At 43.8% G+C, this 144,179-nt stretch overlaps 1 protein-coding gene and 1 non-coding gene across 2 annotated transcripts; both read left to right on the plus strand.

Annotated features, from left to right (window-relative positions):
- Window positions 1-2,143: 2,143 nt before the first annotated feature.
- Window positions 2,144-106,544, plus strand: PPP1R14C (protein phosphatase 1 regulatory inhibitor subunit 14C). Its single transcript, XM_002747136.6, has 4 exons — window positions 2,144-2,545; window positions 70,758-70,841; window positions 72,848-72,880; window positions 104,951-106,544. Exons 1-4 carry the CDS (start codon window positions 2,237-2,239, stop codon window positions 105,023-105,025), a joined length of 501 nt encoding a protein of 166 aa, XP_002747182.4. The 5' UTR covers window positions 2,144-2,236; the 3' UTR covers window positions 105,026-106,544.
- Window positions 22,918-23,021, plus strand: LOC118153383 (small nucleolar RNA U13). Its single transcript, XR_004742621.1, has one exon. It is a non-coding gene; the product is annotated as a small nucleolar RNA U13 (small nucleolar RNA).
- Window positions 106,545-144,179: the final 37,635 nt, after the last annotated feature.

Consider the following 144,179-nt stretch of genomic DNA (forward strand, 5'->3'; position numbering starts at 1 on the left):
ACTTAGTGAATTTTTGTAAATTCTTTGATGTTATCCTTGAATGACTGATTGATTTCATGCTCCAAAGATTCAAAGGAAGAAGTTGGAATTCCCCAGTCTTTGCCAAACTGTAGGATCGCAGGCACGATTTTCAAAACGATAGGATTGTCGGGTCCCAGGGCCAGAATGAGGTAGAGATTTTATGCAGTTTCTCCTTTGTTAATGACATTTAAGCTGTTTTCGTTTTGATTTGCATTCTCCTGGTTAGTGCAGTTGGTCAAAGCTGGTGCTAGCGGACTTGGCCAGATATCTGGAGCCACACCCAAGCTGATTCTGTGTAGGAGACGCTGGGGCTTGATGTCATGCTCTCTTCCCTTCCTCCTTGCAGACAGAGTCCCATTTCATTGAGGCATTCACCCGCTTGACTGTGTGTTCAGGGTTTACAATGACCCATCCTAAGGGCAGAGGTGGTGCACAGACTGGTCATCGATCTTTAGGGTCAATGAAGGTAATTCTGTCTCCCTTGTCCCTGATAGGCTTGGTGCAAAACCTACCTTCTGAAGGACAGCTGGCCTCCTCTAGCAGGCAGAGATAGTCCAGCCTTGACCTCTTTGCAATTATGGCAGGAGTCCAGTGCCCACACCAGTCACCCTATTTCAACAACACAGATCCTTCCCTTTCACTTTGTGAGGCTTGACATGTCCCTATGAAGAGCCGCAGGCATGGAACACTTTGGGAAAATCCCTATCGAGGCTCTCACGGGAAAACCCCAGCCTGAGGGAACAAAGGCGTTCCTAAGCCTGGGTAGAGCAGAGCTGGGCACTGGTGGATGGCAGAACCTGAAGCCTCAGGAGAAACTGGCTGGTTACTTCTTTTATTTTCTGTCTTTATATGTGTCAGTCTAGAACCCCACACAGGATCTTCATCATAGGAAAGCGTTCCAAGGAAATTGACTTTATATCTATTTTGTCTCTGAGAAACTTCTTTGAGTAGCTGCCGTTAACCTTTACGGCTCTTTTATCAAAAACCGTTCATAAGAGCTGCTTCCTTGTATTTGGACGTCTCTGTGGTTTCTCAGTTGCTGAACAGGAATGTGTTGTTATGTACAACAAGACTATGCTACTGTCTCCCTAATGTCATACAGGCAGCTTTCTGTTTACAACTTCCCTCCTCACCTTATTGCCCTAACCCTTCTGATCAGCTCCTTGGTGTGTAACCAACTACTCGGCTGTGATGTTTCATAGCAGAGTCAGGCAGTGCTGTTGCCCTCCTGGGCGGAAGGGGTTGTTTGGAATGGCACTGAGAGAGAGCTGGCAGTGCAGGGAACGCAGCACCAGATATGTGAAACCAGGACCCTGTCGCCGACCCTCTTAGAGAAATAAATATTTTCTGTCTGGTTGCCCCAGCCGCCTTGCTGGAGCGGGCTTTCTGCCCTCTGGATATGAAGATATCCGAGTGCGCTGCCTATGATTAAGCAGATGCTTAGTAAGGAAAGAAACACTGGTCTGGAAGTAATTTCTCAAGCGCCGTGACTCGCTTATTGCACAAACATCGCCTCGTCGATGTTTCTCACAATCCAGGGAGGAAGTGGCATCCATCGTGGCATGAATAGGAATGTGTGTTTGGAGCCGCGGGGCGGGGCTGGGAGGGGAGGGGACACTACCCAGCCACCCGAGGAGACGGTGGGGCGAGGAAAACCGCGGCGGGGAGCCTGCTGCGCGGTCCTTTCCCGCGTCCCCTTCGCGGCGGGTCCTGCCTGGGGCTGCGCCAGGTGGAGGCCCCGAGAGGCTGCGCGTTTCCTGCGCTAGGGGGCTGTGGGAGACGCGTGAGTAGGTCTCCGAGACTAGAGGCCACGGACACCCGCGCAGAGGAGCATCTCCCTGGCACCCCGCCCCACGCCGGTCCCTCCGGAGTCTGCACACCGGCGACCGCCAGTGTCTAGGCGCACACATTCCCCGCCCCGCCGCGACTCCCACGCCCCGAGCCCTCCGCCACCGGCGCCAGATCCCGCCTCCGGGGGCTGGACCGAGAGGGTCCTCCGCGGCGTCTTTAAGGCTGCGGTGCCCGCCCCGTCCTCCTCCCCGCCCTCCTCCCTCCCGCCGCGGCTCCTCCCGCCCTCCCAGAACAGCCTGGGAGGCGCGGAGCAGGTGCTGGGGAGCTCTTCGCATGCGGCTGCCGGGCGGGAGGTGGTAGCGGCGCCGGGCGCGCTCCGCCCGCCCCTCCTCCGGGCCGCACTCGGGCTCCGGCGCGCGGGGACATGTCGGTGGCGACGGGCAGCAGCGAGGCGGCCGGCGGGGCCGGCGGAGGCGGCGCGCGGGTTTTCTTCCAGAGCCCCCGGGGCGGCGCGGGTGGCAGCCCCGGCTCCAGCAGCGGCTCGGGATCCTCCCGGGAGGACTCGGCGCCCGTGGCGACGACAGCCGCTACCGGGCAGGTTCAGCAGCAGCAGCAGCAGCGGCGCCACCAGCAGGGAAAAGTGACAGTGAAATATGACCGTAAAGAGCTTCGGAAGAGGCTGGTGCTGGAGGAGTGGATCGTGGAGCAGCTGGGTCAGCTCTACGGCTGCGAGGTACCTGGGCGCGGGGCGGGGAGGGCCGGGGATCTCTCTTGCCTTTCTGTGCCAGCTCAGGAATTCTCCCGGGCTCCAGCTCCGGGGCGCCTGTGGCCCTGACTCCAGGGAAGAACCAAGTGCCAGGAGCGAGGCGCGGCGCCTTCTCTCCCCTCCCCTCCCCCGGTGCCCTCTGGCGTCGGGCTCTGCTGTTGGGACGCTCCTACCTGGGTTCAGCTGCCGGTGCCCGAGGAGCTGCGGGCCCTCTTGGTGGCCATGGGGAGGGTTGGGTCCTGTGGAGCGCGTTGCTTTTCTCCGAGCTCCGGGCTCCTCTGGGCTCCAGCTGCAGCTGCGCGAAGCGGGGCTCAGAGGGGCTCACTCCAGCTGCGCCTCAGCAGCGGTTGGGGAAACAGCAGCCTAAGAGAACAGCGCTCACTGCTGGGATCCGGGAAGCCCCGATTTTTGTGGAGAGCGAGCAGGGAAGGGATCTCCCTGAAGCTGCCTCGTGGAGAGGAGAGGTTCTGGTGGATATCTCAGAGCCCCCTTGGTTCCTGAAATTTACCGTGAAAATCCTGAGATGGAACGCTTTCCCCTTTCCAGCCAGCCCCGACGGTGTCTCCATAATTCATCCTTGCACTATCAGAGCTGAACACGTTGTGCTTTGTTGAGGCCGTTGTTTTTCCTCTCTAAGCTCAGTTACTCCCATTGATGGGCGCAGAATGAGCATCTGGGCAACCTCGATGGGTGCCTCTGTGGAAGGGCGGGAGCCCTGCAGGGAGCCTGCAGGATCCCGGGATCTGCCAGCTTCAGGCTCCCAGCTCTCTCCTCCACGACATCATGACTTCCCACAGTCCAGGGACTAGGACAAGTCCCTGGACATACACAAGTCTCAGGGATGTGTATACACTTGATGTAGGGATAAATCTGTAGAATAAACTGTGGCAAATATATACTAGAAAAACGACTGAAGTCAAAATGATCTCTCATGAGCATCTTGAATAACAGTAATTAATTCTAAATGAATGTCCTCCTCTTAAGGGAGCCGAGTTTGGAAAGAGTGGAAGCATGAAAGGGTTAATAATTAAGGATGTGGCTTCTAAGCTAAGGCTAGGTTTGTGTCCATTCAACTGTTGTGCTCTTCAGCAATGATGGTAACCAGATGAACTCACGGCCTTTACCATTAATGTTGGGTATTCTGTATTTGACACATTTCATGGCCGGTTGTGAAGACACATTTTCTTTAACATCCTCATTGCACAAGGAAATGGCATGCCCATTACTGACTACTGATGAATGATTATGATATAATGAAGCTTGACTGTATGACTAATAGGCTTGTAAAAATGTGTTGTTTCTCCAGCCCAGCTCTTACAAAAAGCCAATTTAATTGCATAAATAAAAATTGGCAAACATAAGAAGTGCTCATGGGATTTGTATAGGAAGTTGGCAAAACTCTGTAAAGAAACAACATATTTGATGTAGATGGGATTACTGTTGGATGAATGGATGTGCTTAATCTTGCCTCTATAGAATCCAGTGAATTCTCATTTATTTTATACTGTTTTCCCCCCCATTTGGTGTTTGGAAAAGATGTGAGTTAATAGAAAAAGTATTGTTGAAATTAACAGCACTCCAGCATGGTTCTTTTTGTGGGAGACTAATAAGACGTAGCTTGGGAAACTGGAAAGAGCTCTATGCACTGAGTAGGCTGATAAATAATATATATTAAAAATTCTTAAGAATAATTAGAAAATATGGAGGTTTGGTTGTTCCCTATGTTGAACACGTAGGTTAGGTAGATATTTTAAAGGGTAAGCATGACCTTGAATCTTCTCCTTGTATTGTACTTTCCTTCTTGGCTTTTAAATCTTCAACCCACAGCAAACAGCTAGACATTGGAAAGAGAGGTTTTTATGGTGAAATAATACAAGATGCTCTATGCTGCCTGCATGCCATTACATGTGGCAAACATTTCTCTTCAAGTTGTTTGTTCAGTCATATAGGCTGAAGGAATATAAATCATGAGAAGGTTGTTGGCAAATTATAATCACTATGCTGGTGGTGTACCTCCATTTAATAATAAAGAAATGTGGGCAAATAAGTAGCCAAATAAAGGCTTGTCTCTTTGCATCTATTTCTCTGCTGATAGGGCTCTATTTTTAGCATTGAGTTCTCTTGTTGAGTAACCTTTCTTTGTTGATAGCTTCAAGTATTTCAGCCTCTGGTTTATGAATCAAGAAGGACCTACTCTGGCTTACAGCTCTGAGCCTCATGCATATGAAGATTAGGAAATGTCCTTTTTTACACTTAAAAGTGGTAATTCTTTCAAATGTTTAGCACATGGAACCGACAGGTCCAATTTCCCAGCCTTCAAACTTCAAACCTGCCAAAGGCTTGAGTTATCTGCTGAGTTGGTATAGAATATGAACACATCTTTAATTTCAGAAGAACTTGACCCAGGCAGGTCAGCAGTCAGATGACTTGACCTTTTCAGAATAGAAAATCTTTTGGAGTGGCATACAGCAATATATTTAAAAGGAAATAGGAAGAGGAAAGAAGAAATACACAGAACCACTTTCTGTTTGTGGTTTTATCAGGAAGTGTGCAGTGACTAATCAGTTTTGTATGAGAATAATGTCACAGGGGAATTTATTACCCACCTGTTAGGTGACTAGGTGCTGTTCTAGGTACTCTGGGCTCATTCATTTAGTCTTCACAACCCGGTAAAGAAGATGTTCTCTTTATCCTTGTTTAAATGTAAATGAAGAAATGAAGACTCAGAGAGGATTAAGAGGCTTCTTTAAGCTCATGTAGCTGGTGGGTGGGTTGGGGTTGGGGATGAACCCAGCCTGAAATCTGAGTCCCCTGTGTAACCACCAGGCCTGCTTGTACCGTGCAAGAGAACAAATGAAGGTCTACAGGGCTTCTGTCTAAATGTTTAAAACTTATGAATTTATAACATTTATATAAAGTTTCTTCTACCCCCTGACCTTGACAGCTACAGCTTCATACTGACTTGGAAGGCTAGGTTTGAATTTTGAATTAAAAATGTAGCTTCCCAGAGTTGTGAGCTGAAATGCATTTGGGAGAATCTGCCCTGGTCCAGGTTTCTTCCCTTTTGCTTCCTACCCTTGGTACAGTCCCACCTGGTGAAGGACACTGTGTCCGCCTGCACTCCCAGTCTTGGTATGCACCTGCCACTCCTTGACCAAGATGCCTCTGGCACACACCAGTGGTGATGTCCCCTTTGGGTAGAACAGATCTGGGAGGAGCTTGTTCATGTCTTAGAAGCTACTTGGGATTTGGGGAGGGAATTCCAGGGACCTGGATTACAGACTAAAACCAGGTGGAGGGACACTAGTTCTGGATAGGTATTTCCACTTGGTGCCAGGAGGCCTTCAGGAAGAGAGGTGATGGCAGGAGTAGGGCCTAGGGATGTGATCCCCTCTTACCCAGTCTAAAGGCATTGTAAAATACCATGTCAAACAGCCTTTCAAATACATAGATAAGTGCTTTTACTGGATTCTGAAATGATTAGTTATGAGCTTATAGTTCTTTTCCATTTCGTCTTCTCATGGGAAGGCTTATACAGGTAAATTTTCAGCTAGGAATTTTGTTATAATGTAACTGTTAGACTAAATGTACATCCACATTTAAGTATCTCTGTTTAAAGACATTTTCATATCTCTTCCCAGCCCTGGCGGTTTTTAAGAGCATTTGAAATCTGGCATAGTATCTACTTTAACAAGTACTACAAGATGACTTACTGGATAAGTCATATGAATATTTCCAAGTTTGCCCAGCATCAAGATAACATCTGTACTTCCAGTTTTGCAATTCGATTTGCTTTGGAAATAAAAACATGTTGCTAAGCTCAGATGATTGCAATGCCAGTAGCACCCTAGCCATAAACAGACTTGTGTACCTTGGGTACTTGCTGTGTTGTCCTGTCAACTTAGGAGGTCTTTCTCTTTGCTTCCAGTGTCTGCTTTTTATAAAATGGTTCCTGATTTATTACACCTTTTAGTCTTCCCTCATTCCCTACCACCCTCATTTTATAAAACTGTCTTTTGAGAGATGTTGGTAGTGACACAGACAGAAATACCCTGTTGATTGCTGCCTGATACATATGGATATATAGATTGCTGTCTGACATATGGATACATGGAAACAGAGAATCATAGGGCATCACTTAATCTTACTATGTCTGCTAAGGAAAATATTATAAAAGTAATCTGAAATGTAACGTCATTAATGTTTAAATACAATGTTTTATTCTTCACTTTCTGAAAAATGATAATTTTATTTTTTTAAATTTGTCTTATAATGCATTTATGGATTGTGACCTGCAATTTAAAAAATACTGCTTCTGAAAGGGAGAAGCCTAAACATACGTAATAGAGTTAGCAGACACTGGCTGAGTACTTAGCATGCACTAGGCAAGGTTCTTGTAATCCTGGCAACAACCTCTGAGAACCCCATGTTGTGAAGGTGGAATCTAAGGCACAGAGAAGTTAAGAAGTTGCCCTGGGACTCTCAGCTGGGATGTGACAGAGCAAGGCTGTGGCCAGGGAGTCAGGCACACCTTAACCAATGCCCTGTCCTGCCCCCTGAGGCAGGACAAAGCCTGGCGCCTATGTGAACCTCATGGTTCGCCTGTTCCCAGATGCTGCTGTTGTACCTTGTAAGTGGACTGTTAGTGCATGTGGGGGACACCACTGTCAGCAGGTTAGTTCTTGTACCTGAATGAGGCCCCTCCTTTTACGCGCAGGTCCTTCTTTTCCATGTGATGTCCAGGTGCAGCATCACATCAGCCGGCTTTGCTGCTTTGTTAGTGCCAGAGCTGGAAGGTAGAAACTGCTGCTTAGAATTTGTCTTGTGGATTATTTGGTAAATCACCATTTGTTCAAGTATTTGAGGACGGGCTTTTAAACAACAATACAAACCAAAAATCTCTATAAACTCAACCTGTAAACTACTAAGGGATAAATGACATAGGCAAAACGTCAGTAGATAAGGCCAGGCAAGGTGGCTCACGCCTGTAATCTCAGCACTGGCCGATGGCTTGAGGCCAGGAGTTGGAGACCAGCCTGAGGAACATGATGAAACTCTGTCTCTACAAAAAACGCAAAAATTAGCCAGAGATGGTGGCATGTGCCGGTGGTCCCAGCTACTCAGGAGGCTGAGGTGGGAGGATCACTGAAGCCCAGGTAGGTGGAGGCTGCAGTGAGCTAAGATCACTCCACTGTACTCCAGCCTGGGCACCAGCCTGCCTAAAAAAAAAAAAGAAAAGAAAAGAAAAAGTAAGTAGATAAAAGAATTCTAAATTGTCAAAGGAAGAAAAACTAACACATTCTCTTTGGAACAGTGGTTAGGGAAATGTGACATGGAAGCAGTGGTCACAATGTATACTTTGAAGGAGATGAATCTGAATTCACATGTGGCCCTGTCATTCAGTGGGTGTATGTGATTAGGCAATTTCCTTCACTCCTCTGAGCCTCACTTTCTCCATATATACCTGGAGAAATATACAAATGTATATATAAATATAAATATATATATTTCAAATATATAAAGATATATTTCAAATATATAAATATATATATATTTCAAATATATAAAGATATATTTCAAATATATAAATATATATATATTTCAAATATATATAAATAAATAAATATATATTTCAAATATATATAAATATATATATTTCAAATATATATAAATATATATATTTCAATATATAACTCTCAATATTTGTGTATATATTTGAAATATATGTATATATATTTGAGACAGTCTCAATATTTCAAATATATATATATATTTTGTCTCACTCCTGTTGCCCAGGCTAGAGTGCAGTGGGGCAATCACAGCTCATTGCATCCTCAAACTCCCAGGCTCAAGCGATCTTCCCACCTCATTTTTTTTTTGGTAGAGACAAGGTCTCACTCAGTTGCCCAGGTTGGTCTCGAACTCCTGGGCTTAAGTAATCCGCCAGCCTCGGCCTTCCAGAGTGCTGGGATTATAGGAGTGAGCTACCATGCCTGTCTGCTTTCTCTATATGTTTCAGTAAATCATCCTGATGCCTTTGTGAGGCTGTCGGGAGGACTGACTGGTGAGACACCAAACATAGTACTAATAGCACGTCAATGTTGTGATTGGAGCCATAAGCTGCCACTAACTGTTGGTTATTCTCTATGATGTGGAGAGGGAGGAAAAGGGGAAAGAAAACAAGGTATTCACATTGGTGCGAGAATTTGGGGAAGAGTTATATGGTTACTTTAGGGTTGGGGTGTTGGTGTGTGTTTGAACTTGAACATGGACAAATAGTCTCTGGACTGTCTCCTGTTTCTGGAGCCTTCCTCATTCTGACTGTTTCAGTGGATTTTCACAGATGTGTAGAGAAGTTACACTGTAACAACATGAAGGCAACAAACTGTGTTATAATTTTTATCATTTAAAAATTCCTAGCAGGACATAATTCTTCAACCTTCAAGCATTTGCTTGAATGAATGAAAAAGGATTAATGTTCAGCAAGTGTTTAAAAGTCATTGATGTTTTCGTATCTGAATTAGTTGGTGGTGTTCCTTTACCATAGACATGGCTAAGGAAAAAGTCAGTCTGTGTTTTGTTACTATAATCACATCACATTCCTGCATCCTTAGTTTTATGTCAGTGCTGTTGGAAGACACACCTTTCCTCACTGACTTACTTGCTGCACACAGGAACTGAAAGGTGGTAGTGGTAGCCAGTTGACTTTGAAGTTTAGGTTGAGAGAATTCTCTTGCAAATGTGATCTTCCCTGAGCCTGTCCACTGTCTTTCCCTTTACTCGTAACATGCCCCTGCCGCACTGGTTCTGCCTGCCAATCTCCTCTCTGTGAGTTGCTGTGTGCTTTTGCTGTCTTTTTCCTTTTCCTCCCAGCCTAAAACAACCTGGCAGCCCCTGGCCTCCCTTGTTTAGCCCACAGCTCTGCAGCAAGAAGTCTATTTCTAGAAGGAAGAAAGAATAAAATCTGAATTTTGTTTTCCATGTGGCACCTGCCTTGGCTGCCTGGTTTGATTTGCAGTGCACACTCTTGCTCTTGTTTCCTAGTTCAAGCCTTCCCCGGTCTATCCAAGGCAACTCTTCTGTTCTCTGCCCACGATGGTGCCCTCAGACCAAGCTAGACCAGCCACTCTCCAGGCACTTCATTCATGACACTCCTCTCTTGGTGGAGTTTTCAACCTCTCTGTTCCATTCATTTCAGCATATACACAAGTCGAAGCCTTTCTCTTCTGTTTAAACCACCACCTTCCTCCACTACTACACAAATAGCTTCCCCTCCTCCGCCCTGTATTCCCCCACCCCACGTGGCACCCTGTCTTTCTCTTTTCCTTACTGGCTGTTTTCCCAGAAGATCTTTCTCCCCGAAGGACATACTCCTCCTTTATCCACCACAAGCTGTGTCTGCTCCCACCAGCTTCCCTGAGGACCTTCCTGTTTCTCAATTCCGTGGTCGTGTTTGCATCTTTGTTTGACCCAACCTCGGCAGCCTTAAGCACGCCTCACCCTCTCCTTTTAAATTCCTGTTCCCTGGCCTTGGGGGCCATCCAGTCTCCTGATCTCCTCCTGGGCTCTCTCTGCCCTTCCCATCCTCAACTCCTTTCTGGGTTTTCTTTCTTGCCTGCTTGTCAATGATGAAATTTCTTTGTCTTCCGGTCCTAGCTCTCTTTTCTGTTTTTTTATTTCTTTTCTTTTCACTCCTGCATGCTCTTTCTGGATAGCAGGACTCTTCCTGCTGTCCATATGCTGACAACGTGTAACTGCATATTTTTAGTGCTGATCTGTTTTCTGAGTGCCAGATGTATTCAGACAGCTTTGAAATGGACAATGCCACTTAGTACCTCAGGGAAACCTCATATTCAACTGGTCTGAAAATGAGTTTCTCATCTTCCTCAGCAAACCTGCTCCTCTTCCTCACTTCCCTCAGTGGGCGACAGGCGCTGCTGTCCACAGTTGTCCCAGCCCAAGATTACGTGGCATGCTTATCTCTCACCTCCTCCTTGCTGTCACACCCAGGAGTCACGAAGTCGTGCTGCTGCTCCTGCAGCTCTGGAATCTGAGTCCCCACTGCTCCCACTGCCTTAAGCCAGTTACTTGTAACTTCCCACCTATATTATAGCAATGGTCACTGCAGTCCAGTTTCTTTCAAATTACAGTGGCTACTCCTTCTGCCACTGCATCCCCCACCACTGCTGCTATTGTTTCTGCTACTTCTGGAACTAACATAGCTCTCAGGTGACAGCTGGGAGATTTATGCATCTTACCTCATACCATCAATCCTCCCAACAACTTTATGAATGAAGGAGATGGTATTATTTTTATTTCTTCATTTTTTTGGAGCAAGCAGCTGAGATCCAAGAAGTTGTCACTTGTCCTTGTCCAAGGTCACACTGATTCCAAAGTCACTTAGCCATGATGCTCCCATTGCTCCCAGTAGCTCCATTTATGAAGTGCTGATTGCTAACCCCATTTTTCATGGGTGCTAATTTAATCCTCGCAGTGCCTCTGCAAGGTAGGTGAAGAAACTGAAGTACAGAGACCTTGAGCTGCAGGCCCCCATCAGAGGCCATGTGGCTGGCAGGTGGCAGGGTCTCCCGTTCCTGGGCTGGGCCTCCTCCTCTGTCCCTGCTCCAGCTCCCCACAGTGCTTCAGAGCCACCTCCATGTGCTGCAGCTGGTTCCCCACAGCCTTCAGGATAAAGCAGGAACCCCTTAGCACACATCCAGGGTTCAGGGGTTTCCTTGCCCCCATCTCTGGACTTGTCTCTGGCCACCCTGGCCCTGCTGCTTCAGCTGTCAGCTGAGTCCCTAAGGCAGCTCAGCAGGAACCCCTCTGCCAGAATCACCTCCACCCACTGCCCCGCCCCCACTCCCTACCTGTCTAGTTCGTACTTGTTCTTCAAACTGGCACTTGGCATTGCCTCCCCGGAAGCTTCTCTGATCCATCTCCTGCTGTCAGGCTGGCTCTGAGGCCTTTCCAAGGCCCCTCTTTCTGTAATCATGTCTCCCACCCTCACTGCAGCCTCCTGAAGGCAGAATCTTGTACCTTTGCAGCCCTGGTGACTCTCACACGTTTGGCTGCACTTGGGTGTTCCTGCTGTGGACTGAATGTTTGTGTCCCCCCAGTTCATAGGTTGAAACCCTAGTCCCCAAAGTGATGATATTTGGAGGGAGGACTTTGGGGAGGTCATTGGTGTTAGATGTGGTCATGAGGGTGGAGGGCTGTGATGGGACTAGTGCCCTTATAAGGGGAAGAAGGGACCAGAGCTCTCTCTCACTGCCATGCAGTGAAGAAGATGAAAGATACCAGGAGGAGGATGGCTGGCACCCTGATCTCAGACATCCAGCCTTTAGAACTGAGACAGAAATGCTCGTTGTTTGAGCTGCTCGGTCTGTGGTATTCATTTGACTGTCAGTGAGGGACAGCGGCTGCATCTTCTGGTTTTGTGATGTGCACTTCAGAAATATGTTCCCAAAATTAAACACATGAATATAATTTGGCTCTGCTTGTATTGAAAACCTGCTCTTTCACTGTCAACTTGAAGTTATGGTTCTTTTTCCTGGCTATAAATTATAACTATGGAGTCCTTTGAACCTCTGAACTAAAAGGAAGTTGTCGCGGCATCAGGCACAGATGTATGGGGTAATGAAAGTCTTCGAAGAAAAGGATCACAAGTCACTGCCATCCTCTGTAATTTTAAGTCTTCAGCATGTTTTGTTTGCACAGGAATTGCTTATTTCTATGGGAGTAGAAAGGTTTGTGGAAGGAAGTAGTGAGTGCTTTTCCATCTGTGGAGAAGACTCGGAGCAACAGGCTCACACAAGTCTTCATAGAACAAGAATGAAAGCCTGGATTCCTGCCTCTACTTAAAAGTTGGGGCCAACACATTCTCACCAAGTTTTTCTTAGTCAGCACTGGCATTTTGGAAATCTGTTCCACTGAGTAAAAGCTTAGAAAAAAGAGAAGACCAGAGTGTGGGTGGGTCTCTAAATCATCACTTTATGGTTGAGGAATAAAATGATTAAGAAACAGCTTCTTCATTTTGAAAGAACCCACGGGGAAAACTGTGGAAGGAGCTGCAGAGGGCTGGAATATTCATTCATTCATTCATTCATTCATTCATTCATTCATTCATCCATTTGTTTGTTCAACAGATATTTACGTAGGGAAGAAAAGGGGTTATAAGAAGCTTCACCCTTTTAAATTGTGAAAGGGAAAAAGTAGAAAAAGTAAAGGAAACCTTCCCATTATGGCAGAAGAATGGAGGAGTCCATATGATTGAAAGCTCTTTGGGGCAGGGACTCTGTCCCGTTCGCAGTTGTATTAGTACATTCAACACAGTTATTTAGTACATGGTGGCCACACATTTCTTTACTTAAAGCCTGTGTTGAGGAAAGGATATGGTAACTTCACTGACATTATAATGCAAATGACTAAAAACAATTTAGTTACCTTTCATTTTAATAGGAAGTCAGATCTTAAGTAAGAGAAAGTAATCTCTTAAGAGCTGGGCTTCAGGAATGAATAAGCCAGGGCAGGATGTATGCTTTGTGGCTGTGGGAACCTTGCTGGCATCTGTGAGATTAATTCCTGTTGGCCGTTCCCAGTGTGAGGTAGTGGGCATGGCCCTTGCCTGTGAGCTCCGTCCTAGCCGGGCTAGATGAGCTTGGCAAGTCATTTTCACCATCGGAGTTTGTTTTCAGGTTTTCTTTCTTCATCTGAAAAAAATGGAGGTCTGGGGCTTTCCAGCTCTCACCTTTAGCAATTCTATGCTAAAGCCAGGGCCACACTGGTGAAAGTGAGATGTATCAAAGACAGAATGATATTGAAAGCGAGAGAAATAGAAGTGTCTTCCCCTTTGAAGCAAACCTGAGACAAGGATTAGACCAGTTCACCAAATGGCCAGCGAATTTGCGAAGCTAATTTCCTGTAGCTGAAGTGGGAGTGTATCCATCCTTCCCTGGGCATAATGTCTTGTGTGAATGGCTTGGGTAGGGACTAGAATGAAAGGATTAGACTAAGAACCCTTTCAAAAAATCATCTTTTCCTCCTTGGAAACCTCTTCTTAACTGTTGGCTTTCAAGTTAAGTTTGAAATCTGACAGCACAGATACAGCCACCATAGCTGCTTTTTCTTTGCATTTAATGGGGTTAACCTTTAAGAACTAGCAATGTTTGACTTAAGATTTTTAGGCATATAACCTATAATATTGGCTTTGGGGGGTGCTTTTCTGTTCTTACTATTTGTCCTTTACGTTGGCACCTCATAATTAACTAACGGTGGTATTCATTTTAACTTGAGGGGGGTTCGTGGTGAGATGAGAAATGAGCATCTAGGAGGGAAAATCACAGCAGCTTTAAGGAGCAAAATTTAACAAGGTGAAATGTACAAATTAGCCTGAATAAGAGCATAACTAAATCTATACTAAGCAAATTACTTTCCACTGGGAAGTTTATTCCTGGAATGTTACTTTATAGTTAGTTTTAGGACTAATAAGATGGGATAACAAGAAAAATGTAAGATTTTTTTTTTATGGGCAGTTCTGGCAGGAAGTGAAAAGCAGAATTTATTCTTTATAATATTTGTTTATTTTGTGTAGTGACAGAATCATAAAGCACTGTCAGATAATCCCATTTGACCCACATGAATACTCTGTGATATAAGTAGTTACTCCATTTTAAAATGAGAAAAGGGGGAGGCTCCAAGAGGTTTAGTAACATGCCCAAGTTTAACCTGCCAGGAGGAAGAGGAAGACTTGCTTCCTGGAAACTGTGAACATCAGTTGCACCATTCCCCAGATACCTTCCATGTATTCTAGCATGTTTGGTCAATAGACCGAGCAAATCATTTTTGTTTGATTTACTTGATACATTTTCAAATATGCCTCATCTTAGTTCAACAATTTACAGGATTCAGCCATTTCTTAAGAAAAATGCAAATCCTGGCTGGGCATGGTGGCACTTTGGGAGGCTGAGGTGGGTGGGTCACCTGAGATCAGGAGTTTGAGACCAGCCTGACCAACATGGTAAAACCCTGTCTCTACCAAAAATAAAAAATTAGCTAGGCATGGTGGCAGGCGCCTGTAATCCCAGCTACTTGGGAGGCCGAGGTACGAGAATTGCTTGAATCTGGGAGGTGGAGGTTGCAGTGAGCTGAGTGCACTCCCAGGCTAGAGTGCAGTGCACGCCATTGCACTCTAGCCTGGGAGACAGAGAGAGACTCTGTCTCAAAAAAAAAAAAAAGAAAAAGAAAAATTCAAATCCATTAGCTCTGACGGAGACACCCCAGTGAGTGTGCTGCTTCTTTCTTTCTTGGCCGGCTTTGCATGAGCAGTTGGTCATGGAGTGTTTGAGCTCTTGGTCTGTCCATTTAGATGGAACTGGCTCCATGTTCAATCTCTTTTAAAAGTTAAAAACTCACTTTAAATAAGCCAAAGGACACAGAGTATATATTTTATCTTACATATTTGAAGGCAGCAGATATTACCATTGACATGGTGGAAGTAACATAATGCTTTTTCTAAATACAGTGTAAAAAACTCTGAATAATTTGGTTTGCTTATGCTAAATGATGTTTTCGCTCAAGTCCTTAGCTTCTGCAGCCAATCTTTCTCTTATATTTGTGTGTCAATAGAACAACTGGCATAGGCATTTCATTCATTTCTGCTAATATTAATGGAATCAAATCTGTTTCAATCCAGGTAGGTAAGGTGTTGAGTTTTCAGATTGGCAGCGATGGCTTTTCTGTTTGGTTCTTATGAGCTAGTACTGTATATAACAATTCAATTAGGCAACTGTTTTTTCTCATGTTTGTGTTGGGGTGTGGCAGCTCTCTCACAAGTCAAAAGAAAGTGAGTCATTGATTTGGTGCTAAAATATGATTATGCTTGCTTTAATGAAAACACCCTAGAAATATTACAACTAAAAAAAAACAACATGTACTATCTCTGCTTAAACAAGTGCCTTTTGTTATGGTAAGATATTCCGTGTCTTCATCACCCCAGATGGTTCAGCATTTACTAATCTTATACCAGAGGCAGTTTACATGGGGAGATGTTTAGACGATGAAAACTCGTCTGTATTTAGGTAAATAGAAAGGCTGTCACTTAAACTAGCCCGCGATGCCAGAGCATTTAGCTGCCAGTCATGCCTTAGATCTTGGGAGCATCCCATGTTAGACTTAGATTAAGAACTCTTTTGGGGGTTCACAGGTGATGGGCTGTATTCAGTGGTGAATGATAGCAAGGTTAACTCATCACTCTGAAGAAGAACAAAATGAGGAATTAGCTTACTTAGTTTACTGTTGACACCTTACTATAAAGTCTGAAGGGGGGCAAAGAATGAGACACAGATAATGTATAAAATATTTAGTAAAATGAAGTTCTCATGACAGCCGTTACAACCACAACTCCAAGGATGTGAGAGGGTGTGTTCTACACAGGAGGGGTGGAGTGGGTGTGGACCTCAGCCTTCTGCTGCAGGAACCCATGCTTGTAAATGTCTTCCTACCTCTAGCCCCACTTTACAAAATCAATACAAACAGAAAAGCTCCTTAGTGTGGCTTCTTACTGGGTGGTAGGAAATAGTTTGCCTCATTGTCTCATTTCAGAGATACCTACTGGTTACACTCACAGGTCCTTTTCACATCCTTTGTGCCCTGATTGAGAGGATATCTTAGTCCATTTTGTGTTACTGTAACAGAATACCTGAGACTGGGTAATTTATCAAGAAGAAGCTTATTTGGCACTTGATTCTGGAGGCTGGGGAGTCCCAGAAGCATGGCACTGCATCTGTTTGGCTTTGGGCTTCTAGGGAGAGTCTCAAGCCATGTCATAACATGAAGAAAGGTCAAAGGGGAAGTGGATACATGCGAAGGGGAAAACAGAACCTGCCCTGGTGAGAACTAATCTGTTGCCTCCAGAACTAATTTAGTCTCACAAGAGCAAGAACTCACTCACTGCAGTGAGAACTGCACCAAGACACTGAGGCCCAGAGGGTGGAGTCTCTGTGACGCAAACTCTTCTCATTAAGTCCGGCCTCTAAAGTTTGTTTCCACCTCCCGACATTGCTGCACTGGGAATTAAGGTTCCACAGTGAGTTTTGATGGGGACACTCAAACCACAGCAGAGACATTGCCTTCTAAGATAGACCCTCCCATCTTCCTGGGGTCGGGGAGCTGGCTTGGTCTGCCTAGAAGAATGAGCAGGCTGCCCACTACCTGCCTTTATTAAGAGTAATTGTCGGGGTCCAAAGTGGCTCCTGCCGGAGGTCATGGCACTCGCGAAGGCGAGGTCATCAGTTCAAGGCTAACCTGAGCAACCTCATAAGCTCAAACTGATTGGCAAAAAAAAAAAAAAAGAGTAATTGTCAGTCATCATCCTTGGCTAACCTTAATTTCCACTTTTAAATGATCTAATCCTTTCAGAGAAATTTTGAGGATTAGTAATATGAAAAACCAACCCCCCAAGCCCAGAATATTTATGAAAGTATTATTAGCAACATCTACTATGCTTTTGCTATAACTAACTCTGCCTCATTAATCTATGTATTCAAATTAAAGGTGTGTTCTCTGACCAATGGGGAACAGAGGCTTATGAGATTTTTTTTTATTATGGAATAATTTTGGTGGAGTTTCTACCTTGATTGCAAATTTGACCACACATCAGGTTTTATGAATATAGAATAATCTAACCAACACACCAGAATGAAAAATCTTGTTGGATTGCTTCAGGAGAATTACCTTTTTGTGACATAAGCTCTATCACATTTGATTTAAGTAATAATAGATAACATGTATTCTAGGTAAAACTTCTTTTTTCATAGGATATCTTTTATATGTACCTAGAAAAGAGATTTGAATGATACATGATGACTATTAGCAGTGCTTTTTAGTATCATTATGGGTAATTTATTTTATTTATCAGTTTTGTGCAATGCACATGTATTTCTCCTATAAGAAAAGAACTTCAGAGTTGTTTTTTAGAAGGGGTGGCTTGGGTATCCCACCATTTTATTGTCATGGGTAAGAAAGGGACACAAGCCCTCTCCTGCCACTGGGCTTTACAATGTTTGGAATAGCTTGACTGGTGTTTCTTCCATCTTCTCTTTTTGAGGAAGATAGGCTTAAAAATTTTTTTAAAATTATAAATAAGGGGAAAAAACCGGTAAATTTTTTCATATTAGATTCTTTCTATTTTCCATTTCAGAAAAATCTGAAATTTTCTATTTTCAGAAGAAGCAGCCATAACACTTTGGGTATGACACATAACACTTTGGAAGATTCCTTTGATGTCTTCATTTCTGGGGGGCAGGAATGACAGTCTCTGAAGGGGAGGATGGTGCTACCACCCACAGGACAGAAGGAAAGTAAAAAGGAAGACTGGATCACCCTTCAACTCCCTTCTGGAGCGCAGCTCCTTCCACCTGCTCAGGGGCTGACGTCTCCTGTATCATCAACCATTCCTTTGTTTTAAGAGTCATAAACTGGATACTGAAGATCTGTGCAGTTTATGATATGTAAATTACACCTCAGTAAAGTATTAGAACACAAATACACACAAAAATCTTTCTCTCTTTCTCTTCCTGTCTTCAAACAGATTTGACAGAGAGATTGTCTATGTTCTTTGTTCCCATTTGTCAACTTCTGTGCCCGTCTTAGCCACTGCTGCGAGACTTGTCCTTTTCCATCCAGAAGGCTCATGACCTCCATGTTACGAAATTCCAGTTTTTTGTCTTGTGTGCTCTCAGCTTTCTAAGCCACTCTATCAATTATCCTTCCATCAGGCAATGTGCTGTCCTTCTGTCCCTCCTTCCAGTATCCACCTACTAGTCCCTTTGTCTACCTCTGCCAAGCATTCTTTGTTTTTTTTTTTAACAAATAAGTTTTATGTTTTAGGTAGTTTTAGATTTACAGAAAAATTGTGAAGACAGCACAGAGTTCCCATATACTCTGCAACAGGTTTTACCTGTTAGCAACATATGTGAGACTTAGTTTGTCACAGTGAATGAACCAATATTGATATATTATTATTCTCTAAAGTCCATACTTTAATCAGATTCCTTAGTTTTTGCTTAGAGTCTGTTTTCTGTTCCAGGGTCCCACCTGGGATACCACATTGCATTTACCTGGCACGTCTCCTTAGATTCTCTTGGCTGTGCCAGTTTCTCAGACCACCTTTGTTTCTGATGACCTTTACAGTTTTGTGGAGTAATTTTTAGATATCTTGCAGAATGTCCCTCAAATGGCATTTGTCTGATGCTTTTCTCAGGATTAGACTGGGTTTATGGGTTTGAAGGAGGAAGACCCAAAAGGTAAAGAAACACTTTTATCATATTCTGTCGAGGTGCATCCCGTCAACATGGCTTATTACCGTTGATACTCACCTTGACCACCTGGCTGAGATAGTGTCTGTCAGGTTTCTCCACTGCATAGCTATGCCCTCCCTTTCCACACTGCATTCTTTGGAAGAAAATCACTATGTGTAGCTCATTCTTAAGGAATGGGAAGTTATATTCCACCTCTTCATGTAGCTACATAATTTACATGGAATTATTTTGCATGGGAGATTTGTCTCTTCTTCCTCGTTTGTTTATTTAGTCAATGCTTTATGTCAGTAGGGATCATGGATATTTATTGTGTGCTTTGTGTTATAATTCAACATTACTTTATTTTACGGCCCATATTATTGCAGCTTTGGCTACTGGGAGCTGTTTCGATGGTTCCTGTGTTCCACATACTTCTATGATTGTGTGTGTGTGTGTGTGTGTGTGTGTGTGTATTTAAATACTGCTTTACTTTCTAGCACTGCAAAATACTCTAGACTCATCTTGTATGTTTCCTGCCCCAGGTTCAGAGCCTGCCATTATTTCTCCAAGGATCCCTGGCACCTTTTATTAGAAAATGGTATTAGAAACCAAGGTATCATCAGGCATGGTGGCTCATGCCTGTGATCCCAGCACTTTAGGAGGCCAAGGCAGGTGGATCATCTGAGGTCAGGAGTTTGAGACCAACCTGGCGAACATGGCAAAACCTTGTCTCTACTAAAAATATAAAAATTAGCCAGGCATGGTGGCGTGTGTCTGCAATCCCAGCTACTCAGGAGGCTGAGACAGGAGAATCACTTGAACCCGTGAGGTGGAGGTTGCAGTGAGCCAAGATCATGCCATTCCTTTCCAGTCTAGGTGACAGAGCAAAACTCCACTTCAAAAAAATAATTAAAAAAAAGAAACCAAGATAAGGGAAGCCAGGTGTATTTGTTGCTACTGAAATGTCATTGTTTCTAAGATCTCTCATGTGACAGCAAGAAAATATAGGTGTGAATTCTAATTTGTGTATATATACATATCTACAAATATATTCATATGTAACCATCAGAATCTATATCAAGCTAAACATCAGCTCGTTTGATGTCTTCGATTCTCGTCCATTACCACGTGGGTCGTGCTCACCTCCCTTCTTTGCCTGTCTTTAAACTCCTACTCCAACAGAGACAAACCCGTGGTTCCCACCATCCGTTCCCTTAATTGTTCAGTTGTAGTATACATGTACAACAATATCAGAATTGTTAACTCAAACCCTGTAGGAAACAACTTTATCAGCTAGAATACGGCACTTACATGCACTCCTTTTGCATTTGGTTTTAACAGACTCTACTTTTCTGGTTACTTAGGTCAGCAGCCTTTTCTCTTATCCCCTTCATTGAGATTGTTGCATATATTTATAATATAGATAGATTGTTCTGTCACATTCTGCATTCCGCCCTGGGATCCCCCAATCTCCTAAGTGATTTTTAAAATTTGCATACATTGGGATTTGTTCTTTGTGCAGTCAGTCCTATGGATTTTGACAAATGCGTAGTGTCATGTATCCACCCTTACAGTATCATCCAGAACAGTTGTACCCCCTAAAATATCTCCTGTACTTTACCCATGTAACCTCCTCAATTTCTTTTTTCTTTTTTTTTTTTTTTGAGATGGATTTCACTCTGTCTTCCATGCTGGAGTGCAGTGGTGCGATATTGGGACTATGGGCATGCACCACGATGCCCTGCTGATTTTTGTATTTTTAGTAGAAATGGGTTTTCACCATGTTGACCAGGTTGGTCTCGAACTCCTGACTTCAGGTGATCCACCTACCTTGGCCTCCCAAAGTGTTGGGATTACAGGCATGAGCCACCAGGCCACACCAACCCCCTCCATTTCTTCCTGAACCACTGATCTCTTTCCCAGTGCTATAGCTTCGCCTTTTCCAGTATGTCATATAATTGGAACCATACAGTATACAGCATTTTCAGACTAACTTCTTTCACTACACGATGTACATTTGAGATTCTTCTGTGGTTTTTCGTGACTTGATAGCTCAATTCTTTTGATGGTGGAGTAAGATAGCATTGTATAAATGTGCCACAGTTCATCCATTTGGCTCTTGAAGGACAACTTGGTTGCTTCGGTTTTTGATGATTATGAGAAAGCCTGGTGTAAACACTTGTAGGCGGACTTTTCTTTGGATATAACTTTGAAATTAATGAGGTCAAAATGCCGGATACATTTTTAGGTGCTAGGGACACAGGTGCTTGGGATACAACTGCAAAAGAGTCCCTGTGCTCCTAAAAACAAATGCAAATGAATAAATCAGAATGGCTTCAGCTCACAAGAAGTGCTAGGAAAAACATAAAACTAACAGGGTAATGAGCGAGAGACTGTGGCCAGGTTGGTGGGGCCAGGAAGGGCTTCTCTGAGGAAGTTCATTGCATGTGAATCTGGGCCTGTGTGATGAGAGATGGCACCAGCTGTGCAGAGCCCTGGGGGACTATACTGGGCTCCGTTAATTCAAACCCCCTCAGGAAGGATGAATCTTGGCATGGCCAAGGGACCAGGAACAGAAATAACTGTGAGGTAAAGACATGAATGAGAGAATTTTCTTAAAAACTTGGTATTGTAGGCTGGGTGTGGTGGCCCACGCCTGTAATGCCAGTACTTTAGGAGGCCGAGGCGGGTGGATCACAAGGTCAGGAGATTGAGACCAGGCTGGTCTACATGGTGAAACCCCATCTCTACTAAAAATAAAAAATTTGCTGGGCATGATGGTGTGTGCCTGAATCCCAGCTACTCAGGAGGCTAAGGCAGGAGAATCACTCGAACCCTGGGAGGTAGAGGTTGCAATGAGCCACTGCACTCCAGTCTGGGTGACAGAACCATCTCAAAACAACAACAACAAAACCCAAAAACTTTTTATTATAGTATATCATGCAGCATCTATAAACCCAAGGGCAAGTGCACAGTAGATGGATTTTGTCAAATTGAAGCTACCCACCTTCCAGATCAGGAAACGGATTGCAGAGGTCCCTCATGTGTGCTTGTCCCATTATTAGCCCCCTGCTCTCCCTCCAAGGTCATAGGATTAATTTTGTCTTCTTAAAAGCTTTTATGTCTGTTCTGTTTGTTTGTTGTTGTTCAACGTTAGATGTGTGAGATACACCCACATTGTTACATGTCATTTAAGGTCTGATCATTTCAGTTGCCACACAGTACTCCATGTATGCTATACCACAGTTGTTTTTCATTGATTCCACTTTTGATTTCAGTTTTGAACTATTCTGAATTGAGCTTCTGTGAATATTATTGTATATGTCTTTTGGTGAACCTGTGTCTGGATTTCTGTTGTTTACATACGGAGTGGCAAAATTGCTGGCTTGTAGAGTATGTATATATTCAACATTGCTAAGTTCTCTCAGATGATTTCTTAGCACCAATCTGAATGCCCGCCATGCTATATTCTGATTGTTTCACATCCTGACCTATACTTGCTATTTTCTGACTTTTTCATTTAACCGTCTGTTATGTAGATAGTGCTGTTGCATTATGGTTCAAATTTACATTTACCCAGTGACTTCAAGTCCAGCCCCTTTTCATGTGTTTATTGGCCTCTGGGTATCCTCTTTGTGAAGTGCTTGTTCAATTCTTTTGTTCATTTCAAAGAGAAAAACAACAACTTTGGGTTTGGGTTGTCTTTTGTATATCCCGGACATTGATCTCTGTAGAGGCTAGATCTGAGTCCTTTGTCAGAAATATGTGTCCCACTTTGTAAATTGCCTTTTTCACTCTGTGAATGGTTGCTCTTGATGCACAGAAGTTTTTAATCTTAATATTTTCCAATTTGTCAGCTTTTTCCTTTATGGTTTATACATTTTCAACCTGTTTAAGAAATCCTTGTCTGCTCCAAGGTCATGAAAATGTTTTTCTATTTTATCTTTTTGATGCCTCATTATTTTACCTGTTATTTATAGATCTGTAATCCATCTGAAATTCATTTTTATGAGTGGTATAATGTAGAGATTAGGATTCATGAACCTTTTGTAGTTCATGGGCATGATGATTGGGTGCTCACGCACATGTGTGAGATGTGTCACCCTTGAACCTTGTTCCTACATTGGCACATTACCCGTCTGACCTGAATTTGGAAAAAAAAATTCATTTTTTTCTACTTGAACATCCAGTTGACCCAGCCATTCATGTAAAGATCATCCTTTCTCACTGCACTGTAGTTACAAATCAGGGGATACCATAGACTGAATGTTTATATCCCCCTAAAATTTCTATGTTGGAATTCTAAGCCCCAATATAAGAGTATATTGGGAGAGGGGACTTTCCGAGGTGATTACGTCCTGAGGGTGGAGCACTCATGAATGGGATTAGTCCCCTTGTAAAAGTCAGAAGAGAGCTCTCTTTCTCTGCTCTCCATCATGAGAGAACACATTGTCAAGTTAGCCATCTGCAAACCAGGAAGCCAGCTCTCACCAGACATGGGATATGTGGCACCTTGATCTTGAACTTCCCAGCTTCCAGAACTGTGAGAAATATATTCCTGCTGTTTAAACCACCAGTCTGTGGTATTCCGTGAAAGCAGCCCAAACTGACTAAAACAGGAGACCTTGTATGTGTGGCTCCACATAGATTCTAGTGAGTATGTTCTAGTATTAGGTGGAGCCTTTCTGTTGTGCTCACTATACTCCATCTGCATTTCCTGGCAGTGGCCCCTGTGCTGTAAATATTCAATAAATATCAGCTGGTTGTGGACAGGTCTAAACTTGCCTTTAGGCAAGAGTTTTAAAATCCCTGGGCTCCCACTCCAAGAAAAGATACTCAGATTTCATGTTAGAGAAGACTTGACTTGCCTAGTTAATTATATTTCTTCTCTAGGCCCAAATATGTTTCTGGACCAGTTCTGCAGGCTTAAGTCCTTGGGGAAGGCTGGTTGACTTCAGATTGTCCAGTTGGCAGTACTGTATCTATTTAACCATCCAGCCAGTGACGCAATAAATATTTTTTATGAGCCTACTATGTGGCAGGCACAAAGTAGAACTAAAATAATAGGATTAGTTCCAGAGTTTCTATTTTTAGATTTAGAACATTGGTTGTTTCTTTCTGTACAAGTTAAACACTCAGTGTAAGGAGAGTAATGTTGAGAATTTTCCTCTGTTTCTGGGGTAGCTTTATTGTTCTATACAGTTATTTAAAATTTTTGTGACAGCCTGGGTAAATAGGCAACAGGCCTGAGCATTAGAGCTTTTATGTTGCTATCAGACTATCTTAAAACAAACAAAACCCTACGAAGAAAAAGAGATGTAAATACATTTAAAGTGCAGTATTTCACACAGTGATTTCAGTGAGCAGTTAAGTTCTTTTCTCATTTTCAAAATTTAGTGCCCGACCAAAGACCAAGTTTAGAAAAATAGAAGAATGAATTTTTAGGAGGTTGGTGTGGACTCTGGATGTGCCAGTCAGAGCCAGCACACCAGATGGCATAGTGAGGGGGCCACATGCCACATACCATGTGTCACTCACATGCCACGAACCAAGTGCTGTTCTTCTTGGAAACTGCCTACTAGGGGACAAAAGAGCCCTAGAGGCTTCTCCCATGGTGCCATCTTGCTTGGTGACACCAGGGCCTGGGGTCATGTCCCAGGGCCTCTTTGTTCCTTCTTCCCTCTCAGGTTGTAAACAAAGAGGGACACAGGATGAGCAGATCGCCAAAGTGGGGCCAGCTCTGGGCAGCAGGGCTGCCTCTGCCAGCACTTCCTGTCCACCACTGCCCATGCCTGGTGGTTGCAGTTTGAGCTGCTCCGAAGCCTTCTGAGGCCACTGGGAGAGGCAACCTCACAGCTGGCCCGCTTCAGGAGGAGGAAGCAGATTGCTAAGGGAACAGTGTGGCTGGTGCTTGTGAATGTTACTTCTGTGATGGGACTGTGATTCTCTTTCTTATTCAGTTAATGTCATCTCCATTTTCCTTACTTTTCAGCTTGTTTCAGTTGGATATTTTATATATTTAGTGAAACCTCACCAATCTTGAAGTCATGAATTTTGTAACTCCAGTCATTTGGAACCAAGCGAAGGAGCCTAAAGGAAAGCAGAAAGAGGCTGGGCACAGTGGCTCATACCTGCAATCCCAGCACTTTGGGAGGCTGAGGCAGGTGGATCACTTGAGATCAGGAGTTTGAGACCAGCCGGGCCAACATGGCAAAACCCCATCTCTGCTAAAAATACAAAAAAATTAGTTGGGCCTGTTGGTGGGCACCTGTAATCCCAGCTACTCAGGAAACTGAGGCTACTCAGGAATCCCAGCTACTTTGGACCTGGGAGGCGGATGTTGCAGTGAGCTGAGTTTGTGCCATTGCACTTCAGTCTGGGTGACAGAGCAAGACTCTGTCTCAGAAAAAAAAAAAAAAAGAGAGAAAAGAAAGGGAAAGAAAGAAGGAAGGAAGGAAAGAAAGCAGAAAGAGTAGAAAGAGTAGTTCTGAGACCCTGAAGAGAGATTCTGGGGCTGTGTTCTTGATTCATTACGGAGGTCCTTGGGCTTTCACGTAGAGTGTGTGTGCTCTTACATTAGCCACATTTCTGAAATGTTTGGTTTTCTGCCTTCTTAGTTCACTGGATTTAGAAGCAACAAACTAGGCTGCTAGGTCCGGGGAGAACATCTAGAAGTGACAGCTGCCAGCCTGACAGTAAGGGAGGAGACAGAGCATCTATAAAAAGCTCAGAAGACCAGAGCCGTCTTACACACTGCATAAGACAGAGAGAGCTCTGAGCCTGTCTGCAGTCTGGAGCATGTCCCGAGAGGCAGTGCCACAGGACACCTGGCCACCGGAGGGACCTGAGCCATTCAGACCCCAGAGGCAGGCACATGAGGAATCCCTTTAGAGAGATCTGCAGACAGAGTTGAATACTAGTTATCTGAAATTACCTATATAGAACCCTTGTTTTTCTTGGGATACTAACTACATAAAACAATCCCCCCCTGCTCTCCATATCTCCCTTCTCTCCTCCCCTCTTCTTCTCCCACTTGCTTTCTCTCACCCTTTCTCCTGCCCCTTCCCTCCCAACTCTCCTTTCCCCCTCCTCCTTCCCCACCTTGCTGTCTCCCTTTCTCTTTTCACTTCCCCTTTTATTTTCCTCTCCCTCACTCCTTCTCCTCCCTAACACAATACAGTGTCCTATTGTGTTTTTTTATTTTTTATCTTCGAGGTTCACATATATGCAGTCAGTTGCTGGTGAAAGTTTAACAACTGGTTCTTATGAGAGAAAAAAAAAACCTTGATTGACAGCAGCCCAATTTCCTTGGTGTAAGTCTTCGCCATGGTTGATTTCAGGTGAGCACTGTGAAGTTCCTGGGGAAGAGCAGGGACAAGTACTTCCTCCACACAGATGCAGGAGCTGGAAGTAAACTTAAGAGCATAAGAATAGGAAAATGGCATCAAGTAATTAGAAAGTGATGTTTTGAGTATTTACAACTTTATTATATAATTACTTTTCTTATACTATTATATAATTCAATTAAAAATTTTAGTAACATATTTAACTCAATATATAAAATATTATTTTAACATATCAATATAAAATTATTATTACTATCTATTTCTGTTTTTTTGAGACAGAGTCTCACTGTAGCCCAAGCTGGAGTGTGATGGTGCAATCTCGGCTCACTGCAACCTCTGCCTCCCAGACTCAAGTGATCCTCCTGCCTTAGCCTCCAGAGTAGCTGGGGCTATAGACACACACCACCATGCCTGGCTAATATTTTATATTTTAGCAGAGATGGGGTTTTGTCATGTTGCCCAGGGTGGTCTCAAACTCCTGAGCTCGGGCAATCCACCCATCTCTGCCTCCCAAAGTGCTGGGATTACAGGCGTAAACCACCATGCCTGGCTTCAATATAAAATTATTAATATGACACTTCATACTTCTTAAAAATATGTAGCCTTCCATTATAGTTAGAGGTGATCCTATGACAAATTTTGACCAGGGAGATGAGTTTTCTGCATGGAGTTCCTGAATAATAATTTAATGGTGACTGATTCAGTTGTCATGACGAAATTGAGTATGAAAACGCCAGAGCAGAAAGGATCTGAAAGTAGAATGAAGCATTTATCACTAACCAAAACCATGCAGCAAGCTCCCCAACATCCTAGTGGCTTAAGAAATGACTATCATTTATTTTGTTTGCAAATCTGATTTGTGCCTCATTTGTTGGGGGTGACTCATCTCTGTCTCAGGGGGAACTAATTGATGTGGCAAACTTAGGGCCTGAGTATGTATTTTCAACATGACTCACTCACGCGTTTAGGAAACTGTTGGGGCCAGGGCCATTGTGTCAGCTCTTCGGCATACAGGCGTTTCCGTGTGCTATTTCGGTTTCCTTGCTGTATGGGGACTGGGCTCTGAATATAATGAGAAAGAAGTTGTATTGCCTTTAATGATTTTGCCTTGGAGGTCACATAGTATTGCTTCTGTTGTAGTCACAATTTTCTTTTTTTTTTTTGAGATGGAGGTTGGAGTGCAGTGGTGCAATCTCAGCTCACTGCAACCTCTGCCTCCTGGATTTAAGCGATTCTCCTGCCTCAGCATCCTGAGTAGCTGGGATTACAGGTGGCCACCACCATGCCTGACTAATTTTTGTATTTTTAGTAGAGAAATAGTTTTGCCATGTTGGTCAGGCTGGTCTCAAACTCCTGACCTTATGATCTGCTCGCCTTGGCCTCCCACAGTGCTGGGCTAGAGGCGTGAGCCACTGTGCCCAGCCTCTAGTCACTGTTCTAACAAGACTTCAGGGAAAAGGAATACAGATTTTACCTTTTGATGGGAGAAACATCAAGGGAGATCACCTTGTGAGGAAGGGAAGTGGAATGAGAAATATTGTTGAAGCCAGTTTTGGAAAATACAATCTGCCACACAAGAAAGAATAAGAAAATATGGGTGATGAGAACTGAATTCAACGCATGTTCATTACACTTTTGTCATGTGTTAGTTACCTTTTAACCACCTGTCATATGGAAGTAGACAAAAGAGACACGAGTCACTTCCCTTCCTTGCGGGTTTTACATTCTAGTGAAATGAGAGAGGAGTGATAGGTGATGAGGTTAGAGAAACAGACAGAGCCTTGTAAGAAACAGTACGACTTTTTTTTTTTTGATGGTGAGAAATTTGGATTTTGATTCCAAGTATGATAGCTTTTAGGCAGTGAAGTGATATAGTATTATTATTATTATTATTTGAGATGGAGTCTCACTTGGTTGCCTAGGCTGGAGTGTAGTGGCCCTATCTCAGCTCACTGCAAGCTCTGTCTCCCAGGTTCAAGTGATTCTCCTGCCTCAGCTTCCCAAGTAGCTGGGACTGCAGGTGCCTGCCACCACGCCCAGCTAATTTTTGTATTTTTGGTAGAGATGGGGTTTCGCTATGTTGGTCAGGCTGGTCTCAAACTCCTTACCTCATGATCTGCCAGCCTTGGCCTCCCAAAGTGCTGGGATTACATGCATGAGCCACTGTGCCTGACCAGTCTTATTATTTTTTTAAAGTTAACTTTTGTTTAACATGTTGCTTTTCAAAATACATCTAAAAATTTTTTAAATCTGTTTTTTAGAGCAGTTTTAAATTCACAGGAAAATCGAGAGGAAGGAGCCTTTCCTGTGTACTCTCTACCCAGTCCCCCAATACAGCCTCCCCACCAACTTCCCTGGCGTGACCCCCATGGGGCAGTGCATTTGTCACAATCGGTGAACCTATGTTGACACACCATTATCACCCAAAGTGCATAGTTTACATGAGGGTCCACTCATGGTGTTGTACATTCTATGGGTTTGGACAAATGTGGAATGACATATATCCACCATGGTAGTGTTACAGAGGAGTTCCACTGACCTGAAACGTCTCTCATTATTGTGTTTGACAGCTGGCTTGTAAAATTCCTGAAAATTTAACAGTGGTCTCCAGTGAGCTGATACAAACCAGCTCCATCTAGCATAGCATTGTACATACCTGGTATGTTATAGTTGAAGGATTCTCTGTAATTTTGTTTGAGCATAACATCAGTCTAAACTCTATTATAAGGAGAATCCCAGAAGCTCACAGTTGAAAGAGACCTGAGAGATCTTCTGTCCTGACTGCTCTGCCTGACGCGCTGATTCCATCTACAGCATGGTAAAAGGATCTTCCAGGGCTACCGCTGCTCAGATTTCTCATGTCTCCGCACAGAATCCGTGATTGACGCACACATTTGAAAGTTAAGGGATTTTCTTCAGGCTGCAAACTGGGACGGGAATTTCATCTCCTTCTCTTGTTCCTCTCTAGTTTTATTCTCATGCAAACAGCATGATTTCTGATTTCATAATTAGCACAAGACCTATTTTATTTAAGTAGGGATGAATTTAAAGATCACAGAACCATGTCATTAAATAAAATCAACAAATGTTTAGCAGCATTCAGAATCTCTCCTGTTCTTTGCTGAAGAATATATTCTATGGATTCATCACCTGTCTATAAAATGTGTCCATTTGCATAATGAAAGACATCTAGGTTGTTTCCAAGTTTTGTCGATTATTATTAAAGCTGCTATTAACATCCAAAAAAAAGAAGAGTTCTAGATGGTAACCCTTTGCAGATGGGTGCTTCATCATTAGATGGGTTAGAGAGAATCACTCTCTATATTCATTATGTGGTATTGACATTTAGAACTAATGGTTAAAGTCACTATAGATGGGAAATATTAGATTCATTCCCTAGGCCAGGGAGACTAGACAGTTTTCTAGAAGATCTCTGTAACCCCCAGTGTTGGTGCTTTTATGACAAGGTGATGCTCTTTTGTAAAGCTGCGCTTTTATGTGTGTTTATTAACACACCAGAGCATTCCTGGCCTACCATGTGAGGCTCTGTGGTGCAGGTGGGGAGAAGGGTAGTTAGAGAGCAAGGTACAGCTGAGTGTACAACCTCAGCTCTGAGCATCACTAGGTGTGTGACTTAGTCAGTTCATCATTTGGATACTGAGAGCTGATGTTGGGCATATTTTGTCTTTTCTTATGAAGTCTTGGTTTATCTTGGGCTGCAGAATAGAAGCTTTTTAGCCTAAAAATAAAGTTCTTTGGAACTGACATCTGACACCTCTCCTGGTGGGCAGAGTTACTAAAACCGGAAGCAGGGGGTTTAAGGGGTGCTGTAACTGGCATGGGGAGACTGACTGGGGACAAAGAGTGAGCATGGTAACAGGAGATGGCTTCTCTTCCCCAGGAGACCGGATGCATCCAGAGGCCTCACATGGCTGGATATGGGTTACAAGGTTGCTCTTGCAGTCAAGGTGTGAGCATGGCCTTGGTCTTCCCATCAGCCATGCTGCCTTCTGAGCTGCTCAGTCAGCTCCCCATCTACCTCCAAACTGCTGCTTGCCTGGCCTCCCTCTTCATTAATGATGTGACGAGTCACCCAAGTAGACATGGAGTTTTTTGTGTGTGTTTTGAAGTAATTTTGATGCAAAGAAAGCAGAGAGTTTTTCCCATGTACCCTTCACCCAGCTTCCTCCAATGTTGACATTTTATATAAGCTTGTGCATTTCTCTAAACTAAGAAATGAGCAATGGTACAAGGTAGCTAATGACAATCTTTATTGAGATCTCCCCAGTTTTTCCAAAATGCCCTGTCTCTTCTAGCACCTCATCCAGGAAACCACATTGCATGAGCGGAGTGCGTTTTTAGCTTCTCTCATTTTCTCCCACACTTGGTGCCACCTAATCTGGTCTCTTATCCTCACTCTTTTTTTCCATCCCTATGATGAGTGTCCACACCCAGCCTTTCCCACTCACGTGGAGCCTCTGGCACCCTCTCCTGGACTCCCTTTCCCAGATTCTCCCACCTTGTTGTGCGTGTGTAGGCTGCTCAGAGAGGCCACCATTAAAATGACTCTTCTCGGGAGCTTGGATCTCTCCCTGAATGAAGTCTGGGCTCCCTACAGCCCTCCTTTGTAAATTTCCAACTTGATCTTGCACTGCTTTCCAGTTTCAGCCTTCTTCTGCAGACAGGTGGTTCTCTTGGCAGACAGATGAGTCTTTTAACTCTGCTTGATAGCTGGTGATGCCTGATTCTCCCTGCGTGTTCCTTACATGCTTTATCTTGTTTACTCTTCAGAATAATGCCAATGCCAGCCAGCACTAGGAATTGAGGCCCGCAGAAGCTTATGGAACTGACCCACAGTCATTCAGCCAGGACATGGTAGCCCAAGACTGAGATCTGAGGCTCTTAGGCACCCCACTCTCTCATCTTAAATTCAGGATAGCCTCAAGAGTTCTGCTCACGCCATTCCCAGGATCCCCTATCCTCAAAGCTTCCTTTCTCTCAGTCCTGCCCATCCTCCAAAGCCCAACTTGAGTCCCATCTCCATGAGGTCTTTCGTTTCAGGCTGAAATCAATTTGCTTACTCAGCACATCTCCCTCCCCTGATCCCCCCAGATTTATTAAGGTATTACTGAAAAATAATAATTATATAACCTTGCAGTGTACAGGCATGATGCTTTGATATGTGTATACGTTGCAACATGATTAAATCAAGCTAATTAGCATACTCATCACCTCACATGCTTAGCGTTTTTTTTGTGAGAACACTTACTAACTTACCCAGTACTTCTTGGTATTTATAAATCAATTAAAAAGAAATGCTATGGCATCTTGGTGGGCACGTGCCATAGTTGCCTATGGTATGGTTTCTTACCTGTGTGCATTTTTGTCTTCTCAATTCTACTGTAAGCTCCTAGAGGGTAGGAACATTGGCTTATAGTGTATCCTCTGGGAAACCTGGCATTCAGTGTTCAACAGTGTGTTTTAAATAAGTATAATTTCCTTTAAGATCATTTAATAATAAATAGTGAAGAGGATGTTTCTTTTTGCTCTTGTATTTGAAACATATGATCAGTTGGCTTGAACATTATATATGATACTGCTATGACATTTAATCCCTGTTGACCAAATAATAAAACCAGAGATAACAGTAACAATAGTGGCTCACATAGTGCTTATTATGGGCTGGGCTCTATTCTAAGGCTTGCCCATGTTAACTCCTTCCATCCTCTTAATAAACCTGTGAGGTGGATGCCATTTCTGGTCCCATTATAGGGATGGAATCAGGCAGGAAGAGGTACAGTAACTTGCCCAGAGCCGTGGAGAAGGTGGTGGAGTTGGAAGGGGCCCCTTCTGAGCTGGGTCTCTTGGGTTCGCTTCAGTGGGATCTCTGCAGCAGAGGTCACACATGGACCCAGTAGTTGCCTCTTTTTTTTTGGTGAAATTACAGTGTTCATTTACTAAGGATGCAGAGCTTTTATATGCTGAATGTGTGTTTGGGAAAGGGAGTCTGTTAATATTGTGAGTCCTTATAAATATTTAACTCCCTGTTCTTTGTGACTGGTTAGTAATTTCCTTTGTAAAATATTGCTTCAACAATAAAAAGCACAAATAAAGATGAACTCCTGAGCATGGGGCCGGTGAGGCCATTTCCAAATGCAAGGTGGTGCCTCGTGTAGCCCAGGTACAGATGGTGGGTAATTGCCAGAGCTGCTGCTTTGGGTAATTTCCCTAGTCAAAGGCTTAGTTTTTTTTACAGCATCTAACCCTGTGTTATTGGGTAACATAACCCATGGCTCTTAACTGGGCTAGGTTTGAGGCTGGTGTTTTCTCAGCAGAACCAGTTAAAATGAAACCTGGATGTCACACCCCAGTCTGGCCTATTTTGGAAAATGCAGTTTGAACCACAAGTGTGATATACCTGTGGCGTTTTCTAACACTGTTTGGTTGGCCAGTCTTATTTTCTTCAGCGGGCCCTGAATATCTTGTACTCTCTTGCTGGTAACAGGATCTCTAAACGGCCACACCTAAGTCATAAGTGTCTCCGCTAACGGAGAATTCAGAACTCCATCGGGGGGTATCTAGAACAGCGGGCAGATGGGGTCTTGTGTTATTTTCCCTTTCTTTGGGGGTTATTCCTTGATTATTACCTGTCTTTTGGAGAGAGACTGTTCTTATAATGGGGTGAGCAGGAGGGCCCTAGTGGGCACCACAGGGTGAGGGAGGTGGGGCATTGCAGTGGAGCCAGAGTGCACTTGCAGCCAGCCCTACTGGCTATCGGGACAGGCCAGCCCTGGAGGGGTTCCTGTCTTCTTCTCAGCGGGGAGTCCCCATGCCTTCCGGGAGTTACCAAGCTGGGAACTGCTTCTAAAAGTCGAGTTGGAGGCAGGGTGCCCATGGCACAATCTGTGTCTGGCTTCCTTGGCAACTGCCTCTTGTCTTGTTTCCTGCTTCCAGGCAATGCCTTTCAGATTAGGCTGAACTTTCCCCTTCATGTCTTAGCGGCAAAGAGAGGACAGAGAAGGAGCATCTTGCTGCTATCTTACTTGAAATATCAGATAAGTTCAGGGTGCAATAAGGGTGAGAACTTCCTGAGCTTATCTGAAGGAACTGCTGTTGGTCTAGTTCGTGATCTGCATCTTTCTACTGCTGTTTTGTGGATTTGTGGATCAGTGTCCCTGGGCCAGAAGGGTTTTGTTATCATCTTGAAGCAGTCTGCATTCAAACAGATCCCTTTTGGCTCACAGAAGGGAGATTGTTTTCTTTACACTGTTATTATGAGTGAGGCCCAGGTAAGGGCAGTGCCCTGCCATTGCTGCAGGTGTCTGGGTTTTGCAGAGGGCCTGAAGGAGTGACTTCAGACGGGACAATCCTGTTCATCATGTGGGAGACCCTGTGGGCAAGGCGATGGGTTTTATACGGATGAGGCCACTCCAGGAAGAGGGAGGAGAGATCACTAGGAAAGGCCAGTTATTTAGGGCCGATCCCACCCGCCGGTGATCTGCCCGCCTCCTTGTGTCTCTCTCTGCCTTCTGGCTGCCTGTGTCCTAACTCCACGTCCTGTTTGCCACCTTCCCCATACCGGAAATCCCCATACCTACAGGTCAGCCCGGCCCTGGTTCCAGGCAGGTGTCTTGCTGGGTAGGTCTGTGGCAGATGCTGAGGACACTGAATGGCTCTCTGGGTACAGTTTAGCCAGTTTCTGTTCTCAGCAGAAGTGGCACAGCCCATCCCTGTACCATGTGACCATTTGAAAACAGGGGTGCACTTGACAATTCCAAAAAAACTAAGATAGACTGTGCTTTTCCTGTTGTTTCTGTGAAAGGACCTGGGGAGAAGAGAGGGAAAAACTGAAGTGATAGTTTCAGAGCCATATATGGGTCTCACTTAATAGAGTGAGTGTTGGGGCCAGGTTTATACTGGGAAGGGAACTATCCTGGTAGATAAGAAGTGAACATTCTTGCTGGTGTGACCAAAGGCTGGAATCTGTCTGATGACAGCAGAGAAGGCAAGCGAAGGGTCATGTGTACAGTGTCCCCTGGGCCTGGGGCCCGTCGAGCGTCCATGCAGATCCAGTGGTCACAGATAGCCCTACCATTCTTTCCCCTCTCAATCCCTCTCTGTCTCTCTCTCCCCAGGAAGGTTCTTTATACACATCTGTGGGTGCAAATACATGAGCAACTCTGCGTCAGTCTTCCTCCGCTCCTTGCTGTTCCCAAAGCCCCACAATCTTGTGTTCTTCTTGGAGACCAGTTTGATTTAGCATCCTGTGAGGCCTGGGGTTCAACTCAGGACAGATGTCAGGGAGGCAGGGAGTGGGACAGGAGCCACTTTGTCTGGGCCAATCAGAGCTGCAGCAGAACCACAGCGATTCTCCCAAGGAGAGGCCGGGACAGACTCATCTCCTGAGGCCGTGTCGGCAGGCGAGGGAGATGGGCTTCCCTGTGGCACGTGTGTTTTCCCTCGTTACTGTGTGGTTAGCCCCAGCTGGGATATAAATACTGTCCAGCTGCTCATTGGTTCATGTTTCACCTTGCATGAGAATGTGCTGTTCCCAGGCAGCTGTGTGTCATAGCCACAGTCTCCTAGAGGGCTTGTGTGTGTGTCTCCTGGAGCCACAGCTGGCCCTCACCCTGCCCCATGCAGCCTCTGTGGGGCCTTTTGTGCAGGACCTTGCCCTTGTGTGCCCTCCTACTCCGTCTGCACACTGTCATCAATTGCCGGCACCACATCAGCAGGGTTTACCATGGCCTTTCTCAGGCTCATCTGGGAGTGGTGGTAGGAGGTCTGGACCTAGGGGTCCTGCAGGTCTTTCCCACAACTCAGCCTGTGTAAGAGGATGGGGGAAACCCAAGTGCAGGCAGAGGAGCATGTCACAGAAGCCCCTGGGGACAGTGGCCGCTGGCTGTGTGGGCCAACTGAGGAGCAAGATCAGCTGGACCCTGCCAGGGGATGGTGGGTATGGCTGGGGAGGAAGGGGTCACAGCAGGGAAGGTTGTGTCCCTCTCATAATATGAAGGGCCAGGCTTTGAAGTTAATTTCTTCACTTCAGGTAAAGGCAATACGATTGATTTCTAGACGTGAAGTATCTCAACCAAAGAGATGTTTGTCTCCCACCGAAGCACAGCTCCAACTATTTTATTTCTCCCTTTGGTTTTTGGAATCATTAAAGATAAAATTATTCCCAGCCATCACAATTGTCATGCTGACATGAGAATTAGTAACAAGGGTCTTTATACTGTTGTTTATTTCATTACTCAAAATGAAAATGACAATCTAGGGCTGGGCATAGTGACTCACATCTGTAATCCCAGCACTTTGGGAGGCCAAGTTGGGCAGATCACAAGGTCAGGAGTTTGATACAAGCCTGACCAACATGGTGAAATCTGGTCTCTACTAAAAATACAAAAATTAGCTGGGTGAGGTGGCACACACCTGTAATCCCAGCTACCCAGGAGGCTGAGGCAGGAGAATTTCTTGAACCTGGGAGGCAGAGGTTGCAGTGAGCCAAGATTGTGCCACTGCACTCCAGCCTGGGTAACAGAGTGAGATTCCGTCTCAAAAAAAGAAAAAGAAAATGACAATCAAGGTGAAGAGATGGATTTGGTTTGTCTCAAATGTTATCCTGACCTGGGTTGAGAAGATAAGGAAACATCTAGGTGTAGATGTTCAGATCTCACAGGGGACTGATTTCTTCATCTGCAGAGGAGGAAATAAACAGGATCTGTGTAGCTCTTGGATGACCGGCTCCATACGTGGATGCTGGAGGTGAAGGGAGCTCTCTAGGGAAAGTCTGAGAGCTGCTCTTGTTTCCTTTCTATACTCTCCCTGTCACTATGAATAGGGAAGTGCTTTTCAAAGCTCTGTTCTACTTCCTAAAATACCTTATAATGAATTTCCTTTTGGGAGGAAGGGAGGCCTGTGGTATCTGACTGTCCTGAGATTAGAGCCAACCTGGGAAGGCACTGAGGAAACCCAGGGAGGAAGGATACTGTGACCTCCAAGCATGGTGGCTCACACCCATAGTCCTGGCACTTTGGGAGGCCATGTTGGGGGCACTATTTGAGCGCAGGAGTTCAATGCCAGCTGGGACAACATAGCAAGACCCTGTCTGTACACAAAATAAAAATTTGCCAGGTATGGCGGTGCTAGGCAGGAGGATTGAGGAGGCTGAGGCAGGAGGACTGCCTGAGCCCAAAGGTTCAAGGCTGCAGTGAGCTATAATTGCACCACTGCACTCCAGCCCAGGTGACAGAGTGAGACACCAACAGAAAGAAAGAAAAGAGAGGAAGAAAGGAGAGGAGAGAAAGAGAGAAGGAAGGAAAGAAGGAAGCAAGGAAAGAAGGAAGCAAGGAAGGAAGGAAGGAGGGAGGGAGGGAGGGAGGGAGGGAAGGAAGGAAGGAAGGAAGGAAGGAAGGAAGGAAGGAAGGAAGGAAGGAAGGAAGGAAGGAAGGAAGGAAGGAAAGAACATTGGCCATGAAGCCTTTATCTATATAGCAAGGGTAACAGAGAGCCCAGGTGTAGAGAGTCCAGACAAGTGTCTAGATTTTTCCACGTTGGCCCATCTTTTTAAATGGAAACTAACTCTGCAGACTTGCCCTTCATTAGAATCAATCTGAATCCCCAAACACCTGTCTCATGTTAAATCTCTACCATCGGTTCATGGACTGTTAAAAAAAAATGGATAATATCCACGTTGGCTCTCTTATATAGGTAACATGAGATAACTTTTTTTTTCAAGTACTGCTGTGACAAAACTGAAGAATAATATCCATGGATAGAATGAGTGAGAAGGACAGGGGTTCGAGTCCCAGCTGTGCCACATTACCAACCGTGTGACCGGAGGGAAGTTCCTTAGACTCTCTGTTCTTTGGTTTTCTCATTTGTGAGATGTGTATTGGGGGAACAGGTAACTGAAGGGATGTTGTAAAAATGTAACTGAGATGGGCCAGGCATGATGGCTCAGGCTTGTAATTCCAGCACTTTGGGAGGCCAAGGTGGATAGATCACCTGAGGTCAGGAGTTTGAGACCAGCCTGGCTAACATGATGACTTGCCATCTCTACTAAAAACACAAAAAATAGCCAGGAGTGGTGGTGTGTGCCTGTAATCCCAGCTACTCAGAAGGCTGAGGCATGAGAATAGCTTAAACGTGGGATGTGGGGGTTGCAGTGAGCTGAGGTCATCTCACTGCACTCCAGCCTAGGTGACAGAGTGAGACTCCATCTCAAAAAACAAAGAAAAAAGAATTGACTGAGATGTTCCATGCAGTAAAGCATTTAGCATAGTGTCTGGTGGATAGGGTGTACTCACTGGATGTTAGCTATTATTATATTTGAGACAGAATAGTATAGATTGACAAGTGTCAGCTTCAGCTCTTGCTGTATGACTGTGGGCAAATAATTCCCTGAGTTTCAGCTACTTCATCTGTAAGATGGGGATATTATGCAGTTGCACCTGCATGAAAGAGTGGCTGTGAGAGCCATACATGGCAGGCCTTGGGGAAAGTAGTTCAATGAAATCTAAGCCCTGTAAGATTTAATACTTCCGTGTTTCATCCAGCATTGCGTGAGGACCTGCAAACGTGGGGACATCCCACGCGCTCCTCAGTTTGCCTCCTGTTGTTTTCTCTGATGTCAGTGTTGTCACAGACATTCTTGGAAGAGTTGTTTTAGGCATGTGTCTTGAGGTCCTTTCTGTGGTCACTTTAGTGGGTGACACAGGAGAGGCAGTCTGTGAAGCTCCCTAAGAGCATGGCTGGGGTGGGGGTGAGTGAAGCGTGACAGCCTCAGATTGTGTGACTTTGAAGGGCCCCTGGTGCTGAGTTGTTTGGAGAGATGATTTTTTACTGCTGAGTGATGACCCTGGACTACCTCAGCAGGTCTAAGAGGGGCTCTGGACAAAATAAGGGGCAATGTGATACAAATCTGCATGGTCCCCGGAAAAATTAGTGTCCACCTTCTTCTTACAGTACATCCAACATAGGGACAGAATGACAAAGTGTAGGCTTATTTGGGTGAGAGGAAGATGGAGAGACTATAGCTCCTCCCTTAGGTCAGATTTAAACTGAATGGTTACCGATGTCTTTTTTGAAAATGTGAAATTTAGTGGAGCTGCCCACCAGCTTCTGGAAAAACACCCTTGAATAATAATAACTTCCAGAGAGAAGTTGAGCACCAGGCCAGGCCAGGTAATCCTCACCAAGAACACCTTGCAGAATGCCAGCCTCACCTGAAGCACTCAGCCACGCTGCATAGACAGAGTAAAGAGGGGAAAGATCCCACCGTAGTTTCTCTACCTTCCTCTCACCCAAATAAGCCTACACTTTGACATCCTGTCCTTATGTTGGATGCACTGTGAGAAGAATGTGGACACTAATTGTTCCAGTGACCATGCAGATCTGCACCACATTGTCCCTTATTTTGTCCAGAGCCCCTCTTAGACCTGCTGAGGTAGTCCAGGGTCATCACTCAGCAGTAAAAAATCATCTCTCCAAACAACTCAGCACCAGAGGCCCTTCAAAGTCACACAATCTGAGGCTTTCATACTTCACTCGCCCCCACCCCAGCCATGCTTTTAGGGAGCTTCACAGACTGCCTCTCCTATGTCACCTACTAAAGTGACCACAGGAAGTACCTCAAGTGCGGTATTTGTCCCCTCTTTCTTCTTCCTCTTCTTCCTCCTACTCCTCCTTCTTCTCCTTCTCCTCCTTCTCCTCCTTCTCCTTCTCCTTCTCCTTCTCCTTCTCCTTCTCCTTCTCCTTCTTCTTCTTCTTCTTTTTAGACGGAGTCTTGCTCTGTAGCCCAGGCTAGAGTGCAGTGGTGTAATCTCGGCTCACTGCAACCTCCGCCTCCTGGGTCCCGGTTCAAGCAATTCTCCTGCTTCAGCCTCCCTAGTAGCTGGGATTACAGGCACACACCACCATGTCCAGCTACTTTTTGTAATTTTAGTAGAGACAGGGTTTCACCATGTTGGCCATGCTGGTCTTGAACTCCTAATTTCAGGTAATCCACCCACCTTGGCTTCCCAAAGTGCTGGAATTACAGGCGTGAGCCACCGAGCCTGGCCTATCTCCTCTTTAGTCTGTCTATCCAGAGTGGCTGAGTGCTTCAGGTTAGGCTGGCATTCTGCAAGGTGTTCTTGGTGAGGATTACCTGGCCTGGCCTGGTGCTCAACTTCTCTCTGGAGGTTATTACTATTCAAGGGTACTTTTCAGGAAGCTGGTGGGCAGTGGTGGGCATTTCTGCTCTGGGATTCAGGTTGTCCTTAGAGGAGAAATTCTCACAATCTGGTAGAACATTAAACAATGTTGTCTTGAGTATTTAACTCTTAGCTATCAATGTTCTTTTCTGTTGCCTTGTCTCTTTGCTTATTTCTTGTTCCCCAGGTAATCCACTTCTCAAATTGGCTCCTTGCACATAACGTTTTTTTAAAACAATTTTTTGCTGATACCTTAATTAGGAAAAATGTCAGCTCTGCGCAGAGCCTTCTTGTTTCTAAACATAGTAAGATGCCTTTGTCCTTCACCTTAATTATACCTTGCTGCAGAGCTAAGCTGTTAGGTCTGCTTTGAGTGTATGTGAGCTGTCTTTTTGACAAACATAGTGTACTTTTTGTGTATATTTGTTAAGATCTTTCATTAAATGTGCCTTGATTTATTTATGATTTGGGGCTATGACAGGTTTTCTTTCTCATTGCTTCTCAAATTTGCCTTGAAATAGAATTACTGCGGTAAATGATTTGCCGTATGTTTACCCCCTTCTTCTTCGTCTGTAGCAGCTGCTGGTTGAAGTGGGGAATAGGATTCAGTAGTGGAATAAGAACTAGTTTTTTTTGGATATGCCAAATTTCAAATTGACTATATAGCTAACTAACTTGTGTGTAAAGGATATTTAAAAACCATAAAACTTAATCTTGTCATTTGACTAAATTCAGCCATTTTCATGAAATTAGCATGCATTTATGGATTTTCAGGTTAAGGTCAGCAGCAGAACAGCTTGTCTGTGTAGTGGCCAAGGGTAGAAGCTCTCTATTCAGACCTGCTGGGTTTGAATCTGGCCTCCCTATTTCCAAGCTGTGTACCTTGGGGCTAATTATTCAACCTCTCTGTTATAATTGGCTCAGGCTGCTGTAACAAAATGCTATGGCCTGGGTAGCTTAAATGATATAGATGTGTTTCTCACTATTCTGGAGGCTGGGAAGTCCAAGGTCAAGATGCCAGTGTGAGGGCCTGGTTCCTGATTTGCAAATGGCTACCATCTTGCTGCATCCTCACATGGAAACACAGAGATCATCCATTCATGAGGCCTCCACTCTCATGACCTAATAACCACCCAAAGGTCTCACGTCCTGGTAGCTTCACTACAGGGATTAGGGCTCACCATGTGAATTTTGCAGGACACAGACACTCAGCTCCTACTAGCACTCTCTATTTGCGCAACTATAAAATGGGGATAAGAAAGACATGGACTTCCCTTATAAGGTTGAGGTGAAGATTAAATGAGATAATACATGTGAGGTGCACAGTACAGTACCTATCACCAAGTAAGTTCAATAGCCAGCCATGCTTTGATTAGTGGTGGGGATGTGTTCTGAGAAATGCATTCTTAGGTGACTTCGTTGTTTTGTGAATATCACCGAGTGAGCTACACAAACCTAAATGATACAACCGACTGCACACCAGGGCTCTATGGTACAGCCTATTACTCCTAGGCTACAAACCTGAATACTGTTGGCAGTTGTAACACAATGGAAGCATTTGTATATCTAAACACATCTACACACCGAAAAGGTGCAGTAAAAATACGATATTATAATCTTACAGGACCACTGTTGTATATGTGGTCCATTGTTGGTGGAAATGTTGTTGTGCTGGAAATCCATAAATATCCACTCGATACAAATAGTACAAATATTCTGTTGTTTTTTTAATTCTATCTTTCATGATTACTATGGCAAATTAGACTTTTCATATTTGAAAGGGCTTTTTTATGTGTGTCTGTTATCTTGGACTATTAGCAAGCAATTCTGGCTGATATTAGTCATAAACTTTACTTGAATTTTCTGTAGTACAGCCAGCCCTGAAATTATAAAGAGGAAATGAGTGGGTGAAAATGGGTATGTAAATTCAACTTTATTGCTCCACCTCTACAAAAAGGAAGTAAAATAAAAAATAAACATATTTTGTGTTAGGGCTTCAAGGAAATGCAGTGTTCAGAAAAATGCTTCCAAACGTCATAGTACACAGACAGTTATTATGCACCCCGTTACGGGTTCTACCCAGTCACCAAGCTGGGGCGTTTCTTAAGATGAGCAAGTGAAACAAAAATTTCAGTGGTTCATGTAGAATCCCACATTGTTGTATATTTATAAGCATATTTATTTTAAACATCTGAGGAAAACAGCAGAGACTTGCTATGGTATCATGCTTACTTTCTGACACTTCATATATTTTCCAAGTTGTAAGGAGTTCCTTTTGACAGCAGGTCAGTGATTCTTTGGGTTTTTGAAGAAGGATTGGTTGTGACAACCCCGTGAGCTAACTGGGCAAGCTGAATGTTATCTTCTTCCCTGTAACAGATTCAGAAGTTAATATGTGGGTTCTTCAGCAGCTGATTTGTAGGTGTGGTCACACAGCCAAGTGCGCCTGGAGAGCAAGTGTCCAGGGTAGGATATGATGTGAACATAGGAGGGACTCAGCCTTTGGTCAGTCATGGCTTTGTGCCCAGGCAGCTTTTCTGTGGAGTATGAAGGGGCCATCTCCATCATGACCACCTCCTCTTGCTCCTAGGCAAGCCTGACTTCCCTTGGAAGGGGGTATCCAGCCACCTCCTGGTAGATGGTATCTGGCAGGACATTCACGTGCTGCGCAAGTGTGTGGTCTAGAAGCAATAGGCCATCCCTACAGCCTAGGCATGGAGTAGGCCGTACCATCTAGATTGTGTTAAGTTCACTCTGTGATATTTGCACAATTACAAAATCACTGATGGATGCATTTCTCAGAACATACCCCTTTTGCCCCCTCCCTCCTTCCCATCCTCTTCATGACCATATGTGTGTTTTGTCATTACTGTACCTATATCTTGGAGACAGCACTTTTTAAGCATATTTTGGACTTCTCTCTGCCAAAAATGCAGACAAGCGACCTCTGTTCTGCCCTCAGTGGGTCCTCACTCCCAGTCTGTCTACTGTCTCCTCTTGAATGAAAGGCTCCTTGAGAGCAGCCACCACACGATTTTGTTGACTGTTGTGTCCCAGAGTGTGAGACACAGTGCCTTGTGCAGGGCTGGTGCCCAAAAACATTTGTGAATAAGTTGGTGAATGAATGAATGATCTAATTGAACAAACCAAAGCTGGGCACACATGGGTAGCTGCATAGCCTGGCTGAGATGCGCTTGATCAAGGGGTTATGGCTTTATTCATGTATCGGTAGTGAGATTGACTAATTCTCCTTTCATTCCCTCATACCTTTGGTGGGGTAGCCAGGATCTTCTCACCTAAACATACCATCTGTTGTTGGCTCCTGACTATCACAACAGGGGGAAAGTTACAGGTCTTTCCTCTGTTTAATTCCAGGCTGTTATTAACTATACTCAATTTCTGATGTAGTAGGAGTTTCACTTCCTGCTTTTCAGCTTGGTTGGGTTGCATTGGTCTATTATTTTACTTAACTTCTTTCTGTATCAATTTCCTCATCTATAAAATGTCAACAATGGTATTGCCTCTCTTATAGGGTAGTTGTGAGGATAAAGTGGTTACATGCAGGCGAAACACTCGGAGAAGAGCCTAGCAATAGTCAGCCCGAACACTGATAGTGTCTCGTGAAGGTCACACGTACTCACAGAGCTGCTCCTGCAAGGCCCCTGCCATCTGCCCTTTACTCTTTGTCCTTGCCAACTACCTCACCTATTTCCTGACTCTGTTCATCTTACCTTGGGGACCATCCTTGCATTAACCACAGGAATTTCCAGCAATAGCCCGCTACCATATTGCCAGCACTTAGCACAGAGTCTGACAGATAATGTGTGTGATTGGAAGATGCTGGGTTCCTGCCTACTCTTGCTGCTGGCACGGCTCAGGGCTCCACAGAGTGAAGGCTACCTCTGCATAATAGCTCTGCAGCCTCCCTGTCTGTGTTAAGAAGCTGATGATCATTTATCATTCTAGCAAGCAGTGACAAATCAGCTCTGTGTATCTGTCAGGATAGGCTAGCGTCTGTTACGCTCAGGAATGCCTCAAAATTTCAGTGGCTTAAACCAAGCAAGTCATATTCTTACTAGTGCTGTGGAGCTTATGTTGGCTGATGTAGGGTTCTACCCTCACCATCACTCAGGGACCTAGGCTGGTGAGGCTCTGTGTAGACACATGTGGCCATGACTGGCAAGGCAGGTGAGAGTCAGGTGTGGCACCTGTTGGCTCCCAAAGCTTCTACCAGGAAGTGCACACATCACTTCACGTCACAGTTCACTGGCCAAAGAAAGTCCCATAGTCACACCCCACTTCAGAGGGGCAGCCAAGCACAGCCCTACCCTGTCACTGGAAGGAGGCCACCAGAATATTCGTGCCTGGCCTTCAGTGTCTCCTGTGACCAAGGAGGGATTTGGGATAAAGGGAGTGCTGCCCCATTTGTCTTGGGGCTTCTGAAAATGAATGCTCCTTGCCATATCTCCGCCCTCAGTTCAGATAATTAATTGTTTTATTTAATCAGGGAGAAAAGACATTAATTCCAGGAAGCTTAGCAAACAGGCTTTTCCTCTTGGTATGGTCTTCAAAAGCCCTCAGGAGCAATTTTCCCATCCACTTTAAAGGACATAATTCCACTGTCAGTCTGAAGACAAATGCCATGCATAATTTAGAGCTGGGCCTCAGGGGTGAGTGTGTCACTAGACAGGACGGTCCCCTCAGCGCACTCAGTTATTCCACTGGGCTTATGCTGAGCCCCGCTGTGTGTTTGGAGTTGATGTGACCTTCAGTACTGACTCATCTGTAGGCTTGTCATGGCATAGGTGAGCTCCACGTCCTGTCAACTTGATTTTGATAATCTGAAGCTGGAAGCATGAAAAGCTTTGGGGAGCAGCCTCTCTGCATACTGTGCCAGGACCTGGGCTTCCGGGGGTCCAGAGTGGTTGATAAACAGCATGGCAGCTCAGAGCAGGAGAAGCCAATGGACAGTGTTTGCTGGAGGCCAAGGTGGGGTCAGGGCCTGCGGTGGGGGATGACCTGAAGCTGGGGACGGCCTGGGCCAGGAGGTGGCCGACGCAAAGACTGAGCTTTGAGAGCCTGAGGAAGAAAGAGGGCGGATGTTCAGAAAATGGATACCAGGCTGGGTGGCTGCCAAGCTTGAGGCAGAGCTGGAGAAGTTGCTGGGGCCAGGATGACCTTGTGGGCCAAGCCAGGGAGTCAGAATTTTCAGCTCAGTGAGGAGCCATGGAAGCAGGGGTGTGGGTGGTCAGGTTTGATTTTTCTTTTAAGTTATGCTTGACTTAGTCTTCTTTCTGAGATGTAGTTTTACTCTTGTTGCCCAGGCTGGAGTGCAATGGCACAATTTCGGTTCACTGCAACCTCCACCTCCTGGGTTCAAGTGATTTTCCTGCCTCAGCCTCCCAAGAAGCTGGGATTACAGGCACCCACCACCATGCCCGACTAATTTTTGTATTTTTAGTAAAGATGGGGTTTCACCATATTTGCTAGGCTCGTCTTGAACTCCTGACCTCAGGTGATCTGCCTCCCTCAGCCTTTCTCTCTCTCTTTCTGCGTGTGTGTGTGTGTGTGTGTGTGTTTGCATGCTTTTAAATTCAACTTTTAAGTTTGAGGTTTGTTACTTATGTAAACTTTTGTTACGGGGGTTTGTTGTACAGATTATTTTCTCACCCAGGTATTAAGCCGAGTGCCCGTTAGTTGTTTTTTCTGATCCTCTCCCTCCTCCCACCCTCCACCCTTAAGGCCTCAGTGTGTGTTGTTCCCCTCTCTGTGTGTCCATGTGTTCCCATCATTTAGCTCCCACTTCTGAGAACATGTGGTATTTGGTTTTCTGTTCCTTCATTGTTAGTTTGCTAAGGATAATAGCCTTCAGCTCCATTCATGTTCCTGCAGAGGACATGATCTCGTTCTTTTTTATGGCTGCATAGTATTCCATGGTGTATATGTACCACATTTTCTTTATCTAGTCTATCATTGATGGGCATTTAGGCTGATTCCATGTCTTTGCTATTGCGAACAGTGCTGCAATGAACATACATGTGCACGTCTTTATAATAGAATGATTTATATTTTTTGACTACAGGATCTTGACAAGATTTACATTCCTTGCCTACAGTTAAGCTGAACTTGACTTAGTCATTCTTTTTTATTTTTTACATGCTTTATACTTCTTGGCATGGTTTGTATTTCTACAACTGACTGTTTTCACAATATTTGTTTTAATCTCAAAGATATATGTTATACCGAATAACCACATCACATTTAAATCTGATCCTTTTCAGTATTTTTCACTCATACAGAAGACTCAACAATATAAAAAAACTGAAGTAGAATATTATATTCTAACATAGTTTAGTCACTGTTGAGAAAGGTCTATTTATTATCAGGGTTTCTTTATTTTATTAGGTGGTTGTTATAATTTGTTGCTCTGTCCAAATTTAACTTTGTATTTATGTGCTTAAAACATTAAGGGTCTCTAATTTAGAACAGATTAATCTTCTAGATTAATTAGTCTTCTTCCAGATTTGCTGGTTCAAAGATGGTGAAATAATGTATTTTCACAAATCTTCTTTTGGTAATAGCTTAATTAAATGATCAGACAAATGTTTACAGAACACATTCTAAAATCATACATTTTATTCAGGAGAGGTTGAAGGTGAATTGGAATTTAAAAAAAAACCCTCTGTGCTCGGGGCGTGCCTTCCTGGTGGGTGGGTCCTGCAGAAGATTGATTGGTGTGGTAACAGAAGAATAGGAATTACCTTCTTATGGGACATCTTTTTTCCTACAGGATGTTTTAATTAACCTCTGTTCACTCACTAAATTCCCCCTTCTTGTAAGTTCTTTTTTCTGAACAGCACTGAGATCAATCCTTGAGGGCCTGGGTACTCCCTTCTCCCCAGAAGCACCAGGTGAACAGTGATGGATTTAAACGATTTGATAGCACTCCCTACCCTTCAAGCCCATTTCTTGATCTATTTCTGTTGACACAGTGCCACCCCAGATAGGGATCATAATTCAATAGAGCAGATATTAGTGTTCCTTCATGACTTGCTGGACATTATAGCCCCATTTCTCAGGGCCACTGTTATTGGATTTGAGCGAGACTCTAGCCTCTTGATTGGATAAGGAAGACACCTGGGTTTCCTTGATTGCATTTGGAAAACATTCTGCTTTTTTTGTGGAAGATTGAGGCAATACTTTCATCTCATCTGCAATATAGTGTTAAGTCATCTTTTATGTTGGAGGCTTTCTGTTGATGGTTAAACTCATCATTTTGATATTGATTGCTTTTGCTTCTCTTTCAGTGGGGAACATTTCTGACTTTACATTCTAGGATTGCTCCCATTGAAACCTTTCTTCAGACTGATATAGGATGCTTTATTATCAAGCACACCTCTGGATAAAACTGTGGATTCCTTGGCACCAACAACCAGTTTGGAATCTTGACCCTGAGTAGTTCTAACTGAATCAAGCAGCATCTATCCCTTTCTGTTCTTTTAAATGAGTCACATAAATCTGTCCCCAAACCCCACAACCCAGAACCCCTTCAGCCATCTGCAGGAAGATGAAAGCCAAGACAGTCACCTTTCAGCAAGACCTTCTTAGGCACTTAGCCTGCCCTTGATTCCAACTTGTAGGTTAAAGGCGGGAAAAGGATGGTTTGGGTCAAATTTTTCCTTGACGCCTGACCCAGGGCAAATCATGTCACCTTTCTTTTCCTTCTACATGCTATCTTTTGAGGCTCTTAGGTAGTCTCATGGCTTAAAATGCTGTCTATATGCTGGTGAATCACAAATGTGTATCTCTAGCCTGGACCCGTTTATGAAACTTTATTCTTACATCTCCAACTTCCTCTTCAACATCACCTGGATACTTAGTAGGAAGCTCAGCCTTAGTACGCCCAAAGCCCAGCCCCTGATCTTCAACCCTGCCCTTCACCACGGCTCTTCCTCCCCACTTTGTGCATGTCGGGAATGGCAACTTTATCCTAACAGTTGCTTAAGGCAGAAACCTCAAAATCATCCTAGATCTCTGGATTTTTTGCATTCTATAGTCAACTGGTCAGCAAATCCCATTGGTTCTACCTTCAAAATAGACCCAGAGTCTGGCCTCCTCTACCTTGGTCCATACCACTGAGTTCTCTTGCTTGTATTACTTTTGTAGCCCCTATGTGCCCTCCATTCTTCCTCTCTTTCTCCCTATTCTCAACCTGGATGCCAGAGTGATCCTGTTAATGTAAGTCGAATGGTGTATGGTGGCTATGTTTTTACGTGGGTCTGTATCACCTGCGTGATCTGACTCCCCCACCCACCCACCCGCTTACCTCTCTAATCCCCTACTCCTTTGCCCTTCACTCTTTCTGCTCCCCACATTGGCCTCCTTGGTCCTCACATGTTTCCTTCTCTGGGCTCTGCAGCTTGCTGTTCCCTCTGTCTGGAACATTCTTCTTCATGGTTCCCTCCCTCACCTCCTTCAGGGCTTTATCACAAATCAGCCTCCCATTGAATCCTCCAGGATCAACTGTTCTTGAAGTGGCAGCAGCCTCCACCCTTCCCGGCTCCTTTTCCTGCTTTGCTTTTCCCCATAGTGCTTATCTCCTGCTAATGTTATTTTGCACATCTAAAAGCCAGGAGTGCAAAGATTCTGTCCGTTTTGTTTCCTACTCTATTTCCAGCACCTGGAAAAATGCCTGGCATACAGCAGGCATTCAGTAAGTATCTGTGGAGCGAATTTATCCACTGGATGTTTATTTATTGACTGTGCAAAGAACCGCATTCGAAATTGGGAGAGACACAAGTACGTCAGATGTGTGTGTCTCTCAGAGCGTCCGCAACAGTGTGAGAGAGGGCAAAGACCATAGCACCTGCTCCTAGAATCTTCATTTAAGTACCACAGACCCTTGATTGACTTTGGAAAACATTCTGCTCTCCTTGTGGAAGATTTGGGAAATATTCTAGTCTCATCTGCAATATAGTATCAAGTCATCTTTTATGTTGGAGGCAACATATTATCTGTATATTTAACCGCTGGTGGTGGATATTTGCTGTTCTTCAGCATCTCAGCGAGTACAGGGGAAGTCTGTTTGTTTGAGTCCTTATGCACATTGAATGCGGTTATAGACACGAAATTCAAACGTGAGATTTTAAAAGAGGGAAACCTTACCCTGCTGACTATTCATGAAGGAAATAGTTTCAGACATGAGACTGGTCTCTGAACTAGGATTTGAGGTGTAGATGGGGAAAGAAGTGTCCAGGTGCAGATGACTGTGTGTGCAGAGGCTGGAGCTTGCTGACTCAGTGTCTGGGACTGAGCACCATTCCAGATTCTGTTTGTTTCTCACTGTCTCCCTAAAGGGTACTACGGAATGCTCTTCTCTGGGTCCTGACACAGCATGAAATTGGATGCGTGAGATTTGATTGGCTGCATGAGATTTGATTGGCTGCAGGTTTAGGCTGGCCCGTTTTGACTTTTCCCATGCATTCTGTGGGCTTGATTTGGATGCTGGCTGGGCTGCCCGGTTATTTTGTTGACTCCAAATCCTGGCCCAGATTATTTGTTTGTTCTCGAGTATGCTAGAGCAGTGGTCCCCGAGCTTTTTGGCACCAGGGACCAGTTTCATGGGAGACAATTTTTTTCACAGACCGGAGGGTGGGGGACAGATGGTTTCGGGATGAAACTGTTCCATCTCAGATTATCAGGCGTTAGATTCTCATAAGGAGTGCACAACCCAGATCCCTTCTGTGCATGGTTCACAATAGGGCTTGCGCTCCTATGAGAATCTAATGCCGCCACTGATCTGACAGGAGACGGGGCTCAGGCGGTGATGCTTTCTCGCCCACACTTTCCTCCTACTCTGTGGCCTGGTCCCTAAGAGGCCATGGACCTGTACCACTATGCTTTAAAGGAGACTCAGATTGGCAAATTACCTATATACTCCAAGTGTCTGTTGCTGCGTGCCACAAACCACCCCCTAAATCTCAGTAGCTTAACACAATATGTATTATTTTATTTCATGATTCTGGGGGTTGATTTGGCTCAGCTGGGTGGTTCCTTCTTGGGCTCTTACACAGTTGCAGTCAGATTGTGGCTGACTCTGGAATAATCTGGAGACTGGACTGGGCTGGTTTTCCACAGTTTCCAATGTTTCCTTCACCTGCGGGCCTGGCTTCTTGGCCTCTCTGTTTCCACACAGGGTCTCATCTTTCAGGTAATAGTCCATGGCCTGGGGGTTGGGACCCCTTTGCTGGAGGATGACGTGGCACAGTCACACATTTGGCTGGCCTTTTAGTGGGAGGGAGATAGACCGTAGAATATTTTGAGGGATCAGTTCTCTTTACCCAGTTATCTTTTTCTTACTCTGTTAAGTACAGAGTATCTGTCATTTTTCAAACCCAGCTTTGATTCATGAAGAGAAGGAAGCTTAGAGGTTACCAAGACCAGTGCTTCCCAAATCTCCTGATTATCCAAATCACCCGGGGAGCTTTAAAAAGTTACTCAAAACTTGTTTAATCAGCATCTCCAGGACACAGGAAGAAGAAAAAGAGGAGAAGAAAGAGGAGGAGACACGGATGTCTCAGTATGTGGGAAATCTCAGAGACTGCTATGCTAGGTGGAAGGCTGGCTGCGTCAGCGGTCCCCAAATGCCACGCTACTCAGAAAAACAGGAAAACAAGAAAAAATAAGTACATTTTCTTTATTAGAATTGGAGTGTGTGGATGTCTATATCAGAGTCTGCATTTTCAAAAGAATTTCCAGGAGTAAGTAAGAGATAGGAAGATGAAGAAGAGGGGAGTTATGATGGGAAAGAGATAGGAAATGAGAAGATGGCCTTGGCTTGCATCCTGCAGATAATGAGTAAATGCTGAAGTGCTTGATGGAGGGCCAGGGCTGGGGGAAGGGGAGGAGGGAGGGGTGGGAGGTAGCTGCATACATCTGGAAGAGGGAGGGGATGACATCTGCCTCTGCTGGGTCACTCAGATCTGGAATGTCCTTGCAAGGCAGCCCATTCTGATTTTGAACAGCTGCTCTTGATAAGAGCTCATTCCACATTTCCTTCTGCCATTCATAGGATGTGGCTCTGGAGCCCCTTGTCCTAAGCCTCCTTATTCTGGCTCTCATCCATTTCTTCAGTGGGCATTTATTGATTGAATGCCTAATGTGGGTAACATGGTTTGGCTGTGTCCCCACCCAAATCTCATCTTGAATAGTAGCTCCCATAATTCCTAGGTGTTATGGGAAGGAACCTGTGGGACATCATGGAATCATGGAGGACGGTTTCCTTAATATTGTTCTCATGGCAGTGAATAAGTCTCACAAGATCTGATTTCAAAAGATACTGATTTCACAAGATCTGACGGTTTTATAAAGGGAAACCCCTTTCACTTGGTTCTCATTTCTCTCTTGCTGCCGCCATGTAAGAAGTGCCTTTCGTCTTCTGCCATGATTGTGAGGCCTCCCCAGCCACATGGAACTGTGAGTCCTTTAAACCTCTTTTTCTTTATAAATTACCCAGTCTTGGGCGTGTCTTTATCAGCAGTGTGAGAACAGAGTAATACAGCAAGCATGGTTTTCTTATTTCTTTTTTTCTCTAAATCCCTCTTCCATTTCTTTTACTTTCCACTTATCCCAAGAAATGGTTACTCAACAAATTCAAAACCCATTTAAGGATTTGGACGCAGCTTGAGCCAAGATGTATCTTTATTTGGCAACCCCTGTTTGTTTTATTTCTTGAGAGTATGTACAAAATGATACTGTAAACAGGATTTTAAGTGGTGTGTGTGTAATTTAGTGAAGAGACCCAAATAGTGTTCTACCATGATTTATATGCCAATTGTAAATCACTCTTTTCCACGAATTAAAGGAATAGCTCTTTGATTGTCTACCAGTAGGATTGAAAAATGATTAAATAGTGTTTAATTTAGAATATTTTACATTAAATCACCTTGGCTTCTGACTACTCTTGACTCACCTCGCCTTTAGCACAAGCAGCTCTGTCCTTTGTAAACGTGATAAAATGATTTGCTTGTTTTGCTGTAAAACATAAAAGCAGCTCTTATCATTTGTTGCATAGTTTAAGACCCCGTTTTGTTTATTTCACCACTGCTTGGGGTTGATGTTTGTTGTTCTCAGTGAGTACAGGGGAAGTCTGCTTGTTTGAGTACTTACACATGTTGAATACAGTTATCGACACTGATTTAAAGGTGAGATTGACTCAGTTCATAAATATGACGGCTGATCCAGGTGATTATATAAAGGCAAAAGTTATAAAAAGATTATGCGTCTACTTTTGTTTTTTACTTTACTTACATACCTAGAGCGATTACTAGTTATGGTCATTTTAATATAACCTGTATGACCATCTTCGAATCTGTGTCAATTTCAAGTGGAAGTTAAATACTCATGCAATTATATGGGTTACACTCATTCTTCACTTGAACCTTTGGAAAATGTGCTTTATGGTAGCTTTAGGTGGGCCTAAGCATTTTACATAGGAGAGAGCTTCCGTTTATTCACTCAATAAAAAATTGCAATATATGTATGTGCAGATATCATGTTATACATGGGGGCTAAAAAAATAAATAAAATGTAGCTCCTGCCCTCAAGCGTCTCTTAGTTTGCTAGTGGAGAAAACTGATATACGTTGTGATGTTTTTTGTTTTTGAGATAGAGTCTCGCTGTCGCCCAGGCTAGAAGGCAGTGGTGTGATCTCGACTCACTGCAACCTCTGCCTCCTGGGCTCAAGCTGTCCTCCCACCTCAGCCTCCTGAGTAGTTAGAACTACAGGTGTGTGCCACCATGTCTGGTTAATTTTTGTATTTTTGTACAGATGGGGTTTCTCCCTGTTGCCTAGGCTGGCCTCGAACTCCTGAGCTGAAAGTGATCCGCCCACCTCAGCCTCTCAAAGTGCTGGGATTACGGGCATAAGCCACCATGCCTGACCCCCCTTTTTTTTATTGTAGTAAAATACACATAATATAAACTTTAATATTTTAGCCATTTTAAGTGTACAGTTCAGCTACATTAAGAACATTTACTTTTTTTGCAACCATCTCCATCATTCATCTGTTCATCTCCTGAAATTTCTCATCTTCCTAAACTGAGACACTATGCAAATTCTTGAAGGGTTTTAATAGGCCTAGGACCACAGAGCTATGGGAGGCCAGAGGATAGGACACTCCCAGTGCTAAGGCAGTGTCAGGTCACCGGCAGTGATTAGCCTGAATGCCCCTTGCCCATCTCCTGCTGTGTCCAAGGACTGAAGACCTGCCACTCTGCAGCCGGGTCACTGTCTGGACTGAAGAACCTGTTCCAGTGAGTGGGGAACTAGGATTCTCCTCTCTTGTGTCAGAGAGACTAAAGCTGTAGTCCTAGGTGACCTCCCACTCCTTTCTATAAATAGGAGCAACAACGGGGCCTTCCAAAGGAAGTCATTGAAATCCACTGTTGTTAAGCCTTCTCAGCTTCTAGCTGGACTGCCTGGAACAGCCTCGAAACTGGCAAAGATTTACGGTCACTGGGGGCAACCAGGCAGCCATAAATCTTCAACCCTGCTTGCCTTTACAGCGTCTGAGTAAGCTTGCTGGTTCAGAGCCACTGGGACTCCAAGTAAATCATTCAGTCAGTCACTCAGCAGATAATTATGGACCGCCCACTAGGTGTGAGACATTCTGTTTCTCCTTTCTTTTATGTCAATATTTAGCAGAAGTAGTAGCAAGGCATCCAATTCTTTAATCTAGTTTCTCTTCCAAGGACTTTTTTTTTTTTGAATCTCTAAGGTTGTTTTGAGTATGTCCTCCTCAATCCAAATTGTTCCCTGCTCAGGAGAAAATAAAGCTCTGGGGAGAACCTTAATCACTTAACCATGTACCATTAACACCTCTTTCTGGGAATAGAAACAGAGATCAGCATAAAGAATTTGTCTCTTTAGTATTTGCCACCATTTTTCCTTTGAAAAAGAAAGATGAAGTTCAATCATTCATTGGTTAAAATTAAAGCGTGGCCTCCTCTTCTCCCTGTCCATCTGCCGTGACTTGTGATCCAATTCCAGTGTCTGTTCTAGTAGCAGAAGCAACAGAGGTAAATGAGACAACGGTTTGCTGCCTTAATGGAAACTTACTTTATGACTGAGTCAGAATAACAAAATCGGGGTTTTTTAAATTAATTGGAATTTTATTCTACACTAATTCTTTGGAGTCTAAGCTACAAAGCTGTTGTTCTAAGGGTGAAAATCTAGCCTCATCAGTGCCAATGGCATTTGCAGAAAATAGCCAGAAACTTCCTGGATCACAAGAAGGCAGGAATGTGCTTGTCCTCCCTCCCTCCCTCCCTCCCTCCGATAAACACAACCTTCCACCCTCCCCTCAGGCTCAACTGCTGCTTGCTTCATCCCTTTAGATCCTTGAGTGTGAGAGTTGGCTGGAGTCTCTGTTGAAGGGCTGTAGAAGGTTACAAGGATTGTCTCTGCCCCTGCCCTCCTCAGGCCTCCCAGAGGTGGGGGATGAGGGAGTCTTTGTGGAAGAGGAAAGCGCTAGAGCAGAGCCCCAAAGTGTGAGAGGCTCAGCTCCCGCCTGCTGCACTTCCTGCACCTGCCTCCGGTCCAATTCACGGGAACAGCTGGGCTTTCTAGCCACTGTCGTTGGTCTAGGAAGTTCAACTGTGGCCTCTTACCTGCTGCAGTCACTCCCAGGAGGCAGGCTCGGAGCTCTTGCTCCAGAGGGCATTTGTCTTGCATGAAGAAGCAAGAAACTCATGAGTTGAATAGAATATTCGCTGCCGGCCTGGGGTCCGTGAAATTAGTGAGAAGGGAGCAGGTGGCCTAAAAGCTAACGGGATGCTTTATGGTTGGCACGTGGCTGATTTCCAGGCTGCCGTGGGAAGGCTGGTGGTGGGTATCCAGGTTGCTGTAGCGGGGTGGAGAGAAAGAGCCTCCTGTTTTCCATTGTGGAGGCAATCTGGCTATGACATCTGTGCCCCTGCCCGCCACAGTGGAGGAGGGCCTGGATGCCCGGCTTTGTGTGCCCTGCCCTGGCCGTGTGCTTTTCAGGTGGCCATTCTCTCCAGGGATGGGAGAACTGCCTCCTTTGCTGAGGGAAAGTGTGCATGACTCATTCCCCTGCCACAATGTCCCATTCCATGACATTTTGACCAGTGTTGCCACATCCTATGGGTTAAGACCTGGATGAGCTGTGGAAGACAGTTTTTGTGACTCTTACTTGCAGTGGAGGTGGCAGCAGGAGCTGAGAAACACTAAGGGACCTCAGCGACGCCATCTGTTCTCAGAGGGGCTCAGGAGAAGCAAAGATGAGCGGTGGCTGAGGAATGGTGGCCCTGACGTGGTCCAGGCAGCACTGCTGGCACTCACGCTGCTGAGCTTGGCTTCCACGGCCAGGGAGCAGGGTGCGGTTCTGTAGCCGCCATCTGCCTGCTCATTGTTACTTGTGATGGTTTTGTCTCACCCGCCAAGGGGTAGGTCTATGTCTTGCAGATCTTTGAATCCTCAGCACTAGCGCAGTGTCCTGCCTGCAGTAGAGGTAACATAGCCAGGAAATATAGCACTCGTGATTGTTTTCTCTAAAAGACACACAAATCGGTGGCCAGACAGAAGTGCTGGCCTTCCCCCTCTTTTTTAAAATTGTCCCCATCTGTAATGGAATGGCATCCCTTACTTAAACTCAACACCTTTGGAAGCAGTGGCTCTCGGGGGTTAATGCCTGTGGCTCCCAACTGTGGCGACTTGAGACACCTCACTCAGATAAGAGGGTTCAGCGGCTTGGAGGGAGTTCTCAGGAATCTGCATTTTTACAAGTTCATGGGAGTGATTCTGGGGCAGGTATCTCGTGAATGTGAACATAATTTGAAAAAGAACACTTCAGGCTTTCAGCTGAGGCACGGCTATCATTTGAGTACGTCCCCTCCAAAACTCAGCTGTTGAAATTTAGTGGCTAATGTGTTAGTATTAAGACGTGGGCCTTTTCAGAGGTGATTAGGCTCCGAGAGCTCCTCCCTCATGAATGAGACCCAGGCCCCTGTAAAAGAGGTCATGCAGCGTTCCATTTCACCTTCCGCTGATCTGTCTGAGGACACGGTGTTCTGGAGGGTGCAGCAGGAATGCACCATGTTGGAAGCAGATGCCCAGCCCTCACCACACAATAAATCCACGAGCCCCTTGATCTTGGACTCCAGAACTGAGAAAAAAATTTCTCTTCATGGCCAGGCATGGTGTCTCACACCTGTAATCCCAGCTCTTTGAAAGGCTAAGGTGGGAGAATTGCTTGAACCCAGGAGTTCAAGGCCAGCCTAGGCAATATAGTGAGATGCCATCTGTACAAAATTTTATAACATTAGCTAGGCTTAGTGGCATGCATCTGCAGTTCTAGCCCCTCGGTAGGTTGAGGCAGGAGGATCGTTAGAACCCAGAAGTTCAAGGTTACAGTGAGCTATGACTGTGCCACTGTATCACAGCCTGGTGACAGAGCAAGACCCTGTCTATCTTAAAAAAGAACAAAAATCTGTTCTTTATACATTACCCAGCCTTTGATATTTTGTTAGAACAGCACAGAGGGACTAAGTCAGACAAGCTCTGGAAGCAGATTTTCCACGTGAGGAATAAATAGTGAAGAAGGTAACTCTGTCTCATTTCCATTACATTTTCACACCTGTGGTGTTTCACACTTTAATTTTTGTTGCATCTTGTGTAATCAATCCCCTAGGTACACTTTAAAATTAATCTTGAAGTACACCTTAAATTTTTGGTAACATTATTAAAACCAGTTGATATATTAATATTTGAGGGCTTTTATAGAAGAGCCCTCACAAACACACACACACACACACACACACACACACACACACACACACACACGGCTCTCCTATAATAGCATATCTCTATGGCTATACATATATAGAGTCATATATATATATAGGTTTTTATAGGTGAGCCATATGTATAAATATACCGATACTGTAGGACGTACAATTAAAAACCAGTTAACTTTCTGATGTACAGGCTCTTAAATAGACTCTACTTGAGCCCTGGAGATTGGCAATAGCCTCAGCTAATGATCATGGTGCTGGGGTCAGAATTACTTGCCTCTGGGCCAGTTGCCTTTTCTTCCTCCCTTGTGATCTTGCATTGAACCCTTCCTTAACCAAGTTTGCAGACTTAAGTTCTTCCTTCTCAACCTAAGGTGAACCTGTCCAGCTCCCGTTCTCAATCTGGGGAGTGCTCCTTTTCCACTGCTGAGCTGAGGCTGGAGCGGGAGACACCGTGATGCATCTCATGGCCCTGCCCCTGGCTCCCTTCCCTTTGGACATGCTCTGACGTGCAGCTGTGGGCTCCTCTGTAACAGGTCTGCAGAAGAGCAAGATTAGAAGCAGCCACATCCCCTATATTTGTAGCAGGAGAGGCCCAGGCCCCCAGCTGGGGGATTCACATGTTCTCCAGAAATGGCTAATCATTCCCAAACTTGCCTCTTTCCTTCAAGTCTTCACTGAGAGCCTGAATCCATTCATATCTGTCACAGGGAGTGTGGTCCCCTGAGTGTGAAAGCTGTTGTCATCCTGTAAGTTTCCATGGAGTTTCCTGGGCTCCAGCTGGTTGTATGCTATGGATACCAGGGCTTCTTTAATGAGCTGGGTGTCTGGGGCTACATGGCTGAAAGGGCTCTGCTCTCATCCCTTGCTGCTCCAAAAGTCACTGAAGTCAAAAGGGGGAAATGATTTCCCCAGCCATGCTGCATCCTGAAAGGCACATAGCACAAGTTGTAGGGGCCATGCATTGTGGGGTCAGATATCAGCCCCATTGGGCAGGATACTCAGACGTCGCCTCTGTAAATGGAGTTGATGATAATACCCACCTCAGGGAATTGTTATTTTATTTACAAAATGATTATCGGGGCTGTGTCAGGCACTGTACCAGGCACTGCTCTTGTTCCTCCAGTTTAGGGAGGGAGACTGATCAATGTAAATTTAGGTGTATGGAAAGTGCAGCAAAAGAGAGGTGCAGGGCATTGTGAGTTTCCAGAGCTGGGAGGTTGACCTCTTCACAAGTCTGGCGAAGGTATTTTGCTTTAGGAAGTGATGGCTGATGTAAGATAATGAGAAGAGTGTCCTATGCGTGCACCCAGTGCATGCGAAGGCCCTGTGGAAGCCTGCCTGGGGAGTGTCCTGAGGGATTGGAGGAGACCGGCAGAGTTCAGAGAGTCGGTGGTGAAGCGCTGAATGGAGGGGAGGCTGGAAGCTTAGCAGGCGAAGCCTTCCAGGTGGTGGTAAGAATGTTGGTTCTAAGACTGGTAGGAAGCCACTTGTGGGTTCTAAGCTGGCAAATCACAGATCTGTGTTCTTAAAGTTGCTACTCTGGCCACAGAGTGGAAATTGGGATGGAGGAGTAATGAGGGTGGGTTATGGAAACCAGTTAAGAGGCTCCTGCTATAGGTTATGCAAAAGATGATTTAGCTTTCATTGGGGGGCAGTGGAGGTGGTACAAAGCACAGGCTCAGGAGACATTTAAGCTATAGAACTGATAGTTATGGTGATGGATTGGGTGGTGGGGACAGGGAGAGGAGGGGTCAGGAGTGAAGTATTCCATGAACCATCACATGGCCTACATAAACACTCATTACAGGTAAACGATTATGGTAATAATTTACAAAGAAGCCTGCCCTTTGGTCTGCCCATTTCACAAGGCAGCTCTGGTTAAGTGACTTTTTATTTTGGACTGGCCTCATTTGCTAAGACCAAAGACAGCTGGGCCCATGTGCCCAGGCAGCCTGTCCTCTGACCCTGGTGTAGCCCTTGCATCAACCATGAGCTCTTCTCTCCCCTTCTCCTGTGCGCTGTGAAGCAGGTAGTGCAAGGCATGTTCTAGCAAGTTTCTCATCCTCATGCAGAACATCCCTGGTGGGTGCCCCATCCCACAAGGTTGACCAGCCTTGACTCTGTTAGTCTCAGTGTCCCTCCCCTGTGCCCTGACTCTGCCACGCAGGCTGGGCCCACAGAAGAGGCACTGCCTGGCTCCAGCTGACTTTCCCCAGATCAGGCCCACGCCTCCTTGCCTCAGGCTGTGCTGCTACCTGGCTTTGCTTCTTCCTCTCGCATTTGCACCCTTGCTGTTCTTAGGTTTAGTGCAGGCCTGTGTCCTGTCAGTGGCAACCCTGGCTCCTCGAAACCGGGAGTTGGGAGTCCCCACTGGGCAGAAGAGAGTCTGGCTGCTGCTCCTTTGTCACTGGGACAGCGCTGCAGGGTCCTCTCTGTGAGGCTCCCCGTGGTGCCTGCCCTGGTCTCAGGGCTGAAGCCAAGGACCTGGGTGTGGCTCAGTTGGCGGAACGTCATTGTGTGACTCACACCTGGACCTTTTGTCCGGCCCTTGGCTGTAAGAAGAGCCAGCAGAGCCAGTCACAGGGAGCTCTGGCCCTCACCTTCCAGGTTCAGCCACCACCAGCTCATTAGTCTTGCTCTTTTGTTTTGTTTTAATTTAATAACTTATTTTTTTAAAGCATTTTAGATTTACAGAAAAATTGAACCGAAAGCACAGAGACTTCTCATCTACCTCTTTCTTCTCCATTCCAGTTTCTTTTTTTCTTAACATCAAGCATTAGTGTGGTGTCTCAGTTACAATTTCTGAGACAATCTTGATACATTATTGTTAACTGAAGTCCATCATTTCCATTCAGGCTCACTCTGTTGTGAGCCTGAGTGAGCTCACTGTCTTGTGCATTCTGTGAGTTCTGGGGTTGTGTGTCATTTTTCTCTAATTGGGTTTTGACAAATGTATGATGACATATATGCACCCTTACAAGATCATACAGGTTTTCTGGCCTGAAAAATGCCCCATGCTCTGCCCTGGTCATCTCTTTCCTCCCATCAGCCCCTGGCAATCCCTGATGATTGTATTATCTCCATATTTTAGCCTTTTCCAGAATGTCCTATAGTTGGAATTATGCAGGATGGCACCTTTTCAGTTTGGCTTCGTTCACTTAGGGATCTGCATTTAAGGGTCCTTCATGTCTTTTCATGCCTGATAGCCCAGATCAGCAATCACCTTTCGGACTCAAAGCACCACGTGTCTGCTCACCAGCAGGAGGCCTTGCGATGGTGCCTCAGCGTCTTCCAAGCAGCATTTCCATATCATCTTCTCAGACTTCTGTGCACCTGCCAGTACTGGACATATTTGACCATTGCTGATCTAGGAGCCTTCCCAAGACAGGAGGTGGCTCGGTCTGGATTTCGTGTTCTGTGGTAGGAAATCTAACACTGCAGCAACCCCGAATGTCTCATTCACGAGCAGTTGATAGTCAGGGAACCGGTTTCTCTCCAAGAATTGGCTATAACAGGCTTCTGCCCACTGCTTTTATTTCATCCTCAGGTAACTTAAGTGTTTCCAGTCTAAGAGAATTCTGCTTGGCTCTAAGTATTTCCACTGCAAATATGGATGTGGACCATCTTCTATCAGAAGACAGCTTAGGCTCAATCCCTAAATTAACGGGAAGTAAGACATAGACAGGTGTGACTTCTTAGAAAATAGGCTGGACTGCTGCTGCTTCTCTGACCTTGGGTGGTGCCAGTCCTTCCTGTATTCTTTCCCAGTGTCCTTATCCATTGCCTGTGGCCCAGGACCAGCCTGTAGCTTCTGGTGGTGTTCCTCTCCCTCCCGGGATCTTCCTTCAGGTGCTACACGGGGAAGGGAGGGTCCTGAGGGGAGAAGCTGATGCTACTGTCAGTCACACAGGAGCCATGAGGGTGGTGGCCATCTGGCCACTGTGTCCAGTGCCTTCAAGGTGTTCTCAGTGTCCTCATTTATGGCACGGCTTAGAAGGTGGTCCTTGCCATCCTTATGAATGGTCTCAGCCATGATTTCTGTTCACTGGCCTCATGAGGAACAACCTGCCGACTTTCTTGTCACGTGGGCATTGTCAACAACCAGCTGTGTGTGGTCAGCGTTCATATGCAGAGCACTGTGTGACTGTCTCCAGGAAGCTCTGCATCTGGCTTTTTTGTGTGTGTGTGACATTTTCTTTTTTTCTCTTTGAATCCTATGGTTTTGAATGAGTTGGTAATGTGATAAGTCTTCACTACGATTTTCAGGCATCAGGAGTACAAGATACCCTGGAAGAGACATTTATATGGAACATGTATGTATTTATTTGAAGAGGAATCGGATATGCCCAGTCAACTCAGCATCCGCTGAGGTCCTGTTGCTGTTGGTTGAGTTTACACAACATGCCTAGGCATGTTTGTGCCAGATTTTTATCCAGCCCCGAGAATTAGACAGCAGTCTTCATTTCACAGGTGTGGGAACTAAGTCTTAGGGGATGCGTTGCCCTGCCCCAGCTCTCACGGGTTGTCAGAGGCAGAGATGAAATTGAAACCTGGGCCTGCCTCTCTCCAAACCCCATGCTCTGGGCACACCACCACTTGGCCCCTGCCCAAGAGACCTCCTCTGTGCTGAGAAGCAGGGCCGCCTGGGTCATACAGGGAAGTCGGAAGCTTCTGTCACTTTATTCCCATGCTGTGCTCTGCTCACCAGGCTCCCTAGGGTCCTCCCATCACAGAAGGAAGTGGCCTCTTGAGCCCTTTGAGACCAAGGCTGGGCGTAGAACACCACTCTGCCCCAACTCAGAGTCCTTTTTTTTTTCAAGTTTTGTCTAGAGCACTTTGATAATCTCTGCAGAGATATTCATTTTCTAAAATGAATTTCTAAATGTAGGGGAGAGATCTGGGCAATGAACGAGGCCTGCCTGGGTGCCAGTGATACTGGCGTAGCCCCACAGAGGAGGATCAACCTCCCTGGTGTGTGGGAAAGAGACTCCTGCCGGGTGGGTGGGTTCAGGACCTAGAAAAGACCTCCTCAGCCTCTTTTTCCTTGCTGCTTTGCCACCGCCCCGAGGCAGTTCAGCCTGGGCTTAGTCAACATTTAGCATCCTCACTGAACTTCTGGGACCAAGAGTCCTTGGGCACTTCTCTCATCACCTGGTCTGCATCGTCAGTGGCTCTCACCCCCATCACACTGGCCTGCTGCTGCTGTTTCATAGGTGTGAGCTTGAGACTTGCCATCTTGCAAAGTGCCAAGTGGCTCAGCCAACTGCCGTACCTGGTGGAGCTCTTGAGACACCAGTTTGCTCTTTGAGGTTTGGATCAGTGGTGACCCAGATGACAGCTCATTTGTAAGAACAAAATATATATCACACTTGGGAGGCTGAGGCGGTGGATCACTTGAGGTCAGGAGTTCGAGACCAGCCTGGTCAATATGGTGAAACCCTATGTCTACTAAAAATATAAAAATTAGCTGGGCATAATGGCAGAAGCATGTAATCTCAGCTACTTGGGAGACTGAAGCAGGAGAATCCCCTGAACCTGGGAGGCGGAGGTTCCAGTGAGCCAAGATCGTGCCACTATACTCCAGCCTAGGTGACAGAACGAGACTCTATCTCAAAAAGGAAAAAGAATATATATTATGCTACCCCCTAGTTGAAGCGAATGTTATCTGTTATCAGCTTATTTCTGTGGCCTCTTAAGTGGTCTTTTCACATATGCCCTCCTTTCTAACAAGTAAATTATAACCCTTTGTCCCTCTGTCCAAACCCACCAATGGCTTCTCTCTTGCTCACAGTACAAGTCAGAGGCTTTACAGGGGCCTCTGAGTCTCCACATGCTCTGTCTCTTCCCCCACCATGGCCCCAACTCTGCTGGAGTGACCCCGGGCTCCTGGCCGCTTCTTAGACACAGCCTGACATTGTGTTTTCCCTTAATGCTGTGTCTTTAATCAGACATATGTCTCACTGAGCCTTACCCTGTCACTGCCTCATTTAAAATTCCAGGCCCCCTACTCCCTATCTCTCTCCCCTGCCTAATTTTTCTACAAAATATCTATCACTGTTTGCCACACTGATTGTACTTATTTATTGTCTGTCTTCCCCTATTAGGGTTTAATCCCACGAGAGCAAATGTTTTTGCCAGTTGTTCATTCCTTATCCCTGACATCTAAGACAGCACCTGACAGGTAGTAGGTGTTCAGTACATCAGGGCTGCATGGGTTTGCCTGGTGTTCTGAGATCCTGATGTAGATGTGCCTAGTTCTAGAACAATCTGACCTAACCCAGGATGTGAATCTTCATGTCTGAGAGCTGGTGTTTGTTTCCCAGTGTTGATTTGTGAGATAATGCCACTCCTGCTCACTCGTGTTCGGTGTGTCTTCATGAGCAGGAGGAAAGGGAGGCTTTCTGTGTGGGACGCGGGGATGGCCCTGCCAGGAGACCTCCTTTCTGCAGCTGTCGTTAGCATCTGCGTCCGTGGCCCAGAAGTGAACCTTCATAAGATATAGGTAGGTCAGGACCTGCTCTCCTGGGCGACAAGAACGGCGATTCCTTTAAATATTATGCAAAATATTTCTTCACTTCACCATGGAGTCAGGTTCAGTCAAGCTATTTTGATGTTTTTAAAGGGGGCTTTGGGAGGACTTTGCTCTCTGGCTCTAAGTGAGCGTTGGCCCTTTGTTTAACTTTTCAAACAAGTGTGTATTAGGGAAATACTGGTACTACAGGATCCCACTGGAAAGGCATATGCTTGTTTGCCCATGCTACTTCTGTTAAAGGCCCAAGGTGAGGTCATCCAACCCCAGCCACTCTAAATGGCCGGCCCCTGTGCAGACGGGTGCCCGGTGGGGCTGGGCCCTCGGTTGGCATCGCAGGCTCCTCTGCATGCCTTGCATGCTCCCCAGCTTGTCAAGCCTCCGTCTGCTTTGTTCTTCACTCTGGTGTCCCATGTACCTTCCTCAGTCTCGATTTTGGGACATGCTCTCTGGCCTTCATGAGCCACAATTATAGAGGATATAAGAAAATCAAACTTTATTTCTCTTGCTGGAGCACTCCTTCCCAAAATGGGAGGTGAATATATGAAGATGTAAGATCCAATGTGTCTTAAAATGTCTATTTTTTTCTCTATCCTTCATAGACAGTTTGGGAATGTCTTAGGTTCATTATCTGCTGCTGTGATAGAAGGCTACAGACTAAAAGAAATTTATTTCTTTTAGTTCTGGAGAAGATAATCAATGTCAGCAGGCTTCCCAAGGGAAGCCAAGAGCAAGGATTCCAGAGTCCCAAGAGGAAACAATTTCCAACCTCAAGGCCTGGGAAGTTCAAGGTTGAGGGGTCACATCTGGCTGGCTTCTGGCAAGAGCCCTCATGCTGTGTCATAGCGTGGCAGAAAACTGGAAGGGCAGGTGAGCCTTGAAAAACGAGATGGGGCAAAGGGGACATACCCACTTTATAACAACCAGCCTCATGAGAACCAACCCAGTCTCTAGAGAACGGTGTTAATGCATGCACGAGGGTGTGCCCCCATGACCTAATCACCTCTGAAAGTTCCCACCACCTCTTGCTCAATACTGTTGCACTGGGGACCAAATTTCACCCTCATTTTCGGAGGCATCAAACCACATCCAAACCACAGCAGGGAGGATGCAGGCCTTGAGGAAATGCTTGCCTCTTGGGTTTCTGGAATCCTTGCTGTTGGCTTCCATGCTCTGTTGCTATATGGAAACCCCCTGGCATTAGTCCTCTGTCTTCCATGTGTGGTCTAGTTTTCTTCTGGAAGCCTCCAGGATTCTCCTTTTATCCCTAGCGTTCTGACATTGTATAGGGATGTGTTATAGGGTAGGTTGGGCCCCTTGTTAAGTGAATTTTTTTTTTTTTTGCAGATTCCAAGGCTGATTTAGATATTTAATGTTAAATTATTTAAGTACCACTTAAAACTGGATATGAATTTGTTATGCTATGGTTATAAAAATCACATCAAAATTGCAAATTAAACATAGTGCCCAGCTGATGAAACTCAAATGCACAACATCCATTTGCTGTGGCGGCTGACTTCACTCCTTTTGTCACAGGAATGAGGTGCAGATTCTGTAGCTCAATGTCCTTTGAGTGATAGCCTTTGACTTCACTTGATGTGAATGAGTCATTTATATATTAAATCTACCCTGTGGCTTTTTTCTCATTAGCCACAACAGTCAACATAACTCTGCTTGATGCCAACGTGTAAACATGGAGCAGCCTGGCACAGAGTGGTTATAGCGCGGCTATCCAGGCTATTCTTAGACTGCGCTTCTTACAGGAATTATTGTGGATTGTCATTAAAATAAAAACGAGATGTAGATATTTTCATAGAGAGCTCACATAATCCCAAGGATTCAGTTCCTTTTATATGCTTCCTATGCCAGTTTTCTCCTATAGGCTTGTCGAAAGGTGAGGTATAAGAAACTCTGGCTGTTTATCAGATGAGTGTTTGAACAGCCCATAAGAAGCTGGCATTTGCCACTCCCCACCCCTGCCACCCATGTTTCTCTGTCAGCTGCCACAGTTTGCACAGGAGTTTAGTCCCATGTGACTTCATCATCGGTATTTTGAAATGGAGGCAGATGAGAACCGTTAGCCACAGTCATTGAGAAGCCACAGTCCACAGTGTGCAAGGCGCTGTGTGTCAGCCACAGTGAGGCCCTGGCCCTGGGGGACGGGCTGGCTAAACACAACTCTGACAAACACAACGGCATGCAATGGCCCCAAAGCCACAGACAAACCCGAAGTATGTCTGCATGTGGGCCTATGAGTGGTGTGTGTGCATTTATGTATGTGTACATTTGTGTTTGTATATGGATGTGTTTGCATGTGAGTGAGTGGTGTGTGGGGTGTGTGATTTATTTGTGTACATATCTGTATAATTTATTTGCTTATTTGTGCATGTGTATGTGTGCATGTGAGTGTATAAGTGGTGTGGAGTGTGTGTATTCATGTGTGAGTGTATGTACATATTTGTGTATGTTTGTGTGAGTGTATGAGTGGTGTGGAGTGTGTGTATTCGTGTGTGTGTGTATATATTTGTGTGTGTGTATGAATGTGTGGAGTGTGTGTGTGTAGTCATGTGTGCATGTGTGTGTACATATTTGAGTGTGTGTGTATGTGAGTGTATGAGTGGTGTGGAGTATGTGTATTCATGTGTTTGTGTATATATGTGCATGTGTGTATATGTGTGTGTGCGCATGTGACAGTATGAGTAGTGTGGGGGTATGTATGTTTATGTGTGTGTGTACATGTGAATGCATGAGTGGTATAGAGTATGTGTATGCATGTGTGTGTATATGTTGTGTATATGTGTGTGTGCATGTGACTATGAGTGGTGTGGAGTGTGTGTGTTCATGTGTGTATATATTTGTGTGTGTGTGTGTGTGTGTGTGTACATGTGATGGTGTAAGTGGTATGGGAGGTGTGTATGTTTATGTGTGTGTATACCTGTGTGTTTACTTGTGTGTGTGTGTGTATGAGTGGTGTGGAGTGTGTGTATTCATGTATGTGTATATATCTGTGTGTGTGTGTGTGTGTGTGTGCATGTTGTCACTGCAGGCCGGCTGTGTTTCAGGACTCCGCTTTGCTTGCATTTCTGCATCCTGGTGCCTGAAGCCATTCTGAGCTTCCATCCATGGCAAGCCCAGTGGCAGGTTCGGCGGCGCTTACCTGAGTGTGGCAGTGTGTGGATCCCACTTCCGCTTGCAAGTTGGGGCAGGGGGCTGGTGATGGCCAAAGTCTGCACTGCATCTTGGTTTGTGAGCTGTCTTCAGGGCCCCGGTGTGCTCCCGTCATTGCTGTCTTTCTCTAAAACCTCTCAGGCTCAGAACCCGGATCTTCTCTTTACCTTTTCTTTCTCCCTCATCCCTCATCCAGCTCCTCTCCAAACTCTGTCTGTTTATTCCTCCCTATTATCACTATTTTAAAATCTCCTTTTTATTCTCACCTTCAAGGATTGCCTTCAAGACCTGTGACTTTGCACCTGATGCGTGGCCTTCCCACAGCCTCCTGCCTCCTCCCTGTTAGCCCGGGCTCTGCAGCAGGCCAGCTCTTCCTTCTGTCCTTCCTCTCTCTTGTTCTGGAGCCATGGAGCCCTCAGTGGTGATAGTCTCTGCAGGACAAGGGGAAACCCCAGTCTATGGGCCAGTGGGTTTTATTTATCCTACACAACATTTTTAAAAGTTGCCAGGCAGCTTTAAAAGTTGGAATGTTTTACATTAAAAACTCTGTTTTTAGTATTCCTGAAAACTTAGAAAATCCAGCAGCACTGAGCACATATACCTAAAAGGTGACAGGAGGTGGGAAAAGAGTGTTTTCTGCAGTTTGCTGTACTCCTCACTCTACCATATAGCCCCCCAGCCTGCCCCATTTCTGTCACCTGTCTGGCCCCCATCGACATTCATATTTGCAGCCAAGGGGTGACCAGCTTCCAGGCCAAGGATGTTTCTAACCCATATTTAGACCTCGTCTTGTCTTTTTGCTTCCTGCTACCATTTTGCTTCTTGGGAGTGCTCTCCCTTCCCTCTAAACCTGTCCAAATCCTGTCACTGCACAAGGCCAGCTCACCTCCTCCCTCCTATGTGAAACCTCCCCGCCTGCCTACAGCTGAGTTTTCTCTCTCCCTGAATGACTAAAGCACTTCAGGTTTGTCTGTGGCTTTGGGGCCATGGCTTGCCATTGTGTTTGTCAGAGCTGTGTTTAGATGGCCCATTCGCCAGGGCCAGGGCCTCACTGTGGCTGACACACAGTGCCTTGCACACCGTGGACTGTGGCTTCTCAGCAAAGGTACGACCAGAAAGATGCCTAGAGGTGATCCAGGACCTTATGCTGTGGCTCCCAAGAGGGCCTTTCAGTAATGTGGGGTAGGGTGTAGCTGGTAACTTTCCCCAGCCCCTATGAAGATAATTGTTCCTTTTTTTGTCACCAGGACCACTGTTTAGGGACACATCTTTAATGTGGGAAAATGCCCAAACACAGCTAAGCTCTGGGACATCGTGGTGGGCCGTGGGTGTGTTCACTCCTTTGTAAGTGATTTGATCTATCACTAAGGTTTTTCAGTGATACTGCTCTAAGACCAGCATACAGAAGAGGAAGTTAAATAGAACTTCAATTGAATTTAGAATATTTCCATACTTCTCATTAAGAATATTAAGTACCAATCTACAGGAATCTCTGCTTGGTACTTAGGTGCTGTCTTTGTTTCCTAGGACTTTCCCTTGAGAGCCTCTGGGTCTCTGTGTTCTTCTCACCTGGATTTTGTTTCAGCCCCACTGACATTCAAACACCTGGGGTGCATGCTGAGCTGGGAGCACAATGCCTCTCTCCTCCTATGCCTCTGATAAATCAGGGTGGGCTTTCTGAGAAGCGCATAGGTTGGTAAAAAGCGCCGATGCCTAATGAGTGTTGTGATTACTCAATCATTTGAGGTTTTCCCCAACCCTTGAGATCTGGGCTTTGTTGGCCTCAGCTTTCTGGCTTGCAAGACCAAGCTCAAGGTTTGTCACCACATGCCCTTGGGTAGTGGGAGTGACCTTGAGATGCCTGACAATTTTTTTCTTTACTCCTGCCAAGCCCCTTTGAGAGGGGAAGGGGCTTTGCTTCCCAACTTCCTCAGTCAGAGAGTGAGTGTACTCCAGGGCAGCGCTGTGCTATAGAGCTTCTGCCACAGTGCAGGTGTTCTCCATCCGTGCTGTCCAGCGCAGCAGCCACTTGCCATATGTAGCTACTAAGCACTTGAGATGTGGCCATTGCGGCTGAGGAACTGAATTCTGAATTGTCTTTTATTTTAATGTATTCTAATGTGCTTACCACATGTGCTTACCATATTGGACAGCCCAGATCTCAAGGGTTGGGGAAAATGGGTCAGTGCAATACCTAACAGAGAGCATGCACAGTCCTAAGGAGATGATGCCTAATCGAAGATGCCTACTGTGTAGGGTGAGGCTCTACACGGCTATGCAAGTCAAAGCCTGTTTGACCAAACTTGGCTGCCATCAAAACGATTTGAATAATGTTTGCAGGGAAACCCATTGCTGCGCTGTTCTGAGGAGGGCTTTAGTTACTAATTGTTCTTTCATTTCCTTTAAAAATAGCAGACACCGGCTGGGCGCGGTGGCTCATGCCTGTAATCTCAGCACTTTGGGAGGCCGAGGCGGGTGGATCATGAGATCAGAAGATCCAGACCATCCTGACCAACATAGTGAAACCCCGTCTCTACTAAAAGTACAAAAATTAGCTGGGCATAGTGGTGTGTGCCTGTAATCCCAGCTACTCAGGATGCTGAGGCAGGAAAATTGCTTGAACCAGGGAGTTGGAGGTTGCAGTGAGCTGAGATTGTGCCACTGCACTCAGCCTGGCAACAGAGCGAGACTCCATCTTAAAAAAAATAGACATTAAACTCCTTTAGCTGAGATTTAAGAAGCCACATTGGTATAGCTTGTGAGTGTAGTCCCATATTATTTAACAGCATTTCAATCAACAATGGACTGCATATATGGCAGTCATCCCATAAGATTATAATGCGCTATTTTTACGCTGCCGTTTTCATGTTTAGATGCACAAATACTTCCCACTGTGTTACCATTGCCTACATTATTCAGTATATGGTAACGTGCTGTCCGGGTTTACAGCCCAGGAGCAATAGGCTGTGCCATACAGCCCAGGTGTGTGGTAGGCCAGGCCACGTAGGTTTGTGTACGTTCAGTGTGTGATGTTTGCACAGTGTTCCTAGCCACCGAAAGGTCATCCTTCAGCTTTATTATCAACAAAGCATTTCAACTTCCTGTTTCTACATCATTAACAACTACATGATTGTCAAGTACAGATATGACGATTATGTCGAGGAGTACAAAATCTTTCTTTTATTAGGCAGAACTGCACAGATGAGATCTAAAACATTCATGTTGACAAATACTGCTTTCGAAGTGGATTTTCCCCTTAAGAACCAAGCAAAGGATCTAAATATAAATTCTCCACAGAAACATGAATAAGTCACTAGGGAGGTTGTTTCTGGAACTTTCTTGCCTGTTGAGGGACTGCCCTTGGAGCTGATGTCAGCAAGGATAGTGCATCATATTTCTTGACTTCCTCAGTATACTAGGGTCCTTGTTTTTGTGTTGTCACACACACTCCCCCACACATACACACACAAGTTTGAGTACTATTAATGAATAAATGCACTTTAGTAGGAAGGAAACATTCAGAAAGTCAGCCTGGGAAGCCAAGACAAATAGCTCTTGGACCCAAGACACAGAGAGGTCATGCCCAGGGAATGCCCAGGTGTCTCCGGGGTGCCCATGCACACCTTTCTCTCTAGCTCATTCCTGCAGATCCTCCTCAGCCATTCCTGAGGCTGGAAGGAGTTGGGATGCAGTGACTCCTGATGAAATGCAAAATTGCAGGACTCTCTTAAGTGCTATTTTATTTTGACATTTTAAAATGCTATTCTGAGAGGTATAGAGAAGACTTAGGTAACAGAAGAGATGAGAAATAGCTGAGATCTCCTTTGAAGGTCAGATTCCAAATTAGTGAGGCCTCTCACCAAATCTAGCTGGCCCTTCTTCTCTATTTTCTGGACTGGGTGTCTTTGGTGCAGGAATATTAAACTAGACCCACATGGGCTGCAACAATGAAAGGGGTTGACTCACTCACCGACAAACAGGCTTCAGAGGTGGTTTGATGCAGGGATGTGGCGATTCTATCTAGAACCCTGTTTTCTTATTCTCTCCAGCTCTGCCCACCATGGAGTCAGCCTCATCCTAAACTCAGCCTCTCTTCAGGGTTGTATGATGGCCACTGGCAATTTCCGGTGCCACACACTTCCTTGGTTCAGAGGGTGTGAAAGGGACATTCTTGTTGAAAGAGCGCCTTTTCCCAGAGCCCCCTTAGTTCTTAGTTGGACCACGTGTCTTCTCTTAAATCAGTAACAGGGGCTAAGGCAATGCTGATGCCCCAAATCCCATGGTGAAATCAGGTTTTCCATAGACCCAGAGCTGTGAGGGAAGACGTATACCTCCAAATAGAGATTGGGGTAATCACCCAGCAAAGGGTAGCTGTTAGATAGGAAGCTGGAATCTCCCAGCTCTTTCTATCATCTGCCAATCTCCCATTATATGCTTACAGATGCAGCTTTCTGCTAGAAAGGAGGAAATTCTCATTTTTTGTAATATGACTTTAATACTTTGTGACTCTTAATTCTCCTTTGTTCCCCCCCTTGTCCTTCAATCCCCTCTTCTTTTCCTTCCTTCCTTCATTTTCCTTCTTCCTCCATCCCCATTCCTTCTTCCCTTTTCCTGTCTTCTCCCCCTCCCCTCTTTACCCCTTCATCTGTTTCCCCTTCCCTCTCTTTCCTTTCCTCCTCTCCCCTAGCTTCTCTTTCTCCCTGCTTATCCATCAGCCCTTCTTGATTAATGATCTAATTGTTTATTCAACTTAACCTAACTGGTGGGGTACAGTTAGGTTTCTAACTAAATTAAATGCCTTCATATCCTCCTGCTGTCCCCCAGGAAGAAGAAATGCCAGAGGTAGAAATTGACATTGATGATCTTCTTGATGCAGACAGTGATGAAGAGAGAGCTTCAAAGTTACAGGTGAGCAGTTTTCAAAATTGAGAACCTTCTGATCAAGGATACTTGAGAGTCTGTTTAGGTCTCCAGAGCTTGGCATGAACTGATTCCGCCCTGTGGCAGTGTTGGCACCAGGACTTGGGCCATGGCTGTTTGCAGAGAGGAAAGCAATGGGCAGCTAAGTGTTCAGCCTCTTAAATTGCCTCTTTGATGATAAAGCAGCTCTTGACTATAGTCAGTTCTCAAAGCACCTTATGGGCATCACTTTCTCCAGCCTCATTTTCTTGGGAGAAACAGCTGATTCTGCTTCCAAAGATCCCCTTGCCAGGGAAGGGTAGTGATTCCCCACAGTTGTGTGAGAAGAGAGACTAAGCTAGCACTGGAATATCCAAGCCCAGGGCTCTGGTCTCACAGTTGTGGACTGTATCATTCATGAAATTAATTTCTAAATATGGTTTCTTATGACATGCTTCTATTTAGTAGACTATCTTCTCATAGACAGTGCTCACCTCATCGCATTCCAGTAGAGCGATGGATATTGAGATATCTGATATTTCCTTAGTGGAGAGCAATAAAGTGCGATACTCATTTCCCTTCCCACAGGAGGTCAAATCTATCATTTTAAAATCTGCATTTGGGAGTTTCTAAAACCAATTAACTTTGACTTGCCATTGTTCTTAATGTCCACTGATAATTACTGCTAATGGCTGTTGGTGACCACAAATGGCAAATGGCCACTATGGCAATCAAAGGGCACATTTTAATGTATTAATGTGCTTAATGTATGAGTCATACTAGCGTCCCTTGAGTGGTAAACAGTCTCATTTATGACAATTATTTCTTCTTGGTAGATTTAGCTGGGAGACAATAGCATCCTAGTTACAAAATTTTAAAAAGATAACGCAGGTATCAGTTCTGTGGAAAATGTAATGACATAACAAAGTTTCCTTAAAATCGAGAACTTGAAAGGAGCTTTTTAAGCTGTCATCATCCCCCAACCCCAGTTCCCAGGTGAGGACCCAAGCTGGTTTATGGCTGCAATGCACTTAAACCCCTTGCTTCCTGAGTGCAGTGTGGGTGCCACCATCTTGCACAGGCTGGCCCAACTTTAATATCCACCAAGTTGGATATTAAAGGAAAGATGTGTGCATGCGCATGTGCATACAGAGGAGGTACAAAGTGATTGACCAGAGGAGTGGGTTTGAAACTATCTGGATCCTGCCAGGTTAAACCCAATTAATTAGAGGAAAACTGGAGATGGGGATTTGGTTCCTGCGGAAGGCCATCCTGGATTTGAGCTAGTAAGTTAGTTTACGTCTCTCTGAAGTCTACAACCTGATGGATGCTTGTGCATCCCTGTCCTTCTTTAAAAAAAGCTTTTTTCTCCAGCAAGGCATTCAAAACCTGGTCAAGGGGCCAGGTGCAGTAGCTCATGCCTGTAATCCCAGCACTTTGGGAGGCCAAAGTGGGTGAATCACCTGAGGTCAGGAGTTTGAGACCAGCCTGGCTAACACGGCAAAAACCCGTCTCTACTAAAAATACAAAATTAGCTGGTCGTGGTGGTGTGTGCCTGTAATCCCAGCTACTCAGAAGGCTGAGGCAGGAGAATTGCTTGAACCTAGGAGGCAGAGGTCGCAATGAGCTGAGATTGTACCACTGAACTCCAGCCTGGGTGATGGAGCAAGACTCTGTCTCAAAACAAACAAACAAACAAACAACAAGAACAACAAATGATCAGGGATTATATTTTGTTTTCAAGGCTATGGTAGCATAAAAATAAATCTTTTCCTGTTCAAAAAACTTTTCATGTAGCATGTGTGAGTGCAGGCTGAAGAATTTATTACGGTTAAACGTCTTATATCTTCAGTTGACCAACTGGTGTTGAAATGAAGTGTGTTTCTAGATAGTGTGAAATCTTGATTTACCATTATGAAATAATACTATAAATATAAAATGATTTTTAATTTTGCTTTTAAAATAAGATTGAATTTTCACATAATAAAACTGACCTTCTGTGTGTTTAATTCTAGGAAGCTCTTGTAGACTGCTACAAACCAACAGAGGTAAACAAATTACTCTTCCTAAATGCCATGTTTGAACTGGTTTTTATTAAATCAATTTGTCTATTTTTAAAGCAAACCACAATTAGTGGGTTTGACTGTGTGTGTACCAATTAGCAATTATTATCCATGAGTGCATATGTTTGAGTAGTTCTAACTTCATTATTTCTAAGCCTAAATGTGTCTCATTTAGAGATACTTAAAATTAATGGAGCAGAGTGTGTTGCTTGTGCTGGATAAAAGCCGGACTTCAAAGGAAATTGTGAGAGGGTTTGGAATCATTTTAGCAAAAGTTTTAGGTTTATAACTGGTTTATACATTCTATCAGTTTATTGGTATGTATTTTTTAAAAGCTTAAAGTCAGTTCTGTCTTTCCAAAGAATTACCTTTGTTGGGATAAAATGTTATGCTTTATTTAGATATTCATCAAGTATTATGTCTAAATATTAGCACACAAATGGATATCAGTGTGATTAGACTAAATAAAGCATTTAATGTAGACTGTCATGACTGACAGCAGAGAGTAGAAATTAACGTTTTAATTAGTTACGAAAATATTAGCAAGAGAAGTATTTTGTCCCTGTGATAAATTGGAGAAATTATAAGATCCATCAGATGTTTTAGAGTCTATATGTAACATCAAAGCAATGGTGGTAAGACTTCTGATTTTTGAAGAGGTCTAATTAAAAGGGGGAGGAAAGCATGCTTTTACAAGTGTGTGATTTCAATGACTTGGTTTGGGACTAGTTACCTATTTGAGCTTTATTCTTCCAACCTCCAGCTTTCATTACATCTTGCAGTCATAGAGATTTTTCATTTTAATTTTAGCCATCAAAATATATACTTTTAGACCAGGTTTGGTGGCGAACACCTGTACTCCCAGGCCAAAGTGGGAGGATCACTTGACCCCAGCAGTTCAAGACCAGCCTGGGCAACATAGCATGATCTCATCTCTTAAGAAAAAAAAAAATTATATATATGTTTCAATTAATGTAATACAAATATAAATTAATACATCTGATTCTCCCCGCCGCCAAGTTCTAAGGCTTATTTAAAAAGGTACCAGTGACTTTCTCCATTCTTCAGGCCCCTTCCCTCTTTTATATTGTATTTATGTATTATATTTCTATATTTTAATAAGCAACACTTTGGCACTTTGGGCTGTTGCCCTTCCCTACTATTTGGTCTTTTATTTATTTCTTTCTTTTCTCTCTCTCTCTCTCTTTTTTTTTTTAGAGACAGAGTCTCATTCTATCACCTAGGCTAGAATGCAATGGTGCAGTTATAATTCCCTGCAACCTTGAGCTCCAATGCTCCCACCTCAACCTCCTGAGTAGCGAGGACTACAGTCATGCACCACCATACTCAGCTAAATTATTATTTTATTTTTTTAAAATAGAGGTTGGGTCTCACTATGTTTCCCAAACCTGTCTTGAACTCCTGGCCTTAAACTATCCTCCTGCTTTGGCCTCTCAAAGTGCTGGAATTACAGGCATGAGCCACTGTGCCTGGCCTATTTATTCTTTTATTCTTAAATATGCAATTACTACATTTTTTCCATTTATTGACTTTAGGAGAAAGATGATCACTCTCTCACTCTCCACACAATTCGTTTTCATCTATACCCTCATCAAAGTTACTTAACAGTATTTTGCTAAATTAGTAGCCAAGATTTATAACATTATGATTTAAACAAATGTTTTTCACTGTTAAGCCAACAGTAAAATATGATCATGGTTCCTTTTTGTATAGCCCTTTGTTTCTCTTGGAGTTGATAATCCTTGTCTTTATTATTATTATTATTACTATTACTATTATTTTGAGACAAGGTCTTGTTCTGTCCCCCAGGCTGGAGTGCAGTGGTAGAATCTTGGCTCATTGCAACCTCTACCTCCTAGGTTCAAGTGACTCTCATGCCTCAGCATCCTGAATAGCTGGGATTACTAACCCTGGCTAAGTTTTGTGTTTTCAGTAGAGACGATGTTTGGCCATGTTGGCCAGGCTGGGTCTTGAACTGCTGGCCTCAAGTGATCCACCTGCCTCAGCCTCCCAAAGTATTGGGATTATAGTCATGAGCCACCGTGCCCAGCCGCAACTCGTGTCTTAAGTTTTGTCTAATACCAATTGCTATTTTTGGTGAACTCTCCAGTGGCTTTGTCAAACATGTAATGTATTTCCTGACTGCTCAAACACATCATTACCATCCCCCTGCCCCCAGACTTTTCTCCTGGAGCCCCTATGTAACACTCTGGAGAAGTTTTTTGTTGTTTTTATGTTTAAGATTATTCTGCTCTCTGCATTGTTTCTGTTTTCTCTAAATCTTACCTTTTTCTGCCGATTTTCATGTCTTTGCTGATTTTTGGTAGCAGACTCACATTTGAATATGAGGACGCAGTAAGTGGATTTGCATTTGTGTGTATAAGAACAGCTTGTTTTTTGTTGTTGTTGTTGTTGGTTTTGAACAGAGTCTTGCTCTGTCACCTCAGGCTGGGGTGCAGTGGCACGATGTAGGCTCACTGCAAACTCTGCCTTCTGGGTGCAAAGATTCTCTTGCCTCAGCCTCATGAGTAGCTGGGATTACAGGCGTGGGCCACCATGCCTGGCTAATTTTTGTATTTTTACTAGAGGCAAAGTTTTGCCATGTTGGCCAGGTTGGTCTCAAACTTCTGGCCTCAAGTGATCCACCTGCCTCGGCCTCCCAAAGTACTGGCATTAAAAGCATGAGCCACCGCGCTCACCCAGGACTGCTTGACTATTGCTGGGCCTCACTATAGAGTGACCAAGTTGCAAGCCGGATTTTTTTTCTTAATCTGTTATGTATGCAACGGAGTAGGTTCCTCAAAAATGTCAGTGTTTGGTTCATTTTCTCTGAAGAGATTTGGGCTTTTTAGAATTTGACCCTCAAATTCCCTATCTGAGGGTTGACAGTCTGACTTTAGGCTTTCTGGCAGCAGAGAGAAGGCAGGAGACTTTTCTATTTAGTTCTTTGGGGACTAGAGCTTCTTTATTTATAGGTAGTTGGGAAATTAGTATAGGAGTTAATTAGATATTAGAAAGCAATTTCAAGTGTGATGGGTTAGACAAGAATAATAGAATTGTGGTCAAGACAAATGATGAATTATGCAGGTGAATGAGCACATAATATGGGGGTGGAAGGGGTTGTTGCAGAGAGGAAGCCCACTTGGTAGCTGCTGACACGCAGTCACTCATGTTATCACTCCCTTTTTTCTCAGTTCTCCATTTAAGTGAAGAAATTCATGGTTTGGTTATTTGGGTGAGAAAGTTTGGACTTGCAGATTTCTCTTTTGCCCGGCTTGGCAGCCAACAGTGAAAGGCACTGCATTCTCTCATGGAAATGAGCCAATTCTCTCTCTAGTTTTTGGAATGTCTAGGGAACCAAATATTTACACTAATTAAGAGCCGTGCAGTTCAATGAAAATGGTGGGTCTTGCCCCCACCCCACACCGCAGTGAAAATATTTCTCATCTGGTTTCTACATGGTGGCTTAGGAGATGAAAGAATGTAGTATTTGAATAGTCTTCAGAGTTCCACAAGCAGAAAAAGGAGCTGGAGTCTCTACGTGAACATCTCTGTGTTCTTTTTTTAGCTCATGTTTCTAGGAATGGAAATGATGTATAATGCTGAGGAATTTCATTCAGGTTCACTTATCTGTTAACAGATCATTTCAAAAAGGCTGGACACTTTTTGAGTTTACGTTAATAAGAAACAGATTTTACTGGCACCTGGATTGTGGTAATGACAATTAATAGCTTGTATTTTTCCAGAGCTCTGTAGTTCACATTGCACTATAACATGCATTACTTTATTTAATCCTCACAATCGTCACTTACAGTAGAGAGGGTTTGGGTAGCTTGTCCATAAGGTCAGAGCAGTGAGCAAGAGAGTCAGGATTCAACCCGAATTTCTGACACCTGATCTTGTGCCCTTTCTTTCCAATCTGCCAGTCTTCCTAAGCTACTTAACTCAGCAAGAGGTTTCGTATTTTATAGGACTTTGCCCTATCTGAACTAAATGCCTATCAATTAATGGTGTTCTATTCTAAGTAGCCATCTCTAGAGGTGCTGTTTTTGATCAAAGTTATTTTACTTACATAGTTATGCCACTTGGAAGTTAGAAATGTAAGGAAGATGTCTTTGCTGATTCAGATACTTTTATTTTAAAACTCCTCATTGCAGAGGTAGGGTGAATGGTGGAAAGAATACTGGAATTTGAGTCAAAAGTCTTATGCCAATGCTAGCACTAACTGTATGACTATAAGCAATGTTCTTAACCTGTCTGAGTCTCCCTTTTCTCCTCTATAAAATGGAGGTAATAATAACCACATCTCTGCATGTTGGTAAGAATTATTTGCTATGATAATTTAACAATTTTATTTTAATTTTTTGAGAAAGGATCTCACTCTGTTGCTCAAGCTGGAATGCAGTGGCACAATCACAGCTCACTGTAGCCTCAACCTCCTGGGTTCAAGCAATCCTCCTGCCTCACGCCCCTGGGTAACTGAGACAACGGGTGCACACCACCACATCCAGCTAATTTTTGTATTTTTTATAGAGACAAAGTTTCTCCATGTTGCCCAGGCTAGTCTCGAACTCCTAAGCTCAAGCAATCCGCCTGCATGGGCCTCCCAAAGTGCTGGGATTACAGATAAGAGCCACTAAGCCTGGCCCACATGATAATTTTAGTAATAGCAACAATAGCAATGATAATAGCTAAAAACATCACTAGGCATTTAGTAGATGCCAGGTGCTGATCTAATTACATCTCATATTAACACATTTAATCTTTTTTCAGAAAATTTAAACATTTGGTAAATTCCTCATAGCGTTTAAAAGAAAATTTTAAGTAGACTTCATTTTTTAGAGCAGTTTTAGGTTCACAGTGAAATTGACTAGAAGGTACAGATTTCCAATATACTCACTCCTGTCCACCTCACACATGTACACAGCATCCCCAATTGTAACCATCTCCCCACAGAGAAGTACATTTGTTAGAACTGGTGAACCTACATTAATACATCATTATCACCTCTTGGAACTGTAGATTACGGGTTTGATTGAATTCACAATGACATGTATCCACCATTACAGCACATACAGAGTAGTATCACTGCCCTAATAATCCTCTGTGCTTTGCCTATTCATCTCTCCCTTCCCCTTTCCCCCAGGCAATCACTTATCTCTTTATTGTCTCCATAGTTTTACCTTTTTCAAAATGTCATATAGTTGGAATTATACAGTATATAGCCTTTCTATTTTCAGAATAACCACAGCATGAAAATTTATAGCCTTTTCAAACTGGCTTTTATTTATTTATTTTTGAGATGGAGTCTTGCTCTGTCTCCCAGGCTGGAGTGCAGTGGCATGATCTTGGCTCACTGCAACCTCCACCTCCCAGGTTCAAGTGATTCTCCTACCTCAGCCTCTCAAGTAGCTGAGATTACAGGCTTGTGCCACCACATCCAGCTAATTTTTGTATTTTTAGTAGAGACAGGGTTTCACCACATTGGCCAGGCCAGTCTTGAGCACCTGACCTCAGGTGATGCAGCTGCCTTGGCCTCACAAAGTATTGGAATTACGGGTGTGAGCCACTGTGCCCAGCCCAAACTGGCTTTTAAAAATTTTGATTTCAACAGTTAGCTACAGACGGGCTTCTTTTCCTTAGTAATATGCATTTAAGTTTGCTCCAGGTCTTTTCATTGCTTAATAGCTCATTTCTTTTCAGTGCTGAATAATATTCTGTTGTCTGGATATACCAGAGTTTATCCATTCATTCATCTACTGAAATACTCTTGGTTACCTCCAGGTTTTGGCAATTAATGAATAAAGCTGCTATAAACATTCCTGAGCAGGTTTTTGTGTGGACATGAGTTCTCAAGTCTTTTGAATAAATAGCAGGGAGTAGGATTATCATATTGTATGGTAAGAAGAGTATGTTTAGGTTTTGTAAGAAACTGCTTAACTGTCTTCCAAAGCAGTTGTACCATTTTGCATTCTCACCAGCAAAGACAGTTCTTGTTGCTCAGCATCCTCACCAGCATTTAGTGCTGTCATTGTTCTGGATTTGGGCCATTCTAATTAGTGTGTAGTGATATCTCATTATTGTTTTAATTTGCATTTCCCTGGTGACATATGATTTGGAGCAACTTTTTATTTGCTTATTTGTCATCTATATCTTCTTTAGTGAGGGGGTCCATTAAGGTTTCCGGTCCATCCTTTAAAAGGGATTGTTTTCTTTTTGTTGAATTTTAAGGATTCTTTGTATATTTTGGGTAGTAGGCCTTTTTCAGACATGTTCTTTGCAAATATTTTCTCCCAATCTGTGGCTTCTCTTTTTATTCTCTTGACAGCATGTTTCACAAGGCAGGCATTTTTATTCTAATGAAATCCAGCTTATCATTGTTTTCTTTTAAGATCGTTCATTTTGTGTTGTATCTACAACTCACTGTAAAACATAAGATCATCCGGATTTTCTCCTATGTCACCTTTTGTGAGATTTATAGTTCTGCATTTTACATTAGGTCCATGCATGATCCATTTGAGTTAATTTTTGTGAAGAGTGTAAGGTCTGGGTCTGGGTTTATTTTTTTGCACCTGGATTTCCAGTTGTCCCAGGATTTGTTGAAAAGCCTACCTTTGCTCCATTGAATCGCCTTTGCTTTTTTGTCAAAGATCAGTTGATATTTATGTTAGTGTTTCTAGGTCTCTATTATATTCCAATTATCTATATGTCCACTCTTTCACCAGTACCATACTATCTTGATTATTGTGGCTTCAAGTATGTCCTGAGATTGGGTAGTGTGTCCTCCCCTCCACCCTGCTTTTGTCCTTCAACATTGCAGTGGCTATTTTGGATCTTTCGTCCTTCTATATAAACCTTGGAATCAGTTTGTTGATATCCATAGGATAACATCCTTGGGTTTTTATTGGGATTCCATTGCATCTGTAGATCAATTTGGGAAGAACTGACATAATGACCATATTTCATCTTCCTATCTATGAACATTGAATACCTCTCTATTTATTTCTATCAAGATATCCTCAAGCTTAGAGACACTTTCCTCAGCTGTGTGCAGTTTACTAATGAACCTATCAAAGGCATTATTTCTGTTACAGTATTTTTAATCTCTAGCATTTCTTTCTGATTCTTTCTTAGAATTTTCATCTCTCTACTTACATTCTCCATCTGTTCTTGCATGCTGTCTACTTTATCTGTCAGAGCCCTTATGATATTAAACAGAGTTATTTTAAATGCCTGGATGGATAATTCCAACATTCCTGCTGTATCTGAGTGGTTCTAATGCTTGCTCTCTTCAAACTATGTTTTTCTGCCTTTTACTATGTGTTACAATTTTTTTTTGATATCTGAACATGGTGAACGAGGTAAAAGGAACTACTGTAAATGGGCCTTAAGTAGTGTGGTAGTAAGGTGTGAGGAGAGGGGAAGCTCCACAGTCCAGTGATTAGTTCTCAGTCTTATAGGTAGCCTGTGTCCCTGAACTGTGAACTTCACAAGTGCTTCTCAGTTCACCCCATGCCCCTGTAGGTGGAAAGGACAGCTGGAACCAGCTGCAGTTTGGTGTTTCCCCTTCCCCCAGGTCACTTAGGCTCTAGTAAAACCCTAGGCAGGTTAGGCTCTGGTTAAATAGTTTCTTCTCAGGACAGACCTTGTTAAATAAACTTTTAGACTTTGGAAAAAAAAAAAAGAAGAAGAATAGAATGCTCTGGTGTATTATTTCAAAATGGTTCCCTTTTCTCTCATCCCGCTGGAAGTTCAAGGGAATTTTTCTCCATTATTCACTGTGAGGACCTGGTAGAATTCTTAAAGGTAAATCTCATACAAAGGTATGCTGCTACCTCTGCCCATGACTGGATCCCCATGGAATTTTAATCTCTAAAACTTGTCCTCTCTGAGACTCTAGCAATTTGTCAATTCCAGTTGAGGTTTTTCTACCCATCCTTTGGTTCCCCAAGGTTGTTACTTGTGAGTTTCTCTTCCAGGAAGCTGTGATTTTCTGTATTCACCTGTCAGCCCCTCTACTTCTAGGGCATTTGTTTGCTCAATGACCTCACTTCCCTTGTGGATGTAAAAATAGTTGTGGATATTTGAGTTTGTTCAGCTTTTTACTTTTTTTTTGTTAGGATGGGGTGGGAATTTCCAAACTTCTTACATACCTGACTGGAAACAGGAAGTCTCATTTAATCTTCACAACAAAGCTAATAGATTGATTGTTGCTAACTGATTGTTGTCAGTTAAGGAGTATGAGGCATAGAAGTGTTCTGTAATTTGTCTAAATTCACACAGTTAATGAATGGAGAAGTCAGGGCATGTATTAAAGCACATGACATAAAGCTTCACACATAGTAGGTCCTTAGTATACTAGTTGAATCTGATTCAGCATAAAGTAATGCTTCCCTATCACATGTTAAATATGCAAATTGTCCAGATTCACCAATAATGATATTCTTGGATTATTACATTTAAATAGTTGGCTTTAAAGAATTTGCTAATTTCCCAGAAGTCATATTGTTTTTGGTGTGTCACCTTCTGTCATATACTTTGGGTCTGTAGCTTCATCCTTATATGGGCCACTGCCCAATAGGGAAGGGACTTGTGTGCCCCCATTATGATTCATATATGCATTTTCCCCCCAAATCCATAGCTGACCTGATTGATTCATATTCAATCTGTGGACTCTTGTCATGTAAATCTTCCTGACCTGGACAGTGAATATGATTGCCGGGAAACACAGCAATATAACTGTGGCACCTCACCAATGTATGAATGATTGATTAGTAAGAATGGTGATTTCATTTTTTTCCTTGAGTAAATGCCATTCCTAATGTAGTGAATATTAAAATTGATCTGACTTAAGGTAGCAAAAGGATGTTTCCATATAATGCGAGAGGCAAAAAGGTAATTTTATTTCGGATATTACTTGTATTTGAATGATCGATAGTGTTAGCCTAGTGGACATGGTAAAAATCAGAGGTGGGGGTTTGGAAGCCTGCTAGCCAGACTTAAGAGGAGCTTCTTCTCCTTTTTCTCACTCTTTGAAGAGTTTCCAATTTTGGGATTACAAACTAGGAGAACCTCCATTGTACTGGGAGGATGAATAGAAAATGCGTTTAATCTGGGCTTGGGGACGTCTGCCTTACCATCTGTTTGGGAGTTGTCTAGTCAATGAGCTTTTCAAAAAAATCTCTTTTTATAGTTGACGATACCTATGCTATTGCCCTTTGATAAATGTCAGGTTTTTCTTTCCATGAATTTTTTTCATTTTTTAAACTAGAGGTTTTGATAGAACCTATCATTGTATCAAATGAGACAATGATCAACGATATCAAAGCCTATACATTGATTGGCATCTGTTCATCCATGATGACTCAGTCTGAGAGTAGGTGGCAAGAGACATTTCTGGGTTCCAGTAATCCACCAGGTAATGGAAATGTCATGTTCATGCACTGATGCCAGAAAGCAATGTGTGGTCTTGTTTGTAAGTGGAAATCAAGCAGTATTTTCTGAAAGGCAGGTCTGCTCTGCTGTTCTTCTCATGTTGGCAGTAGGAAGGCAGAATCTCCTTCTGCCATGATTTCATGGTAACTGTGACTTTCTGACTAGCTTTGGTGATGGCCATTGTCAACCATTTATTTAAGATTTAAACCTGTCTTTTAGAGTCATTGTTCAGTTTATGCATACATGGAAGTACATTCCTTCTCCACTGAAATGTTTACAGTGGAGAGAGAATATAAATGGTATTTACAACACAGAAAAACCGTGTGGTGACTGAAAGAGACACAGCTTGGTGTTTTACAATCTTCTCTTTATTCATTTGTTCAACAAATGTGTATCAAATATCTGTGTGCCTGTATCTAATCTAGGAACTGAGACCTGGCAGGGAACTTCTACATCCATTTTTAAAATAACCTCTTGGAAAGCCACAGTGAACTATGGTGGGAATTTAAGTGCTCAAAGAATATTTAAATAGGAATGAAAGGACAGAAGTGTCAGGCTGCCAGTTTATTCAATGGTTCTCTAAGTTAGGAAGCAAATTGCTTGACAGAATGTGCTTTTCAGAGCATCTGCACTTGCTAGAGGAAGCAGTCATGTTATTCATTTCAGTGGGTCTCAGTGTGTTATCCATAGACGGGGGAACTCCTTTCTTATGTCAGACTCCTTTCATCTGACCTCTCCTGGGGTTTCCTCAGAAAAGACTGCAATCTTGGGCGGGAATGAGGAACAGAGTTTGAATACTAGATTCATGAATCTGAAACACAACTTTAAAACGTTTAGAACAATGTTTCTGAATAGAGAAGGGATTGAGAAATCCAGACCAGAATCAGAGGAAAACTACGTTTTAGTAGTTGTAGCCACTGGCTACAAAAGCCTTATAATGTTTTCGTGTCATTGGGCAGGCAAGTATTAAAGGATTGGGGTTTACTAGCCAGAAATATGTGTCGCTTTACTTAATAGCCTGAAGTATTTTGGTCTCAGTATTATAGTTGCTCACATACTTTCAGTAGGACTCTATGCACCAGACCTCATCGGCTCAAGGTAAAAGTGCTGTACATACTGGAGCTGGAAAAGGACCCACATTTGAGTCCAAATCCTATTGTCAACTCCTCACTTCCTTTTTCTGAATTTTTACTAACTGAGCACAAGCTCTACTTTAGAATATTTATAAATCTGATAAAGATTATCTTCATTGAGGAAAATCAGTGTTACCCAGAAATGTTAGGTAAGCCTGCTGAAGACAGGCAGTCATGAAGCAAAACTCTGCATTTATCTCCTGGCCTTTATTCAGCACTCTTTGTAAAGTTAGGGAAGTGTCCAAAAGAATGCTCTCACTTGTGACACCAATCACAAGCTCACACATCCTCAAAACCAACTTTGTGTTTGATAATTTGCAAGAAGAATTCAAATATTTTATACTCATGGTTCTGGTTAATTATAGGGAAGAGACACGTGGGACAGAGTCCACAAAAGTGACAAATGTGAAGCTTCCACTTGTCTCCTCCCTGGGTAATGGACAGAATTCTCTTAGCAGTGACATGTGACAAATATGCAGAGAGTATTGGCGGTCTGAGATGCTAACCTGAGCCTGGGTATCCAGAGTTTTTATTGGGGTTTTGTCATGTAGACAGTTGACTACTCATGTGGCTGACCTTGTCTCCAGCTGATACCACATGATCCAAAGTGTCTACTCTAAGCCACATCATTAGACTACATAACTTGGCACCATACCCCAAGTAAACAAAGACTCTTTTTTTCCAGGCAGATGTTCTAAGGGCTTAGAGCTCACCTCCTGAGAGGTGTCTCAGGAGGTGAGGACAGGTTAAATATTTTATTATACACTCTTATAAGCAGGATGGCCATGAGATGGTGATGACAACAACAATAATAAGAGTGATCAGAAGAAACTAGATGGCATTATAGGAAAAGCCATGTGGGCCTTGCTTTTGAGTATCTTCTTTCTCTTGATAATTGATTATTGTTATTTTTATGAGACACAATAGAGGAGGCACAGCTTTAAAGGGCAGTGGACCTGGTTAGCATTTTCAGATGATTGATTATATTTTATGGTCTTTTCTTATTCATTAAATTCAGAATGGACAAGCTTATATTAAAAACAGATCCACACTCTCTTCCTGTAATTAGACTAATCTAGACAAATGAAAGAATATAAAATAAAGACGATGTGACACATGACTTTAATTTCTATGTCTATAACAAAGAGAGTTATAATCAAAAACAAGTCCCAAAACGTCAGGAAATGGGCTTCTTTTATTTAGGCAAGATTTGGGTGTTTATAGCAAATAATACTCTCCCTCATTGACAATGAGAATCTTGATAATGTTATTTATACTTTAGTTCATCAGTGACCAAACTGGGAGATTATAATTTTGCCAAATTTATTCTATTGATTGTTTACTGTGGCTGGATGATATATGTGAATTTTTTTACATTGCCCAAATTGAAAATGTAAAGATTCTGAGATACCAGTTAGTAAGTGAGGGGAGAATTAAATGCTGTCAGATTGAATCTAGGGGAGGGTTCATGAACTGTCTGCTGCATACAAATAGAGGTTGGAATTTGGGTAAAAAATAAATTAGTCCAAGAACAATGGACCGAAACTCTAAAATAGATTAATGGGACTTATCTCACAGTGGAACAAATTACTATTTAAAGACAGACAGTCAAGAAAATAAATGGACAACATAGTGTCAGTGGTTTTAAGTTAAAGGAGGGGGAAAAAAAGCAGAATGTGGTTACGACCTTCAGGAATTTATGCTGGCAGAAGTCATTATAACAGCAGCAGCCACAAACCCCTACCCATAACAGATCCATAAGCCTCTTTTCAGATAATGAAAAATAGGATCAGTTCTGGTGTGCCCTGCCAACAAATGCACCTCTTGAAAGATAAAAACACCCCCACACCCTCACAAGTGAAGGGGGAAATTAAATGTGTCAGTGGTGAGTGATGATGGGCAACAGGGCTTGCCGTGGAGCTGATTCCTGCCTGGGACTTCCGGGAGCAAATCCCAGTGTCACACTGAGCTGGGGAATACCCCAAAGCTGAGCTCATCAGTACTGATTCATCTGCCTGCCTGTCTGGCCTCATCCAGGAGTTTTCAGTGTGATTTTTAAATGCTTAGCTGGTTCTTTGGGTGAGGACATTTTGCCATTTGGAACAATTTGCAGGTGTTATCCTCATCTTTTCCAAGAGGCACACACCACCTGCCCATTTTCCTCACTCATCTAAACTTTGAACATCTGGAAATTCTTCCCTTCCCACCACTTCCTTCACACCTTGCCTGATTTCCACCCATCTGCTAATGTCAGGCTTTTTAGAAGAAGTGTCTGGTAGCTGCTTCAAAGGAAACTTGCCATTGAGTTGACTCAATTTGCGGTAAGTTGGCAGCCAGACTCCAGGCAGGGTGCAGATGGCCCCTGTGAATATGCACCTTGAAGGAAGTAACTGGTCAGGGGCACAAAGAGGAGGCAACACATGGGGAGTTGCAGGACCCACATGGATCCCAGCCTTTGGAATCCTCATCTGCTGTTTCTCTCCCCTTTCCCCCCATCCTCTGCATAAGGAGTGGATGGTTTTTGTTGTTGTTTAGGAAAATCAGGGTGAGCATCCAGAGTTCTGGGCACCCTTTATTAGACCTTATAAATGTACACAATCACTGCCGTTGGTGAGACTGTTTCCTGAGCAGTGATTTTAAGCATTTCTTCTTTTGTCAGGAAATATGTCCAGTGCAAGTGCTACTGCATAATATCCATTTATCTTGTTTAGCTTTTTAAATGATTCAAAATGCTTAAAAGAATGACATAAGTACAGGTTATGCACAGAACAGGGATTTGCAGTGATACTGTGGTTTCCCTTTTCCTACTTTCCAATGGCCCATCTTAAGCAGCACATTATCATCAAAGAGAGGAACAGATGAATTACTTTGAATGACTAGGGAAGGCGACCAGATAGCTGGCTATGGTGATAATTACAAAACAGGTGTCCATCTGCCACCACTGGTGCCGGCTGGAGCAGGTCGGGTGCTGGGGATGGAATATGAAAGCCACAGGGCCCAGGATGGACTAGTGCAGCGGGCAGAGCTCAGAGTAGAGTGTGGCCACTGTGATGCCACACCCCTGTGACAGAACCACGTGGCAGAAACTCCGGGGAGAGAAAGGTCCTTCTGTTTTCATGGCTGCTCCCGGATCCTCTCAGGAACATGCTTGGACTTCTTTCTTTCTTAGAAGTCTCTCAGCAGCATGTTGTATAAAGTCCATTTTCCAAGCTCCCTGGAAATGTGGCTTGGCTTTCTATTGCTTCTTTGATGTCTCCTCTGTATTACTGTGTGTGAGTGGAAAGGAACATCCCTGGCCCTCCCCTCCCCTAACACTCTGTGTCTTCCCTCACCCCCACCTCGAGTCTGGCTGGATTCCAGTGCTCAAAGAGCACCTCTGGAACCTTCATAGTTGCTGGGCCAGTTGACACTTTGTCTAGTTTTTTTTTCTAACTCAATTGACATTTGAAGATTTCAGTATCCCCTCTCTCTTTTTCTCCACTTTTATGCCAGAGTTACAGGAATTAATTGGTTCATTTGTACAATCCTTTCCTTTACTCTGCAAACCTTTGAGAAGCACCCATTGTTTCTTAAACACTCACTATTCTTGGAAGACAAAGATGAGTGAGACTCTTAGAATCATCTGGGGGTGACAAGTATGCACATGGATTATTTTGTATGCATCGTAACTGTGTAAAGAATATTTTGCAAATGTTCTTTTTCAGCTTGTGTGTTTTGCCCAACATTAGATGTCTGACATTTATTCATGTTCATACAGAGGGCTGTCCTTCATTCATTTCTATTACTGTAAAGTATTTCTATTCATATACTATAATGTGTTTATCCATTCTTCTGTTGGTACTCAGGCTGTATTTATTTTTTTATTATTATGAACAATGGTGCAATAAAATAACTATTATTGACCTGTTACCTTCCTTGTGTACAAGGCTTTATCCAAAGAATATATAAGAAATGGATTTGCACTGTGCATGCCCACCAGTAGGATATAAGGATTCCCTTTTGACCTCATGATTTCCACACCTAGTATTGCTAAGTGTTAAAGATTTTGCCAATCTAATGCTATTTCATTGTTTCAACAAAATTTTTCCTGACTGCTAGTAAGGTTGAGACCTGTTTTTTTGTCCTGCATGTTTATTGGGTGTTCATGTTTCCTTCTCTGGGAATTTCCATTTTGAAATCTTTGCCTACTTTTCTTTTGAGTTGTTGGGCGTTTTTCTTGTTGATTTTTAAGAGTTATTTATATATTCTAGATGACAATTCTTTGACCTTATTATAGGTTGCAAAGTGATTTTCCCAAACTGTGGAGCTTATTTTCATTTGTGTTGTCTTTTGTGTCAGAAGTTTTTAACTTTTTTTTTTTTTTTTTTGAGACTGAGTTTCGCTGTTGTTACTCAGACTGGAGTGCAATGGCGCAATCTCGGCTCACTGCAACCTCCACCTCCTGGGTTCAGGCAATTCTCCTGCCTCAGCCTCCTGAGTAGCTGGGATTACAGGCATGCGCCACTGTGCCCAGCTAATTTTTGTATTTTTGGTAGAGACGGGGTTTCACCTTGTTGACCAGGACGGTCTGGATCTCTTGACCTCGTGATCCACCCGCCTCGGCCTCCCAAAGTGCTGGGATTACAGGTGTGAGCCACCGCACCTGGCCCAGAAGTTTTTAACTTTTAATCGAAGCCAAATTTATTAATGGCATCTTTGGCTTGTGCTTTTTTTAAAAAAAGGACGTGTTTATGAAATTTTTCATGACTTTAAGATCTTAAATACAGTCTTCCTTATATTTTTCTCTGAAACTTTTCACTTAACACTTTTTACACCTAGGTATTCATGAAGGTTTCCTCATGATTTTGTTATTGTGTATACTGTGAGGTAGGGATCTAATTTTATGTTTTGTCCTATTGTCCCACTTACTGAGCAGTCAGTTCAGTGTACCCTCACTGCTCTGTAATCCTTTTCTGTTGTATGCCAACTTTCCTTATAAGTAGGGAATACATCTGCCTATTTGTTTACTCCTGCATTTTGTCTCAATTACTAGGGTTTTATAATAAGTTCTTAGTAAGGGTCCAATAAGTCTACTACTTTCTTATTCACAGTGTCTTACCTATTCTTGAATATTTGTATTTTGACTAGAATTGCATTAACTTTATAGGTTAATTTGGTGAGAGAAGATATCTTGATGATGATTTGTTCAGGACACACAAAAATGGACATTCTAGGGCAGGGACATGTTGGAGGAAGGGATGAGTAACAGTAAGTTAGTTCACTTTTGGTCATTTGAGATCAATCTGCCCACGGGACATCTCATGGAGATCTTTGGTAGCTACAGAAAATGTGGGTCTGGTTGTCAGGGTGAAACCTGAGCTAGAGGTGAGATCTGTGTCACTAGTGTGGCTGGTAAGAGGGAGTGCCTCAAGGGGCCTGGGAACAGAGCTTTGGAGGCTAGCATTTAATCAGCAGATGGTGGGTGGGAGTGCAAAAAGCAGAGTGAGGAGTGGCAGTTAGAGACCCAGGTAGAGAATGTGTAGCAAGTCTTAACATTGTCGACAGGTTCCCGGAAACTGAGATTTTAAATGAAACTGCATATAAGCAAAACCAATTTGACTGCAGGCTTATTGGTATAAACAAGAGTTAAGTTCCTATGGCATGTTTCTGGTCTCAAAAACATTTCCAAACTTCTAAATAAAGACCCCCAAAACACTTCTAATATTAAACATTGAAATAACTGTGAGCTATATAGACATTTAAGAAAGACTAATAAAATCAAGTTTGATAATTATTCAACCAATTTGTGGTGAATCTATGAGTGATAGTGATCATACCAGCAGTGGGTTAAATCCAGGAACAAATGTGTGCAAAGGGTAAATTGTAAAGAGCATCTCCTCCCATCACATGGTTCCAAAATAATCAGTAACCAGTATGGCAGGTTGGCCAGGCACCTTCGGACTGCATTATTTATTGTCATGCCTTTGAGTGATCATCATATTCTTTATGATTTTTGTTTTACGATAATTTGTATTCATTTGTTTTTCAACCTTCTTTTTCCAGTTCAGTGTTGCTAGTGGCTGGAGCTCATCCTGACAGCTCAGATCACACACATTGCAGGAACCAGCCCTTCACAGGAAACCACCCCATTGCAGGGCATGCTTGCACCCACACCCACATTCACTCATGCTGGGAACATTGTAGACAGGGAAGTTCACGTAACAAACACAGCTTTGGGATGTAGGAGGAAACCAGAGGACCAGAAAACACTCAGGCAGACATGGGGAGAACATGCGAACTCCCATACAGACAGTGCCTCTGGGGGGAAACTATTTTCTTTCCCCAACCTTATAGCAAAACAATGTTAACAAACCAATGTTCTTGGAGGCCCTGCTGCACAGGGAAGTAGACAAACTCCTTGAAAAGCTCCCCCCAAAATCTTACCACAGTACACCTACTAGAATTTGACTAATATGAAAAATACTGACAACACCAAGTGTTGGGGAGGATGTGGAAGAATGGGAATTCTCCTACCAGCAGAGTGGGAGCATAAAATGGCCCAATACCTTTAGAAAACCGTTGGTTGTGGGGGCGGTTCAGAAAAAGTTAAGCATACACATAACACAACTCAGCCATTGTATTACTGAATATGTGCTCAAAAGAACAACAAGAAAAGGCCATAAAAATACTTGTACAAATGTATGTATAACAGCTTTATTTGCAATGGTCAGAACCGAAGACATTTTATCAGTGGATGAATGGATAAACAAATAGTGGTCTAGCCATACAGCAGAACTCCTCCACAATATAAAGGATCAAACTGGCTGGGCACAGTGGCTCACGCTGTAATCCCAGCACTTTTGGAGGCCAAGGCAGGTGGATCGCTTGAGGTCAGGAGTTTGAGACCAGCCTGGCTAACATCGTGAAATCCCATCTCTACTAAAAATACAAAAATTAGCTGGGCACAGTGGCATGCACGGTAGTACCAGCTACTCAGGAAGCTGACACAAGAGAATCACTTGAACCTGGGAGGTGGAGGTTGCAGTAAGCTGAGATTGCACTACGGTACTCCAGCCTGGGCAACTGAAACTCTTGTCTCAAAAAAAAAAGGATCAAACTATGGCTGCACACAGTAGTATCTAGTACAGGTGAATCTCAGAAATATTGAGTGAAATAAGCCAAGTAAAAAAGAATACATAAGAGGAATGATTTCATTTACATAAAATGCAAAGTAATTTATAGTGACAGAAAGAAAATTGGGTTTGGAACCAGATGAACCCTAGGGAATAAAACGTCTTCATTGGTGATGGAATTGTCTTTTTCTTTTACTTTTTTTTTTTTTTTTTAATAGGCAGGATCTCACTTTGTTGTGCAGGCTGGAGTGCAGGGGCATGATCACAGCTCAGTGCAGCCTTCAAATTCTTGGGCTCAAATGATCCTCCTCAGTCTCCTGAGTAGCTAGGACTACAGGTGTTCACCACCACACTTGGCCAATGTTTTACATTTTTTGTAGAGATGGGATCTCACTTTATTACCCGGGCTAGTCTCAAAGTGATCCTTCTGCCTTAGCCTCCCACAGTCCTGGGATTGCAGGTGCAAGGCACTGCCCCCAGCTGATGGCAACGTGCTGCATCTTGTCAGCAACGGTGGTTTCCTGGGTATAACACATTGTCACCACTCATCGGTGATACACTTTAAATAGATGTAGTTTATTGTTCATAATGTATTCTTCAATGAAGTTGATAAAGAGAAAAGGAAAAAAAGTGGTCCTTAGCAGAGTCAAGGGACCTGGCTGAGGCACTGGACGTGCCGATGAGGAGAGCCTTGATGATTCCGGGGTTGCCTGGGCAGAATTTCAGCAAGCAGAAAAGTCAGCATTCCACTCCCTCTCTTCTTCCTTTCTTTTTTTCCCCTCCTTCTTTCCTCTTTTTTTCTCAGCTTTCCCTCCTTTTAAAATTTTTTTCTAATTTATAAGGTAGCTAGAATAGGAGGGAGTTACTGGGGGCTCTCAAGATTTTTATTGTCCCCTTGGGAAGAGAACTGGAGGGAAAGGTTTGTCATACTCAGAGGAGAATTTCCAGTCTAATTGTAGACACTGTTCTTTGTACATCTTTCTTCCCTCTTTCCATATTAAAAAATGAAGGCATTGCTGTGTTGATCATAATGCATTTTTGCCATTTTAGTTTAGTTTGTAATCGGACTACAATAACCTAACCCAGTTGCTTAATAATAAAGATAACTCGCCTCGAGCAGCATCATGCAGACAAAGGGCATTGTGCCCTCCCCAGTCAGGATGGTGATCCCAGGTCCCTTTTGCCTTTATATGAACCTATGCTTCGAATTTTGGTCTGACCACTGAGCCACTGTGTGACCTCAGGCAAACCTCTAAACCCTTCTGAGCCTGGTTTATAATACTTGTAATGATCAAATGGGACAGTATGTGAAAATAACTAGACTGCCTGTCACATGAAAGGTGCCCAGTAAATATATGCTGTATCTGAATCCCTGACATATTCAGTGCCCACGAGAGCACAGTACTGTGCCAAGCAAACTAGAAATGCACACACATGGGAAAGAATAGTCTCGGGCCTGGCCAAGATGGTGAAACTCCTTCTCTACTAAAAATACATTAGGACGTGTATTACAGGCACCCACCTGTATTACACCCACGTGTATTACACCCACCACCACGTCCTAAAAATTATTAGGACGTGGTGGTGGGTGCCTGTCATCCCAGCTACTCAGGAGGCTGATGCAGAGAATTGCTTGAACCCGGGAGGCAGAGGTTGCAGTGAGCCGAGATTGCACCATTGCACTCCAACCTGGTGACAGAGCAAGACTCTGTCTCCAAAAAAAAAAAAAAAAAAAAAGTGCATGCGGTGCATCACTCTCAGATCCCAAAATAGAGCCCAGGACTGAGGTGAGAGGTAGGGGCCCAGGAGTTCATTGGTTTTGGTGGGAGGATAAAACTTCGCCTGCAGTGTGACAGCAGTCACGTCCAAAGACTCAGAGCCAGTGTGTGTGTGTTTGTGTGTGTTTGTGTGTGTGTGTTTAGCCAGGAAGGAGCAGTTGGGAAATGCCACCAAAGGAATGTTTTCAAGTGCATTTTGAGCACTTCATGATGAGAGGGTAAGTCATACAGTCTGGGTGGCTCTGGAGTGTTGATTCTGGTCCTGGGCTGTTGCTCAGGCTGTGGTGAGGAGCGGCCCCAGTCAAGAATCTGAGCTGCAGGGACCCTGGCCTATGGCCAGGCGGGATGGAGAGGCTGCTGTGGATTTTCTCTGCAGTTAGAGCCTCTGTTATCTAAAGCTGGGAGAACTGACAATCACTGAGGGAGAAACATTGGCGGGATACTGACAGCTTCCTCAGAAGAAACACGTGTGTGCTGCACCCAGCCTGATATCCATGCCCCAGCCTGAGCTCCCATGATCACACCTGGTGTCACACAAGATACTTCTCCTCTGCCTTCAATGGCAAACCTTTCCCATGGTGAAAATGGGCAGGAGTGGGGGGTGGAGAGAATAAGCTACATTTTTCTTTTTTTTTGTTTTTCTGAGATGGAGTTTTACTCTTGTTGCCCAGGCTGGAGTGCAATGTCTGTCTCATCACACCACAACCTCCGCCTCCTGGGTACAAGTGATTCTCCTGCCTCAGCCTCCCAAGTAGCTGGGATTATAGGCATGTGCCACCACGGCCGGCTAATTTTGTATTTTCAGTAGAGACAGTGTCTCTGCATGTTGGTCAAGCTGGTCTCAAACTCCCGACCTCAGGTGATCCACCCGCCTCAGCCTCACAAAGTGTTGGGATTACAGGTGTGAGCCACCGTGCCTGGCCTAAGCTACATTTTTTTTGGTGTGGTCAGAGTAGCACATTCTTGATTTGAATTTGTAGACTGGAAAGTTTAGTGTAGTCTGATGATGATGATGATGACAGTATCAAGCACCTGTACAGCACTTACTACTGTCTAAGCACTTTCCCAACATGGAACCTACAGTAAATCATCTCATCACGTAATCCTTACAGCATCCTTGAGGGGAGGTCTTATTGTCACAGCTCCTATTTAGAGGTGAGGAAAACTGAGGCATAAAGAGAAACTGATTCATTTCTAAGTGGTGCAGAAGGATTTGAACCTGAGTCATCTGACTCCAGAGTCCCTCTCATAGGCATGTGGCTCTGCTGCTTCTTACTGTGTATCAGGTGACTCCTTCCTTACAGGAAAAAAATCCATTAGGTTTTTTAGGCAACAGTTTCAAATGTTCCTGCTATATTTGTAATCCAAACCTTTTCCTTCTGTTTCTCTGCTTCTTGCCTCATTGTACAATCCACAGTCCTCAGGACACAGGGCCCCAGCCTCATCACCAGCAGTATGTGATGATTTGTCCACCTGCAGTTCTGTCCCCGCCCAGGGCAGGGCACAGCAGCCCACAGAGAATGCTTCTGCTGGGAGGTAGACTAAGGTGTGGACCCCGGATCTCTTAGGTAGGATTTTGAGATACATTTGGACAAAAGCTACTGAGGCAGTGTAGAAAACAGAGACTGCTTGTCTTGAAAGCTGGGTCAAGGCAAATGTTTGTTTATCTTTTAAAAATTATGGCAGTTAGCTGAAATTGTATTTCAACTGCTAGGAAACTAGAATGGCCAGATCTTAGAAACTGGTAGAGAGGCAGTCAGTTAATAAAAAAATTTCCCTGGAAGGAGTGATGAGGGGAGGAGAGGAGAGGGAGGGAGGAAGGAAGGAGAGGGAGCTGGCTCTTCCAGAGCAGTCATTCCGAATTCTGTAGCCTTTAAATGAACACAGAGGTCTTTTGAGGTCTCTCAGAGCTCTGGCTGCCTTCTGCAGTCTTTGGTTGTGAGAGGCAGCATGGGAGGAGCCTGAATTGGCCTGGCAGGGGCTGTCCTTTGCCCGCAGGGCACCCATGCACTCCCAGCTGCAGCTCATGCCTTACGTTGGCAGGGCCTGTGTTTCTGTGTCTTCTTTCCCAGCTGGCCTGGGAGCTCCTGGAAGGCAGGGCCTCTGCCACCTTCTGCTCTGCATCTCAGCACTTGGGTAGAGTCTGGCATAGACTTTACTTAGATTAGAGCATGAGCTCAGTACATATTTATCAAATTCAGTTGTCATCAAGAGGCCTGGATTCAAATATTTGCTTTGCGACCTTAGGGAAAAGACTTGTGATGAATGAGAACATCCGTATTTTTGAACTGTAAAACCTCTGTTATGTTGGATTAAATACAGGAACATGTAAAGAGGCCACACAGGGGAGGCCTTCAATCAGGGGTTTCTTCTCTTTTTTGGCGGTTGAGTGTAAGCAGTGCCAGAACTCCCGCATCCACCAGGGAGTTCCTCATTGATCCGCACCCATCCTTTTAGCTGGGGACCAAAAGTTCAAAAAAGAGTAGATTTCCTTTTTAGAATATTGCAAAAGATCATGTCCTTTGTGGTTAGAGAATTGCTTAAATAACTTACCGTTGTCACTTGAATATCCTGCAACAGGGGCACCACTCATGTTCATCCTTTCTTTCGGCATGTTTGATATATGTACAAGTTACATGAGAGGAGGGTGTATAAAGGTTGATTGAAACATTGGCATGGAGACAGCCTGGTTTTCAATAACATGCACGCAGAACTTTTACAAGACAGATTTATTCTGGGACGGAAAGCAAGTCTCAGATTTGAAAAGATTCAAGCCATACAAAGTATGTTCTTTGACTACAGCAGAATTACGTTAGAAATAAGTAACAGAAAGATTAGCTGGGAGATCTCCAAATACTTAGAAACTAAATGACACATTTCTAAATAACCCACAGTCCAAAGAAGAAATTAAACAAGAAATTAGAAGCTGTTTGAAATTGAAGGAAAATAAAAGCCCATCATATCCAAATTTGTGAGATGCCACTAAAGCAATGCTTAGTGCTGCTGGGGTGGGGGGAATATGTAGCAGTAAATGTCTACATCAGGAAAGGTCTCAAAGCAATGGCCTGAGCTTCCACCTTAGGAACCAGGAAAAGAAGAGCAAATTAAGCCCTAAGCAAGGTGGAGAAAGGAAATAATAAAGATAAAGCAGAAATCAGTAAAATAGAAAAACAGGCCAGGTTCAGTGTAATTACATGCCTGTAATTCCAGCACTTTGGGAGGCTGAGGCAGGCAGATCACTTGGGGTCAGGAGTTCGAGACCAGCCTGGCCAACATGGTGAAACCCCATCTCTACTAAAAATACAAAAATTATCTGGGCATGGTGGCACATGCCTGTAATCCCAGCCATTCAGGAGGCTGAGGCAGGAGAATCGTCTGAACCTGGGAGGCAGAGGTTGCAGTGAGCCAAGATCGTGCCACTGCACTCCAGCTTGGGCAACAGAGTGAAACTTCGTCTCAAAATAGAAAAGAGAAGAAAAGAAAAGCAGTGAAACAAAAACCGATTCTTTGAAAAGGTCAATATAATTGATAAAATTCTAGCCAGAATGATAAACAGAAATAAGGAGAGAAGACAAATTACTAACATCAGGAATGAGTGAGGTGACATTACTACAGATTCTATAGATATTATAAACAAGATTGTGCCAGTAAATCCAACAACTTAGTTGAAATAGGCAGGATATTGTTACCAGTGGAGAGTGTCTAGGGTCTTGTGTTTTGAACAAAGAATTGGACAAAACACACAAAGCACTGAAAGAATGAAGCAATGAAAGTACAGATTTATTGAAACGAAGGTACACTCCACAGAGTGGGAGTGGACTCGAGCAAGTGACTCAAGAGTGCTGGTTTCAGAATTTCCAAGAGTCCTGGTTACAGAAACCTCCAGAGGTTTCCCACTGGTTACTTGGTTATACCTTATGTAAATAAAATAGTTGCCTGTGACCAGTCTGATTAGTTGCAGAAGTGAATTTTTCAAGTTACACCCTTCTGCAGATGAAGACTAGGCCTGCAACCAGTCTGATTGGTTGCGAGAGGGGACCTATCAGAGGTACCTTCCATTTTTCATCTGCAATGCAGAAAGTGGGGAAGGTTGCAAAGGGAATAGCCTCTTATCCATTTTTTACGTGGTTGTGGAAAGTTGGGGTTTTCCTTTTGATTTGCTTCTAGGCGGTCTGCCCGAATCAGCCTTAGGTTCCCTGCCTCCAGATGGTGTTCTCCTGCCTTAACATTGTCATATAATAGAAATACTTGTTTGCTCTCTGCTCCAGATCCTTGGCACAGAGCTCCTAAAACTCTTATAATTTCCTGTGCAATCAGATGCTATGTACATCTTTTGTTCTAGCATTTCATCTTTGACCTTAGTTCTTGACCCAGATCTCCTAATCTGTTGGAATTTCCTGGGTGATAGGAGTGTCTTTTGTTCTAATGAGGCCTCTTGGTGGGCAACTAAGTGGGTGCTGGTCAGCAGAAAGACCAAGCAATGATTAGAAACTTTCAGCCCTACCCCATCCTCCAAAAAGAGGAAGGGGGCTGGAAATACAGTTAATAATTGATCATGCCTATATGATAAAGCCCACATAAAAATCCCTGAACTATGGGGTTCAGAGAGTTTCTGGGTTGCTGAACATATGTGTGTGCTGGGAGAGGAGCATGCCCAGAGAGGGCCTGGGAGCTCTGTGCTCCTTCCCCCATGCCCTGACCTGTGTGTCTCTTCATCTGTTGTTCATCTGTATCCTTTATTACATCCTTTATTAATGTAATACACCAGTAAATGCAAGTGTTTCCTTGAGCTCTGGGAGTTGCTCTAGCAAATTATTGTACCCACAGAGAGGGTGATGAGAACCTCAGTTCATAGCTGGTCAGCCAGAAGTATAGGTGACAACATGGGACCTAGAATTGGCATCTGAAGCTGGGGTCAGGCTTGTGGGACTGATGATTTAACCTGCGGTATCTACCTGTAACTCCAGGTTAATAGTGTCAGAATCAGCCAAGCATGGTGGCTTACGCCTGATCACAACACTTCGGGAGGTTGATGCAGGTGGATCACTTGAGGCCAGGAGTTCAAGACCAGCCTGGCCAACATGGCAAATATCCCAGCTACTTAGAAAGCTGAGGCATGAGAATCGCTTGAACTCGGAAGGCAGAGGTTGCTGTGAGCCAGTATCGTGCCACTGAACTCCAGCCTGGGTGACAGAGTGAGACACCCAGAATTGAATTGAATCATAGGATACTCTGCTGATGTCTTCTGGAGAATTGCCTGCTATGTGGGGAAACCCCCTGCCCCGCACCCACATTTTGGTGACATGAAGTATTCTATGTTGAGTGTGGGAGTAGGAAAAAGAGTTTTGTTTTTTCTTCCTCATACAGGAAAATTTGTTAATAGGTACAACCTTTCAAAACCTCCCCTCAAACACAAAACAAACAAACAAAAAACCTCTGGGCCCAGATGGCTTCAGTGGGGAATTTTACCAGACATCTAAGGAAGAAATCCTACCAACTCTACATAACCTCTTCCAGAAACCTGAAAAGGAAGGAATACTTCCCAACTCATGCTATGAAGCTGGCAATACTCTGATACTAAAGATAAAGATATTACAAGAAAATAAATGTACAGACAAGCATTTTACATGAACGTGGATGTGAACATTCCATCAGGTTGAATTCAACAATATGTAAAAAAGCCATCAGGATCAAGTGGGGTTTATTGCAAGAATGCCAGATTAATTTAACTTTAGAAAATCAATGTAATTCACCACATTAAAGAACTGGGGGTGGGGAGAAAACTTCTAATCATGTCAGTAGATGCAGACAAAGCATTAGACAAAACCCAGCCTCTATTCCTGATACAAACTCTCAGCATGCTAAAAATAGCAGGGAACCTCCTTAACTTGATAAAGAATAAGTGCAAAAAGCCTACAGGAAACATACTCTGTGGTGAAGGACGGATTGCTTCCCCCAGCATTAGGAGCATGGTCAGGGATATTCACTCTCACCTCTTTTATTCAACACAGTGTTGCAGCTTTTAGCCAGTACAGTTAGGAAAAGAAAGAAAATAAATACAAGGCTTCTAAATAGGAATATGTAAAATTGTTTTCATTCATAAACAATATGGCTGTGTAGAACATTCAATAGAATCTACAAAAAATCTAGAACTAAACTGAGTTCGGCAAGCTTGCAGGATACAAGATAAGCACATGAAAATCTATTGTATTTCTCTATACCAGCAACAACTGGAAATAAAAATATAGTATTTATAATAACATCAACAATATTAGACACTTAGAAATATATCTGACAAAAGATGTACAATATTCATACACTGAAAACTATAAACCATTGCTGAGTTAGGTTAGTTCTTAATTGAGAGTAGAGATATATCATGTTCATTGGTGAAAGGATTCATTATTGTTGAGATGTCAATTCTCCCCAGATTGATCTACAGATTTAAGGCAATCTCAGTCAAAACCCCAGCAGGGAAATTTACAAGCTGATTCTAAAATTGTGGTTTTTTTTTTTTTTTGAGTTGGAGTTTCGCTCTGTCGCCCAGGCTGGAGTGTAATGGCACAATCTCAGCTCACTGGAACTCCACCTCCAGGGTTCAAGCAATTCTCCTGCCCCAGCCTCCTGAAAAGCTGGGATTACAGGCAACTGCCACTACGCCCGGCTGATTTTTGTGTTTTTTAGTAGAGACAGGGTTTCACCATGTTGTCCAGGCTGGTCTTGAACTCCTGACCTCTGGTGACCCGCCCGCCTCAGCCTCCCAAAGTGTTGGGATTACAGGTGTGAGCCACTGCACCTGGCCCTAAAATTCTTAAGGAAATTTAAAAGACCTAGAATAGTCAAAACAATTTTGAGAAAGATCAACAAAGTTGGCAGACTAACATTACCTGGTTTCAGGATTTACTATAAATAAATCCGTACTTTTCAAGACAATGTGGTATGGGTATAAACATCAACAAATAGACAGATCAATGATTCAGCCATTCCATTCATAGATATTACACAAAAGAAATTGAAGCACATCCCATACAAAGATTTGTACATGGATGTTTTAAATAACTTTATTTGTAATAGCCTCAAATTGGAAACAACCTGCATTTCTGCCAACAGGTGAATAGATAAATTGTGGTATATCTTTATGATCGATGCTACTCTGAAATAAAAGAGCAATTAATTATTAACACATGGAGCAGTGTAGCTGAATCTCCAAATCACTGTGCAAAGTGAAAGAAGCCACACTAGAAAGTACAGTGTTAGGATTCTGTTTGTATAGAACTCTGGAGAAGGAAAACTAATCTGAAGTGACAGAAAACAGGTCAGTGTTTTCCTGCGAATGGGAGGAGAGGGGGATTGCACAGAAGCACGAAGAAGAAACTGCTGGATACGTCCATGATGTTGATCATGCAGACAGTAGGCTTGTGGTGCTTGTCTGCCTTAAATATGTTCAGCTTATGGCATTTCAATTATGCCTTAATTAAGGTGTTTACAAAGAAAAAGTCACTGGGAACCTTGTAGCCACTTCCCCAACCATTCTACTCAAACTTCTCTCATCTAAGACACACTGGCCCTTTCTAGCCCAATCCTATATATTTGTCTGTCCTTGATTTACTTAACCTCTCATTGCACTTGACTTAGGTGAACTCCTCTTTCTGCTAGAAACACTTTTTCCTCTTGGCTTCTGAACAGCACATTCTCTTGTTTTTTTCCCCCAGCTCTTGTGGCTCTGACTCCTCTACCAAACCTCACTAGAGCCTTTGACCTTATCTTCCTCTCTGTTTATAGTCAACTCCAAGGTTACCCCACCTAGGCCTACAATGTAAAGCAGCATCATCTGTACATCCCAACAGAATTTTCTGGGATAATAGAAAGAGTCTCTATCAGCATTGTCCACATGGTAGCCACTGGCCATCTGTGGCTGTGGAGTACTTAAAATGTGGCTAGTGTGACTAACAGATGAATTTCAAATTTTACTTATTGTACTTAATTTCAATTTAAATAGCCACATATGGTTACTGGCCACCATACTCAATAGTCCAGGTCTAGATCACCATGTATTTACAAACTGGGTAGGAACACATTTGCTGGTCCTGACTTTTATTTTTTCAGAATAAGTTATATCTTTCATAAAATTTTTGTTTCAGGCTGGTATCTCTAGTGCACACACATAGTGTTTTTTGGTTTTGTTTCATATATAAGTTGAGAGGCAGTGATCTAGATGCCGAAGATGTCCATATTAATGTTTTCAACTGTGAGCTTAGACCCCAAGTCATATTTGTCATCCTGACATCTCATCACAAGTCTGTAAGCCTCCAGTTATCCCACAGCTCAGCGAATGGCACTGTCTTTCCTCCAGTTGATGAGGAACAGAGACCTTAAATTTCTGCTTTCCTGTTCCCCCTCCCTGCCACACCCTACTCACCACACCATGCTCCCTCTGGCATTGGTCCATCACACTCACCCTGGCCATTCTGTGCCAAAGACTTCCACTTCCTTGTTTATTTATCTGCAGGGCTCTGCACATGTGTTGTGACCTACACCCCCCAGCAAGGTCTATTGGCTCTGCATCCTAAATGGGTTCCAGGTCTACCCACTTATTTCCATTTGGGTTTCTATCAACATACTCTAAGCCCTTGGCATCGCTTGCCTGGAGTACTGCTGTAGCTTTAAACTGGCCTGTGATTCATTCTTATTTTCCTAAGACCCACAGTGACCAAAGGAGCCTTCCAAAGCCATAAATCAGATGCTGCTGCTCCCCTGCTCCAGAGCCTCTAGGGGCTTTCCACTGTGATGCTCTGTTGACGCCTTACTGCGCCTACAAGGCCCTGGTGACCACACCCAGCCCCCTGGCATTGGTCCATCACACTCACTCTTGCCATTCTGTGCCAGGGACTTCCGCTTCCTTGCTTATTTATCTGCAAGGCTCTGCACATGCACTGTGACCTAGACCCTCCAGATCCTCCCAAGCTGGCCCCTCTCTGTTAATTCAGTCTTAACTCAGAGGTGATTTCCTCAAAGGAGTAGCCCTTCTCTGACTATATCAGTGCCTGTAACCCAAGTCTAAGTGATAGTATTTTAGGAGTAAATGCGATACATTGTTACTGAAATAGAGTGTTTTGAGTAATAGGAGCCAAGAGCCATCAAAGTATTCTTGACTAGAGATCCTTGAATTTTCTTTGCGAATCATCTGTAATCAACAAAATCCTTCTGTGCAAGCGTTACTGCCAAGTTTCTGTGTGGAGAATAAATATTGGTCTTGCTATTTTTTAACTTACTTGACTGAGCACCCCATTATGCAAATTTAATGAACAGTTTAAAATATGCACATTATGTACAACATAGTATGTTAAGATATAGATGTATAAATTATGTTAATATAAAATTTAAAATGAGAGTATTTCATTAGTGGGAATATATCATAAGCACAAGGCAAATAACATTTATTTAAACTTTTTAATCTCTGAGATTTATGTACATCATGGTTAGCTTTGTGAGAAAGTTTGAATTTGATTTAAATTACCAAATTTGATTTTAATTATCTGAAAGTAAATTTGAATATCTTGAAGAGAAAGGTCTGTAGTTTTTAGGGTATATTATTCCTTATGTAAATTTAGTCTTTACTTTGTGAAAATGTGTTATTAAAATAGTGCAGAAAAATGACCAATTATTAACAAAATAAATGACAGGGTTTGTGATTTTGACCTTTGCTTTAAAAAAAAAACTTACATTCAAATACTGAAACTTTTGGTAATAGTCATTTGCATAACAGATTCCAAAAACAATGAAACTGAAACTGTGTGTGCAGAATACTATGCATTGATTACACAGGAGGCAACAGGAGATGCATTTACATTTACATTTGCAAAATGAAAATTGAATATAAATAGGAAAATGTGGCATGATTTTACCCTAGAAAATTCCTTAAATCATAATAGTCAGTGTTTAGAAAATTAAAATAAGGCCTCCATTTTACTTCACTTGTATTCATTCTATTTTGTACAAGTTCAGAACTGGTGGTGATGAAAATAAGCCACGTTACCTTCTTCTGGGCTAGCTCTCCAAAGGGAATAATCCAAACTACAGACAAAGATTTATGCACAAAACATTAGTTATGACATTGTTTTCAATTTTGAAAAGTCAGGATCCATCCAGATATCCAGTGGTGGGGGGAATTAAGCAAATCATGTAACATCCTTACAAAAAGATGATATAACCACTGGTATTAATTTTTAGGAAGATTGTTTAATGTGGGAAAAAGCTTCTGACATAATACGAAGTGAATAAAAAGGATATATTTATATGATATGATCTTAATTAGGTAAAAACAATATCCGCAGAAGGAAATATATTAATGGTAGTTAATTCTGAGGACTGCACTGTTGCTGGTTGTATTTTCCAGGTTTTCTAGAAAAAAACACATATTACATTTATAATAGGGAAAGTATTATTCATAAAAGAAATTTCGTACTAATAAAATGTTGAATGCTTAGCGTTACTGTGTTTTAGAGCCAGAGAGTAATGCAGGGCTCATTTAGCCTGGGAGCTCATGACCGAGGGTTGTAATTGGTACAGGAAGATTGAGAGCTCTTTTTCAGATGGCTCTTTTTCAGATGCTACTGGATAGCAGTATCTTGGTGTTTTGCTCTCAGTCTCTGATGCGCTCAGTTCTGTCACTTATTGACTGTTACTTGCTGATTAGAAAGTCTGACTGGCTGTCAGCTTTGTATTTGATAAATATAAAATAGGAAGACCTGACTGGACAAGGAAAATGTGGCACATATATACCATGGAATACCATGCAGCCATAAAAAATGATGAGTTCATGTCCTTTGTAGGGACATGGATGAATCTGGAAACCATCATTGTCAGCAAACTGACACAAGAACAGAAAATCAAACACCACATGTTCTCACTCATAGGTGGATGTTGAACAACGAGAACACAGGGACACAGGGAGGGGGGCATCACACACTGGGGTCTGTTAGGTGGGGCAAGGAAGGGACATTAGGAGGATAGGGGGATCAGGGAGGGATAACATGGGGAGAAATGCCAGATGTAGGTGACGGGGGGATGGAGGCAGCAAACCACATAGACCTGTGTGTACCTATGCAACAATCCTGCATGATCTGCACATGTACCCCAGAACCTAAAGTACAATAAAAATAAAAAAACAAATAAATATAATAAAATAAAATAGGAAGACCAAGCAATTGTTACCTAATGAATATGACTTATTTGGTGGCCAAACATTTTAAAACAGGAGGCAACAGTGACAGATTCCTGATGCTATAAAGTGGGAACCATTCTGGATCATTTTTCAATCTTCAGGTTCTGATCAATGGTCATAAAATCCTTTTAGTGAGTCTTCCACAGCATTCCCTTGTAAAAGAAATTAGAGTAGAATAGAAATACCAGAGTGCATGGCATGTAATAAGTATCCTGTACGTTTTAATTTTCAGGTGTGTGTTTTTAGGTACTAGATTGTAACATAAAGTTTTTTGTTTTGTTTTGGTTTGGTTTTTTATCTATAGTCTGCAGTCAAAAGAGTCCAAAGAATCTTAGTGTGATCTACACCAGTGGTGTGCAGTATTCTCCAGTGGGTAACATCAGTGTCACTTGGGAGCTTGTCAGAAATGCACCTTATTAGGCCCCACCCAGATCTACTGAATCATAAACTCTGGTGGCGGGTTCTAGCACTGTGTGGTTTAATGAGTTCCTGTCTTAGCCTGTTTTCTGTTACTGAAAGAGAATACCACAGACTAGGTAATTTCTTAGAATAGAGGTTTATTTAGCTTACAGTTCTGGAGGCTGAGAAGTCCAAGAGCATGGCACTAGCATCTGGCGAGGGCCTTTTGTGCTGCATCATGTCATGATGGAGGTTATCACATGGTGAAAGGACAAGTATGCGCCAACTCAGAACTTTCTTCTTCTTATAAAGCCACCAGTCCCATCTTGGGGGCTCTACCCTGATGAACTTGTCTAATCCTAGCTACCTCCCAAAGGCCCCACCTCCAAATGCCATCAACATATTAATTTGGAGATTAAGTTTCCAATACATAAAATTTGGAGAACACATTCAAACCACAGCAGTCTCCCTGGTGATTCTGATGCACACTCAAATTTGAGAGCCACTAGTCCAGCCTTGCTATTCTTGGTGAGGTTCAGGGACTAACACTGGCATCACCTGTGAGCTAGTTGGAAATGCAGAATCTCAGACCCCAACCTTGACAGGCTCACTCAGAATCTGTGAGATCACCAGGTAATTTGTTTGCATGATAATGTTGAATAGCTCTGATCACAACACAAATTCCTCAGGGATCAAGTAGGTCATGTCAGTAGTGAAAGTAGCCTGGTTTTCCCCCTAAAGAAAGTAGAACAATATGAAGGCATTGTGATGTGAAGTTTTAGTACTCTCTATTTGTTTAAGAAATTCTTGTATCATACCATTGGGGGTTAACAGGTCCAACCAAATTCATCAGCAAAGGTTAACTGAGGTTGAGATCAATTACTTTAAACAGATTTTTAAACACAGAATTTTAATAGTGACCTTTCATATTAACTTCTTCTGATCTCTTTTAGGAATTTATCAAAGAGCTGCTTTCTCGGATAAGAGGCATGAGGAAACTGAGCCCTCCACAGAAGAAGAGTGTATGATTCTGGAACAGGGTGGAACTCTCCCAGAGATGAAGAGGGTCCTGGGATTTGTACTACATGAAGACTTTTGTGAAAGGATAGGTGTCCTTATGAACAAAGTTTTTTTTGGTGTGAAGGTGGGGGGGTCTATTAGACATTTATCAAGAGTGTTTCTTTTTTGGTTTTAGAGGTTTTTGTTAATGTAATATTTTAATAGCAAAGATATTATGACTGTGGCCAATGCCCAACCAAGGATTATCAAAGCAGGTGGACACTCAAGGAAGGGCCGTGCCAGGCTGCATTTTCTGCAAGGACTCAGATGTTTAGTACCTTATGATACAGGGAAGATAGTTTTCTTACAACTAGTTTGGTAATATTTTTTTCTTAAGTTGTACATTTGACTCAGCTGTCAAATTTCTTGTACTTGTATATATCTACACACAACTAAGTTAAAATATTGATGTGAGTTTTATTTCACAAGGATGGAATAAACTTGTGGTCGTCCTTTAACTGGAGGTCACAGCACATGTGTTTTCAAGAGGCCACTAGGCATTCTTCATTGAGTGCTGCTGACTTCAACATTCACTTTATGCACCAAAGTGAGAGAATTCAGTGTATCTGTTATTTTAATGTGCTACACTACAGAAATGTTAAGTTGGTCAAGGGTTTAATTTATGAGATGTCTATTATTTCATTGGTTGGGATGCTTTGCCAGGTCATGTGCTTATTGCCTCATCCGTGGTCTTTTAAAGTTTTATGAACCCTTCATTTGAAGAACTAACTTGATTTCTAGAGAAATGCCCACACTATCTAGGTGGTATTTTGCATTGGAAAAAGGAAGCACTGTGTAGCAACGAATTGTCTGCTTTCAACCCAATACTGTGTATTATTCTTTCTCCAGGAAAGCAGATTAGAAGGAAGTTAGCAGATCGAGTGTCTTCTTCCTTAGAAATAGATTCTGGTAGCTTCCGTACCTGGGTTACATCAGACCAGTGCACATAAACCGAGTGTTAATGTCAAGGTGAGAAAGCCTCACATTCTCTCAAGACAGTTGCTATAGGAGCTGACATGGCTGGTTTGGAAGTGTGGTGATTGCATTTCTGGCTTCTCTCACTGGCTTGTGTTGAGGACTCTGGGTGCTTCTGGCCCTAATTGTGCACCCTGATCCTCGTGCTTGGAGCTAGGCCTGGTGGAGTGCTCTAGCCCTCTCAGTTTCCAGCTCTTTGGATAAGGATACAAATTCAGATGGGATGTGGGATGGGTAATAGGTGAGAGTAGAAACTCTTCCTTCACTCCAGGAGGCCCCTGCTGCCTCCCACAGAAACCCACCTACCATAAGATGTCTCCAGGTGGCCTTGTTCAAGGACGGGGGTCAGGCATTTTATATCAAGGGTGCTCTGAACATATTTTATTTTTTAAAGAAACTATGTTTGTGAATTCTGCATATACTGGCAAGCTTTTGAAAATGTATTTAATTTTGTATTGTTTACCAATGATTTATTTACAAGCTATTTACTCAAATAAATGGAGCTGCTTACAAGTCTGTTGACATGTGTGGCTTACACAACACTTTAACATGATGGTTTCGCTTTGTCAGTTTCTCTGTGGAGGTGGGGACCAAGCACCTGCGTCTATCTAGCTTTTCATTTTTAAGGTATTTTTAGGCATGTAATCCTGGCCCTCTCCTGAGGCATCTTCAGATCAGGTGGTGAAAACAAAGAAGATGGGCCACATTCTTGGGATGAGAGAGAAGACGAGCTCTGTGCTCAGTCTGGCAGTCTCCTAGGCCATGCCCCTTAATTAAAACTCCCTGTTTCTTGTCAGATTTGACAAGAACCCTCAAAAACATTTCAAATTAATAAACTATTCCACTTATTGTTAGAATGCCTTGCACCATGGAAGTCAGAAAAATATAGAATGGGCAGGATTTCTATTAGACTTGACCAGCCCATGCGATGGTCTCAGATGAAGGAAGAGCCAACTTTTCCTCCAAAGGCCTCTGCGCCCACCACACATCCCCTCCCCACCTTCCCTCCTGCCGTTGTCAGGGCCTGGCATCCCCTGATCCCCATGAGAGCTCCAGCCAGAAGTTCGGGTTTCTTCCTTGACTCCCCAGTATGCTCCCAGTCATCCAGTTTGTCCTATGTGAATACTTCTCATATATAATCCGTGTCCAATTTTCCTGGATTGCTGCCACCACCTTGGTTGGGAGTCGCCATGTCCAGGCTTGTCTCCCTCTGATCCATCCTCCATCCCGTTGCCAGGATAGTCTAATGACTCCACCCTCTGCTTGAAACCTAAACCCCTCTGCATGCCTTATGAGAAGTGTTGTCTCTGTCTCTTCCACCTCATCTTTGGGCCTTGTACTAATGCTCAGTTCTTCCAAATTCCTTGGAGTTTTTGTACTGTTCTATGTATTATCTCCTCTAATACTTTGTAAAATCTGTTGCCTTGGCCCGGAACACCCTCTTTACCAACAGGATCTATCCAGAAAGCTGGGTCAGATCCCCTCCTAGGCATGTTCCCCCTCAGCTCCAGCCTGTACCCCATCATAGATGCTTCCACAGTATCGTTATTGTCTATGCACTTGTTGGTGTCTTCTGTTAGAATCTAGGATGCTTGAGTCTGGGATCTGAACTTCATAAGCATCTGGTCCTAGGCTTGGCCCATCAAAGAGATTGATGTGTGTTTGCCAATTGAATGAATGTGACAGAAGATTCACAAAAACTCCACTGTTTTCTTCCCAGCTAGAGTTGTGGTTCTTAGAGCTGAGTGTAAATTTGAATCACCTGGGAAGCTTTAAAAATCCAAATAGCCCTGGAGAATTGTTACTAACAACTAGTTTCTTTTCCCTGGGGGCTTGGAGTACAGTCCACTGTGTGTTTGTAATTTGCCTGTGAAAAATGGAGTGGCTTCTCAGTCTTCTAGGAGTGAGAAAGAACAGTGCAGGCTTCATGGAGTTCCCTCCCACCCCCTCACAGAAAGAAATGCTGAAAACACTTAATACCTCCTTGTGCAGTCACGAAGGCCAACCAGTTCTGTCTTGTTGACTGGCACATCTTGCCTGGGGATGAATTGTTCTTTAAAGACTGGATTGTTCTCTACCTCTCGTGGCTCTCTGAGTGTCCCCATCACAACACATGAGGCAGACATTTCCATAAGGTACTGATATTAGAACAGCTACAAATGAAGTCCTTGAGAAACCTGCTTTTCTGGTGTTTTATTGAGTCAACTGGATAAACAAGGCCAGATTAGTGTCTGGTGTGTGTTTCCCTCATGCTCAGTCTCCTCAGTGGGGTGTAAATGAAACTAGCGGGATGGCCTTCTTTGGGCTCACCTTGTTCTAGTGGATTCTAGAAGGTAAGTAGTTCCAGCAAGCACAGATTGTGAAGAAGAGTGCATTCTTTTTTTTTTTTTTGAGACGGAGTTTCTCTCTTGTTATCCAGGCTGGAGTGCAATGGCGCGATCTCGGCTCACTGCAACCTCCGCCTCCTGGGTTCAGGCAATTCTCCTGCCTCAGCCTCCTGAGTAGCTGGGATTACAGGCATGCGCCACCATGCCCAGCTAATTTTTGTATTTTTAGTAGAGACGGGGTTTCACCATGTTGACCAGGATGGTCTCGATCTCTTGACCTCGTGATCTACCCGCCTCGGCCTCCCAAAGAGAAGAGTGCATTCTAAACATAGTCGCTGCATAGACTTAATCAGAATTCAGTATTCAAGTTGTTGGGAGACATTTCTACATGGGTCTCATGTCTCTGCGTGTTTTGTGAGCAGAGACTGCCTTTGTTCCAGACCCTCTCTCCAAGAATGTTTAAATGTCTAGCAAACAGCTCTGGAAGTTAGAGATCGTGTCTCCCTGAAGAGCAAAGCTATTATAAAATATTTGGGTTCCCTAAGTGTTGAGTCCCTCTCCTGGGATTCAACCCACTGCATGCACAGGTGTCATCTGTTCTTTGCAACACCCTTGGAGAACTGGGGCTCAAGAAATGCCACTGCTTTAGCCACTGCTATTGCTGTGAGTGACTGTCCTTCCTCTCTGACTCAGGAGTGTAGCGTCTTCTGCCAGCATCCATGAAACTGGCAGGCTAATTGGTTAGCTTACAGCACGGTAAAACCTCAGCTCCTACACAATGGTCAGTTGTCTTGGTCTCTTTCAATAGAACTTGAATCATTTTTGTCATTAATAGACATTTTCTTACATTCAGACTCTGACGTGATTAATCATTTTCAAATACATAGGGTCAGAAGTTTCCTTTAAAGAGATTTCATGCCTGGAGGTGGTTGTTCTGTGGAAGGAATTTACTTTCACAAAAGCCACCTTTTCTTTTCCTCCTTGTTGGCAACGTGAAGCAAATGCTGCCTGGGGTAAAAAGACTCATGAAAGAGAAATGGAGAGATGTACTGTCCCAGAAATTTACGGTAAAATTACCCTCTAGAGTGAGGCAGAGAAGACAAGCAAAGATTCTTGCCTCAAATCTTTCTTTTTAAAATATGTGCTCAAATAATATGAGTAATGCATCATCACTTGCTATTTTGAAATTCCCCAATTAATCTTTAGAAGCAGTTTTGTGAACTTTTTTGCAGTATCACGGTCCACCCAGTGGTTACCGAACCGAAAAATAGAAACTGAAGTCAGGGTATATCTGATGCTACCAGATTGATTCTTGTCAGGTCGCTAAATGATTCACGTAAAGTGTAACCCAACACACCCTCTGGGTCACTAGATGCTTGAGGGTGGGTGATTTAGTATTTGGTTTTCTGTTGTTAGTAGCACAAAATTACTCCTTCAGTGCTGATTAAATTTTTTTTTTTGAGACGGAGTTTCACTCTTGTTACCCAGGCCGAAGTGCAATAGCACGATCTCGGCTCACCGCAACTTCCACCTCCTGGGTTCAAGCAATTCTCCTGCCTCAGCCTCCCGAGTAGCTGGGACTACAGGCGTGCGCCATGTCCAGCTAATTTTTGTATTTTTAGTAGAGACGGGGTTTCGCCATGTTGACCAAGATGGTCTCAATCTCTTGACCTCGTGATCCACCTGCCTCGGCCTCCCAAAGTGCTGGGATTACAGGCGTGAGCCACCATGCCCGACCTGATTAGATTTTTAAAAGAGAACATTCCTGACCCAGACCTCCTTTCTGATAGCTCATGGATAAGGGACAAATAAGATTGTCTTTTCTTAAATATCTTTCTATAGCACTTAGGACAGCACTTTGCTCTTTTTGGATGTAATCTCAACGTGGGGAATCAATATGTGTAATCTGTAGTGTAGGCTTGTTTCATCCTCACAGAATACCCCAGAGCTGTAGAGAATCACCTCTTCCTGTAATTGGTGATGGGAGAATTGACCAAACCTCTCAAACTGATTTAAAGAAAGAGCACAATCTTTTCCTGACCTTATTTTCTATCTCAAACATCTGTGCTCCTTTTAGAGCCGGGAACTCCCTATTTAAATCTTTAATCTAGGAGGTCTTAAAATTCTAGTTCATGTGGACTTAGTGAGGTCCTCATAATCTCTGAAACTGTGTGGGAGATAGAACTTACAGAGAGAGAAAGAAGAGACAGATTGAGGTGAACCACACATAGAGCAACAGAGAGAGATCCCAAGACAGGATGCTAGAAGGAAGAGAGCTAGAGAGCAGCAGAAAGGCATGAATATATGCAGGAGGGTCCATGCCACACTGGGGTCTCAAAGTGTCCATACCTCGAACAGGTGAAGAGCCAAGACCTAGAGCCTTGGAGTCCAGGGCCACAGGACACTGCAGCCACCCAGGGAGCCCGGGCTCGGGTGACCCAGGAATAGCCAGTTCAATGAGAATGCCTCCCATTCTCAGCCTCAGCCCTCACCCTGATTGGATTTCCTGGTCTCCTTCCTTCCCACATCATCCACTCTGCTGAATTCCTTCCATAGATGATCACTTCTCCCTAGGACGCTACCCCAGGGGCAAGTAATAACCTGCCTGGCAGGGAGCCTTGCACGGCCCATCCCCACCCACTCATAGACACACACTGGCTTGTTCAGAAGGTGTTCCAGCTCCCTCCTTCCTCCCTGCACTCTGTGATGGGTTGCTTTGCCTGTCGGTCTCATGCTCACAGGCCCTTGGTGTAGCTTTGCCTCCAACCCATTCAGCATCGTGCCAACTTCTATTGCTAATGCCCTAATCCACTCCCTTGTGCTTCCATCATTTTGTTTAGGCTATCAGACAAACAAATTAAGACAGACATGTGAATACTGCTGCACAATACAGAGCAATGGATGGGAGGAATGTCCATACTTTGTTGCCTTATCCCTGGGAAAAAAATGAAGATGGGAAGAGTGAGAATGATGCTCTGTCCCTTGACAAAACACTGTGCATTGTTTTATTGTGTCATCACTGTGCAAGGAAACAAAGTGACTGCATTTTATTTTGGCTGGAAATGTAAAATCCATAAAATATTTTATAACTTTTGGAAGGAAATAGGCCTTAATTGCTCTTTTTCCTAGTGTCTTATCACAAGAGTCATTTGATCCAAGGTACTGCTCCTTAACTTACACTTTTTATTTGGAGGAAACAGTAAAGATACTCCTTAGAGCTATTGCACACAGAAAGGAAGTTGCACATTGGACCTTAGGAACAGAAAGTGCCCTTGCTTAAGGACTGCTCACCTTTCAGCACCTGAGATGAAGAATGACAACCATATGATGAAACAGGCAAAGCCATGTTTCCAATGAGGCCAGAGCCTGAAGGCAGAAACCCTTCAAGAGCTGAAATTCCCATTTTGTTGCCAACAACAAATAAACTCAGTGTTCGTTCAATGATGATTAATTCAGGAAAAACCATTCAGAAATGAAGGGGCTTTAAAATGCTCATCATTCATCAACCCAACCATCTCCCTCGGATACTCACTTCATTACGAAGAGAGTAATTATTTTTGTGTTGTCACTTTTAGGGAAAATTCCTTGAGGGTTATTCGTTTGTAATTGGAAAAATAAATGTTAATGTCTTCTGTGGATTAGGAAAGAATGTTTTATGACTAACTGTTCAGATGCTTCTATTAAATTGCCTGAATTTAGAAGTTTCATTGGTTTTCCACCCAAGGCTTCATAAAATCTTTCAAATTATCTGTGGCTGTCAGAGAGGAGTCTCTTCAAAGGGATGGACAAAGCTCGCCTACTACATGCAGGTTTTATCATGAATCTTTTCTCAGCTGGGCAAGGTGGCTCATGCCTATAGTTTCAACATTTTGCAAGACTGAGGTAGGCAGATTGCTTAAGCTCAGGAGTCTGAGACCTAGGCAATGTGGCAAGACCCCATCTCTACAAAAAACGCAAAATATTAAGTGGCATGGTGGTGGGTGCCTATAATCCCAGCTACTTGGGAGGCTGCACTAGGAGATTCACCTCAGCCCAGTGACTGAGGCTGCAGTGAGCTGTGATTGCACCACTGCACTCCAGCCTAGGTGAGAGCATAAAATCCTGTCTAAAAAAGAAAAGAAAAAAGAATCCCCAAGCCCAAGCTGCAAGTAATGGGGCCATCAGCTACCTCTTATTGAGTGCTTACTGTGCCAGGTACTGTGCATTTGAGTATATTGTCCACAGAATCTTCACAGTTACACTTGCCTCAGGAAGGGATCATTATTCCCATTATATAGATAAGGAAACTGAGGCTTGGAGAGATTAAGTACTATGACATCATACATTCAGTAGATGATAAAGCTTCTGTTTCAAGGCCATCTATCCGATGACAAAGCCAATTCTGCTAAACTGTGTATAGCTAGTGCTAATACATGGAACTGAGACTCCAAGTTAGACTGTTATAGGGAGGCATGGGTGATCACGTCTTTTGCCTCCTATCTTGTGATATGTATATTGCATTAGTCCGTTTTCACACTGCTGATGAACACATACCCGAGACCGAGTCATTTATACAGGAAAATGGGTTTAATGGACTTACAGTTCCACGTAGCTAGCAAAGCCTCACAATCCTGGTGGAGGGGAAGGAGAAGCAAGTCACATCTTACATCGATGTAAGCAGGCAAAGAGAGAGTTTGTGCAGGGAAACTCCCCCTTACAGAACCATCAGAGTTCATGAGACTTAATCACTATCACAAGAACAGCACAGGAAAGACCTGCTCCCATGATTCAATTACCCCCCACCAGGTACCTCCCACAACACATGGGAATTCAAGATGAGATTTGGGTGGGGACACTGCCAAACCATATATCATATATGGATTAAGGCAAGTCCTAAATTAGGTGCTAGATTAAGCAGTCTGTGATTCTGGTACATTGATCTGAGTATTTCCTCCACAGAACACATTAATCAAGTTATGCAGATATTGCAGGGAGGGATCTTGCCCAGAATACATTGCAAGAGGGTTAGGGGCAGGGGAGTCGGCTATGGTCTTCATTGTTATTTCTGTGGGCCTCTGGTGGACTACAGGCGATTGACAGAGTGAAAAGAATACTTGAGCTTATTATAGCCCAGCCTGGTGTCTGAGCAAGTGATTTAATCTGTCTGGACTTTCTGGATTCTCTTTATCTAACTTAATAACACTCGCCCTGGCAATCCCACAGGGTAGAAAGGCTCAAATGAGCAATTAATGGGAACAGGTTCAGCACAGTGCAAACTTATACAGGGGAAAGGTCACGTTCATTAGTTTGGAAGCTTGAGTAGCTACAGATGTGGTGCCAATCAATGAATCTATCAGTCAATCAAGAGCAGTGATCTTGAAATCTGAATCTAAGGCCAGACATAGTAGCTCACACCTGTAATCCCAGCGCTTTGGGAGGCCAAGGCAGGTGGATCACCTGAGGTCAGGAGTTCGAGACCAGCCTGGGCAACATAGTGAAACCCCATCTCTACCAAAAACACAAAAATTGGCCAGGCATCATGGCACACAGCTGCAGCTCTAGCTACTGGGGAGGCTAAGTCAGGGGAATTACTTGAGCTCAGGAGGTGGAGGTTGCAGTGAGCTGAGATCACACCATTGCACTCCAGCCTAGACAACAGAGTGAGACCCTGTCTTAAAAAATATATATGAATCTAGCTCTGACCCTGCTTTTACTTTCTATGTGATTCCCAGTGCTGACTTAGGTATCTGCCCCTTGTTTTCTTAATCTGTAAAATGTAAACAATAGCAAGATTAGAGTTCATGTGTATATAAGTATATATAAAGCACCTTACTACTATTGCATAGTTAGGAAGATCCTGCATGCAGTTACTTAGAATACTTTTCTTACTCATATTCAGTTTGAAAAGTAATGACCACTACCCTAAATCCCTTTCTTTTTCTCCTGTTCATACTTCTGGGGCTGTTTCTATCATTTGTCTGATCTGATAAACCATGAGTGTGAAACCAGTGGAAGCACAGTGAAGGTGATGGCACACCTTAAGTCTGTGACACCACGATTAGCTTTGTCTAGAAGCAGGACTAGAGCATCTGCCTTGTAGAACAAGTGTCTGTACCCCAGAATCCTCAAGCTTTCAAATTCCATAGTAAGGAGTTTGAAGTATCTAAAAAAAACAAAACAAAACAATACTTCGTTGTCTGTGGGTTACACTTTCTACTTTTTGAGATTGAAATGTGTTTGTATTATTTCTCCCTCTTCAGGTCATATTTGGCTGGGGGGGTGGGAGTGGTAGTTGAGCAAGAAGCCTAAATCCAATAGCCATCCCAGAGGGCCAAATTATAGGTGGGAAAATGGCTCACTATATCTCAGATTCAAAGGACAAGAAACCCACCTATGGAGGCACACGTGGTTTTTTTTTTTCAAGCATTTCTCAGGGACAGTGCTTTTTAAATCAAGGACAAGGTTATGGAAAATCATATTTAATTAAACCTGCAGTCAGTCCCTTTGGGGCTGTGTGCTGTGTTCACCTCTTAAATTCTGGACTCCAATTAGCAGAATCCTTGCTCTTGGCCCCGAGGCTTTATTTGCAGGTCTTGTCATTCTGTGGTAGCTGTAATCTGCTCGATTTTGTCTGGAAACACCCGCTCCACTGTTTCTTCCTGTGCTGTCTCAGGGTGCATATATTTTTCCTTTCTCGATGTGTCTTTGTTGTTGAGATTGCTCCTAGGAGCAGAGCCTGCTCTCTCTCTTAAAGCACCACCGCCTGCTTCTCACCACCCACTGGAATTCTACCTTTCCCCCGAATCTGCCTCCACCTGTCCATAGTATTTAAGAAAGATTTGACTGGCATTTCCTGGTCTTCCAGAACCTTATGGAAGTGATGTCACCTCCTATAATATAAGAGGACATCTTCAGAAGAGATAGAGGAGGCTTCTCCCCTGCTGACCCTTCCTCCAAATCAATTAGCAAAAGTCAGTTGATTTTTGAAAAAATCTTCATCACTTTATATATCAATTATTTTAAAAAACACCAAAAGGCTGGATGTGGTGGCTCACGCCTGTAATCCCAGCACTTTGAGAGGCCGAGGTAGGCAGATCACTAGGTCAGGAGTTTGAGACCAGCCTGGCCAACACGGTGAAACCCTGTCTCTACTAAAAATATAAAAATTAGCTGGGCACAGTAGTGGGCACCTGTAATCCCAGCTACTCAGGGGGCTGAGGCAGGAGAATTGCTTGAATCTGGGAGGCAGAGGTTGCAATGAGCTGAGATCATGCCATTGCTCTCCATCACTGCACTCCAGCCTGGGTAACAGAGCCAAACTCCATCTTGGAAGAAAAAAAAAAAAAGACACCAGAAAATATGGAACTTCTTATTACCCCTAAAAGACTTCAGCTTCAGCTTCTTGCAATTAAGAGCTATAAATTACTCAGTGATTTTTTTTTTTTTGACATAGGGTCTTGCTCTTTTGCAGGCTCACTGTAGCCTCAAACTCCTGAGCTCAGGCAATTTGCTCCCCTCAGCCTCCTGAGTAGCTGGGACTACAGGTGTACATTGCCACACCTGGCTATTTAAAAAAACGTCTTTGTAGAGATTGGGTCTGCCTCTGTTACCCAGGCTGATCTCAAACTCCTAGGCTCCAGCAGTCCTCCTGCCTCAGTTTCTCAAAGTGCTAGGACTACAGATGTGACCCACTGTACCTGGCAAGCAGTAATTTAAAAAATATATTATAATAAAATATTTTCGTTATACAGAAAAATCTAGGGAATAATATTGAAAGATGTCTCTATTTCTCTCTCTCTCTACTTGACATTTCACTTAAGAAATGAAACATTAGGCTGGGCGTGGTGGCTTATGCCTGTAATCCTAGCACTTTGGGAGGCTGAGGTGGGCGGATCATGAGGTCAGGAGTTCTAGACCATTCTGGCCAACACAGTGAAACCCTGTCTCCACTAAAAATACAAAAATTAGCCAGGTGTGGTGGTGCATGCCTATAATCCCAGCTACTCAGGAGGCTGAGGCAGGAGAATTGCTTGAACCTGGGAGGCAGAGGTTGCAGTGAGCCGAGATCACAGCACTGCACTCCAGCCTGGGTGATAGAGTGAGACTCTGTCAAAAAAAAAAAAAAAAAAAAAAAGAGAGAGAAAGGAAGAAGGAAAGAAAGAAAGAAGAAAGAGAAAGAGAGAAAGAAAGAAAAAGAAAGAAAGATGGAAAGAAAGAAAGAACGAAATTAAGAAAGAGAAAGACAGGAAGGGAGGAAAGAAAGGAAACATTATAGATGAGACAGAACCCCTTGGTACCTGTCTCTCACCCTTTCCTCTCTCTCCATAGAGGTAACTACTAACTTGAAGTTGACATGAATCCTCACCATGAATCTCTTTTTGTTTTTACTCCTTCTGAAGGGTCCATGCCTGTGCATTTGAAACTTCATAAAATAGTGTCATACGTTTTGTGCCTACCTGCACCTTGCTTTTTGCATGTGAGTCTTCCTTGTTAAGCACTGTGACCACCCACTCTGTTCTAAGGGAGAGGCCTAATTCCTCCCAGATGGATGTGTTGGCTTCTCCTGATAGGGTGGACCTCCGAGATGACTCGGTACACAGCAGTGAGAATTTGCCTTCTGAGAGTACTTTCCAAACTTACCGAATCCTAGGACCCCCGGGGTGGGAGCATTGTTAAAGACACAGATCCCTGAGCCTACTCCATAATAGATCCACCACCGACGAGCCATTCAGTGGCCACAGGTGAGTCTTAAGATGACCTTGCAAGTTTGGGAAACTCCACAGCAAATACTTTCTGCAGAAGGCCAGACTGTAAATATTTTAAGCTTTGTGGCTCACATCTGGTCTCTCTCACCCCTTTCCCACCCTCCTTCTTCACAACCCTGTGAAATATTAAAAATCATTCTTAACTCTAGCACTATACAAAGACAGGCTACTGACTGAATTGGGCCAGCACGGTGTGCCCGCCCTGCTCTGGGAATTGCTGAGGTGAGACACTCTGTCTCTACATTGACTAGATATTGGCAAATGCTCTCAGGTGATTATACAGCTGCAAAGTCCGTCCCCTCCCTCTTCTCCCTGGTTGTCTGACACCTTTCCCACCGCTCTCACTCTGCCTTTTTCTGACATGCAGTTTGCACGTTGCACCATTTCTTTATACTGCAAGCACTTCTTGCTTGAACTGATTTGTATTGATTGTGTTTGAGAACCAGAGTCACTCTCTCCATATAAAACCCTTCTACAGTGAGCTCATCACCGCTTCCAGAAACCTGTGTGGCCTTGCCAGGCTATCCAGTGTGGGAACTGTGCTGCCTCCAGGAGTTTCAGTTACAGAACAGATGCCATTATCAGGGCAGACTTGATAGGCAGCTCTCACTGAGCACATAGCCAGAGCATGCTGGAATTCCTAGGCATACTTTTGGGAGATGCTAATTAAGGCTTCTAGTTTTTGTGATTATCCAGGGTAGAAAATGTGTGGGCAATGGAAGCAGTCCTGAAAAACCAAGAACATGTGGACAAAACCTTGAATAAAGCATCAATATTTGTAAGGAAAAATATATATAGTCAGACACTTTCAAAAAATGAAATAATCCAGGTTATTGGCAGCGGGGCCTCCAACAAGCTCATGCCACTCACTTTGGACAATGTTTCAGTTAGAATAACAGGAGAGGAATGGGTTGGTTCTGTTTGGATTAGAGAAGAAAGCCCCTTGTTCTCATAATCAAGTTGTTGGCTTCAATAAATCCTGGCATCCTGGGAGACCAGAGAAATGCGACATGGCCCCGTGGCCCTACAGGTGTGGTGTCGTTGGTTTCATTAAGGAGATGGGGTTGACTGGAGGTTGCTACCATAAAGACTTCTGACAAACAATGGCTGCTGAGCTCCCTGTACTGCATGAGATGGGAGCAAACAGGAAAGTCATCACCAGGCAGCCAGAGGAACTTGGCAAAATCAGCAATGTTGGCCTAAGGGTCGTATAGACCAGGAGATAACTAAATGGTCCCAGACACAGCAAAGAGGGCTGCTTGCCGCCTGACAGTTTAGCACAACTGACTTACACCCACCCCTTTCATCCTGCACCCCTGCATGTATGCACAAGATGGGGCATGAACAGTATGGGGCATGCACAGTATGGGGCATGCATAGGATACCACATGCACAGGATGTGCAGGATGCTGCATGCACAGGATGCCATATGTGCAGGATGGGGCACACACAGGATGCTGCATGCACAGGATGCCACATGTGCAGGACAGGCACACACAGGATGCTGCATGCACAGGATGCTTTGTGCACAGGCTTCTGTGTGAACAGGATGCCACGTGCATGGGATGCCACACTCACAGGCACACATTCTGCTGGCTCCACTGGCATTCTGCGCTCTGGATCTGTCTCCGACTTTCCCCACATCTCTTCCTCTATGAGGAGGCACCAGTTGGGTGCCACTTCTCCCAGATGACACTGTGCCTACCTCAGCAAACAGCATGCACATCTCGGAGGCTTGTTTCAGGGCTGTGTGGTAGGTCCAGGTGGTTCCCTCCTTGCCTCTCAAATCACTCAGTGGCTGCTCAGCTGCTGGGAAGAAACAGCCCTGGACACATGTGCTGTGCAGCCATGGTCCTGAACGCAGTTCCACCACAGGACTGGGGAGTAGCCACGCTGACTCAGGTCACTCACCTCCTAAAGACATTGCAGGACAAATGGAAAATACCTGCTTTCCTTATGCGTCCATGCCATCAGTGAGCTAACAGGAAAGAGCCCCCATATCTGTCTTCCTTAGTCCTCCGCATGCCAGGGTAAGGACAGCCCAGGCAGTGGCAGTAAAGTGACTACCTCCTGAGCTGACCCACAGCGTTCACAAGCTGAGTGTGGTCTGCGTTTAGTCCACCTGAAGATGAGCTCCTTATTTTACTGTTCCACCTGGAGGCCAATTTTGCAAACTCTGAAAGAAATCATTGGCTATCATCTGTAAAAAATATATCTTTGGCATTTAATAACTGACATTAGTGTAGCATTTCATTATTTTAATTTTTAAAAAGTCATTTGCTATGATATTTGCACCAATTCCTTGAAGCAGGTGAGGCAAATATTGTTATTTTAAAACATCTTATTGTCCCCTTATAGATGAAGAATTTAAAGCCTGAAGGCTGGGCACAGTGGCTCACGCCTGTAATCCCAGCACTTTGGGAGGCCAAGGCAGGTAGATCACGAGGTCAAGAGATCAAGATCATCCTGGTCAACATGGTGAAACCCCGTCTCTACTAAAAATACAAAAAATTAGCTGAGCATGGTGGCGCGTGCCTGTAAACCCAGCTACTCAGGAAGCTGAGGCAGGAGAATTGCCTGAACCCAGGAGGCGGAGGTTGCGGTGAGCCGAGATCGCACCATTGCACTCCAGCCTGGGTAACAAGAGCGAAACTCTGTCTCAAAAAAATAATAATAATAAAATAAAGCCTGAAGACACTTTTAGGCCTTCCTGAAATTTCTGAAGGGCCCAGAGCTGTTATGTGATGAATCTGAGACTCAGGCCCAAATCTTAGAAATTACTTAATTCTGTGATTTTTTAAACTAAACTATTTGCTGTATTGGTTGGGGTTCTCCAGAGAAACAGAACCAATGGGACACACACACACATTTGTATAGGCACAAGTGCATGTATTTATAAAAACATATTATTTTAAGCAATTAGCTCATGTGAGTGTGGGGGCTGAAAAGTCCAAAATCTGCAGACCGGGTTTGGAGGCTGGAAATTCACGTTAAGAGTTCGTGATGCTGTCTTGATGAAGAATTTCTCTTCTGTGGGAAACTTTAGTTTTTGCTTTTAAGACCTTCACTTGTTTGGATGAGACCTACCCACCAACATTATTGAGATTAATCTCCTTTTTTTAAAGTCGACTGATTATAGATGTTAACTATATATACAAAGCACTTTCTCAGCAATACCTAGATTAGTGTTTGATCAAATAATTGGGTACTATAGCCTAGCCAAGTTGATACATAAAGCTAACCACCACAACTATATCATAGAAATTCTCCTAGAAAAAGTCTCAATTTTTGCCAGGTGCAGTGGCTCACACCTATAATCCGAGCACTTTGGGAGGCTGAGGTGGGCAGATCATGTGAGGTCAGGAGCTCATGACCAGCCTGGCCAACATGGTGAGACCCTGTCTCTACAAAAATACAAAAATGATCTGGGCATGATGGTGGGTGCCTGTAATTCCAGCCACTCAGGAAGCTGAGGCTGGAGAATTGCTTGAACCTGAGAGTTGGAGATTGCAGTGAGCCGAGATTGTGCCATTGGACTCCAGCCTGGGCAACTGAGCAAGACTGTCTCAAAAAAAAAAAGTCTCAATTTTGTGGCTGGTGGGACTAAGAATGAACATGCAGAGGGATAAAAGTGAAACCAAGGATTTCTGCAATGCTCTGTATTTCACTGACAGTGGGTCCCTTGAATGTGGGTCTGCATCAGGTGCAGCCTTGAATCCCAGCCCCCAGCACAATGCCTGGCCATGGTAGGTCATCAGTAACCCTGTGTCCAAGGCATATGTGTAAGTGCACCTTACTATCTCACAGATGCTCATCATGAAATTAACCATAACTTGTAAAACCGGTGGCTGCCAGGCCTTTCCAGCCATAAGAGGTGTGCTCTGGAGCTGACTGTCTGTTCCAAGTTTAGCCTCTCCATTTTCCAGCTGTGCCACCTTAGGTGTGTACCTAACCCTCTCTGTGCTTCATTTCCTTCATTTGAAAAATGGAGATGATTATTGTATCTACATAGGGGGTTGTGCAAATTGAATGAGTTGATTCGTGTGAGGCACTTAACTCACTGAGTGCCTGGTGCATAAAAATACCCACTAAATGTAAGCTATTATTCCTATTACTGTGTACACATGTGCCCTGAATTCTTCTGCTTTGAGTCCTACATTCTTCACTTACAGGAAATCCAGACTTCAGAGATTCTTCTTCCCTAGATATTTTCCAGATTCTTGGGTTACCAGGACTAACTGTACATACTGAAAGTAGATTGATAAATAATTAAAAGATTCTACCTTCTGGGAAAGAATCCCTCCACATTAAAACAATCATGAGAAGCCTGGTGTATTAGTTTGCAGGCTGTTGTAAACAAAGTACCAAAAACTGGGTGCCTTTAACAGAAATGTATTGTCTCCTAGTCCAGCAGGCCAGAGCCCAAGATTGAGATGTTGGCAGGTTTCATTCCCTCGGAGCTCTCTGAGGAAATATCTGAGCTTCTAGCCTCAGGCGTTCCTTGGCTTGTAGACTGCTGTCTTCTTCCCGTGTCTTTACATCGTCTTCCCTCTATGAGTATCTGTCTCTGTGTCCAAATTTCCCCATCTTATAAGGATGCCAGTCATATCAGATTAGGGTCTTCCTAATGACTTCATCTTAACTTGCTCATCTGTTAAGATACTATGTCCAGATTCAAAACTGACACAAGAAGAGAAAATGAAACACCGCATATTCTCACTCATAGGCGGGTGATGAAAAATGAGAACACATGGACACAGAGAGGGGAGTACTAAACACTGGGGTCTATTGGGGGGAAAAGGGGAGGGCCAGTGTGAGGGGGAGGTGGGGAGGGATAGCCTGGGGAGGGTGAAGGGGTGAAAGCAAACAGAACACACTGCCATGTATGTACCTATGCAACTGTATTGCATGCTCTGCACATGTACCCCAAAACCTAAAATGCAATAAAAAAATAAGAAAAAAAAAAAGATACTATGTCCAGTGTTCAAATAAGATCTTATTCACAGGTGCTGGGGGTTAGAACTTCAACATCTTTTGGGGGTACCCAGTTCAACCTATAACACCCTGCTTTCATACTGGGTCCAGTGAACTGTAAACTCTGCTTATATCTTGACCCCACAGTAATGCCCTTTAACTGATGAATGAATACCTGGTTTCAAGGTATTTATGTGCAGAGGAATTCCGGCCAACGGACGTTGAGGGCCATGCGCTATTATTTTAACATTTACTCTTGTTATATTTTAACACCCTTTTTTTCTTTAGACAGAGTCTTACTCAGCCACCCAGGCTGGAGTGCGGTGGCACAATCTCAGCTCAGTGCAACCACTGCCTCCGGGGTTCAAGTGATTCTCCTGTCTCAGCCTCCCAAGTAGCTGGGATTACAGGCACCCACCATCATGCCCTGCTAATTTTTGTATTTTAGTAGAGATAGGGGTTTCACCATGTTAGCTAGGCTGGTCTTGAACTCCTGACCTCAGGTGATCCACCCGCCTTGGCCTCCCAAAGTGCTAGGTTTACAGGTGTGAGCCACCATGCCTGGCCTCAACATCTTTTTAATATCTTACAATAAGCCCTCATTTAGTTGGTGATGCTAGTGGGGAAATATGGGTTGGAAATAAAGTTAGAAATAAAAAATTATTTTATTCTGGGGAAGGCCAGCACCAGGACACACACTATACTATTGCCTGCAGAGGAGAGGAGGCTCAGTGAAATAGCAGAGATAGTCCCAATATAATTTTTACAAAGCATTATTACATGGTTGTTGATTTACATGCTCTGAGAAGTTATTTCCCTTCTTTACATGTATTTCTGTGTAAAACTGACTTTGGGTTATGTAAGGACTTCGGCTGTGTCCCTCGGTGCAATGCTCTGGCTCAGCACTTATGGGATGCTGCATGCTTGCCCACACATCTTCACCCACAGCTCCGTTGGATGAAATATCATTTCACGAGATATCACCCTGAAATCTGGGAGGCAACTGTCTCTATCAAGTAGGTGCAGTTAACTGAGATACACAGAGGCTAGTGGCTAATGAAAGGCAGGGCTGTCTGTGCCAATGCCTCCAGTGGAGGAACATGGGAGAACAATAAAACCCTTCCATGTGGACAACACCAAAGTTCTCAGAAAGATAGAAAAATCCTCAATGATAGGAAGAGATGGAGTTGTCCACTGTGGATCCATTCTGCAATGTTTCTCCTTGAAGTGAGATCAAATGCTTGACTATGAGTTGTCCCGAGGTCTCCTTCTTTTGAAAGAGATTGGCCAGAAATCAATTGCCTGATTGAAGTCAGTCTTGTAGTTAACTAAAGATCAAGCCAGATGGCGCGGGTCACTAAAGATGACTGCTTCTGCCCCTGCTGGGAACAGTTCTTGGGCCAGCTGCTCTAAGAACCCTGCCAGCTTTCCACAAATGTCTGGCCATCTTGTCACCCTCTTCCTGCAGACATGATCAGACACTTCCCCTTCTCCCTGAGCCTGTCTGTAGGGAACTGTGCAGTGCTAGTAGAGTTCTGGAAGGATGAAGTGCTGAGTCTCTATTGGGTACAGACACATCCAGTTACTGGCAGGATGGGGTAGTGCTGTGGGCATATAATCCGGATTCTGTTACACAGGGAGGTGTGCTGAGGCTGGAGTTCAGCAGGGAATGACAGCAATTGCTTCTATTTCCTGCTACAAGGTGGCTGCCCAGCACTAAGTGCTTCATATACATTACTTCATTTAATTTCCACAACATTCTAGTGAGGCTGGTAGGTACTAGTATTGCTACTATCCCTTTTCACAGAGAAGGAAACTGAGGCTCCAGGTCATAAAGAAAGTTCCTTAAGTATACAGATAAGAGCAGGAGAGCCAGGATGTTAGCCATTTGGTCTGATTCCAAAGTAAGTTCTTCAGGTCTTGGAATCAGAGCTGGTCTGATTCCAGGGTTGGTCTGTCTGAAAAGACATCAAGGAGTTCACAGTCCAGTGGGATAGACAGACAAGCCAGCTGGGATGATATGATATGATAGTATATGACAATGTAATATGATCTGGTATAATGATATATGATGATATGATATGGTATGATGATATAATATGGTATGATATATGGTATACTATAGTATGACAATTAAAGGGTATGGAATGATCTATGATATGATATGATGATATGGTATGATAATATATATGATATAAGGTATGATATAGTATGATATATGATAAAATGCTGTGGTATGATGATATATGATACAATATGATAATATGGCATGATGATATATGATGACATATGATTACATATAGTGAAGTGATGTATGATATGATATGACATGGTATGATGGTATATGATAATATGGTATGATATATAGTATGCTATGGTATGATATATGATGATGTGATATGGTATGATAATATATGATATGATTATGTCTGATGATATGATATGGGATGATATATGGTATGACATAGTATGATATATGATGAAGTGGTACGGTATAATGATATGTGATTATATGATATGATGATATATGATGACATATGTGATATATGATGATATGATGTATGCTATAATATGGTATGATGATATATGATATGATATGATGTGGTATAATATAGTATGAGATATGAAATGGTAGAGAATGTTGATATGTAATATGATGGTATGGTATGATGATACAATATGATATATATGATATGATATGGTATGATATATATGATATGATATGGTATGATATATGATAAAATGGTATATGATATATGATATGATGATATGATATGACATATGATGATATATAATGATATGATATATGATATGGTATGATGGTATATGATTATATGGTATGATACATATGATGATGTGATATGGCATGATGATATGATATGATATGGTATGATGATGTGATGTGATATGAAATGATATAATATGGCCTGTGATGAAGCTATGGAAACAGGAAAAAGACATTGGATGGAGTCTTGTGGAGGCAGGGATATCATGGAAGCATTTCCAGAGCTGGAGTTCTAGCTGTGTGTCCCCCCAGCACCCTGTGATGGTTAACATTATGTTCACTTGAGTGGGTCACGGGATGCCCAGATATTTGGTCATTATTCAGGGTGTTTCTCTGAGGATGATTTTGGATGAATTTAACATCCAAATTAGGAGACTGAGGACAGCTGATTGCCCTCCCCCTGCAGGTAGGTCTTGACCAAGCAGCTGAAGGCCTGAAGAGAACACAAGGCTGACTCTCCTGTGAGTAAAAGTCCTCTTGCTTGGCTGCTTTCAAACTGGGACATCAGCTTCTTTCCTGCCTTCACACTGGAACTGCTCTTCCTGAGTCTCCAGCTTGCAGACTCCCTCTGCAGATCTTGGAACTGCCCACCTTTATAATTATGTGAACCGATTCCTAATAATGAATTGTTTTACACACACACACACACACACACACACACACACACATCCTATTGGTTGTTTCCTGGAGAGCCCTGACTTGTACACACCCTGTTCTTATTCTGTCACATTGCCTGTCACAGCATCTCAGCACTGACCATTTAACTGCATCTCCTACTGAGCTGGGAGCTCTGGTGGTGAGGGGCAGGTCTGCTTATTCACTGCTGCCTTCCCTGCACCTGGGACCATGCAGACAGAATAAGCCTAGCAGAATGCCTGTGGATGGACTGACTAATGAAAGCAACGAGGTGCTGGGACCTGAAGGCTGAGTGGCATGAGTCATGAGGAGCGTAGGAAGGTGGTGGAGTTGGAGGTGGGAGGAGGATGATGCAGCATAGGTAACGGCATGAGTCAAGCGTCTGGCTGAGAATGGGCACAGAGAGTCTCAGACATCAGTGACTCCAGCAGGGCTGGAGCCCACAGAGGGGGCCAGTGAGGCGGGGGTGAAGCTAGATGGTCAGATCATGACGGGCTTTGCACACAAGTTAAGCAATTCAACTTTATCCTGCAGGAAGTGGGGGCCACTAAAGATTCTGAATCTACCTTGCTGTGTGACCTTGACCAAGGGTATTTCACTCTTGACTTGTGTTTGGTTAGTTCATTTCTTTTTTATATTAGAAAACTGAGGGAAGCAATGTGACTCGGCTGGTCGAGAGATTCCCATAGTATGTTGAATGCCGTGTAAGGGGAGGCATGCTGGCCATCTGAAGGGCCAGTGGGCATGGGGCCCACCTCAGCCTCGGCACATGGGCAAGTCCACAACATCCTTCTGCTCTGAAGGCTGACGACTGGCAGAATGCAATGAATGAGTGTCTGGTGGCATCAGAGAGTTACGATGCTGTTAAAGCTGTTAAAATAAAAGCCGTCCACAGATTAAATTTAACTTCAATGAGCGAAGAACAAACCACAAATCAGGCAGCCCCTGAACGAGAATAGGTTCAGAGAGGCTCTGGCCCAGCCACATGGCCAAAGAAGATTTATGGACGGAGAAAGAAAAGTAACAAAGAGAATACGGAAGTGAGGTACAGAAACAGGAGGGGTTACAGCTCTGCATTTGCCTTATTTGAACATGGTTCAAACACTTGGCCACCTGTGATTGGCTGAAACTTGGTGATTGGCACAAAGGTTACAGTCCGTGTGTACATCCAGTTAGGTTACAGTTCACTATGTACAGAGAGACCTTCAGGTTAAACTTAAAAATGTGAGGAGGCAGCTTTAGGCTAAACCTGATCTAACAATGCTTTCCCCGTGTGCCTGTTATTTCTGTCTTAGGAGCATCTGGATGAATAAATGACATCTAGGAAGAGTCCCCGGGACTCACAGGTGCATGGGAGAGGAGTCTGTTTTGAAAGCAAGGCCTGCTACATTTCAACTAGAGAAATCTCCATTCATTTAACAGCCATGTGTCTCTCTGCACTAGTTTGGTATTAATATTTATCCATGTTCATGATATATTCAGATCAGCTGCTGACAAGGCCTTTTCATTGGTCAAATGCAATATAAGCAAACATCAGGATTGAGTGGGTTAAATATACATCTCAAAGCCTTCCTAACCCCACTTTGCTCCCAGGAAAACTATTTTATTTTTCTGAGCTTTCTAGAGGAAGAGAGGCAGATTAGTTTTCCCAGTGGTGTGGTGACCAGGAATTCCAGAAATCTGGGGATCAGCCAGCCACTGCCTATTGCAGGACTCTGGAGTCCTATCCTTAGCCACACTCCAAGGACCAGGAAGAAGCCATTGCAAATGCTGTTTCCAGGAACACGTTCCATGACCCAGCTGTGATCCAGGGATCAAAAGCTAACACCAAACCTGTTGGCTACAAAGCCTCCTGTGAGCCCCGCTTCCTTTTCCACTTAACTGAGTTCTTAATTCAAGGCTGCATGAGTGCCTTCGGGGGCCATTAGCAGTCACATAGGAAACCTCAGTTGCAAGAGAGTCTGGGATATTCAGTTTGCAAAACAAAGCCCGTAGCAGAAGGTTGGAACAGATAAAGACCTACCATTTTGTCACCGATAAACTGAGTTCTTTCCCTACTCTGCGTCAGCCGCAAAGAAAGAACATCCAGCTTAGAAAGGCAATCAGGCTTTATTCACTAGCCAGGGAATGGAGAAGGTGGCTCACACTCAAAATATAGCTTCTTCCCAAACAAAAGTCATGGGGTTTTAAGGACAAGGTGCAGGGCGGGAGAAGCATGTCTGCATGTGCAGGGCGGGACTCTAGATATGCCTAATTCATAAACATATACCTTCATATATCACCTATACACAAAATGGTGGAGATTTTCTTTTAGGGGAGGAAATTTTAGCATTTTAATGATATGTTGATGATCTGAAGGCAACTAAGGGTCGTCTGTTCCAGTCTGTGCCGATTTTATGGGATCTTAATCTTGCTCTACTCTCTGGTCAGGGGTCAGTAAGCTCTGGTGCATCCTAGACCTTCTGGTTTTATTAAGCAGCTGTGCCTGTAGATAAAAGGACTAAAAGAAAACAGACAAAGGAACTTTCCCAGTGGCTTCATCAGGGCTGCCCTGGTAACAATACTGGCTGCTCCAAAGAAGACCTGGATCTTCCTTGTCTAGTGTATGCCCTTAAAGATCAGTGCTGGAAGCTGGCAAGGGGGAACGTTCTCATTAGCTTTCTATTTTAAGCATACATAATTTAATATATTTACCTAGAAAGGTCTGAACACACATCGTCTACCCTTCCTTCTTCCCCAAACCCCACATCCCAGCAAATTTGTGCTCAAGGCATTCACAGTTTGCAGAAATCATTTCCTAACCCAGGATGGGGCAAGCCCCGAGAGAAGAGCTGACAATGACCAGTTTTCTGGGTCAGAGGCACAGAATCAGACAGGCCAGAGGGAGCCCATTTATCTCCCTTTCTTCCTCTTCAAATGTTGCTCCCTGACCCTTTATCCAAGACTGCATGGCTAATGGTCAATAAAATTGAGGTTCCTGAGCTCCTAAAGAGGTTTCTGGAAACCTGCCTTTAACTGGTGTCTCCATGTGGCTGATTGGTTCCTAACCAGTCTCTTCCTCTAAACTTTGCCTCCAGGGCCAGGCGGATTCAGGCATGTTCCTGGGGGAAGGTGCTCTGATGCTGTGGAAGACAGTGTCTTCATGGGTTCCAACTGCTTGATTTTCAGGAATGAGTCCACCATGCCTGTTCTCCCCTACCTTTGATGAGGCATCTGACGCTGAGTTCATTGGACCATAGTATATCCAGTGTTGGGACGGTGTCATCTTCTTTCTGATTATGATGGTAATAAAAGTTTGCCATAGGAGACTGGCAAATCTATCCTATAGGAATATTGGAAAAATCTATCCTGTAGGAAGAAAGAGAAAACTCACCTAAACTTGTACCACACACTGTTAAATTCGGGCACTTTTCCTTCTTCTTGCCTTTGTCCCCCTAAAGCCACAGGCTTTTAAATACAACCTGAGAATGAGTCAGCCTGCCTGTCCACATCCACACACAGGTGAGCGAGGCCCTCATCTTATAGATGCAGCTCCATTCCCGTGCAGAGACTTGACCTTGGGCAATGTCATCACTTTCCACTGCAATATTCATCACTCCAGCAGCAAATTTTTATTTTTTATTCTTTTGAGACAGGGTCTTGCTCTGTTTCACAGGCTGGAGTGCGGTGGTGCAATCGTGGCTCACTACAACCCCGACTCCTGGGCTCAAGTGATCCTCCCGCCTCAGCCTCCTGAGTAGCTGGAATCACAAGTGTGTGTCACCATGCCCGGCTAACTTTTTTCCTTTTTCTTTTTCTGTAAAGATGGAGGTCTCACTTTGTTTCTCAAGCTGGTCTCAAACTCCTGAGTTCAAGCAATTTTCCCACCTCAGCCTCCCAAAGTGCTAGGATTACAGGCGTGAGCTGCTATGTCCAGGCAGAAAATTCTATTTTGTGTGGCTAACTTAAAACCACTGCAGTGCTGGCCCATACTCTTAGTCTATTGCCCATCTGGCCTCCACTCTCTGGAAGATAGACAGAAAGGCCCACAACCTTCTCCAGACACAAAGAAACTGGCTGGTGAAATCATCAAGGGGCTGGCTGGCGTCTGGGGGCATGAGGGAGTGCATTGCATTAATGAAGGCTTTTTATTCTTGAAAAAGTGTTTGGACAAAGGCTGTGCTGAGCGTACAGCATCTCTGCAGCTCCTGGACATATGCTCCGACTGTGCTACTTCTGTAGACAAAAAGTCAGCATATGGCTTCCCTTTTCTTTCCCCGAGGAAAGTGACAGGCCGGGCATGGCTGCCTTACCTGCTGTTGTTCTCACTCTGGAAAAAGAAGTGTCAGAGGCATCGCCGCCAGTAAATCTTCATGGGCTCCCAGCAGGCCCTTCATGGGTAACAGCAGAAGGCCACCAGCTGCTCCTTGGCTGAGCAACCAAACCTGCTGAGGTTTGGGTTTGAGGTGAAATATAGCCACACACATCTTCTAGGGTCACACGTGGGTAACCTCAACGGGCAAATAGGACTTGAAATGATGCTGTCAGGGAGAAAACACTTCCACGCTCTGTCCTCAAGCTGTCCAGCTTGCCAGGGTGAGAAAAGTCTGCAATGAATGGCCTTCCTGGGTCTTCCCATAGGAGCAGCCTGGATTGAGTGCTGAAGGTGAAACAGCCACCCCCGTGCTTCTCCTCCTCCTCTATGATCCTTCTTCCCATTGGGTCCTCTGCTCTACTCTTGTCCTTTTCATTGCTGACAGAGCATCCAGAAAACAGAGCCAGGAAAGAAAGAAACTGGAAGAGAGGAGAGGTGCCTAAGATGGAAGGTTTGGAGAACAGACAAACGCTGGGACCTTCAGCCTCCTGGGGACACAAAGTACCTTCTGGAGAGAAGCCACAGAGCAGTTGCTGGCCTTGCATCCATCTGGCTCATACTGATTGTTGGATTTGATTTTTAAAAGGCACACGTTTATGACTACATTGCTTTCTGGTCCCACTCAATAGCAAGCTAACTGAAAGCACTGTCCCCCAGTGTCAACCAGTTAAAGAGAAGGCTAGTAAATATGTCTGTGGCAGAATAATCTCGGTGTTCCCTAGTTTCCACTTCATGGCTCACACGGAAAAAGACATCTGAAGGTACTGTCGAGTATATGGACAAGGCTGCAGGCTGAGGGTGTGGCCACCGAGAGATGTGACTTGGAACCTATTGGGAGGATGTCGGGGGATTCAAGATCACGTAAACCCAGGATGCCTGTGAATCTCCTGCATCATCTGAGGAGAAGCGGAGGCTGTTGGGCCAGAGCAGCTTGAAATTCTCAGGATCCATGCTCCCATGATCGATTCCTTCCTTCTTGCTCCTTTTTACCCTTCTTTGGTTGATTGATTCTTTTCATTAATCAAAATCTGTCTTCAAGGATCTCAATTTCAGCTCTGGGAAGAAGGCCCATTAAGCAACCACAAAGCAGTAGAGAAGGCAGGAAGAGACAGGAATGGTCAGAGTATATTGAAAAATATTCCTAAGTCAGTCTCCCAAATGTGTGGCGTATGCTGGAATCACCTGTGGTTCTCTGTACGGATGCCGCCTTGAAGACCATGGGATCTCAGCTAGTGATCAGAAATCTGCGTTTCACCCACCCCCATCCTCACTCCATCTCCAGGCCACACTTTTGGAAATCTGGTCACAAGATGTCTCTCCCCTTCATTCTTCCTTTTGTTAACTAGATGTTAAGATGCTTGGAGTCACACTCAAGAGTGTGTGGGGTAAGTCTTCTCTTGAGACTTACTGTTTTTCAGCATCAAGTAGACATTTCTAGCCTTTCTCTTTCTCAAAGAACAATCCATTTCAAAGTCACACCGCCAAGAGGGCAAGCATTGGCGTTGCTAGCATTGGTGCTGTGCTCCCCTGTCTCTGGGCCCTGAGGCTGTTGGAGGGGCGGGTACAGATGTGCTGAAGGTGCCCTGCTCATGCCTTGTGGCTGCTACTGAGCTGCTCAAACTGGAAACAGGCACTGAGCCTTGTGTGCACAGAGAAAACCACTGCAGAGTTCAGAGGAAAAGAGACCCTTCGAACTTGATCCACACCTATAACAATGGCTTGGAGAATAAAACAGCGCATTGTTAACATGGGTTTCAAGCCGTCGAATGCGGGCCTGTTACGATGCTTGGAGTCACACTCGAGAGTGTGTGGAGCAAGTCTCTTCTTGAGACTTAGGTCCTGGTTTTTTAGCACCAAGTAAACATTTCTAGCCTTTCTGTTTCTCAAAGAATAAACCATTTAAAGCAGATCCCAGACACCTTAGCTTGTATTTGTCCTTGAGGCCTGGCAGAGGCTAGCAGTCCTGTCGCACTTTCACCTCTTCACCCTGTTTGACAGGCCGAACCCTAGGATGACCATAGAATGATTCAAACCACATATTGTTGAGAGTGAAAAGGATGCAGCTCAATTGAACAAAAATGGATTCCAGACCATCCCGGGCTCTTGATCTAATGCCCACTTTCTAAAGAGAAGAAACAGGAGATTGTTATTGTAAATGAAGATAAACCCTGGGGCTCTGGCCAGTTGGATAAGAGAAGGAGGAGAGAAGTATATTTCCGCCATGTAATTATCAGCCCAGGGGATGCTGCGGGGCCAGGCTTTGCTCTACTGATACTTAACTACGGACTTTGGGCAACTACCGGCCTCCCAGGGCTCGTCTCCTGCTCGTAAAATGGACTGACCTTCCAGATCATTTCTGGGTCTCTGTAATACGGAAGGAGTTGTGAGCTCCAGTTTCCTTTCTCCTTTTTCTCCCTCTTTTCCTCCAGCACCTAGTCCTCATTTCGGCATCAGCTTATGAACCGCAGCACCTGTGGTTATTATTATTAATTTCAAAACTCCTGTTCTAACATGCAAAGTAACCCAATTACAAAATCAAAACCGATTTTAATTGTGGGCATGCCTTTACCATATGGTATTCTATTCTCCGATACTTACACACCGCTCTTCTCAAGCACAATGTATAATAAGTCCTTTTCCGTGAGGCTGGAAGCTTACAGACTCCTTTATTGCAAAGACCTGCATAGCTGGAAGGTGCCAGAGAAGTGAATTATAGCAACTGAATTGAGCTCTTCAAGTTCTGGCAACAGCCAGGAAGCTAAAAAGAAGCTTTTTCTTAATGATGGCAGGAGCCCAGAACTGCCTCGGTTTAGAGTGATTAAGAGTATTTCTGAGTTTCACCCTAATGCTGTCTGAAACAGCAGCCAAGATAGAAGGGCGGGTGAAATGCTGCAAACTGCACCAGGAAAGGGAGGATTAGAGGAGACCAAACCGCTTCCCTGAATCCCTGCTGCTCTATGCAGAGATGATGTCACCAGGAGCTCTATGAGATGAAGAGATGCTTTAGGTATGCAATTTGCTAACGTCTTGATAGAACTCCTATTTAAAATCATCCTTAGGGCTGGGCATGGTGGCTCATGCTTGTAATCCCAGCACTTTTGTAGGCCGAGGTGGGCAGATCACCTGAGGTCAGGATTTCGAGACCAGCCTGGTCAACATGGTGAAACCTCTCTCTACTAAAAATACACACACACACACACACACACACACACACACACACTAGCCTGGCGTGGTGGTGCACGCCTATAATCCCAGCTATTTTGGGAGGAGAACTGCTTGAACTTGGAGGCAGAGGCTGCAGTGAGCCGAGATCATGTCATTGCACTCCAGCCTAGGTGACAAAGCGAGATTCCATCTCAAAAAAAAAAAAAAATCATCCTTTAATACAGCCAACTGTCTGTCTGTGTAGAGTCCTGAAGCTAAGAATCATTCTTCCTTTTTTAAATGGTTATGGGGGAGAGCAAAAGAAGGATGATATTTTGTGACATGTAAAAATGATGTGAAATTCAAATTTCAATGTCCATAAATAAAGTTTTAGTGGAACACAGATCATGCCCATTTATTTACATGTTGTTCACAGCCACTTTCCACGGTAACTGCAGAGTAGGTGGGAATGAGCCCGCAAGACACCCTCAGCGCTGTTCTCTGCTGCCTGCACACCATAAATCACAGTGATGCTGCTGTGACTTCAGGCTCTGGAGTGCTACCCCTCGTGCTGTATTAGAACATTTCATTTTGTTTTGTATTACCAGCTTTCCCAAGACTTTAAACTATAGAGAACAAAAGAAGAGGTGGTGAAGGAGTCTGAGGAATTCACTTCCAACTCCTGAGATTTTGCTAAAGACTGTAGATCTCAGAATTCCTTAAGTTTTTTTTTTTTTTTTTTTTTTTTTGAGACAGAGTCTGGCCCTGTTGCCCAAGCTGGAGTGCAGTGGCAAGATCTTGGCTCACTGCAACTTCTGCCTCCTGGGTTCAAGTGATTCTCCTGCCTCAGCCTCCTGAATAACTGGGACTACAGGTGCATGCCACCACACCTGGCTAATTTTTTTATACCTTTAGTGGAGACGGGATTTCACCATGAGAATTCCTCAATTTACCTCGGTTCTTTGCTTTAATTTTTAAACCCATTCTTACACTGAGGTGTGCAGGGGTGGCAATTGAGATGAGGTGGAATTAAGCTAGAGCTACACAATTGCATTAGGCTTACCTAATAGTCATTTTCAGATATCTATCTGTATTTCAGAAAATCCACTTTCTGTTAAGGGAAATTGTTCTCTTTTTATGAAAGTACCTACGTAACAGCCTTTTGCCTCTTGGCCCACAAAGCCTAAACTATTCACTGTCAGGTCCTTTCCGGGAAAAGTCTGCCTATCACGGCTTTGAAAAATTCCCATCTTGCTGTAGAAAAGTCCAGAGCCCTGGCATTCATTGGTTTTCATGCCTGAGCCCATCTCTTCTGCTTCAGTCTGATTCCACACGATTTCCTCACACGTGTCCTGTGCAGCAGGCCGCAGCCATGACCGCGGATTCCAGATGGCTGCTCCTCTCACCTCCTCGCCCCTGGGGCTGCTTCCAAGACCCAGTGTCCTCTCCTGTGCTGACTGCCCGCGAGGGCAGGGACACCCTTTCCCCTGGCTTTGCTTCTACAAGAGTAATAACAGCTGGCATCCACATCCTTACCATACCCCACAGCCACTTTACACACAGCATCTCATTTTATCTTCTCTCAGCCCGTGGAAGTAGGTTGTATTCCAGTCTCCATCTCACAGTTCACAAAGCTGAGACTCAGAGAGGTTACACAATCTGCCAGAGTTGTACAGGTAGCAAGTGGCAAACCCAGGCTTGGGGTCCAGAGAAACGAGCCCCAGTGCCCAGGCGCTGACTGCTTTGCCACTGGGCTGCTCCGGAGAAGCACCAGGCCTCTTGCAACTTTCCTCTGACCCTCCTTGGAGGCTGCCTTGGTGACCCAATAGGGAGTTGGGGTCCATAGCCCATGGCCCATTGTTGGATGGGGCCAATGACATGCCTCTGAGTCCTGAGATTTGGTTTCTTCTCCTCCCCTCTGCTTACTGTCCTGGGCAGCAACACTGGCTTGGGGAGTCTTCCGTGCAGCTCCCACGTAGCTGCCCTACGACCCATACTTGGATGGGGCTGGAGTGTGTTGTGATGCCCCCTCCATGTGTTTCTTTTTAACAGATTTTACTTTTTTTTAACAACAGTTTAAAGTTAATAGAAAAACTGACAGGCTAGCACAGAGAGGGCCCTTATCCCATATCTAGTTTTCCCTGTCATTAATATCTCACAGTAGTATGATACCTTTGTTACAATTAATGAACCAATATAAACGCATTATTATTAACTGAAGTCCGCAGTTTATTTAGCTCTCCTTAGATTTTACCCAATGCCTTCCTTCTGTTTCACGATCCCATTCAGGACACTGCACGACATTTCATTATCATTATCACTTCTCCTTAGCCTCGTCTTGGCTGTGGTGGCTTCTCAGGCTTCCCTTGTGTTTGTTGACCCAGGGGTTTTGCAGAAAGTCCCTCAGTTGGGATCAGTCTGGTGTTTTTGTCATGAGACTGGGGTTGTGGGTTTGGGGGAGGAAGACCCTGGAGGTCAAGTGCCCTTCTCATCATATCATATCAAGGCCACTTGCTGTCAATGTGACTTATTGCTGTTGACACGGAGCCTAATTACCTGGCTGAGGTAGTGTTCATCAGGGTTCTCTGCTGTAAAGTGCCTTCTTTTTTGGCATGCCTTTTTGACCAAAAATCAAAAGTCATGTTTTCCAATGGTCTTTCTCAGCAATAAAGCTGATATTTTGACCTCCATTTGTTCTTTGTGCCTTATTTCTCAATTGAGTCCATATCTGGGAAGGGAAGAAATAAATGGATGTTATGTATTGAATCCCTATTACCTCAGTATTATCCCCCTGGCAAAATACTTCACATCTTTATGGTTCACCCAAGCATCACTTCCTCTTTGAAGCCCTCCCTGATTTCCCCAGGCAGAGTCATTGTGTCCTCCCAGGTGCCCCCACAACCCCCACCTGCCTTGGGCTGCTATGATCCTTCTTCCTGCTCTTTCCTCCATTGGATGGCCAGCCCCTCGGGAACACTGGCCATGTTCTAGTAATCTCCATGTCCCTGAAACCTGGTCCAGAGTCTGGAATTTGGGAGATTCTTAGCAAATGTTTGCAGAATAAAGAACCAGTCTTTCCAAATCTCCCATCAGTGAGAGCTGCCTGCCTCCTCCAGAGGAGACTTCCTGGCACTCCTCTTGGTGATGGTTTGAGGAAGGCAGTCCCATCTAAGGACCATTCCATTCTCTTTATGGCTCTTTAAGAAGGAGGCAGGCTGCTTAGCCGGTGCAGTTGAAATAACACTTGAATCCAGGACTCACGGTCAGTGAAGACTTATGACCACATCAATATTCACAGCTGTTACTGAATGAGCAGCAGAAAGAAGGCAGTCTCCCCTGGGTACTGTGTTTCCTATTCATTTTACAAAATCTCTAAAAAGGAGTGTTGTCTTAGAAAGATAGTAATCATAAAGATAACTATGATTGTTGAATATCATTGTTGAGCAATGCCGTGGTTTGGATATTTTTCTCTCCAAACCTCATATTGAAATTTGATCCTCAATGTTGGAGGTGGGGCCCATTGGGAGGTGTTTGAGTCATGGGGTGGATACTTCAGGAATGGATTAATTCCCTCCTTCAGGGGTAAGTGAGTTCCCAAAAGAGTTGGATGTTAAAAAGAGCCTGGAACTTACAATAAAATAAGATTCAAAAACAGAGCCGGGCACCTCCCTGCTGCATGTCTTGCTTCCTTTCTTGCCATGTGATCTCTGCACAGCCAGCTCCCCTTCACCTTCCACCAGTGAGTGGAAGCAGCTTGAGGCCGTCACCAGATGCCCAATTTTGAACTTTCCAGCCATTAGAATCAATAGCCAAATAAACCATTTTAATGTATAAATTACCCTGCTTCTTTTTTTTTTTTTTTTGAGATGGAGTTTTGCTCTTGTTACCCAGGCTGAAGTGCAATGGCGTGATCTCAGCTCACCGCAAGCTCCACCTCCTGGGTTCAGGCAATTCTCCTGCCTCAGCCTCCTGAGTAGCTGGGATTACAGGCACGCGCCACCATGCCCAGCTAATTTTTTGTATTCTTAGTAGTGACGGGGTTTCACCATGTTGACCAGGATGGTCTCGATCTCTTGACCTCGTGATCCACCCGCCTCGGCCTCCCAAGTGCTGGGATTACAGGCTCGAGCCATTACCCTGCTTCTTATATCTTGATAGCAACACTAAGTGAAGTAAGACCAGCAAATAGCATAAGCCTGGTGTTAGGTGTTTCCTACATGTGATACTTAATTCTTACCATTCTGCAAGGTAGATTGCTGCCTTGACCTTATCTGAAGGTCATGTGACTAGAGGCCCTGAGAGGTAAAGCAATTTGCCCAAGATAACACAGCTGTTAAAGAGCTGGACTTAAGTGGGTTTAATTCTAATTTCATTTAGGTCAGGTGTGGTGCTCACACTGTAATCCCAGCACTTCGAGAGGCTGAGGCAGGAGGATTGCTTGAGCCCCAGAGCTCAAGATCAGCTTGGGCAACATGACAAGACCCTGTCTCTACAAAAACACAAATAACTAACCCTGGAGGCTGAGGCAGTTCAGCTGGGCGATTGAGGCTGCAGTGAGCAGTGGTTGTGAGCGAGAATCTGTCTAAAAATAAAAAATAGGCTGGGTACAGTGGCTCACACCTGTAATCCCAGCACTTTGGGAGGCCGAGGCTGGCAGATCATGAGGTCAGGAGATTGAAACCATCCTGGCTAACAGTGAAATCTCATCTCTACTAAAAACAAAAAATTAGCTGGGTGTGGTGACAAGAACTTTTAGTCCCAGCTTCTTGAGAGGCTGAGGCAAGAAAATTGCTTGAACCCAGGAGGCAGTCTCAAAAAAAAAAGAAATAAAAGAATATTATTCTATCTCTACTGTTTCTACACTGATTCCCTTCATAACTTTCTGCTTTTTATCCTTTTCTGCTTTTGCAATTAGCTGAGTCTAAGGAACCAATGTGAGAAAGGACACAGTATTGGCCGAGAGAACACAGCAGATGGACTGAGGGTCTGTTCTTTTTTCATAAATAAGACTCCATTTTTATAATCTTGTCCTAAGGAATGCTGACTCTAAACTATTTCTGTACATTTATTCTGTCTTCACTGATATGACTGACTACTTTCTTGATTTTAAGATGCACATTTTCCCACATTTTAGCTTCCTCTAAAATTGGAATGTGTCTTACAATTTTATTTAACATGGATTGAAATCAAGTTTCTCTAGAGGGGATTTGCAGATAATTCTATTTAAAGTTGTCTGAAGTTGGTGGTCTTACCTACTTGGGTTCAAATTCTGCAGGGAATAGTTGTTTTCCCTTCACCCAGTGCTGGTGAGACCTGTAAGTCTTGTGCTGTTCTTTTTCGTGGATTGAATTTATTTCTCATTTACTCCTACAATGAAGGTATAGCCTTTGAGAGTCCAGTTTATTTGTAGAGTTTTTCAATATTGGCCATTTTCTTCTTCCTTACTGTTACATGAAACAAAGTGTCTGGATGGGCATGGTGGTTCATGCCTATAATTTCAGCTACCCAGGAGGCTGATGCAGGAAGATTGCTAGAGCCCAGGAGTTCAAGGTACAGTGAGCTATGATTGCACTACTGCCCTCCAGTCTAGGTGTCAGACTCTAGACTCTGTGTAAAAGAGAGAGAGAGAGAGAGGGGATCATGGTATTTTAGGTTCAATAATGAAATATGATATTTACTGAGGTATGTTGTTAGTTTCAGGCAGTGTGGTAGCCAGTCTCCAAGATGGCCCCTAGTGATTCCTGCCTCCCTATATTCACGCCCCTGTGAGTTTCCCCTCACACTGAATATCGCTGACCTGTGTAATGAATAGGATATTGTGGAAATGACCAGGAGACTTCCAGTGCTGGATCATAAAAGACATTGCTGCTTCTGTCTTGTTTTATTTTGGATCACTCACTTTGGAAGAAGCCAGCTGCCAGGTTGTGAGGACACTCAAGCAGTCCCATGGAGAGGTTCATGTAGCCAGGGCGATGACCATTGGCCAACAGTCAGCACTGACTACCCAGGGATATGAGTGAAATCAACCTGAAAGCAGATCCTTTAGACCCAGTCAAGGCTTCAGATGACTGTAGCCCTGGCCAGCATCTTGGCTGTACCCTTATGAGAGACCTTGAGCCAAACCACCCAGTTAAGCTGCTCCCAGATTTGTGATTCGCAGAAACTGTGAGATTACAAATGTTTATTATTTTGTCACCAATTGTTGGCATAATTTATTACATAGCAATGATGACTAATACCAAAAGCAAGAAAAATATTTTTTAAAACAGAAAGTTTTACTTGTCTTTTCAAAATCAGTTTTTAGCTTCTTGTTTTCAAATGGTCTTTCTACATTAATGAGGGAATTTCTGTTGTTTCAGGACAACTGAGATCTAAGGCAACTATGAATATTTGCTCAGTCTAACATAAAGACTTGCAAGTGACCTTGTGCTGTATATGTCATGCTTTGACCTTTATGGTTTCATTGAAGAGGTTTTTCTGATGATGATATAAGTAGGTGATATAAGTAGGAATAAGTTATACATCACTATTTTTTAAAGAATAGGAAAATATTGGTTGGATTCGTTTAGATCCAGAAAGAATACTTGCAAAGACGTCCTTAATTACCCCAAAATGCCTTATTTTGGGATTACCGGCTAAAGAGCTATGTTAGGTCCTCATAAGTATTGAAGAGACCGTGGTGATCCCTGTTGTCTGTTCCAAGCTATGTATTTGGAGGTGCTGCAGGTCTTTCCTTTAGGCTTGCGTACACAATCACATTTTAATGAAGGCTTAATGAACACACGCTTTGGAAAGCTTATTGGTTTTTTTTAATGTATATATTATTGCATTTTAGGTTTTGGGGTACATGTGAAGAACATGCAAGATTGTTGCATAGGTACATACATGGCAATGTGGTTTGCTGCCTTCCTCCCCATCACCTATATCTGGCATTTCTCCCCACGTTATCCCCCCCCAACTCCCTACCGACCACTGTTCCTCCCCTAGTTCCCCCCAACAGACCTCAGTGTGTGATACTCCCCTCCCTCTGTCCATGTGTTCCCATTGTTCAATACCTGCCTATGAGTGAGAATATGCAGTGTTTGATTTTCTGTTCTTGTGTCAGTTTGCTGAGAATGATGGTTTCCAGGTTCATCCATGTCCCTACAAAGGACACAAACTCATCGTTTTTGATGGTTACATAGTATTCCATATATGTGCCACATTTTTCCTGTCCAGTCTATCATCGATGGGCACTTGGGTTGGTTCCAAGTCTTTGCTATTGTAAACAGTGCTGCAATGAACATTCGTGTGCATGTGTCCTTATAATAGAACGATTTATAATCCTTTGCATATATACCCAGTAATGGGATTGCTGGGTCAAATGGAATTTCTATTTCTAGGTCCTTGAGGAATCACCACCCTGTTTTCCACAATGACTGAACTAATTTACACTCCCACCAACAGTGTAAAAGTGTTCCTATTTCTCCACATCCTCTCCAGCATCTGTTGTCTCCAGATTTTTTAATGATCGCCATTCTAACTGGCATGAGATAGTATCTCAATGTAGTTTTGATTTGCATTTCTCTAATGACCAGTGATGATGAGCATTTTTTCATGTCTGTTGGCCTCATATAGGTCTTCTTTTGTAAAGTGTCTGTTCATAACCTTTGCCCACTTTTGCTTAGATTTCAGGGTTCTTTTATGTCATCATTGGAAAAGGCCATCTTGTGCAGTCCTGTGCCCAAGACATCAACTAACTCTATTCAAATTGATTAATGAGATTAATATAATGTTTTCCTCTTTGGTATTCAAATTGATTATTTTAACCTGCATTTTGATTATTGTTGGTGATTGTCATAAAAATCCAGTGGTTTCTAACCTTTGTTGCTCATCGGAATCTCCTGCAGAGGTGTTTATTTAATTTTTTAAAAATATAAGTAGTGGACTTTTGCATGATTTCCTAAATTGGCATTATCAGGGTGGGATGTTGGAACCTGTATTTTTAAAATCAACAAACTCTTCAGTTGATTCTTTGAGTCATTTCAGTCCATTGCCACGAACAGGGACATCAGAAACCACTGGATTCACTCCCTGCCATCCACCGCCACCTTCCTCTCCAGCCTCCAAGTCTCCAGCAAGGGAAGATGCAGATGCATTTAAAGAACCATGGAGTATCTACTAGAAGATACTTAGAGATGATTTGGTCCATGTGCCCTATTTCATCAGATGAGGGAATCCCTGCTTCATGAGCCAAGTGAAGTGACTTACTTTCTTGAGGGGGTTTGTTATTTCATTAGTGTTATAACAATGTAGTTGAAAGTTACAAGTTATCAAAAACAACGGTTGCCACAAGTCTCCATTCTAGAGGAGGAATGTCATTTATCATCTAAACTGCAGAGCTGTTTTATTGGGAAAAGCAAGGTCTTCTCACTTTCAAGTGATTTTACAATCGTTTTCTTGAGGAGGCTTTTCTCAGTAATGAATATAACAAGTAGGAATATAACAATTGCATCTCGTTTTTAGATTGGGTAAATAATTGGTTAGATTATTTTTAATTCATAAGGAAATATTTCACTTGCCTGGCTTAGAAAAAAGAATGAACTCTGAGGTACAAGTAGCAGGATTTCTGTGTTTGGGGTTCATGATAGCCTGAGAGAGGCAAGGTAAGTGGTAGGAGCTTGCAGGCAAATGAAAGGTCACAGGATCCCTCTGAATATCAGTGGGCAGGAGATTTGAAAAGAAGGAATGCCTATGAGAAAAATCTCTCTGTAGGGACGGTGAGGTGATCAGTGGCTGGGGAAATCCAGGACTGTGGTATTTCATGCTGTGACACTGTGATTTATAATAAGAAATGTATATTTGGTCCCCCATTTCCTGGCAAGAGGCTCTAAAACCCTTGGAATCTCCGAAGTGGTGTTTTTTTGTTTGTTTGTTTTTCGTTTCTGTATAATGATGACATACTTGTGGGATGAGGGCTCCTGGCTAGCCTCAGGATAGGGCTGGTTGCCAGAGAAGCCAAGCTTGTAATTAGAGGGTTGGGACTTTAGTCCCATTCACCTCCCACCCCACCTCTGGGTCGGGGAGAGGGGCTGAAGATTGAGTTGATCACCAAAGCCAATGATTCAATCAATTATGCCTTTGTAATGAAACTCAGAAAATCTCACAGGACAGGGTTAGAGAACTTCAGGCTGCTGAAAACATGGAGGGTGGTGTGCCCTGAGAGGGCATGGAAGCTCCACACCCCTTTCCCCATACCTTGTCCTATGCATCTCTTCCATATGGCTGTTCTTGAATGACATCCTTTTATAATAAATAAGTAATAGTGAGTGAAGCAGTTTCCTGATTTCTGTAATCAAACCCAAGGCAGGGCTTGTAGGAACCCTCAATTTATAGCCACTTGGTTAGAAGTACTGGCGGCCTGGATTTTTATTTGGCATCCAAAGTGGGGTGGAGGTGGTCTTGAGGAACTGAGTCCTTAACCTGTGGGATCTCATTCTGACTCCAGGTTGATAGTGTCAGAACTGAATTGAATTATAGGACACCCGGTTACTGTTGAAGAATTGTTCCACTTGGGGTAAATTACACACATACATGTTGAGTGTGGAGAATATAGTAGGAGAAAACAGACTGACTGGTTTTTCCTATCAGACACATGCTGTCTTTGATGTCTGAATTGTACTATAATTCTCCCTCTATTCTCTCAAGTTTTACTAAAGTGTCTTTCACATACATTAATCTTGTGTTGGTGCTGCTTTGGGAGAGAAAGAAGAGGAATAGCATAGGGTGAAGTGAAAAGGCATGAGGATGTAGAGTTCAGTGGGGAAAAAAAGATGAAAGACAGAGAGAAGAGAGAGTGAAGAGACAGCATGCACCAAGAAGAACCTAATTCTTTGGAAATTCTCAGGAGAATTTCCTGAGACAATGGGCTTCAAAAAGAATGCGGGATGGGTTCAAGCTATTTTTCTCAGATAACATCCAAGGGAAGGGTAATCCCCAAAAGAAAGACTTGGAACTAACATCCATCTAGTAGACAGTCAGATTACATCATAAGTTTTCTACAAAATGAACGAAAGCATTCATGACATACCACACACTACACACACTTCTGCCACATGAAAACCCTGGGTCCTGATGGACATTCCCCCCAGAGGCTGAGACTGCCTTCCCTCATGCACATCCAGCTGATCTTTGGACACCGTTTCAGTGCTCCCCAAAGAATAAAGCCACAAGTACTCCATCACAAAGGAGACAGGTTCACAATAGCTGTGGTCAAATGCTTAATTTAAACTCCAGGAAAGAGCAAGTGTTGTCAAGGCAGAAGTGAGAGATCTCTCAGCCCTTCCCAGCTTTTGTATTCTGTGATTCTTAGGAAGAGAGGGGTCAAACCCTGGTTTTGTACAGTGATGAATAAAATGGCTGGGTGTCAGCTGGCCTGCTAAAATTGGCAGCTGGCAGGGGAGAAACAGAGAACTTCTGAGGAACTGGCTCAATCTGCATGTATGATGTGTTCATATAGACTGCCTGCATATAGATTACATAACATCCATGACATACAGAGAAAGGCTTTGGGTTCCTGAGAAAGAAAGAAGCTCAGAAATAAACCATTTCTAGGGTAACACATATCAGGATACAGATTCTGGTCTCACACATTGGGGTGATCTCAGCTGCCAGAGGACCCTTGACAGCTAGGAAAGCACAAACAAAGGAAGCGATTCCCATAGTCAGGGCCCCTACTGGAAGCTCAGAGTCTGGGGTTGCCTGGCAACAGCAGAGTCTTCCTGTCTTTTCATTCACCCCTGTCAAAAGCATAAGATGTCTCTTTCTTTTTTCTTCTGGAGCTTCATTTTTCACCTAATTTCACCTGGAATTTGTTAGGAACCCAGTGTGATGTGTTTCAGGTCTCTTAGGGATGCTGGTTGGAGACAGATCATTTCTCACAGGGAGCCTTTGCCCTCTGAAGGGTCCAGTTGCACCTACAGTTTTGCCAACTCCTACAGTGGGCAAAATGTGATGATGAAGGCTCACAGCTAGATGGGGGGAGGTGACATGGTCCTGCATGCCTGAAGAAACAGGATGACTGATTTCTGAATTTGTATGATTATTCCCACTGCAGGCCATGCTGATGTTTTGGAGAATCAAGCTTTGACTCGAAGTCCAAGATTCATCCCTGACTGTTTGTAGTCACTTTGCCTCTTGAGGCCT

This window comes from Callithrix jacchus, chromosome 4, assembly GCF_049354715.1.
Source record: "Callithrix jacchus isolate 240 chromosome 4, calJac240_pri, whole genome shotgun sequence".
In the NCBI taxonomy this organism is placed as follows: domain Eukaryota; kingdom Metazoa; phylum Chordata; class Mammalia; order Primates; family Cebidae; genus Callithrix; species Callithrix jacchus.

Excerpts from the sequence above, each read along its gene's own strand:
- PPP1R14C (XM_002747136.6), top strand. The coding sequence starts at position 2,237 with ATGTCGGTGGCGACGGGCAGCAGCGAGGCGGCCGGCGGGGCCGGCGGA. Across the intron at positions 2,546-70,757 it reads GTCAGCTCTACGGCTGCGAG|GAAGAAGAAATGCCAGAGGT; the intron begins GTACCTGGGCGC and ends GCTGTCCCCCAG. Across the intron at positions 72,881-104,950 it reads ACTGCTACAAACCAACAGAG|GAATTTATCAAAGAGCTGCT; the intron begins GTAAACAAATTA and ends GATCTCTTTTAG.